At 37.7% G+C, this 144,179-nt stretch overlaps 8 protein-coding genes, 1 long non-coding RNA gene and 1 other non-coding gene across 14 annotated transcripts in view; 5 read left to right on the forward strand and 5 right to left on the reverse strand.

Moving 5' to 3' along the window:
• Window positions 1-3,316: 3,316 nt before the first annotated feature.
• On the reverse strand, window positions 3,317-11,045 carry LOC103438940 (putative ABC transporter C family member 15). Its single transcript, XM_008377485.4, has 11 exons — window positions 10,704-11,045; window positions 6,944-9,285; window positions 6,737-6,823; window positions 5,934-6,584; window positions 5,673-5,837; window positions 5,022-5,316; window positions 4,712-4,926; window positions 4,214-4,519; window positions 4,067-4,130; window positions 3,751-3,990; window positions 3,317-3,647 (listed from the first exon to the last, which is right to left on the reverse strand). Exons 1-11 carry the CDS (start codon window positions 10,744-10,746, stop codon window positions 3,526-3,528), a joined length of 4,530 nt encoding a protein of 1,509 aa, XP_008375707.3. The 5' UTR covers window positions 10,747-11,045; the 3' UTR covers window positions 3,317-3,525.
• Window positions 11,046-15,509: 4,464 nt separating this feature from the next.
• LOC139197348 (uncharacterized) lies at window positions 15,510-20,645 on the reverse strand. Of its 2 annotated transcripts, XR_011582675.1 has the most exons (3): window positions 20,417-20,638; window positions 19,908-20,282; window positions 15,510-15,716 (listed from the first exon to the last, which is right to left on the reverse strand). It is a non-coding gene; the product is annotated as an uncharacterized lncRNA (long non-coding RNA). The 2 variants fall into 2 exon arrangements; XR_011582674.1 differs by lacking the exon at window positions 15,510-15,716 and having other exon boundaries at window positions 19,764-20,282; window positions 20,417-20,645.
• On the forward strand, window positions 20,585-20,658 carry TRNAV-CAC (transfer RNA valine (anticodon CAC)). The gene has a single exon. It is a non-coding gene; the product is annotated as a tRNA-Val (tRNA).
• Window positions 20,659-21,192: 534 nt separating this feature from the next.
• On the forward strand, window positions 21,193-24,326 carry LOC103438939 (riboflavin biosynthesis protein PYRD, chloroplastic). Of its 4 annotated transcripts, none has more exons than XM_008377484.4 (4): window positions 21,193-21,601; window positions 22,262-22,661; window positions 22,986-23,284; window positions 23,446-24,326. In XM_008377484.4, the coding sequence occupies exons 2-4, from the start codon at window positions 22,293-22,295 to the stop codon at window positions 24,053-24,055; spliced, it is 1,278 nt and encodes a 425-aa protein (XP_008375706.3). In that variant the 5' UTR covers window positions 21,193-21,601; window positions 22,262-22,292; the 3' UTR covers window positions 24,056-24,326. The 4 variants fall into 4 exon arrangements, with proteins under 4 accessions (XP_008375706.3, XP_008375704.3, XP_008375705.3 ...); XM_008377482.4 differs by having other exon boundaries at window positions 21,245-21,601; window positions 22,217-22,661; XM_008377483.4 differs by having other exon boundaries at window positions 21,262-21,601; window positions 22,074-22,661.
• An 870-nt stretch (window positions 24,327-25,196) lies between these two features.
• LOC103428458 (diaminopimelate epimerase, chloroplastic-like) lies at window positions 25,197-28,632 on the forward strand. Its single transcript, XM_070824583.1, has 9 exons — window positions 25,197-25,593; window positions 25,728-25,895; window positions 26,030-26,100; window positions 26,279-26,336; window positions 26,524-26,703; window positions 26,902-26,986; window positions 27,589-27,648; window positions 27,749-27,822; window positions 28,359-28,632. Exons 1-9 carry the CDS (start codon window positions 25,483-25,485, stop codon window positions 28,473-28,475), a joined length of 924 nt encoding a protein of 307 aa, XP_070680684.1. The 5' UTR covers window positions 25,197-25,482; the 3' UTR covers window positions 28,476-28,632.
• A 10,096-nt stretch (window positions 28,633-38,728) lies between these two features.
• On the reverse strand, window positions 38,729-51,406 carry LOC103438958 (DNA replication ATP-dependent helicase/nuclease JHS1). Its single transcript, XM_029105491.2, has 34 exons — window positions 50,828-51,406; window positions 50,468-50,635; window positions 50,174-50,383; window positions 49,850-49,906; window positions 49,369-49,578; window positions 49,221-49,274; window positions 49,076-49,137; window positions 47,861-47,993; window positions 47,615-47,725; window positions 47,390-47,486; window positions 47,152-47,234; window positions 46,950-47,015; window positions 46,388-46,543; window positions 46,197-46,252; window positions 46,018-46,075; window positions 45,832-45,942; window positions 45,672-45,728; window positions 44,202-44,336; window positions 43,846-44,091; window positions 42,833-42,907; window positions 42,530-42,648; window positions 42,361-42,433; window positions 42,162-42,266; window positions 41,806-41,973; window positions 41,489-41,558; window positions 41,257-41,408; window positions 40,772-40,849; window positions 40,588-40,680; window positions 40,369-40,506; window positions 39,856-39,895; window positions 39,691-39,764; window positions 39,416-39,556; window positions 39,165-39,284; window positions 38,729-39,035 (listed from the first exon to the last, which is right to left on the reverse strand). The coding sequence occupies exons 1-34, from the start codon at window positions 51,284-51,286 to the stop codon at window positions 38,865-38,867; spliced, it is 4,146 nt and encodes a 1,381-aa protein (XP_028961324.2). The 5' UTR covers window positions 51,287-51,406; the 3' UTR covers window positions 38,729-38,864.
• Window positions 51,407-51,929: 523 nt separating this feature from the next.
• LOC139197663 (uncharacterized) lies at window positions 51,930-52,835 on the reverse strand. The gene is made up of 3 exons (XM_070825608.1): window positions 52,494-52,835; window positions 52,272-52,382; window positions 51,930-52,139 (listed from the first exon to the last, which is right to left on the reverse strand). Exons 1-3 carry the CDS (start codon window positions 52,833-52,835, stop codon window positions 51,930-51,932), a joined length of 663 nt encoding a protein of 220 aa, XP_070681709.1.
• A 26,439-nt stretch (window positions 52,836-79,274) lies between these two features.
• LOC114825993 (uncharacterized) lies at window positions 79,275-81,804 on the reverse strand. The gene is made up of 4 exons (XM_029105493.2): window positions 81,632-81,804; window positions 80,702-81,033; window positions 79,663-80,592; window positions 79,275-79,553 (listed from the first exon to the last, which is right to left on the reverse strand). The coding sequence occupies exons 3-4, from the start codon at window positions 80,295-80,297 to the stop codon at window positions 79,451-79,453; spliced, it is 738 nt and encodes a 245-aa protein (XP_028961326.2). The 5' UTR covers window positions 80,298-80,592; window positions 80,702-81,033; window positions 81,632-81,804; the 3' UTR covers window positions 79,275-79,450.
• Window positions 81,805-105,705: 23,901 nt separating this feature from the next.
• LOC139197351 (very-long-chain aldehyde decarbonylase CER1-like) lies at window positions 105,706-112,332 on the forward strand. Its single transcript, XM_070824587.1, has 10 exons — window positions 105,706-105,952; window positions 106,269-106,492; window positions 106,645-106,874; window positions 107,671-107,890; window positions 109,450-109,825; window positions 110,072-110,179; window positions 111,184-111,384; window positions 111,491-111,583; window positions 111,686-111,859; window positions 111,942-112,332. Exons 1-10 carry the CDS (start codon window positions 105,893-105,895, stop codon window positions 112,122-112,124), a joined length of 1,869 nt encoding a protein of 622 aa, XP_070680688.1. The 5' UTR covers window positions 105,706-105,892; the 3' UTR covers window positions 112,125-112,332.
• A 26,905-nt stretch (window positions 112,333-139,237) lies between these two features.
• Window positions 139,238-144,179, forward strand: part of LOC139197349 (very-long-chain aldehyde decarbonylase CER1-like) — a 6,684-nt gene continuing 1,742 nt past the window's right edge. The window contains exons 1-6 of the mRNA XM_070824585.1: window positions 139,238-139,437; window positions 139,768-139,991; window positions 140,141-140,373; window positions 141,574-141,793; window positions 143,038-143,413; window positions 143,532-143,639. Of these exons, the coding sequence (XP_070680686.1) occupies window positions 139,378-139,437; window positions 139,768-139,991; window positions 140,141-140,373; window positions 141,574-141,793; window positions 143,038-143,413; window positions 143,532-143,639 (1,221 nt within the window). The 5' untranslated portion in view covers window positions 139,238-139,377. The remainder of the gene's footprint in view (window positions 139,438-139,767; window positions 139,992-140,140; window positions 140,374-141,573; window positions 141,794-143,037; window positions 143,414-143,531; window positions 143,640-144,179) is intronic.

Raw genomic sequence — 144,179 nt, forward strand, 5'->3', positions numbered from 1 at the left:
GTAAGGGGGTGGGGGTGGGATGTGGGGTTGCAGGGAAGGATTTTTGGGAAATAGAGGGAGGGAGAGAAAGAGAGAGAGGGGTCAAGGTGGGACCCGCACTGAGGGGTGCTCAGGTGGAGGGGATGGAGGGGTGGAAAGGATGGACGGACGGGAAGGAAGAGATGGTTAAGGGGGTGGGGAAGGATTTCTGGGTTTGGGTTTTTCTAGTCATTTTTTTTAATAGGGTTAATATTATAATATTTTTAATGTATAAAAAATTATTTTTTTGTCACGTGGTAGCCACATCAGTATTTAACAGACCAATGGATTGAAAATCTAACAGAGGTATTATTTGGAAATAAAATAGTACGTGAGATATGAAAGTGAAATATTTTAAAGATGTTGTATGAGATTGTAATAGACCTCAAACACGAGGGGGTATTATATAATTTACCCTTTTTTAGCAGTACTTATATTCTTCAGAAAGAATAATACTGCGCTTATATATTTCTACTAAGAGGCAAAGTCCTCACTACCCACTAACGTGGCAATATTTCACCGTATGAATATCATAATCAAATTTGTCTTTTTTTTATTTTTTTTATCACAATTCTAAACACGATAATCCTTTTCTCCTTTAACTTGGCTATACGGATCTACAAAACCGTTCATTCTCTTTATCATTATCTAATAATCATGTCCGTAATCGTTCATTCTCATTTCATGGAATCAGATTGTCGCAACTTGGAAAGGTACTCTTATACTTGCAATGTAATTCAGATTGCATTCTAATTACAGTGTTAGGAATAAAAGCTATAAGTTACGGTTCATTAGGCGAAACATGTATGTTGCTGGTTGCATCTCGTGTTGTTCCTAAGATCATGACACCCACAAGATGTATTTCAGAAAGTGGTTTCTAGTAAACGAATATGCCCTAATATCGTTCATTGTGACTGGTAAATTAAACTTAATTAAGAACTTGTCCAATATTGCAGCCAAGTACGTTTCATTTTTTTAATAAAGGATATATATATTTTATTAGAAAGAATAATACTTCTCTCATTTTCAGTAACTTTCCTATTAACGTGACATCATTTCACTGTACGATCAATAATCATAACCGAAATCTTAAGGATCAAGATTTGGGAACATTACAACAGATGGCATATTGTTGGGAAGGTCGAAAACCTAACTTCAAATCAAGATTAAAAATGCAAAACTCGAGAACAAGTTTTTTTGATAAGGGGAGAATGATGCAGTGCATGACAATTATATGAGTATGGTCCTTATATTAAACATGTTTGCACAGTGACTTTTCATCTTTCAAAATTATGTTTTAATTAAATGCCTAGTAACTATAACTTTAGTATTAATTTTTTTATCCCACCAATGAATTGTATCTCCTTATTTAAAGGGTTCCATATGTAAGTTTATACAAGAATTGATTAATGAAAAATAGTTTATTTGCCTTGTGCATTTGAAGTGAGTGATTTCTCCTTCTCAAATCAAGTGTTTGGCTTGGTCATGTGAGTGAATCCACGATTAGTAATGGCAAACCAGCTCTGTTGCCCCTGGTTGAGTGATTCCTAGGTTATCTCTCTTGGTCCTTTGGTTCTTCCCTGGATCATGAGGTGGTTAGCATGATCACGACATTGACTGTAGTGTGTCGACGATACGTGAGTACGCATTTAAAGGGGTGAGATATTTCGGGGCCCTGGTCGTTTGTCTGGCAAATGCACCTCGAAGAGAACCGTGTCCAAGTCCTCAAACAAGTTAGAGAGAAATGAGATGATTGTCCGAGCCCTAGTTTGAACTTTGAAGTTAGTGAACCGAAGTCGTGCAACCCTTGCGTAAATAAAAATGGATAGGCCTCATAAGAGACCTTATTTTTATTTATGCCTCAAACACTTGGACAGTCCCTATGCTTTTTTTTTTTGTTTGACAAACAATAAGATAATTTACACAAAATTTATCTATATTACAGAGAGGTAAATTCAAACACGAGACCTTGACTGCAAGAGTAATGCCTATAGTCTCAGTTTTGAGGATATGAACATGATAGATCATCTGGAAAATACATGCACTGAAGATTTCGGAGAAGATAAATGGTGCATCTGGTGCAGAACTGAAGGTATTTTTATTTTTCTGTTTTTAATTTATCTCATGGATTTCTTAGGAAGTCAAGGGTTTGCGTGCACATATTAAAATGCGCCTGTTGTCTTTCTCCTTGATGCGGGCAGTTTGTGAAGAAAGTTGAGGTTCCACCATAAAACCAATTGACAATATGAGGAGTAGCGCAATCTCTTATAAGCCCATGCAAGGTCCCTCTTCTCATCAATGTGAGATTCATTCATTCTCAACAGTTTGCGCGGAGCAGGGATGTTTGCTTAAGGGAGTGGAGGATTCAAGTTACACAAGAAGATTTTGAGATGGCAGCTGCCAAGGTAATGAAGGAGACTGAGAAGAACATGTCGTTGCGGAAGTTTTGGAAGTAATCATGTTATCATGGGTTCTTTAAGCCAATCTAAGCATGAACATTAAACGATGTTTCCAAGGAAGCAGATGTATCCTAGAAGGATATTCGCACACACGTATGCATGTTAGAGAGAACACACAATGGACGTTACACAAAACTATAGCTGCAATTTGGAATGCTGAATTCCGTAAAGAATTGGATATCAGAATATCCAGTCTGTCCAAAATTGAAGTTTTAAATTTTGAGTTTCCGAGTTGAAGTATCCCCAACACTTTCGAATCCAAAAGGCCACTTATATTTCATATTTATACGTATAACATGTTATAAATTTGGCTGAACAAGAAGTCCAAGAGAGTGAATGGCAGAAGAGTGTGTGTGTTTGGGGGGGGGGGGGGGGGGCATGAAAAGAGTAAATGAAAGTGAATTTGGTAGTGTTATTGACCCTAAAGTGAATTTGTATATAATCTGTTGGGATAATCCCAAATGGGTAAAAGGTTACGATAAATCAAGGGTTCGATTCCTCTTTCAAACAGGAAAAAAGAAAACTCATACGGATTTGTGGTTAAGCTAAAAGGTGGGAAATAATAGTAGAAAATGTGCTGAAATCCAACCAAGAAAACATTATTAAGACCAGTTAGCGAGGGTAGTGTGCCCCCTTGCACCCAAGTTTGAATTTACTTCTCAGTAATTAGAGCGGATCCAAGAGAATGTCAGAAATTAGGACTTGTCTTAGACTCTCACCGTCTCATGTAACTCTGTTGTCCATGATTTCTAGTGGCAAATTTTCTTCCTCTGGAAATCAAGCAACTCCGTGTAAGTAAACGCCGCATCGGTAACCAACTGATTAATTATGCAACAAGATTCTTAGAATTATTTTTTATTTTCAGCCACAATGATGCTTAATTGGTAAGTTCTGCTAATTTTTATTTTTCATTCGAGCTAAACTACGGGGAGAGGGATTATAACTTGGGTGCAAATGGGGATTCTCATGAATTCTGCAGTTATATAGCAGCTACAATATAAAATAAACTACTTGATTGATCTACAATACTTCAGAAGCTGGGTTTATTTTAGAGAGTTGCTAAGTTGTTGAAGTTCTGGGATCGCATTGAGTACTCCTTTATGAGTTTAGAAAATAAGGACTCTTCTCTCTCTAGTAGCTTGGCTGGCGTGTCGTATTCTGCAACCCGTCCTGTTTGCACAAAAATTTGCTCAAACTCTACTTCAGTAATGTAATGTGTCTGTGTGTGCTATGTGCATGTGGTTTTGTACGTGTTTGTTGTGTTTATACTTACCATCACTGAGGACCAAAACCAGATCACTATCTATTACTGTGTGGATTCTGTGAGCAATTGTGACAACCGTTCGATCTTTGAATTCTTGGCTGATGACCTTCTGTATCACTCCATCAGTTGCGGAATCAACTGATGCCGTTGCTTCATCCAATACCAGAATTCTGCTTTTCTTCAGCAAGGCTCTTCCAAGACAAACTAACTGCCTTTGCCCCACGCTCCAGTTTTCTCCGTTTTCGACCACTGTTGTAGCTATGTGTATTAGCAGTTTACTATAGAGAATAAGTTTAGTGTAACAATCTAAAGTAATGAGTCTGACCTGAGGCATCCAACTTCTCTTCCTTCGCACGCACCAGATTACCTAACTGACATTTCTCTAGAGCCTGCAAATTTGGAAATTTACTTTCGTTACATATATAAGTCATCACCTGTATCCTGTTAATGCTTATTTGATCAAAATAATTACCTCCCAAACATCACCGTCGGAATATTGCTCTAGTGGATCGAGGTTCCCTCTAACTGTTCCTTCAAACATTGTTGGGTCTTGGGGAATGATGCTAAGCCTTGATCTTAGGTCATGAAGGCCAATTTTGCAGATGTCGACATCATCAATTATAATGCTTCCTTCTCTAGGTTCAACTACCCTGAAAATGGCTTGTATGAGGGTTGATTTCCCACTTCCGGTCCTTCCTACAACACCAACCTTGTTCTGTCCGGGGAATGTGCAGTTGATGTTTTTCAGAACAGATGGGAGATGCTCAGCATAGCGAATCTGCACCGCAGTTCAATGCATGCATAAGGATTGTTAAAATACTTTTTTATCAGGACAGAAAGTAAGAATGCAGCAGCTAAAGCTGTGTCATTCCTAATTTTTTTTGGGTGCAGTATGAGCTAGTTGGTGCTGAATTGAAAGTAAATTTTAAAACTTTCCGTTTCCGTGATCTAAAATCTTGTAGAGGCTTACCTGCAGATTTTTGAAACAGATTGTTCCAACTTGTGGCCAGTTGACTGGTGGCCTGCACTCTTCGATTACCATAGGTGCTTCACTTTTTAGTTTTGAGTACTGCAGAATTCTCTCGACTGAGATCATCTTATTTTCTGCGTTGCATATGTTCCATATAACAGAAGCTTGCAAAACATTCAGATTTATTCCATATGTTACCGCCAACCCTGCAATGCCTGCTCGAATGAAATTATACAAAGCCAAATCTCTGTAAGTGATCTTTTCATGAGTCATAATAGTGTTCTGGTTTTGGAATGATGATGATACTCACTAGGATTTATAACTCCTTCTGGGAGGGTAACCAACAGAATCAATGAGAAGGCGAAAACAAAGTTGGAGAGCAGATTTAGTCTGAAAGAAAGCCATTCCATTGCTGACACATTATGAAACCATGGCCTGGAATGGTTGTCAATAAGACTGAGATTTGAATCACTGAATCGTTCTTGTTGATCAAAAGCACGGATTGTCGCAGCTCCTGCTAGTGATTCTGCAAAGTGGTGGAGGATCGGAGCTCTTTCTATGCCTGATAAACGTGCCAGTTCTCTTGCTGTTGGTATGTAGTATCGCTGGGTAATAATCATCAATTTTTCAGTCAATTCCCAAACTCATTTTGATGCAAACCATTCATATCATGTTTTCTTCATCGGTAGCATTTCAAATGAGTTCAGTTTGCTTTTCAAATCATTTTCTTAGTAGTTTATATGTGTTCCACATTTATGATAATTTAAAATCTTCATGATTCAAATTTACTGCTGCAATGCTGTAATTATATGTATCACATAATATATTCATGATTAACGTTCTTATTTACATGAGGAACTTGAACTTTGAAATTTTATAGGACTTCTTCCATCCCCTTTTTCTTTTTCAGCGTTCGTATTTAGATTGATTATATAAGCTCAATGGAAAATGAAGTTGTTACCTGATACCATATGCAGATTGCAGTTACTGGAATGAAGATGACGAAGACTTCCCATGCTACCTGCGACATCACTGCAATGGTCCCTAAAAGCTGTATTATTGAGAAAGCACACCAACCTAATTTGTTAGCAATTTCCAGATCGAGCACGCTTTGATCAGTAGATGCCTGCAAAATGAAATGAAGGTCCTATCAGTCATGCTCTTCTTTTTATGACACAGATACATATTCAAAATCATGCATATTTTTCAAACTATAACTTACCCGGTTTAAGATTCTTCCAGTTGGGGTTGAATCAAAAAAGGACATTGGTGCTCGGAGCACACTATGTAGCATCGTTGTGAAGAGCTTCTGTGCTGTTGAAAGTCCTGCTATTACAACTAGGGAGGATCGTAATAGCACGCAAAGTGAACTTCCAACGGCAAGTAGTATATAAATAAGTAATACGAAACTGATTTCCATGTGAGGTTCGGTCTCACTTGTAGGAGGTGAAGCCCATGCCATCCAGTAGTTACTACCTACCTGTAGCGCTTGGAATGATGACTGTGCCAAGATTATAATTGGTACTAGCACCCCACCTTTCACGATGGTCAAATAAGATAAGTAAACTTCTTTTCCTATGCTCCCTTTCTCTCTCTCTTCATCTTGTACCAACTTTCCTTCTTTTTCTGTAATCTCTAGAGAGAGATTGTGCTCTGATTCCTGCCGCGTCTGTTGAAGTTCTGCGATTGAAGTGGAGTCAGTGTTTGATTCACTGTCAGGTGTTGGATCTTGAGAAGCTCTACTAGTATTTTCAACTGTAATGATTGACTCTAGAGCTCGGCTATGAGCACCAACTAAAAGCTCAAATCCTATGTTTTGTGCCAGAAGCTCTTCGAATCCTCCAGCTTGTGCGATTTTTCCATCTTGCATTACCTGTTGAAACACATATCAGTTACCGTGTTGTACAAGTTCCTTACAACTCGGGTTATTTTGGAAGGATATTTGAATTTGGAACTCGTCAGTTGACTTGATCTGAAGGGGAGAGAAGGAAAACAAAATGCCTATAAATTTAGGTTATCGCTTACCAGAATGAAGTCTGCTGCTGGAAGAAACTCAACTTGGTGGGTGACATAAAGTATAGTCTTTTCCCTGAGAATTCCCATCATGCAGTCCTACAGCAGTAAAAAAACTACAAAACTCACTAGGCCGTTGCTTCTAAGTATGAGATGTTCGGACTTTAAGTTCAATCATCATATTCTTTTTCCTGACACAACAAGTGCAGGAAAACTAACCTCAAAGAGTTGGGTGCCTGTGTGAGCATCAACGGCGCTAAAAGGGTCGTCAAGTAAATATATATCAGCATCCTGGTAAACCGCACGAGCAATCTGTATCCTTTGCTTCTGTCCTCCACTCATATTTATGCCTCTCTCTCCAATTTCTGTTAGATCCCCTGCAGAGAATAGCTCAAAGTCCTTCTCCAAAGCACATGCTTTAACAGTTCTGTCATACTTGGCCTTGTTGTATGCATTTCCAAATAGAATATTGTCCCTGATATTTCCTGTAAGTATCCATGGAGATTGAGGAACGTAAGCCTTTGTACCGCTGATTTTCACTGAGCCAGAAACTTTCTGTATTTCTCCAAGAATGCATGACAGCAGGCTGGATTTCCCTGATCCGACAGTCCCGCAAATTGCTACTTTCATACCCCTCTTCACTTTTAAGTTTATTGCATCAAGAGTTGTTCTACTTGAATCGGTATCCCAGCCAAACTTTCCATTCTCTATAACAATTGCAAACTCCATCTGATCTTTCGGAACATGTTCAATGGCATCCTGCTGAATTTCATCTTCCTGGAGATAGGAAGCTACTCTATCTGCCGAAACCTTTCCCTGTGCAATCACGGAGAGTAAGTCAGGCAGATTAAATATAGGGTCTTGTAACATTCTGAAGGTGGCCAATGCTGATAAAACTCTCCCCGCTGTGAGTTCTATTCCCATAAACGTGCATGCCACGAAAGTCACCACAGAGATAAATGTGGGTGATCCCCAGAAGACAAAAGCCCCAATTGCTGACAGTCTCAGTGACTTCCACAGCCAATTGTACTCTATCTTCCTCAAGCTTTCTAACTTGTGTAGGAACTGACTATCCCATGCCTGAAGTTTAATCGTCTTCATGCTTCGAAGAACTTCTGATGTGGCTTTCATCCTGTTGTCCTTGGCTTCCATGATCCTAGTCTGGTATCTTTTCTGCATTGCAGTCATCGGTATGTTGATAAGAAGAACCCCCAAAGTTGCTGCCAATGCAGCAAAAGAACCCATCCCAAGATTCGTATGAAGAATGTAGATTGCCAATGAGATTTGAATAGGCATCATCCATATTATGTTTAAGTACCAGATGAAATCTGTGATTCTTTGGATATCTACACTCATGTAATTGATGACTTCTCCACTAGTGTGGCTTTGGCGGGATTGGCTTGACAGAAGTAAGCCCTTTTTGTAAATTTGAGATATAAGTGCAGCTCTCAGCCGAAGGCCTAGCTGTCGAGCCCCAAAAATCCATTGCCTCTGTGCTATCGTCTCAACCATCTTAGCTCCTAGAAAGCCAAGTGCAAGAATGTAACCGCTCTGTAAGCTTCGTGTGCTCTTCTGACTCAGAAAGGTTACGAAGTCATCAATGAGGTATGGACCAACATATGATGCTCCTGCACTTATTACAGCGAACATTGCGTTAATTGCTGCTTTCTTCCTGATGAATAAATAGATTGTCTTGTAGATTGTTGGGTCTGTGGTTCCATCTCTCTCCTTGATAAATTTTAGTTTCTTGTCAAAAGAGCGAGACAGAAATTCAGCAGAGTCTTTGATATCAACATTTGGGACTTCATCCGGTTCAAGGGGTTTCTTGTATCCAATGACAAACAAGGGATTGAGCCAAGAGAACGTTATGAGTTGGAGAAGAGTGGCTTTTCCATATAGAGATTCTCTCTTTCCGTCAGAATGTTTGTGAGCTTTTCTGTTGAGAAGGGGTTCAGTAACGCCATTTGGGATGGCGAATGTTAGTCCTGTCTTCCCTCGTACTGAAATACCACATAGGCAGGTGGATGCAAGGAGACTGAGGAAGCCAGCATAATCTTGTAACCTAAGCTCGCCATGGTACGTGAGTCGGAAATGAGTATCAACAGCCACAGAGATAACAGACGAGAAGAAGCTGCAAAGCCACCACGCTCTTAATAGCCAAGGGAACTTGATCGACTTACTATTCGCGATCTGGTATAACGAAACTGATGAAATTGCCCACGATACCACCTGCATGCTCTCCGAAGAAACAGGACGAAACTTATAGTTGCAGTATGTCACCCTTCCATTTAGCAACAGCACAAAAACTACGAAATGAGTGCACATCAGAAGAAGGGAACAAGCCATGCTGGTTTTGTAGATGGTGCTGAATCGTACGCCAATGCGGCTATACTTCTCTGTGCCTTCGTCTGGGAACTTTGATCTTTGTTTGCAGATTTTATGTACAAAATGTAGTGCCAAGATGCCGAGGAAACCAAGTTGCATACCGATGCTAATGTGCTCGGACAGGCAGGGCAAGTTTTGCTGGAGCCATTCTGTCCGAAATTGAAGAAGCCTAAAATCTGTAACACAAAAATATTGTTGTGGTACGTTTCTTTCCAAAAATATTCAGTTAATCATGAGAAACTTATGAAAATTCGACCTTTTCACACTCTTTTAAAACTACATGTAATCAATGTAACTTTACAAGCAGAATACATGTTGTAACTGTTCAAGCTCATCAATGTCGAAAAGTGTTTAACTGATGTTTTATACCAAACATTTTACTAGTATTTTCTTAATTTGTGTCTCGCTAGGGGACGAAGGAATCCGTTCGCTCTACTAGCTATCTTGTGACAGACTACAAACACTGTACAGTGAATTTGTTACAGCTTACAATCAAGCAGTTCTATAATCAGCAGTGTGTGTGTTTTTCTATGCCAATATTCTTGGGAAAAAAAAAAATTTGTCATCTGGAAATTTTAACAATAATTTAGAAGAGGGCGGAGTTTCGAACTCGAGACACATTTGTAGAAACCCAACACTCTATCCACTAAAATATTGGACTCTATGCAATCCCATTAATTGTCCAATTTATGCAGATTTTTTCATGGAAAAATTAATTGACTATGTTGGCCTTCACCAAGTTAATTATTTGTGAAATTCCCTGTTAGAACAAGTTTCAAGAAAGCTGAAGTGCTCTAACTTTGGCGGTATAGTTGAATTTCTAGGAAGGGATTATGCAAATTTTATGTCCTAAATTGCTACATTTTTTTTTTATACAAACGATATGATAATTGTCTAAATTTTACAAAAAATGCAGGGAGATTCGAACTCAGGTGCAAAGGGTGAAGTACACAATACACTACTCAAGCCAATTTGGCTAAACCCAATCTATTTATGTTCTAAGTTTCTATTTAAGAAAGAATGAAACAGATTTAGCAAACTATGATTAATTAGTCAAAACTAATCATAATGCTATAACCACGAACCAAAGAGGTCCAGTCAAGTCTTTAAACACAGATTAATGCATGCATACTGCTTGGCTTAGCAAACAAATTGGGGGTACCGTTAAGCTATATATATGGTCACCTATTGCCAACTGGTCCAACTCTACAAAAATAGAGAGCCTAGCTATAAAAGGCCCTTTGACTAAATAGAAAAGAAAAAAAAACATTCAGTCTTTTTTAAGATATTATTCCATGAAAAAGAAGAAGAAATTATTAAAGAAAATTAAGAAACTACTTGGCCTTTGGTGAGGGTGACGATTACACCAAGACAACTTAGCAACAAGAAAGACAACAACAATGAGAAGAAGAAAAACAACATCTAGAGATGAACAAAATGATTTTCTTGAGAGAAATAAAATATATAAACTCTCTCTTTCTTCATATATATATATATATATATCATATACAACTACAAATACATATGTATGTGTGTATGTATGAATATTTTCATGCTTTTTGTGCAACTACTGGAAAACGATATTAAAACTTACTTATAATAGCACTCCGAAAACCAAGCATGTGTTCCCAAGCCATGCTTCTCCAGCTTACAGCTTCTCTCTCTCTCTCTCTCTCTCTCTCCCTCTTGCAGTTTAGCCTTAGGATTCTGAGAGTAAGAACATATGAGTGTCCAAAACCAAATTATATAGAAAGTTGGAAGGTTATGGCAACTGTGTATATATATATATATCAGAGGAGAGTTTCATTTGAATTTTGGGATCAATCACAACGTACGCCAATCAAGTTCTTCAACTTCAAGTGTCTTTCAGAGAGAGAGAGAGGCGATTGTGTGTTTTATTAGGGAAAGGGTGTGGGCAAGAAATCACGTGATAGATGAAATGGGGACGGTCGTTTTGGCTGGTTATGCGAAATGATGCGAATGTTTTTTACCAACTAAAGGGAAGCATGAGAGAAGCAAATTAATTAACAGAGCTATCTAGCATATGTGGTATATATGTTGTGATGGGTCAAATAAAAAATGTAAAATAAGAAGAATAAAAACCTGCTACAAAGTGAATAGTGCTTTTACTTGTTAGAAAATGTTTTCAATTATCATTTTCTTTATAATGATTCAACTATATATATATATATATATATATATATATATATTATATGTTAAGCGTTTTCAGATTTGAGATTTGAACAGAGTTAAAAATGACTAATTTATAATAGTTAATTAGGTATTGAATTTGTCATTTATTAGAATTGAACTTAACGTTTTCATAACATGTGAAGAAGAATAACACTAAATTTTAATGATATATGTTGTGTGTGCATGAAAGAGAGAGAGATGATTTAATCGTTAAACATAAAACGGTCACTCAATCACATACTTGTATGTTCTCAAGTACGAGATATTTTTTAGAAACAGAGGCAACTGATGTACACAAGGTACGCTCCTCATATTTAAGTGTGCCTTCTAAGCTGGCCATTATGCGACCCATTATTAATTATGAGAAAACGTTGTATACAGTTATCGCATGTACGCTTCATTAATTATTAAGGATAAGGATTGTCTGTCCTTCTTTTTTCTATGATGTTGTAACCTGTATACATGAATCGTATGTAATTATTTAGCTCCACTCACCATGTGACGTTTAAAGCTGCGGGGAAAAGTGGGGAAAACAGCTCACAATTGTTCTTTTTAAAATTTATTTGGTCAAGAAGCTCACAATTATTTTACTCTTAAAGCTAACAATCCACTAACGTGGAGAGTGTGGTGCAGGAAAAATAAAGCCATAAGGAAGGCTGAAATTTGTAGCTTTTTAATGGTGGAATATCTTACAAAAGCACAAGAAAAATTTGATGCCATTTCTGATCATTTTTGTCCCATTCTGTTCTGTTCTTGATAAGAAAAGCAGATCTTATATTATTTTTATATATAAAACCAACAATCTTTTTTGGAGTCACAAGTTTCATCAAAAAAATTTCCGAAAAAAAAAGGATGTTCTCAAAACAAAAAAGTTCAAAAGCAACCCAAAATAATATACCAAATAATGTAGAAGTATTTTTGTCATTTTAACGGTATTTTTTTAATAATTAATTATTTTTGTACCATTTTTTTTTTCATTTTTTTAATTAGTACCTCATAATAGACTAGCAATAATGTAATTCAATTAGTTATTTATTTTAAATATTATTTTCTCTATTTTTAAATAAGTTTAAAACATCTTACAAGGTGTGTAATGCCGGTTATAAAAAAACATATTTTGCACGAGCATAATAATATGATTAAATTAGTTGTTAAATGATTTTTTTTTTTGAACAAATAATATTATCTGCTTAGCCTCACAATGGTTTAGCAATAATGTGGTTCAAATTCGCCTTTGACGAGAATCGAATCTAAGACCTCTCACTTACCAGTAAAAAAGAATATCACTAGACCATAATATTAAGTAGCTCTATTTATTTTTACTTGTCTGTCTGTACGTATTTTTGTGGAAAGATTATTTAACCACACGGAAAATCTTAGGGTCTCGTCCTTTCACAATTTATTAAAGGGATTTGGGATCCAAAGGTTTTGTTTTTTCCTTGAGAGGCCACAAGTGTGTGATGTTTTGTTTTTATCTTGAGACGCCAAAAGTATGTCATGCGGTCGGTTGGTGAGTTTTACCTTTTTACTTCTTCCTTTATTGAGCAAACCCCAGTGCAATTAACTACTAGTTGTAATTGTTCAAAATGATTTCGCCAATGCATTTTTAAGGTCTTTGTATTTTTCTTCCATCAATTTTAAGATTTTTTTCTATAAAAAAACAACGATATTTATTAGTAAAAAGACAACAAATATATAAAAATATGTAAATTTTATGAATCTGGACGTGTCTGCAAAAGTAAAAATTTCAAAAGCTAAACTAAAGTCGACCAAATTTGCACAAACAGCTAAAAAATTTGATAACACAAAAATCTAGCCTAACATGTATTCGAGACTGCATAGACTAAAACAATCAAAACCTATATTAAACCATTACCCTAAGTCATGTAAAAATATGACTCATTGGATGGATTAATCTAATCGATACTACACGTGGGTTTTACAAAACTCATATGTCGGAGGAATTCTAAAATCATTACGGTAAAAAATTACATTCCTATATTTACAGAAAAGATTTTGGATTAACTAAATCTATTCTAACACAACTCCAATGTATAACGAACCGCATTTAACCAAGAAGGACCAGTACAATGCAGGGCATGAGAAAATCAATTTCCAATGATCCATCTATGCATAGTAGTGAATAATAGTGCATAGTAGTGACTAAGAGTCACCATCTCACAAATTTGGCCAAGAACATATGGACAAATCGCAACGAAGTAGTTTAGATTAAGTGTAGAAATAAAGTTAGATAGACCCAAAAAGTTAGAGAATGTGTTTGGTGGAAGGACTGAAATGATGGATAAGCAAAAAGGCGATTGGGTGTTAAATTTGAGCACGAGTCAAACTAAGTCACCGTAAATTTAAGACCCAATCACCTCTTTCGTGGTGAACACTGTAAACCCATATTCTTTAATCTTTCAGTTCTGCAGTGCAAATACACGCAACAGAATGCATAAACTTCATCCATAACGTAGCAAACTCTATACCTAAACCAGAACATCTAACCGCCCTACTTAAGCCCTAGCTATATAAAAAATGTAATCTTCTGTAGAACATACATCATAAGTGTCGAAATGTCAGCAACTGGCCTTGGTAGAGTGGCATTTGTCTTCACAAGTTCACCTAGTTGGATGAAGTCTTAGGGTCGACTCATATGAACCAATATACAGACTTATGCAAATTTAATTAATTCTTAGTTATGACGAACTCATTTTAGGCGGGATATTGTTGTGAGTTGCTCCAGTGTAAATAGCTTACGAAAAAACTGACTTAAAAAGAGTTCTGCAACTTCCAAATTTCTGTAAATTACAAAACACCAAACATTCATGAGTAAATGTTCATATTCAGAAATAACTAATGGAACCGGCATGTTAGATTAAGACGACCCCATGAATTATGTTGCCGTATTATTGACAACTAATGGTCCTTCCGTCCTCTGACAATTACTAAATTTGGAGTGTATTTTATGTTCATCACTTTATTTATTATCATTGGATGAGTTTAAATTTTGAGAATTATATCTATACACTATACAGATCTCAAAATTTAAACTCATATAAGAGTGATAAATAAGATGGTAATGCTCACTTGAGAGCGATGAGCAAAAATATTCCTCTTAAGTTTGGGAGTTGTGGAATTACTATAAGAAATCGGAATTTCACCAACAAGTTTGATCACGAAGGATACCTATGAATCTATGATCAATTGCTACACATGCTTAAGTTTCTGTGTTGTGTGTATGTGTGTTTCTGTGTTGACTGGTGGATATAAGTCAGCTTCATTTGATTGGCTGGTTTAGGTGACATTCACATCTGATACAGCAAGAGTAGTCCATTTTCAGCCTAATAATTATAATGACTATTGCTTTTACTGATTTGGACGAGAGAGCCTTGGCTCGAAGAGGAATTATTTCTCAAGATCTATTTTTTTTTTTTGTATAACCTCGGCTGAATGACAGAAATTTTGAGATGAAAAAAATAAAAAAAGTTACACCTCGTCATAAACTTTAGTCTCATAAAGCTAGAAATTATTTCTCGATATACTTTGTCATCGATTAACCAAATGTATAATCAGAATAATTCATGCTATAAATTACTTGTAAAGATTATCTTCGTAAAAAAAAAATCAAGTGGTTTAGTCAATTTAACTTTAAAAATAGATGTTTTTTTTTGGCGACAAATGTTTTTCTTGTAAGCCTACCAATGCCAAAATAAAAAACTATAACTTCGCCGCAGGTTCGGCATGCAGATTAATTTATATGAATTGTTTTTAAAATTTATATGATTGTCAAAGCTTTTTATCAACCAAAAAAAAGTTAGGTACGTAAATAGTGGCACACAAATATTAAAGAGAGGACATGGATCCTCTACGGATCTAATTGTCATAATCCTATGAATCAATGAATCTGAACCATTGAAATATGATCAAACGGTTAAAGTTATTATAATTTTTATAATAGATCCCTGTTTGTAGCCGTTGGATCAAATTTCAATAGTCCTGATTCATTGATCTCTAAAATTAGGACAATTGGATCCGAAAATGATCCATGTCCTTAAAGAGAAAAGGCAACGATAATTCCATTCATTTTAAAAGTAGCACTTCCACCTGGTAGTACTCATTCATGATTTAGCTAGAGAAATGATTGACTGCGAAGGATGTTTACATTTCGATTGGTGCCTCTTTTGCTTTGACTAATAACATCAAAACTTTTTACTGCCAAAGAGTTTTATTAGTTTTTACCAAAAAAAAAAAGTGTTTTATTAGTCGTATAAACTTGCTTGTCTTCAAAAAAGGTAGGACCTTTCGCAGCATCGCATGTCCCTCGAACGCAAGATCCAACGTTCCTCCCAAAAGAACAAGGCCCTTCAATCAATCATTCGGCACTTAGGATTGATTTGATACTAAAGTGATTCTGAAAAAAAACATTCAGTTTCAGCTTTTTTTTCACAGTTTTGGGTGAAAAAAAACCAAACAATATAATACTACTTTTTTTTTCAAAAGCATTTTTACAAAAAAGTTTACCAAACACTCTACAGCTTTATTTCACAGCCGCTTATTCTCACAGCATAACAGAAGTAGTTTTTTTTATCAAAACACAGCAATACCAAACCAACCCTAAAAGTTGAGGGTTGGTTGATTTAATAATTCTTCTTTTTCTATTAAAAGAAAACTGAAGATTCAAATTTAGACGTCTTCTTTGATCTAACTTTAGGGCTATACTTATTTAGAAAGAATGGATTTTTTTTTTGTTTCACAAACGATATTAGCTACGTTAAGAAGGTGAGGGAGCCTAAGCTTTACAATTGGTTAGCCATAATAATGTGATTAAATTTCGTTTTTGATGAAAATCGAACATAATACTTCTCACTTACAAATGAAGAGAAATATCATTAAACTATCATACTAAATAGCTAGAAAGAATGGATTTAATTATAAGAAATGAATATCATTCTCATGTGTTTACTAACGAATAAAAGAATATAAAAAAGGGAGTTTTAACGAAAAGCCCGCAGTACTGTTCACTTTAACGAAAAACCATATTTTTACACTAAAAAGTTAAACTTGGTACTATTCATTTTACCCTTTATTTTGTCCTTATCATTAAAACTCAAAGTTTTCAAGCCATTTTCATTAGTTTTCCTTATAAAAAATAAATATTTTGGGTACTCTTACCTGAAAAATCAAGGTATGAGATTACAATGGGAAGGAGGGTTGTTTTTCCTATTCTCATTCTTTTATATTCTCATTCCTTCACGTGACACGTAAACATTGCCTAAGAATATAATTATATCACCCGTTCAAAAGTTAGTTGGTTAATTAAATGTCCAGTTGGTTAATAGGAAAATGCCCAGTTGGTTCCTAATTTTTTTGTCTTATCCTAATTTTTTTATATATGCATTCCTTCTATGTTTCTTAATAGGAAAACGCCCAGCTGGTTCCTAGAAGAAAAAAAAAATCGCAATTAACATCGTGGGTTGAAGAATAAACCCTTACACATTAAGTTAACGAGAAATTTTATTTACCAGAACAATCCACGAATTGTAGTATCAATTACATAAAATATAAGGCTTTGGATTTAAGCGTGCCTACACAACAATACTACTTTATATCAAAGCTTTCAATTCAACATATTTCCGGTAGGACCCAAGGAGTTTGGCTCTTTCACATATACTCATAAAAGTTAGGCAAGTAAAAGTAGATATTGTAAATCAACTAATTGGATCGTTGATGGATTCTATTAAGATTTATTTAGTTTAATTTCATGTTACCTTATCATCATCATTACTAATCTCATCTCTATATTATAATGATATCAAATTAACCAAGTGTTAACAGATACCTACTATGTGTAAGTGTACAAACACAACAATTAATCTGAAGCACTCATAGCTAATTCTCTTGGGCACCCAGATTTTTTGGTACTTTTGCAAGTTATTATTTTGTTTTTTAAGATTTTTAGGTTTCTAGCCAATTAGTTTTTAAATTAATTTTTGGTGGTACGTCCTTATCAAGAATATTATGAAATGGACTTTTGTAATAAGAGTAAATTGTAGCTATGGTCCCTTAACTTTAACTCAATTGGAGCAATGATCCCTCAACTAAAAATCCATTACCATTGGTCCCTCAACTTATCAAAATGTGCAGCTATGGTCCCTCAACTAAAAATTCATTACCATGGGTCCCACAACTTTAATTCAACTGGAGAAATGGTCCCGTAACTTTAACCAAATTGTAGCAATGATCATTCTAACATAACTCGTTTTGACAAAATTTTTGATGTAGTTGACAAAAAGGACCATAATTACATACTTTGATGAGTTGAGGGACCTTAATTGTTTTGAAATTTTTTTGACGAAATTGATGAAAATGACTATAGCTACACATTTTGATAAGTTAAGGGATCAATGGTAATGGATTTTTAGTTGAGGGGTCATTGCTCAAATTTGATTAAAGTTGAGAGACTATTGCTACAATTTACTCTTGTAATAATAACCAAAGTACATCCTTATTAAGTATATTATGTAGGAAACTTTAACGAAAAACTTCTAATACTGTTCATTTTAATGAAAAAAATCACATTTTTACACTAAAAAGTCAATCATGGTACTATTCACTTTACCTTTTATTTTGTCCTTATCGTTAAAACTCAAAGTTTTCAAATCATTTTTATTATTTTTTCTTATTATGTAATGAGACTTCGCAATATTAACAACACGTATTACGCACTAAAAACAGTCAAGACACTAATCCTACGTTAGTATTAATGTGCACGGGCTTTTCAAACAAAGTTAAATTTGGAGTCATTGATGCCTACACAACGTATATACTTAAATTAATAAGGTGGCGTTATTAAAATAAACTCTATGAGGAAGTGCACATATCTTATCCCTTGAGTGTGTCATATTTTTGCATCGTATAAACTTTATAATCAGAATTGTTCAATTTCTTAATTTTAATTTGAAGATTATCTCTACTAAATCATTCCAATCAGAGATTGTTTAGTTATCTAAATGTATCTAATAAATAGATAGCTCATCATATATATGTTACTTGATACACATATCATTGATTTGTTCTGTACGTTTGAATAAGTAAATGATGTCCGATTGAAATGATTTTTAAAGGGGATGAGTTTCGAATGAAGATTAAAAATTTGAATGTTTCCGATTATAAAATTTAGACTATGAATATACATCTTTCGCAAGAAATAAAATATGTGCATTCTCTAGAAAAGATGCATCCTATAAAAAAATGCAATCATCTATAATCTAGATGACTTATTTTTTTGTCCCCTTGGAATTCTCCGACACAGATGGTAACATGCATGTGGAATATTATCATTCCACGTATGATACATGCATTTTAATTAGTTGGTCTTGGTGTTTTGTTGGTTTGATACTATGAAGTGTTTGGTGAGTGAAAGAGATCAGTCTAAGAGAAAAATGGGTCTCTTATTAAAACAAAGAAAAAGAAAACGTTATTGTTAAGAAAGCTATTGTGCGTGGTTCCACAATTCAAAGATGAAACGCACATTAAGTACAAACGTGCAATTCTTTTGGTAGTACATGTGAATATTTCACTCCATGCAAGGGCGGAGTTACAAAATCTTTAGAGGCTGGGCTAGCTTTAAGCTTTAATGTTCTATTTTCTTAAGCTCCTATGTATGTAAATTATACAAAATGAAGAATTAAGTATAACTTTGTAAACCATGCAAGTATATAAATTTGTTTTAATAGTCCTTTAGCTTAGGGGATTGAACATCAAACATAAAACCATATAAGTCGATTGTCAAGTTTTAATGGTCGTTTAGCTTACGGGTTCCTTCTCAAATTTACGGCTTATTTTTGTGTCAAAGCGGTTTTCTTCACAACTCTACAACATCTGGCTAGAATTAGGGTTTTTTCTTTCTTCCTTATTAATGGCTTTTTGGAAGATGCATAATAAAGTGAAGCTTGAAAGTAAGCACCCTCCCTTTGTATGCCTTTGTTGTTCTAATTTAGCCTGGATTAGGCAAGTTCGAGTTTCACTCCTGGTCTGTTGGAATTTTGGATAAACAACTTTTTCCGAGATTTTGCAAGTTATTTTCTTGATGTTTTCTCCCAGAGCTTGGGGCATTATACTTCTTTCTATGATGAGCTTCATGCTATCATCCTTGCTGTGGAGTTAGCTCATGTGCAAGGTTGCCAAAATTTATGGCTTGAAAGTGACTAAGAAATAAAAAGAAAAAGAGAATCTAACAGGCAGGTGTTGGGCTAGAGTGAAGCAGTAGAGTTGGACTTTCACTGCATGTTCTTGGGTTGTTGAACTTGGTTCTCCAAATGATGGCGGGTTTATTCTTCGATTAGTCGGAATAAAAAATTTCAAAACCCATAAGCATCATTTAAATTGAGAACTATAATTGGTGAAAGTGCAAAAAGATAATAATTCGACGTGAAGGAGATTTTGATATCTTCTAACCAAGAGAAAAGTGGTGTTGTTATTATTATAAGTATGGTATGCAGAAGATAAATGATATGATCTTAGAACAAGGATAAGTTGTCAATACGTGCATACGCGCATACATAATATTTATTTATGGAAGTAAGGATGGATGTATTTATACGTGTGATTCTGCCAAGGCAATAATTAACATCAGAAGGCTGGACAATGCCGCTAGGGCATTGAATGGAGGCAAGCTTGGCGTTCAAGTATTCTGAATAAACGGTTGCGACGAATACAGCAGTAGAAGTGTACTGAAGATTTGTTCCATGGCAAAAACCATAACAACCCACCAGGCGTCTTCTTCACGTTGTTGTTACCTTTGTGAACGCGAGAGCAAATGGATTGCTCAGTTTGGCTCTTGTATCGTCTCCAATAACTTGTCATCCCAAGCAAACAAAGTTGTAGCACCACCAGTACTGCCTGCTTGGCCAAGATAATCCAGGTAGGTTTTATCATCAGTGGAACGATGAAGCCATGCTGCCCACAATAGTTCATCCTGATGAGAAACAAAAGTATACAGTTTAGCAAACTCGAATAACTATAAATTTTCACATATCCTTAGATATTGATACACCAAATTATATGTGTGTGTGTGTGAAAAGTAAATTAACATATTGCATAATATAGTACCAAATTTGTGAACCCAAAAATAGGGTACGAGTTTTGAAGGTGGATTAATAACAGATATATTAAGAATCTGACCCTGCACTCATTCTGTCTTCTCTTGGGGAAAAAGTCCGAAAATAAACAAGATCGTACTTATATCTTGAATCATGATTCATAATGCATCACCAATTAGTCTGGGTGGTGTAGTCGGTTATCACGCTAGTCTCACACACTAGAGGTCCCCGGTTCGAACCCGGGCTCAGACACTTTATGATTTTTGTATAAACTATTACTTTTATCTTGTTGCATTCCTTTGCCTTCAATTTTCTCGTTGACATTTGGCTTGGCCGCCATTGATAAGGCCTTATCAACACCGAGGAGTCCTATTCTTTTGTCTGACTTAGCAGGCGGCTAATGGGCATAGGGTTTGTAAAAATTTCTGAAAATTTCCGAACCAAACCAAAAAAATTCTGATTTCAAACTAAAAAAAAATCTCAAACCAAGATTCCCAAAATTTTTGGTGAATCGATCTCGAAATTTTGGTACGAGATTCGATATTGTTTAGTTAATATTTCAGTAATCCCATACCAAACCAAAAATAAATAATATATATATATATTATACATTTGAATTGTTGCTAATTATTAGTAACAATATAATTGGTGTGATCTAAGGTAGTAACCATAGCTCTTTATCCCACATTTACTGATACGAACCATCTACAAATGTATCTATTTCTTCAACATGAAATCAAAAAATCGTATTGTTAGTTTTTGAATATATTAGGTTTGTAACTTTTTTTTTTTTTTTTTGCTTTTGGGTTTGTTACTTATTTTATTTTATTTGCATGTTAATTTAACTTGGTATGTATGATTGCTATTTCAATTTGTATGAAATTTGAGAAGACCAAACCATATCAAAATACCAGGATTCCCAAAATTTGAGAATACCAAAATTTTGATACAGTATTATCTTCAAATTCCCGTCCCAAAATTTTTTCAGTTTAGGATCTCATACCGAACCACCTTATAGGCATATATTTAATCTTTTTCTCTTTACTTCCTCTGAGCGACTGGTATCCTGCCAGTACCAGCCAACAATTTCGTCCAAATTTTGCCCCATTTTAACATTTTGAAGGAAATGATTGACAAGCATTTGCGCCCTCCATTCCAAGTCTTTGGCTAATTTCTGTATTCCCCACAGCCACAGGTAAACGATTTGATATCCTCTCTTTGTTAACAACTCTTAATTCTGGATTTGGCTACGATATTTACATCTATATGGTGAGCTGACAAGTAAGTTGATGTTACTACTCAGTATGGTGGTCTTGACTTAGGAGTGTAGGTTTGAATCTCGTGGATAGCGAATTCGGTACCAAATTAAATTACCCATTGTGTAGCTTAGCCGAACTCCCTCTTATTATGTAAACTATATAGTTGTACTAAGAAAACAAGTAAGTTGGTGTCTTTGATTGATTGTTTCCACATTGTAAGCATAGCCCAGAGTGTTTTATACGTGCGTTTGACAGTTTGTTGACGTTGAACGCAATGTGTTTGATGAAATGCGCAAGTGATCTAGTAAGCGTGTGAGAGGCTTGCTACTACTCCTTAGGGCATATATCCGTTGTTTATCTGGGGTTCCACTCTTTTTCTTTTAGTTTTTGATTTATTTACATTAGCAGAAACACGGTTTCTAGGAAACTGAAAGAACGGAAAATGTACACTGAGCGCTTCTTACAGTGAAGAAGTAGACCTTAGAGAGTGGAAGCAGACCGAGATTGACTTGAATCACGCGTTTTCAAAGCATTACTATTCCTGAGTGCAGGTTCGGTGAGTTGCAGACAGTTAAATATTCTTGCGAAAATTGCAGTGATGTGATCTGGGTACAACAAACAAAAGAAATGCAAGTTCAGACACTTTCACTCCAGAGTTACACTCTCAGTCCACCCACTGTCTCGCTACCACAGCAACTTTCCAGTAAACTGTTGAGGTCGAATCCAAATTCAAATTCTGGGTTTTGCAATCCACTCAGAAGGATGTCCAAATCACCAAATGGTTTGAGAAGTCATGGTAAATCTGTTGGGGTCATGTGTGGAGTGGCACAAGACGCGGGTACAGATGATGGGTTCTATATGAGGAGGTGTGTAGAGCTTGCAAGAAAGGCTATCGGGTGTACCAGCCCCAATCCTATGGTGGGTTGTGTTATTGTCAAGGATGGCAAGGTTGTTGGTGAAGGCTTTCACCCAAAAGCTGGCCAGCCGCATGCTGAGGTATACTTCTTTTCCTTAGTTTTAATGAAGTGGTTGAAACTTTCGGTCACTTTGCTCTTTGGTTGGTTGCTTACAAGTTAAAATATTTTGGAAAGATCACAAAAATAACTAAACGAAGGGAAAGTAAATACCTAGATGCCGAGTCTTTCAACTTTTATTGTGGACCGTATGGTTCTGTTCTTTCTGGTTTTTTTTTTCTCTGGTTTTTTCTTAGTTTTATAATTGATTTCGTAATTATCATGCGATTTGCCAAATTTTACCTGTTGTTATAAGTAGCTGTTAATGTAAACTTAGATCAAGAAGTCAAAATGTCAAATGTTACAGGTTTTTGCTCTGAGAGATGCTGGGGATTTGGCTGAAAATGCAACAGCATATGTGAGCTTGGAACCGTGCAATCACTATGGGAGAACACCACCATGCAGCGAAGCCCTAATTAAAGCCAAAGTGAAAAAAGTGGTGGTTGGAATGGTGGATCCGAATCCAATCGTGGCATCGAAGGGGTTGGATAGATTAAGAGATGTTGGAATTGATGTTACTACGGGTGTAGAAGAAGAACTATGCAAGAGGCTAAATGAGGCTTATATCCATCGCATGCTAACAGGGAATCCTTTCATCACTATCCGGTAAATTTGTTTTGTTTAGATTAGTCAATAGTAAAGACAATCATGGGGCATAAAAATGAGTGGAAATGTTACCTTATTTGATACTTTTTTTCGTATATGCCTTGATGTATTTGATTAGAGTGAAGTTGAGAGTTATTTCACCCCTTTGTTCTTGTTGGCAGATACTCGATGTCAGTCAATGGACACTTTCTGGATCAGCTTGGACAAGGAGTTGCCGAGTCTGGTGGTTACTATTCGCAATTGTTACAGGAATATGATGCAGTTATTCTTTCTTCTTCCGCAATAATGGAGAACGTCTCTATTCCAGCGTCCCAAGAAGCTGGAGCCAATCAACCACTTCGGATTATAATAGCTAGGGATAGTAGTTCTCCAATCAAAATCCCTGCTCTCACCGTGGAACCAACTGATAAGCTAATAGTCTTTGCAGACAAAGAGACATCGGTAGAACTAGAAAGAGCTCAAACAGGTATTGAAATGGTGGTGTTCGATCAAATAAGCTTAAGTGCTATTTTGGAATACTGTAACTCTCAAGGAATGTGTAGTGTTTTGTTCGATTTAAAGGGAAACGTAAGTGATTTTGAAGAGCTTCTCCAAGACGGCATTGAACAGAAATTGGTGCAAAAAATTGTGGTAGAAGTATTGCCCCTGTGGGATGAAAATGGTGTCAGGAACTTTCCTGTTGCATTGAAGAGTCTGAGTAAAAGAGTAGAACTGAAGAATTTGCAGCCTAAGATTTCAAATGAGAATGTTGTGCTTGAGGGATATCTGTGATAGAAGTGACTAGAACACGAAGAGATTTGACATGATCTTTTCATGCTGATGCGGGAGAAAAATACGAGGATTGTACAGTGTTCGGGAAGAGGGGCAGACGGAGGCCAAGATCGTTTCTGATCTTCACTGGGGCTTAGAGAGTTACTACTTTTTGGTATTTTATTTACCTGCATATTGAGGGCTGCCATAGCCAAAAATGAAGGGAAACTGTATATGTAAGTTTGTATTGGAATCTACATGTTAAATGATTAATAAAATTTGCTTTCGTTTTTGTTTTTGGTTTTTTTTTTTTAATCTGGTGGATGTGAATTGTGCAGTCTTTTGAATTTTAAGCTCATTTGGAATTTCAAAGGAAGAAAATCATTTTAGAATTCAAGTAAAACAGCCTCAAGTTACAAAAATTTGAAGAGTCTCCAATTTTTAAGACTATTATTAGCACTAGATGCCACAATGACGGTATATCCGTATGACGAAAATCCTTCCCTACTTATAATGAGAACCCTAACATCCTTGAAAATTATTAAGTTTGAAGGAACTTCACTGTTAAACTCATTGCTACCTAGCACAATATGCTACCTGTAGTCTAGGGGTGGGAAAAAAACACCGACGAATTGAGAAACTGAATCAGACTATGAGAAAAAAAACCGAAAATAAACCTAGTTGACCACAACCCAAAATTGGGATCGAACCGAACCGAGTAAGTAAATAAATGTACATTTATATATGTAAATTGCGTGTCAAATTTTTTAATTTAGTACTGTTGATTTGATATTAATTACCATAATACAGTAACATTGGTTTCTACTCATGTGCTCTGGTTCAAAACTTCTCTTTCTTTAAATTATTGTAATAGTTTCTAGTTCTCCTCTATTTTTTACTAATAATAAAATGAGGATTTACAATGAAGATAAACTGAACCAAATTGTGAGAAAAAACCGACCGAATCGTAAACCTAAATCATGTTAGAAAGACGAAATTTTTAACTAAATTTTTGGTTTAGAATTTCTTTGTTTTTTTTCTTTTTTTATTGTTAAATGATGAATTTTATTAGATTATATGTTAGATTAACCACCGACAGAATTCAAATATACGCCATCATGCAAGGGCTTAACAAGCTAGGGCCACTTTGGTTTAGAAATTTGGGAGCATTAACTTTCTTCATGCATGTGTTGAATTGAACACATTGCCGCTACGACCCAACAGCAAGTACACAACAAACGTCTACTTCCGTTTTCAGCGTCTGCGCCGACCGATGTCATGGGAGCCATAGCTGCCACCATCTCACTGCACCTCACCTCCCCAACTCGCCGCTCCCTCACATTCTTCACCGCCTCTCTTCGTCCTTCTTCTCCGATTCTAAAGCTCAACTCTTTCCCTGCAGCCGCCTCGCCGAGAGCTCCTAGTCTTCGTCGGCGGTATCATGTTCCATGAACGTGGAAGCCGCAGAGAAGGCATCCCCCGCCTCCTTTCTCGACCGCAGAGAAGCCGGATTCCTCCACTTCGTCAAGTACCACGGCCTCGGCAACGACTTCATCCTGGTATTCAATTTCTCTGAAATGTTGGAATTTTTTTTCAAAATTTTCAACTTAATTAGCTGAGAAGAAGTTATGGTTAGATGTTATCGATACGCTGTTTGGATTTTGAGTTTTCTTTTTGGTTTTGTGAGTGATAGGTTGATAACAGAGATTCTTCGGAACCTAAAATCAGTCCGGAGCAGGCGGCGAAGCTGTGTGATCGGAACTTTGGGATTGGCGCCGACGGAGTGATCTTCGCTCTGCCGGGCATCAACGGCACTGATTATACAATGAGGATTTACAATTCTGATGGGAGCGAGCCCGAGGTGACTTGCATTTCCCGAAAATTTGTGTTTTCTAAGCTTTAAATTTTATGTGGATAGTTGATTGCTGCATTGTATTGAATGGTAGTATTGGTGTTTAAAACTTGTGAAATTGGATATTAAATTGTGTTTTGTAGATGTGTGGTAATGGAGTCCGGTGTTTTGCCAGATTCATTGCCGATCTCGAAAATTTGCAGGGACGGCATAGGTATGGTAAAGCTGGTTCCATGTACTGATAAACATTTTCGTTTATCAATGCTTGGTTATATATTACATTGTTTGCTTTAGTTTTTGTTGCATTTAACATTGAAAATAAATATCTATTCGGTCTTGCACTGATAGGTGTGTAAATTTCTAACAACAACAATCTGTGTGAACAATTGCAGCTTTAAGGTGCATACTGGTGCTGGTCTAATTATTCCGGAAATTCAAGAAGATGGGAAGGTATATTCTTGTTTATATTATGTTTCAGTTCAAGTAAACTATTTCAGATTGATATGCTTTGAGCACATCAAACATTTTGTAAAGCATGTGACGTGACTTTTGCAATTGTTGCTCTGGATGATCCATCATGCGTTGAGTATTGGATGTTAATATTTACTATAGCAGACATCAATTTTCTTAATTACAGGTTAAAGTTGATATGGGGGAACCAATTCTTAAGGCTTCAGACGTACCTACAAGACTGCCTGCAAACAAAGATCAATCTGTTGTTAAGTCGGGTCTGAATGTAGATGGAGTAACCTGGAATGTAACCTGTGTTAGTATGGGAAATCCTCATTGCATAACTTTTGGCACAGAAGGAGGCCAGGTAAATTATTGCTGGAATAATTTCAGAGATATTCACTTCTACTAGGGGTCTGTTATTTTTTTTCCGGTTGCCTTCTTTCTGATACTTGTCGTCTACTCAAATGAATGACCTAGTCTGGGAATGGTAAAGCCCAAATTTTTTTATAATTGATTAATAGTTTCCACCTGTGACTTGTTGCTTTTTGTTGGAATTGAACAGAATTTGAAGGTTGATGAATTGAAGTTGGCTGAAATTGGTCCCAAGTTTGAGAATCATGAGGTGTTTCCAGCACGAACTAACACAGGTTAGAATTTATTTGTCTGTGGACATGCTTTTTTTTCTGGAAGCAGTTAGAGATGGCATATTGTTAGTGTAAGACCACAGTTTACATGCTATAGATGATGGGCTTTTTCCGTTTTGTTGATTGTCCATTGCTTACACCTTTTGACAGTGAATGAGGATTGACAGTGCATTAATTTGAACTTTGAAATTTCTGGTATCTTTCGGTTTAAAATTGTTGAATATTTCTTGCTTGTGGTGGCCATTTTGAGATACACGTTGAAAAAGACGTACTAAAAAAATTGTGTGACACCTTTTTCTTTGAATTTACAAAATTAGATTGGTATATTTATTGGAAAACACTACTCATAACTTCTATGATCTGAAATGCCTCAAATTTGTAAAGAAATTATGTGATAAGATATCTATCCAAATATGGTAATGGGTGCTTCAAGCTTCTGTCTTCACTCTCGCTTAGCAGCTTGAAATAAAGTTACAAGATTTGTTGTTTTCAGTCAAACTTGTTTCGATCCTTTGTTCCTGTCTTGTCAACTTTAAGTCTCAAAATTTATAATTATTCTCAAGTTTATTTTGTATTCATAACTCTTTTTTGATTCTGATTGGCAGAATTTGTGCAAGTTTTCACTCATTCGCACCTAAAGATGCGTGTTTGGGAGCGTGGGGCGGGTTAGTTCTGTTGCAACCAAAAGAAGTTATTATACTGTGATCTGATACCAAATCCATTTGAGCTTGTTTTAATGGGTAGTATAATTATTTTGCATTGTAGGAGCAACACTTGCTTGCGGAACTGGAGCTTGTGCTGTAGTGGTTGCCGCAGTTCTTGAAGGTCGTGCTGAGCGAGTAAGTTTTGGCTTTCTTCTTTTTTATGTTGGATATAGTTAAAAAAAAATATAGATGTTTATCTATTGCACATGAAAGTGAGGTTTCCCCTTTGGTCTATCAGTTTTTAGTGTTCAATTTTAAGAAGACAGAAGAGTACTGCCATACATACTATAGTTATAGTTTCAGTAATCTTATGAATCCACATCACTATATGTTACATTGTCACGTTACGTTGGTCAATTTTAGAAGCGTGATAAGCCGCCCATAACTATAAGCAGTACCCACCATGCAAAAGCCACATGATTTTGTAAAGATAATGTGAGGAAAGTTTAGTGTGCAACATTTTACTTCCCAACTTTAATAATACTTAAGTACGGATATAATTTGTTGAGAAGTGAATGTTGTCTGCCTCCATCCATGTCGTTTCAATCAAATTACTATATCACAAAATTTCTTCTTTTTTACCTCTTGCTTTATCGTTAAATCGTTACCCTAGTGTTTTTACTTGCTTTCCTCTTTGCTCATCTTTTTGTATGCTTATCTTTTGGACATAGAACTGCACGGTTGATCTACCGGGAGGGCCGTTGCAGATTGAGTGGAGAGAGGAGAACAATCACATCTACATGACAGGCCCAGCTGAAGTCGTATTTTACGGATCAGTGCCTCTATGATTCTTTTCACTACTATTGTACTTGTGTGGAGAATGAAGATAGATTTTGTAATTGAAATTCACCTGAATTTTGTAGAATTGCAGGTGAAAGAAACTGTTGGAGACATAAAAAACATCATCTGTATTTGCCTTATGATAGTTGTACGCCACCAGTTGCATCGTACTGTCTTCATATTCAAATACTCATCATCTGTGTTTGCCTTATAAAATTTGACTTCTAAGTGATGGTTGGGGCATACATGGGTGTAGGAGATATGCTTTCTTTATGCACCTGAGTTTGAATTTTCCTCTCTGCAACTTAGAACATCATTTGTATGAAGTAAAATGATAGCTAGGAGACCAGATGCACTCCACTACTGATGCAAGCGATATGGGGAAAGGAAGAATCGAACTCAAAATCCTTGCCAGTAGAGCTACCAATCCCTTGCACTCCACTTTTATTTTGCATTTTTTTTAAACTTAAAAGTTATAAGAGAAGATTGGTTACTCTCACCACCAGTGCCAGGGCATACCCATAACCTTGAGCTGGAAGGACTTATACGTGGCACCTAACTGTGAGTTGCCACATGAATGAATTTACATAGGAATTTACAGATTGCGCATCAACAAAAACTACTGGCAACGAGACTCTAACCTTAATGGGGTGACACACAAGGTAGGGACCTTACCAACTGAGCCAACCTCGTTGGCTACTTTTAGTTTAGAATTATGCTATAGACTCAGTCAGTCACTCGCACATGGGTAATTATGAGCTCTTGATACAAGAGGGACCCTGTTGCATTGAAGAGTCCGAGGGAAAGAGTAAAAGTGAAGAATTTGCAGCTTAAGATTTCAAATGACGTGCCAATTTGTGAACACGGAAAATTCCTGAAACGAAAGAGACAAGAACGACGTGCACAAACAAATATTTGTATTTGATGATTTTGGGTTACAATCTCTTTTAAATTTGATCATCTGATTCAATCTCCGTAAGGTGTGTATTTGTGGATGTGTGTTTGATCCAAAGGGCCGTTGGGCTTGATCTAAGGATGAACGTTCTTCAAGGGCCGTGGACTTGATCTTGAAGGTGGATTTGAGCGGATCTTCAAAGGGGCTTTTGGGTTTGATCTTTGAAGAACAGTGACGAACGGATCTCCAAGGGCTTTTGGGCTTGATCTTGAAGAACAGTGATGAACCGATCTTCAAGGGCTTTTGGGCTTGATCTTGAAGAATGGTTGGATGTGTGGATTTGTCGACGTTGTTGATCCAAAGGGCCGTTGGGGCTTGATCTTGGATGAACGGATGATGAACGATGGTGCTTTCTTCAAGGGCCGTCGGGGCTTGATCTTGAATTGGTGGATGGTTGATCCAAGGGCCGTCAGGGCTTGATCTTGGAAGAACGATGAACGAAGAACGAAGAACACTTTCTTCAAGGACCGTCGGGGCTTGATCTTGAATTGGTGGATGATTGTTGATCCAAAGGGCCGTTGGGGCTTGATCTTGGAAGAACGATGAACGAAGAACACTTTCTTCAAGGGCCGTCGGGGCTTGATCTTGGAAGAACGATGAACGAAGAAGGCTTTCTTGATTCTTCGGGAATCTGGATGCTTGAGAGCTTCGGAATTTCAGAGCTTTAGAGCTTCAAGGTGTAATATGAATTGGTTCCCTCAAATGAATGAAATGGGCTTGTATTTATAGAATTCTCCAAGGCCTAATTTTGAATATAATATTCCAGATGAAATAAGTCGTTTCTGCCAGGTGTTGACACGTGTCCTGTTTGATGACTTTTCCAACTTATTTCGATTTTTGTTTAGACACACGCTACGTGTAAAATTTATGTAATACATGAGCATTGAAACTTTGATTTATCGGTCAACATTTATTTACCGAAATTTCGATGTCTACAAATGCCCCCACTTCAAGGCGCGTCGTATACATGTGATTGTCACGTGTAGGAGATGCGTTTTGAAGTCCCTTACTGTAGATGTCAATCCAAGGGCCATCGAGGCTTGATCTTGAATTGGTCTTGAGATTTCTTCAAGGGCCGTCAAGGCTTGATCTTGAAGGTTGAAATTGGACCACGGGGAGTTTCATGTAGTAGGTGATGCTTGGCTTTGGTAGTGGATGAATCGGTACGTATTTTGTTGCACTTGTTGACTTTCCACAACTTTGATCTTGAACTGGATTGGAGGACTTTCTGGATTCCTCCAATTGTTGACTTTCCACAGCTTATTCTTGAACTGGATTTGATTCAAGGGTGGTAGACACTTGATCTTGAATCGGACTTGTGATTTCCTCGAGGGCCGTCAAGGCTTGATCTTGAATTTGGCTGGAAGCTTCTTCAAGGGCCGTTAAGGCCTGATTCTTGAAGGTTGACTCGAACACATGGCAAACAGGCACGAGGTGGAGGTGATGACTTGTTGCTTTGTTCAATCTTCCTAATTCACACCTGAGCAGTTTGGTCAACGGTATGATCTTCAAGATTGATGGGCTCTTCTTCCAGTTGGTGGCTTGATCTCTAAGGATTTGATTCAAGGGTGGTGAAACGGCATATGCAGCCCACAACGCCTAGCAAGTCGGCCCAAGAATTTGAGGGTCAAAACGAGTCCACCGTCCAGAGTGATTGCACCCTGATGATATGAGATACTTTTGATTTTAACGAAGTAGCGGATGAATCAGCACGTGCTTGGTTGCACTTGTCTCCACATGCTTCAAGGTATCATTTTCTCTTGCCTTATCTGTTCTTCAAGCAGATGTGGCAGCTTCTTTGGAAGTACAGCAGCAGTGGGAGACGAGTACTCGATAGCAGTGCTAGGTAGGCAATCAGGGAAGGGCTCCAAGCAGTCGGTTCCTTACCCGAGTTTGAGTGGAGGTTCCGGCATATTGTTTTCCTTATCCTTGTCTTTGTGCACCTGTTCGCGTGAAATGTCGAATTGGTGTTGATAATCATGATTCATATAACGAGCTCTGTGATTTTATTTACAAGGTTCTTCTCAATCACCAACTAGGCATTTCATAATACATTCACGGAAGGCACTACTCAATGGAATTAGCCCAGCTGAAAAGCGAAGTATTCCGCCTCATATGAGTACTTTTATGGCCTCTTGCATGACTTTCCAGACTTGAGATTTACAATAAATGGGGGCATAAACACCGTTGAGGAGGAAGAAAATGCATCGAAAGGAGTTGGGAGAGGGGCGACGCAAGGGATGGGAGAGGGGCGTATGGGAGAAACGGGAAAGGGTCCTTCCAAGCTCTAGGTTGTCAGGAAGGAATGTGAGATACAAGCATCTAGCTAGAGATTTCAAAGTAGAGCAAAATGTTTTCATCCTAGAAGTGGAAGACAAGTCCTTGGGTGAAAGGATATGTTTAACTGAGAGGACTAGATTCAGAGGGTTTCAGATTTCTCTTGACTTGGGTTGTGCCTCTTGGCTCAGTGTTCAGATTAAAACGGTGATCACAACAAGTGCTCGGAGCTTTTTCAGACTGTATAGGGGTCTTAACTACCAGTTTTGGGTGGAAAGCTTCAACAACAAGAAGGGGATCTTCCTTGTTCTGTCCAAATCAGAAAATCAGAGGCTTGTAAGGAAGATTATCGTTCCCAAAGGAGTCAATTTCTTCGGGTGGAGGAAAATGGAGGAGTTATTGTCCGAAATATTGCGAGGAGGAAAGAAAGTGGGGGTGGCCGATGGTACCCTTTTTCAGTCAAAAAGGCTTGCGAGGAGGGAGGCACCCGAGCCCCCGACGATCCATTCGTGTGTGGATCCTCAGTTGTCATATAAAGATGCAGTTCTCGGAGGCATAAAGGCAACAAACCTGGTGCCGAATGTAACCGCAGGTGAGAAAATTAGGACGGAGAAGAGTCGGACCAAGAGTGACAAATCACCGGAAGCCTTTAACTGGGGAAGAGTTATTGTCTGTGAGAGACAAGTGGTGTATCAGCCTTGGAGAGAGGTGGAGGACTCACTTCTAAATATCATGGGAAGGAAAGCAAGCCTTGTGCCCTTCCAATGCAATAAGGCTTTGTTTGTTTGTAAGAATGAGGAGGAAGCAGCACAGATTGCCCAAATTGGCGTCCTATCCATGATTGGATTCCCCGAAGTGGAGCTGTCCGGATGGTGGGAAAGCATCAAACCAAGCGAGATGAAGGTGGTCAGCTATGGAGGATGGATTGCTCTGGAAGGATTACCGCCGCATCTGTGGACAAACGATTTCTTTTATGAGATCGGCGATGCTTGCGGTGGTTTGGTAGAAATTGACCGGAAAACAGCTGATTTTGAATTCTTGCTTGAAGCTAAGATAAGAATCAAACAAAACAATACTGGCTTTATTCCAGAGTTTGTGGAAGTGGCAGATGAAGATTTTGTCGTCAGGGTAAAAATTAGACAACTTTCGCCAGCAAGGAGACCTAAGGCTTCGGTAGCCGAGGACGGAGAATCTCGTCATCTGAAGATGTCACGTCGTCTTTTGAAGGTCGAACTGAAGACACATAAGGCGAACGGAATACTGCCTCCGGCAATGGCGATTTCTAATCCGGGAAATCAATCTTGTCCCTCAGTCGAGTCACGTGCGTTCTTTCAGATCGGGGAGTTTAAATGTCCCATCACCATGGGCTCTGGCAGAAAGCAAGGTGTGTTGTCGGGAGAAAAGCTGACAAACGGTGGGCGGAGTAAGGAATTGGAAGTTTACGTCCGGGAAAAGCAAGGTGTCTTATCAGGTGAACAAAAGTTGTCAGAAGGAGGGAGCAACTCCCCAAGTGGAAAGTTTGTCCGGGTGGAAGAAGGTTTGATTTCAAACGGTGGGGATTATTTTAATCTGTCAAATGGATTGTCTTCAACAGTGGGTGGGATCTCTAATTGTCTGGAAAAGGAATTTTATATTCATGAAGAGGTTGCAAGTGGGTTTTCCATACCGGGTGGGATTTCTAATTGTCTTCAACAGTGTCTGGAAAAGCAAGGTGTCTTATCAGGTAAACAAAAGTTGTCAGAAGGAGGGAGCAACTCCCCAAGCGGAAAGTTTGTCCGGGTGGAAGAAGGATTGATTTCAAACGGTGGGGATTATTTTAATCTGTCAAATGGATTGTCTTCAACAGTGGGTGGGATTTCTAATTGTCTGGAAAAGGAATTTTATATTCATGAAGAGGTTGCAAGTGGGCTTTACACACATCAGGGGGTTTTTAATATTAATTTTGAGGGGATGGTGGGTTGCGGCCCAATCAAAGCTTATGACGGACAGCCCCAAGTGGATTGTGGGTCTACCTGTCATCAGAAGATTTTCAATGTTTTTGTTGGGGGAAAGGACGGGTCTGGGCCACACAAAGTCTGTAACGGACATATCCAAATTGGGGCATTTCTTGGGTATCCCCAGAGACCCATAACGTTAGAATTATTTGGACTAAATCCTCGGGCCCATCACGGAAACGAAGTTATGGTGCTGCCAAATTTTCAGTCCCACAAGAAGGGAATCGAAGCCACTATAATTTGCAGTAATCTGAAATTTATTGCGAAATTCGGAGACTTAGCCAATGTACCGAAAAGGTTTAAACTTGTTTATCCAAAAGAGTTCGGATCGCGGCTGAACTTCAATGAGGAAGATATGCCAAAGAAAATCGGTGCTTGTAATCTTCTATCCCTTGATGACGATTCAGATCAGGACGAAGAGATGGAGGAGTTATTGGGTCTCAATCCTCATTGTGTAACATCAGTCGCAGAGAGGATGGAACCGGTCATCGGTAATATTTCCTCAACAAACTTTTTTCCAACTGTGGATTTCGATTACCTTGCTGAGGAAGAGGATTGGTCTCAGGTTTCTGAATCTGAAGTTGAGCTCGGGGATTCGTCCCAAGATGAAAAGGCTAATTTCGATCCAATTGACAGTGGCGAAGGTATACTGCAGAATCTATTCTCCGATGGAGACAAGGAAATGATTTCGGCAAATGAAGAGGAGGGTACCCTACGGGATAAAAGACAAGATCTTGAGGTAGTCGAACAAAATCAAACCAAGGAAAATGACGACAACAACAAGGTGCTTAAATATAGCAGGAGGAAAAGGTCCGGCCGAGTCTCTGACAAATGGGAGGCTACTGGACGATCTAGTGAATTTTTGTCAAACATGAAGATTTCGTTGCTGCCACTAAAAAAATCCTTATTCCTCGGTAAAAGCTCAGGGGTGCGGGTGGGAAGAGGAGAGAAAAGGAAGAGCAAAAGGGGTTTGATCAATTTAAATGAAGATAATTAGCTGGAATATTAGAGGTTTGGGTAGCAGAAGGAAAATGGTTCTTTTGAAGGACTATTTCCGCCGAGCACGGGCTGATATCATCATTTTACAAGAAACAAAAACGGCCACAATTGATAGAAAGCTAGTGGCAAGTGTGTGGGGAAGCAGATTTAAAGAATGGGTTTTCGCCCCTGCTCGAGGAAGTTCTGGGGGCATAGTTGTAATGTGGAACACTAAACATATCTCAGTAGTCGAGTCTCTAGTAGGAGTGTTCTCAGTTTCCATCAAAATTAGAGAGTCGAACGGTTTGGAATGGTGGCTCTCAGGGGTCTATGGCCCTTGCAAATATAGGGAGAGACAAGATTTCTGGGAAGAACTAGCTGGCCTTTATGGTCTTTGTGGTCCAAGATGGTGTGTGGGGGGATATTTTAATGTGGTGAGATTCGAAAACGAGAAGTCAAATGGGGGAAGATCCACTGCAAGTATGAGGATTTTTAACCAGTTTATCCAGGACTCTGAACTCATTGACCCAGATCTGCTCAACGCTCAGTTCACTTGGTCTAATTTTCGAGAAGAAACAGTTTGTCGAAGATTAGACAGATTCTTATTCTCTGGTGGTTGGGAGGAGTCGTTTCCACATGCAAGGCAAAAGGCTCTGGTAAGGGTAACATCTGATCATTGCCCAATCGAATTAGATACCAGCAAGGTGACGTGGGGGCCAGGCCCTTTCAGGTTTGAGAATTCATGGCTACAACATCCAGACTTTAGAAACAATCTCAAAGAGTGGTGGCTTTCTGCGATAGTCGAAGGTTGGGAGGGTTACAAATTTTCCAGTAAGCTAAAAATTATTAAAAAGAAGTTGCAATCTTGGAGCAAGGAGGTCTTTGGAGACACGGAGAGAAACCTCAAGGAAGCCCATGCCAAATTAGAGGAAATTGACTTTAAAGAAGGAAGGGAAGGTCTAGACCCGGACTTAAAAAGAAAGAGGGAAGAGACCCGCTTCCTAGTGGATGATTTGGCTTGGAAGGAAGAAGTAAAGTGGAGACAGAGAAGCAAAGTGGAGTGGGCCAAAGATGGGGATGGCAACACTAGATTTTTCCATAAGGTAGCAAGTGGGAGAAGGAAGAGAAATTTTATAGAGAGATTGGAAGCGGAAGATGGTAGAATGGTAGAAGGGGTAGAGGAGATTGAAAACGAAATCATTCATTTTTTCAAGTCTCTGTTCAGTAGCAACGAAGAGGAGTGCTGGGGGCTGGATGGCATTAATTGGTGTCCAATTAATGCCAACGAGGCAGCTTGGCTTGAACGGCCGTTCGAGGAAGCCGAAGTCAAAAAAGCCGTTTTCGATTGCGGGAATGATAAGTCCCCTGGCCCGGATGGCTTCTCTTTGCAAATGTTCCAAAGTTGTTGGGATATTTTGAAGGCGGATATCTTGAAAGTGTTGGAAGAGTTCTTCGAAAATGGGATTATAAACGCAGTAACAAATGAAACTTATATTTGCCTAATCCCGAAAAAGGCAGATTCTGTGAACTTGAGGGACTATAGGCCTATAAGCTTAGTTACCAGTCTTTACAAGGTAGTGGCGAAAGTCCTTGCTACAAGACTAAAGAATGTCATGGGCAGTACAATTTCCCAATCTCAAGGAGCTTTTGTTAAAGATAGACAAATTTTGGACGCTGTCCTCGTAGCAAACGAGGTGGTCGAAGAGGTGAGGCGGAAGAAGGAGGAGGGTTTGGTTTTTAAGATCGATTTCGAAAAAGCTTATGACCACGTCGATTGGAGATTCTTGGAAGAATTATTACTGAGAAAGGGATTCGGGTATAGATGGAGAAAATGGGTGCTTGGTTGCATAAGCACGGCTAATTTCTCAGTTTTGATTAATGGGAGACCTAGGGGAAAATTCAAAGCTTCAAGAGGACTGAGACAAGGTGACCATTTGTCTCCGTTCTTGTTCACCCTAGTGGTAGACGTGCTGAGCAGATTGATTGAGAAGGCTCAAGAGAACCATTTGATCCAAGGGCTGCGTGTTGGGCAAGATAACGTGGAGATTTCTCATCTTCAATTTGCGGATGATACCATCTTTTTCTTGGCAGGGCATGAGGAGGCTTGGAATAATTTATTACTTCTGCTGCAAATTTTTGGCAAGGTTTCAGGTTTGAAGATTAACAAAGCAAAATGTTCCTTGGTGGGAATTAATTCTGATGGTGAGAAAATTACAAGGCTAGCAAGTTCTTGGGGTTGTGAGGTGGGTAGCTGGCCAATGAAATACTTGGGTCTTCCCCTCGGAGGTAAGCCAAAATCTATTAAGTTCTGGGACCCGGTGGTAGAGAAGGTGGAATTGAGACTTCAGGGTTGGAAGAAAGCTTTTTTATCTAGAGGCGGAAGATTAACATTGATCCAAGCTGTCCTGGGATCCCTGCCCATATACTACATGTCCCTATTCAAAGCACCACGCGGGGTCATTGGGAGACTGGAAAAGCTAATGAAAGGGTTCCTTTGGGAAGGGGTTGAGGAAGGAAAGAAGTTTCACTTGGTCAAGTGGGAGAAAGTGTGTAAAAGCAAGGAGGAAGGTGGCCTTGGTCTGGGAAATTTGAGAAATCGAAATGCCGCCTTATTAGCCAAGTGGCTGTGGAGATTCCCGCGCGAATCAAACTCTCTTTGGCATAGGGTGATAAAGAGCAAGTACAGTTTGGTGGCAAATGGTTGGGATGCTAATTGTCCGAGTCGAGGCTCGAGCAGGTGTCCCTGGACTGACATCTCGGCTGGTTACCCTCCCTTTCTTCACTCATGCAAATTCGTGGTTGGTAACGGAGAGAGGCTGAGATTCTAAAATGATGGTTGGTTGGAGGGCGGTCCGTTGAAGGACCAATTCCCTAGAATATTTTCTTTATCAAGGACAAAAAACCAAAGTATTTCCAATTTGATAGCTTCTTCTTTACAGCCGGTCAGCTGGAATTTAGAGTTTAGGAGAAACCTAAGAGAGTCGGAGATTGAAGAGGTGGCTGGTTTACTGCAGAAGGTGGAGTCCGTACGGCTGTGCCATTCTAGAGAAGACAGGAGAAGATGGAATTTAGAAGGTTCTGGCCAGTTCACTTGCAAATCCTATAACTCTTTCCTTTGCAACAATGATGTTATGCATCAATTTCCCCCTTTCGCTCAGATATGGAAAGCAAAAGTGCCTCCAAAAGTCAAAATCCTTGTGTGACTAGTGGCGCTCGGGAAGGTTAATACTTGTGATCAAATCCAAAGACGAATGCCTTTTGCTTGCTTCTCCCCCCATTGGTGCACTTTGTGCAAATCTGGGGAGGAAAGCGTCAACCATATTTTCCTCCATTGTCCGTATAGCATTCAACTCTGGTGGAAATTGCTTAAGGAAGCCGGAGCAAGTTGGGTCACCCCAAAGGGATGTTTTGAGCTTCTAAGCATTAAGTTCGAAGGCCTAGGGAAAGGGAGGAAAGCCAAAACTTTGTGGGGATCTCTGTTGATGGCCCTCTTCTGGAACATTTGGTTGAAGCGTAATAAAAGAGTCTTTGAGGATTACAAGGGAGTGGGGGTGGAGGAGCTTTGGGATAGAGTAAAACACTGGGCAGCCCTTTGGGCTTCGGTTTCAGTGGAGTTTAGAGATTACAATTTCTCTTCTATTTTTAGGGATTTGTTAGCAGCCGTTATTTGATTTGGTCTAGCTTTTCCTCTGTTCAATTAGTTTTCTTTAGGGGTCCTTGCTAGTTCTCTTCTAGCTCCAGGTGGATATCTTTTCCACGGGGTTTATTTTTTCTTTTTTGTAATTCTTTCGTTTTATAAAATTCTTTCGTTTCTTTTCAAAAAAAAAAAGATTTCAAATGAGTATGTTGTGCTTGAGGGATATGTGTCATATACGTGACTAGAACACAAAAAGAATTTGACAAGATCATTTTCGTGCCGATGCTGGAGAGAAATACGAGGGTTTTACCCCAAGTTTTTGAAATTTAGAATGTCAGCAACTCGAGAGGTGGTTTCCGAGCATATTCACGGGCAGTTTGAGCAATCATGGAGGCGTCGAGTGGCCTATAATTCTAAATCTTGAAAAAAATGCCTCAGAGGGAGAGTGACGTTTCTATATGTACAACTTTCAAGGTTACTACAGATACATCAGCAGCATATGTACAGCCACTAACCAAAACTGGACGGACAGGATGGAAAGTTTACAATCAATCATCTATCTGGCCTGAGCCTGAGCCTGAGAGCATCCCTTTAACTCTCTTTTAAACTTAATATCCTTGTTCGATACATTTAAGATGCCCGACTGTTGTTCAACTTGCTCGATAAGAAGCTTCAACAGCACAACATTCGATAGGGTTTTGCACGATCCAACCATTACCAACTTTTTCTACAGAAGCAAACCAAAATAAAACGAAAAACATGTTACTCAGTTTGGTCACTCTGACAACATAAGAAAATCTCCAAATTCAGATCAGAACATGATCGAATGCGAAGGCCAAACTGATGTGATTCTTACCTTGGCACGAGTGAGAGCTACATTAATCCTATGCCAGTCTCCAAGCAGCGAGGAGGAGCAATTCGTGGGATTTTCCGTTGACCTAACGAAGGACACTAGTATACAATCCTTGTCTCTTCCCTGGATAAAAAACAAGGACAATTGAAATTAGATATAACCATGTCATGTCATCCTTCTGCTTTCAAAGAAACGAATAGTTAGATAAAGAAAACAATAACATTGGCATAGAAAATGAAATCCTTCACCCAGACCTGGTATTTGTCAATGGTATGTATCTCAACAGAGGTCAGGCGGCTGAGGGCAAGCCGGATGATCTCTGCCTGGGAGTTATATGGCGTAATGACACCAATATCTTCCCCCTTTATTCCACTCTTGACTAGTCCCTCCACAACCTAAAAGCAAAATGAAATTTTTAGCTAACACAAGCTACTTCAACGGTTTGCATCAGATCAGAAACATGTTTTCTTGGGGAAAAAGGATGATTGCATTATGTGTGTATACATATATATTCAAGCGAAGATCTAACCTGTACAATTATGTTAGCTTCCGTCGGGTTACTCACAATCTTGTGATCCTTTGCCTCAAAAGCAGGTAAAGAATCTACATTCCGAAAAGTGATTATATTAAACAACCAACACTGCTTATATAGAAGAACAGATTATGTAAAACATATAATAGTACTTCAACAAACCTGTATTAATAAATATAACTGGCTTGCTTGGGTTTATAACCTGCAACCAAGTTTTAAAACACACAAAAAATGCATCAAAGTTGGAACAAAACCACAATTTCATTGCACAAGTTTTCAACAAGCCATAAAATGTGAATCACTTGAATCCAATCTGTGACAAAATCATATCATCATGAATTCAACCAAATTGGAAATTGTTTTTCCCTAAGCACAATCTATGTTTTTAAACATGCTAACCGGTTGTAGTAATGAACATCAAGTCATAATTCTTTTACATGATATATTAATAGTTTCCAATGCCCACAACAAGATACGGAAGATAACCTGTATGGATTTATCCGGAAGAAAGATGCTATAAACTGAATGGGAATTTTGATATCAAATGTATCTACTATTACCGCTTATGAGTAGAACGAACAAGGATATAGGTATACTTCTTTACGCAAGTGCACATCATGAATAAACTTATACATTTCAATAGAAATATGGGATTCCTTTGAAAATTGCTCTTACCTCCTGTATCCAAAATGAATGAGGTATTGAACTTGAAACCTTGAGTTTGGCATTTTCTATTTCAGGAGAGCCACATCGCAATCGATCACCATATATCAAGGCATTTGACAGTTCCATAATGCCTCGACACATACGGTACTGGATGCAAACAGTTTGGTAAATATCACTTCTACAGAAGAGTGCCAAAATTTATATACAATAGCAAATGAATATAATAACCTGGCTTTGCAAGGCTGAAATTGCCTGAGGATGCGCTTCTGAAAGCCTACAAAACAAGCTTACCCCCATTCCATTTTCTCTAGCCTCCGTACTCTGGAAATAAAAAAGCATAGGGCATTTCATTAAGCCACAGATCAGAGCGTAACAACCAATTAGAACCCTACAGGCATGCAATGATATACACCTTGACCAGAGGAGGTAACTGATAATGATCGCCAACCAGGACAAACTTTGAAGCAAACATCAGAGGCCCAAGAGATACCTGTTACAACAGAAAATTGCTCATGAATCCACTGCCTTTGATAAGGTTCTGGATAAACAAGCGACTTCAACCTTCACTTAAAGCTAAACAAAATCCTAAAAGAGAGAATATAAATTCAACCCATCTAAGCGCAATTCCAACTAATTTAACACACAAAACAACATTAGATAGATTTTTTACTTTATTATAAATCTATACTTGCAACATGACATAACATCAGGGAAGGATAATTTGATGAGTTCAACTTAACCACTGACAAGGAATTAATTACCAAATCATTAAGTTCTACAATTTGGTCTTCACCACCTATTTGCTAACTTTCTCCATGTTATAGCTTAATATACATCTGCCTCTAGTTACATAAACAATAACTGCAGGTCAAGATATCCATCAGAAAGTGTACGTACTGGAAGGGTGGTCTGTCCAGCTTCATCCATGATGCATACATCAAATCTCTTATTGGCAAGCAAGGGGCTGGTGATCCCCAAGCATGTAACGGCAACCACCTTGACTTGGTCTAATATTAACTTAATGCCTTCCACATTTTGAATGTTCATCTCTGTCACAGAAACCACCGTTAAAATGTTGAGAATTAAGTGAGATACTGAAGAAAATTCTCTCAATAGTATAAAATCTGACCTGAGAAGCAATGGCCTCGAATTTCTTCATGCACAGCTTCATGTCTTCCAATGCGTATAAAATCAATATCCTGCCATGCTTTAAATTCAATACAAAAAAAAAACCCAAAGGAGTGTTTCACAGAAGATATGTCACTCAGAATGGGTAAACTATACACCCACAAATACAGAACAAAAAGAGACATCAACTTTGTGCCCAATGGTGGACGGTAACTGCAGCCCTTTAAATTGAGTGGTGGAAAAAATTGCTATGAACAAGAACAAATAATAATGATAGAAAAAACATGCTTATCAATGGATGTGAAATAGAGATATGACCTCAGCCTTTAATTTGACAAGTAGATTATCAACAGCGGAGTTTGTGTAGGACGTAAGCAAAATGGATGAACCTCTAATCAACAGGGCTTTCACAGCATGCACCATGGTGGATGTCTTGCCCGTTCCAGGCATTCCTAGTATAAGAGCGTAGTCCTTTGCTGTAAGTATCTGGATATTTGTTGAATTAGTAAATGTCCATATTCAATAGATAACTGGAAGATTAGTGTCAAACAATTTTAGCCTCAGGATACAGACTTTCTGTGGGAAGATCGAAACGATAAGTCATCGTAGGTCGTACCCAGTGCGCAAGATCGAAACGATAAGTATTATGGAAAAATGGTAGATGTATAGAAAACCTTAAGAATGGCTCGACGCTGATCATCATTTAAATTTCTCTGGGACCAGACATAGGATATTGCTGGATCCTGGCTGAGTGGAGACCCATTATCAAACCTAGGAGCCTAAAAAGAATCCACAAATGTAGAACAACAGAAAAGCAAGTTAGAATTAACAAAAGACTGTGAATTAGATAGAAAACAATTCACTAAAACTTACTTCTAGGTCAACAATCATCTTTCTAAGGTGAGCAGCTTGTGTACTTTGAAGAAAAAGTTGAACAAGGTTAAACCTTCAGCAACAAGAAGCATGAACTTAGACAGGATCAGAGAAGTATTCTAAAAGTTTGGATATGGAAATTTCTCAGAATGGTTAAGGAGTGTAGTACCTCATTACTGAAAATGATGTCACAAAATCATCTTTGTCAACACGCCAGACCTCCTGAAGGAGATCACTTGCCTCTGAAGGATTGCTCCAAGGAAGTCGTAAGTGCTTAGAGAAAGAAACCTAGAGTTTTGCAGAAAATATTAGAATTTACAAAATTGATTTGATCATTAAGTTTAGATTTTCCACTGTAGCATTCATCAGCTATATTAGCACATCCGCTTAAAGGTCAGGTAAGCACTAATACACCAGATTTGGGCTTACAGTAGTACAGATGAACAGGAAACATGGCAGATATTATCCTTACAGAAACATGGGATTGACTTATATCCGTTATGATTCCGCTTGCAACAGGTAGATTACCAGATTCGCTGCTAAGTATCTAAACAATAAACATATAACCAGTGATTAATAAATTGTTAGTGAGGATAAAAGAAAAAGCGTACCAGGGGAAACACAATCACACTCACCACTAGCTTGCATATACAAGAAGCATGCATGCATGCACAAGTGCAACTTCTTGGAACCCTTGAACATTAATATAATTAATTGATTACTTTATTAACTTGATTAAGTTCTTAGGGAATGACTGGTCACTGGAAAGCTAAACAAGTATTGCAATATTAGTGTGCACAACAAGAAATGCCATCCAAGAAAGAAAAAGAATTCAAACAGGCATAAATTTCAAAAAGATTTTTATTACTGTTTGATAGTTTTGTTTCCAACTTATATTTGATATTTTTTTTCTAAAGCAATGAAAAACTCCAGAGACTGGGTGAGAGAAGGAAATGAGGGCAGAAGAGGCTTTGAATTTTCCTTTTTGTTGAAGTATATACTAGACAGTGATAGATTTACAAGAAGTGCCTGCATATGTAATTATGTACCAAGAAACACTCAAACATATGAAATGTATCACATTGATTTCATAGCTAGAATTTTGTTGTAACATTGTTAATGTTTATTATATCTCGAGTCAATACCCAATAATTGTTGTTATGTTATCAAATATCAAAAGAACAGGTCACCATAAAACACAATCACGTGTAACTACTTAGCCTGGACATCTTAACAAAATATCTGAACATCTTACATATCTAAATCCATAGAGCAATAAACAGTCATGAATAAAAAATGTACGTCATAGAGAAAAAGATTCTTGATTAATGAATCATGAACATTACATGTTCTTTAGATATTTCCATGGAAACAACTTCAAGTACATAAAATCCACAGCTACTGTAAGAATTTTATGTTAAACTAGTACAAACAATCAGCTTCCATGTGAACTACCAAAAACCACATTATGAAAGTAAAACATACCACAAAGTCACCACATTTTAGTGTGCAATCTATATCTTTTCTTGAAGAACTGGCGCTTGAAAAATCTATATCAGATGTCCTCCCATTGAGAGAAGGAAAACTCTTACGCAAAAAACGATAAACAAATCTGCTATCTTTTCCGGATGCCGAAGATGGAGAATCACCATCAAGAACAATAAAAGAAAGGCAACCAGCGGCATAATCACTATTGGAGCTATGCGACCGCCAAATTTCATTCTTTACAAGCTGAAACAGATAAATTTTCAAACAAGAGAAAAGACGTTAGCATATCAAATAAACTAATCTTAGGAGTTAGACATTTATACACTTTGCAATCAGTGAATTCAAAATTGCACCTGCATCTCTTTAGCTTCCAAATCAATCAACCCATCCCACAGCCTTAAGAAAACACCATGAGCAATTGTTAGGTACTGAGTATTTGAATCAAACAAATCTGCCAATCCGCTGCTCTCTGTGCTTCCACCATGTACCTGTTGAATTAAAGATGATGACCAATGATATAACACTTCTTAAAGTATGAATAGAATTATAGTAATGAATAATGATATAACACTTCTTAAAGTATGAATAGTATTATAGTAATGAATATCTTGCTTATATTTGGGTTTCCTGTGTGACAATGCAACTTTTTTCATGGCAAACCTAGTTTTAAACTTAATATTTTACATGGGTCATGAGGGATGTGGAAACTCTGTAAAATTGGAGATAGGTCCCTCGGTCATATGTTGCAAGGGTTGGCGTTAGTAATTATAAATTCCAATTAAAGGAAGCTAGATCTAGTGATCTTTCTATTTACAATCTTTTGAATTACAAACTGAATGAAGGCTATATTTACTTATTCTTAGTAGCTTATAGCTGATCTGATATAGAAAGTGTTGCAGGAATTTCTCGATGGCAACGGGATTAAAATAGTTTCCATTCCCATCAACATTGAAGATTGGTTATGTCGATGATTGTCAAGGGTAGCACTGAAACATAAAGTAGAACTAAGGTTCTCCATCAGTCAATTTCTTGAGAGGCCTAAAGAACAAAATAATTGTAATGTTGTCAATGGCAGGGGGCGCAAAAAAGTCAACAGGAAAGGTTGCAACATTTTACTGATCACATGGAGATTTCAAGGATTCAAATAATACTAAGACATGTAGTTAGGGTTACTAATCAGTCATGTAAACATCACATGACAAAATTGATCTACAGATTGTATGCAGTATATTAAGATTTTGAATAATCAAGTACATAGTACCTGAAATCATACAAAAAACTGAGAAAAAAGAATAGAAACATGGTGGTTTACTACCTACTTAAAAAGGAAATTCACGCACCCATTTTTACCTCCCACGCACCCTTGTTAATCTTCGACCATTGATCTTCTTCAATTCATTTGATCCAACGGCCGAAAATTGAGAAGGGTGTTTGAGAAGTAAAAATGGGTGTGTGGATAGCACTACCCAAAAAGGAAAGTGCTTTTAAGAGTCCCAATTAAAAGTAAAATCAATGTGGCATTTCTGCTGACAAGGGTAGGCAAAAGTTTGAAAGATCTCATTAATCATCTTTTCTTTTGTCAGTTAAACCAAACAGAAACCAATCTATATATATACACACTCAGAGGGAGAGAAAGGGCCACAAGATTAGAAGCTGAAGATAACTAAGATCAGAAGAAATAAATATTGGTTTTAGCTCAAAATTCAAATTAATGAATATGAGCCAAACTTGAACAATTTATGAAGTAACAATTTGTTTGCTCTCCTAATTAGCAATGACTATCCACGCTTTGACAAAACATTACAAGAATAAATAGAAAATACCTTGTGATAGACAGTACAAACATTTAGATGGCGGCAACTTCCACAAATGCTCTGACACTACAGCACGAACAAGAACAAAACCAGAAAGAATCTAAAATATCTGCCCAGTAAAGAGTTCTCTGAAATTTTTTTTATGTTCATACTACAACAACCGTCATACCTGTAACATTGGGGGCAGTACTTGTGTTTGTGATGCCTTGAGGATATCATTTGCAAGTTCATTACGTCGCATGATTAGACCAACTAGGTCAGATCTTCTAGCAACAATCCCCTGTTTTATTTATTGTATCAAGATAAATTCATTTAAGTCTACATAAATACATGATGCAGGTGCATTCCGGACTACCTGTGTCTGATCTGACTGCAGATAACATAGGAGACCAGTATCGACATGCTTCTGGTACCTGAATACAAGAGACACAGCAAATTAAATAAAGTTTTCTCAAAAGATATCAATATGGACTTGTACAAAGGCCTGGCCCCATGGAAGCCAAAAAAAATAGAGATGAATAAAACTATAAGTACCTCTCCGACATGAGGAGAGTGTATAAGATCACTTGGGCACTATGCTCCATAGACGACTGCACATATAACAACCATGACCCAAAATTCAAAAGAGAAACTTTAAGTTACATAAGTTAATACAATGTTAAACATGACTCAAGTTTAATATCATTCTAGACAAGTTTCAGTGAACTAGTAAAGACTATTCTTGCCTGTCCCTTTGGTACTTTCCCACTTTTGAACTCTAAAGGTATGACCTTTTCATGAGATTCACCACTGTTAGATTCAACTTCCACTCTGACAGAAGCATCAATCTGGCCTTTCAGACCATATTTTGGAGCCCAGGCCATCTCCTCAATATCAATTACCTACAGAATAGACATAGTTCAGAGATGACCTATTGTTCCTGAAATGAGTACATGTGACTTATGGAATAGCACATAACATACAATTGAAAACTAGGACCATTTTTACAAACACAAACTTCATCTAACCATGTATGCCTTCGATTGGCAGATACATGTAGAAGACAATTTTCAAACTCAGGAGGGTGCATGCAATGAAAAATACTTTGCAGTAATAGGAAAACCAGTCAACTTTCAAACTCACGAAGCTACCAATTCATGCAGGCTTCCAGATAAAGGGTATGGCGCATGAATCCCATGTAAATGATCTTTAAAGTGGTAGATAAATTGAAAACACATCTACGGATGCAAGAAATTTATAACATAGAACAACCAATTATCCACAAATAGACCAAGTGTGATGCCTTGCCTCAGATAATTTGACCTTTTTCACCCCAATGTCAGATCCAAAATCAACAGAAGGAGCTTTTGAACCCTGCCACAATACCATTAGCCTCAGAATATAGCCCTACTCTCTATTGTTGCTTTAAGGTGCAAAATGTCAAACAATTCTTCACCTGAATTGTGAAAATAGAAAGAAAAAAAAATCAATATAAACAAAATGGGCGCACCTGGGAATTTTTGAAGAGGTTAACCCAATTCAATATTTTGGGGACAGCCTCGATCAATGTTTTGTACATATCATTTTCGTTCACTGCAAAGTTCACATGAAAGGGAAGAGAAGCTTGACTAGGATCCATAAAACTGACTGATGAAACATTAGGAAAACTAGTCCCACTCAAATTAACCTGAATGATGATGACATAGAAATTAGAAATTATTTCAAAGTAAAATTTAAAAAATTCTAACCTCCACAAGCATACAAGTTCTCAAGGTTTTTCTGGAGCACCGTTCTTGTGCATTCCTCCAAGAAAGTTACTGTAGGTATCTCCTTCATAAGTCCAGCCTACAGAAACAAAGAAATTTCACACGATATAGATGAGCAAATATTACAAATTATTTCATGGGAAAAAGATGCATGACACACTCCATATACATTAAAAAATTTACAAGGTCATAGGGTGGTTTTGATACCTCAAAAACTCGATGCAATATTGTACCACTTAGTGCTGCAGTTGAATGCTCATTGGATTTTAGTCTTTCATCCAGGACAGTTCGCCTAGGGCAAATGAAGCTAGCTGTAACCTAAAAGTGTTTCAAATTATTAGGATCAAGTAGGGCAACGATAACTACAAAACTAATGACAAAATATCAGAGAAATCATAACAAAAACAATGTCAATAACATGTGAAGGATAAATGAACAAGCAAGAAGTAGTACCCTAGTTCCAGACACCAAAACATCTGGATGAACAATTATAAAATTATTGTGACGATCCACATGACACTGTCCTTGGTTATCAAATTCGCCAATAACATTGACAGTATCTCCAGGAGCAATGACACTGTACAACCTGAGAAAATAATGGAGAATAGGAGAACGACATTATTAAAAATCATATTTTGAAATCAAGAAGAATTTGAATTTTAATGTACTAGTTTTGCTGTCAAACCAAGAGCATTCAATTTCACCCCAAATGTACAAATCTCTAAGACACTAATATTTAATGAAGAAAACAAAGACATTATGGTCCCAAGCCCGGATAAAGGAGGAGGGGGAGGGCGTAAAGTTAAATAATTTGATTTCACCAGAGGTCCACAATCTAGGCCAAAAATACACAAACATAGCCTATTATATCCAAATTAAAATACAAACTTTGACTGCAAATAGTCAAAACTAAGATTAACTCACAGCTCCTGCATGCAATCGAGATGAAGAATATTATAAGGAATGATCCTAAAAAGGGAGGAAACTAAGGACCATTAAGATGACACCTCATCCCCTAGCCTATCTTCAATAATTGTACCAATTTTCTATAGTCAAACCACCCAAATTACAGCCGACACACATAAAGTTTTTGCCTTCTTCCACCCCCACCCACCCAAAATCCAAAAAATAAAAGAGCACAATGCTTCTCAAATAATAATTACACAAGAGGCCAGGTTCACCCAACTCAACCTTGCCTTCTCAAAATATCGGGAGAGTAATTGGGCAATGCAGACAATAATCTGTTGCAGATAATATACAAATATATTTAAACAAATGTGAGGCCTCCTCCACTTAACATTATTACAAATTTGACCCTCCGATGATCAATAAATCAAGCAAGAATCTGAACCTTGGTACCTTAAGTTTACAGAAGAGTTCTAATCACAGTCAAGTCATAAATGATAGGGGTGGAAATGGCTATAAAGATGAGGCCACAAAAAACCATGAAGAGCCATCTCGAGGAATTAGTTAATACTAGTAAAAGTTCCCTATCAAGCAGGAACAAGCTTAAATCGCATAGAATGTGCATTTCTATTTTGGGGAAAAATAACCACTCTAAATAATACTTGTAAGAAATTGTTGTATTATGCCACATTACTGGAAAATAATTTCCAAAGAACCAATAAAGTATTAAAGTGCTACAAAACAAGAAAATCCTGAATTTACCACTCATCTCGTAAATATACAGAGCGCTCTTCTCCACTTTGCTCATTTAGTAACCTTATAACCTGCAAATCAATGGGATAATCTATATTAGCATTACTAATCTACAGAACAAAAGTAAAAATTTAAGATTTTGCTTACTAGAAACCTTAAACAGGCATTGATCACCAGATGAATCAGCATCTCCACACTTCTCAGATACCTATAGCAGAAAGCAACAACAAAAAAAGTTGCTAACCAATTTTAAAGAAATCCACTATTCTTTCTAAAAGAGAAACTAAACTAGTAATCCATACCTCCAATACAAGAAAACTACAATATGAAGATTTCCGAAGAACCTTTCCTGTTAGAGCTGTCTCTACTCTTTTAACTGTGTGATCCAAACTGATAGGCATTCTCTTGCTTTTTTTATCTTCAACTTGAAATGGAGATTCCTCCACATCACTAGACACTGAATCTTCAACAGAAATAACATCTTCCACTTGATCTAAGAGTTCAAGCAATGCCTAATAGAATAGAAAAATACGCCAAAAGAATTTCTAATTAGCACCACGGCTTGAGAAGATAAAATTGACACAAACCAGCCACACAGGTCAAGTCCAAGCGAACTTGCAGATTAGAAAATGAACTGATTAATTGCTTTTTATAAACATAACTGACGAGATAATCTATTTAGTTGAACCAGGAAAAAGAATACAGATCATAACTATTGATTTATCTTAAGTATGATAGCATGGTCCAAACTTGGTCCAAGTAGATAATTTTATTGATCCAAACCTTTTTATGCTGCCTCAACCCCGGCTGATCTGAAACTCCATTACATGCATTAGCAAGCTGCATTGCAGTTACAGCGTCAATCAGAAAAAGATGATTCCACACCCTCTACTTAGCAGACAGAAAAAGGATATCAAAAGAATGTTCTTTTTATCTATTGATTGTAATGTACAGACAGAGAAAAGATTAAATAGGAAAAGACTGATGTAAACAAAACAGCAGAACAAATTTCTTCTTCTTGTTTCTTGCTTTCACCATTTCCATGAATTTAAAAGTTCAGACAACATCATAAATAATTACGCTGGGTCAGTTTGAAAGCACAGTTACCTTATCATGACAGTACGGTAGAGAAGGTGGAGTTCGGAATGGACTCTGCCTACTATCTATTCCTGAAAAAGCTACATTACTATCCATATCCTGTTCTGGTTTAACTCTTTTTACACCAACCCTATTCAGGGATACCAACGATCTATCAGAAGTATTCGGTGTCGGTGAGGGAATCCACTTCTCAACCGTTACAGCTTTAACAGGAGAAGTCTGTACATTTATCATTGATTAATCACTGACAACAATACAAACAAAAAAGAAGGAAATGAAGAGAAAACTAAAAAATAAACATGCCTTGTTTTGCGAGCACTGACTAATGCTTAAAGATTTAAGCCTTGAAGAGTCAGCCAACACTCTAATAATCTCCGGCATGCGTTTTGAAACAGCTTGGAGTCTTTCATTTACCGGAGATATCCTCCATGTTACCTCATCACCTCCGTCATCTTGGCTCTGCTTAATCAACTATCACCGTATCGAAACTCCCAAAATCAAATTACACGAATAAATACCATAAAATCAGCATTGCTCGAAGTTTCACAATTAAAACACAAGCATTTCCATCAATTGTGGCATAAAGAAATTATCTTTCAATAAGAAACAATACAGAAATGAAAATAAAATTATTTCTGTGAGAAATTGAAGCTAAGAATTTACCATTCCAGGTGAAAACTTGAAGCGCTTTAAAGACTTAGACTTTGAAATCTCCGGCGAGGCCTCATCGTCAACATTCTCCTTATCACCACCAATTCCGGCCGCCATCACATTCTCCGGCGGTGTGTACTTCGACATGCTATTCTTATTCCCCAATTGCGAAATCGACTGAATTTCATCATTCACCAAAGCTAAAACCGCATTGCCCGCATCAATCTGTGCAGGCTTTCGGATCTTTGGAACCGATTGTACTGGAGCAACGGTGGGGGAGACGGTGGCGGCTAGGGTTTTAGGGTTCTGAGGAGGGGAAGAAGCGGCGACCTCTTTGGGTTTCTGGGAGTTCTGGGTGTGGCGCTCAAAAAAATGTTGGATGCCGAACTTGGAGGGCTGCGGCTGAGCTTTCGAGTTGGATTTCTTAGACGACGTCGTGTTGGAAGAAATGGGTTTCTTTCTCGGAGCCATTGGAGCAATGGTGAGGTAGCTTTTCCAGTTCCTGGCCTGCTGGTTCAGTTCTCGGAGTGCGATTGGAGATTTGGGGGTTTTGGATTTCGCTTTCTCCTGATCTGTGATTTTCCCGCCAAAATTAACGTACGGCTCCAAAATGAAAAATGTAAAGTGGGTGTGGTTGGGCTTTTCGGGTGAAGATGAATAGAGACCCGGCCTCAATGAGAGCCCAAATGATTTGTGGAGATAAATGACTAAAGATGGTCACAGGTTATGGCAGGTGGATAACCGCAATTATTTATTTATAATCGTTTTTCAACATACTTTTCTCCTAAACCCAAGCAAGTTTTCAATTAAAAACATCTAGACTAAGATTAAAATAAATCAAACATTCTATGATTACAAAGTTGGTGAAGAAAATACTTTGACTATGTAGAGATTATTTAAGCAACACATGCATATAAATAATAATTAAAGTAAAGCATGAATTCTGTTGAGATTATTGGTTCATCTCCAACTATCCCCCTGTTGTAAGTTGCATACTTCCACGACCATGGTGCTTGGTGCTGCCAATAATTCGACATGAATTTTTCTCCCAATCTTGCCTTCCACTGCCGAGGCGAGCCAAAGTATCTGCATGACTGTTTGCCGCTCGAGGAACTTAGGTGATCTGGTAGTGGAAGTGCTTGAGCAAAATTTGTGTTTGCACAAGATATGATGCCATAGAGCTATCATTAGCATCAAAGTTGTTCGTGACCTGGTTGACCACTAATTGGGAGTCACTGAAGATATCAATTTGTTTAACCCCAAGGTGTTTGGCCAATCGTAAGCCAGCTAGAAGGGCTTTATACTCGACCTCATTGTTTGATACCTTGAATTTGAAACGAAGAGCATACTCCATTGCCATTTTGTCGAGGGTAGTCAGGACTAGTCCTGTTCCACAGCCTTATTGGTTGGTTGAGCCATCAACATATAGAGTCCATACTGGGAATGTTGGTTCTACCTTCCGAGCTTCCGGAGGGAATGGAGCCACTGTTTTAGGTGTGGAAGCAACGTCAACAGGATAAGTGAATTCGACGATGAAATCTGCAACTGCTTGGCCTTTCTTAGCTGGCTTTGGTTGGTAGGAGATGTCAAACTCACTTAGTGCTATCGCCCATTTGATCATTCACCCCGAAGTATCAGGACTTTGAATTATTTATCGAAGGGGGTGATTGGTAAGTACGATGATGAAGTGTGCTTGGAAATAGGGGCGAAGTTTCCGAGTAGACATGACTAATGCTAGAGCTAGCTTCTCAATGTTGGAGTACTGTGTCTCTGCATCTTGTAGAGCCTTGCTAGCATAGTAGACAAATTGTTCAATACTACCATCCATTCGAATGAGAACAGAACTGACTACTGAGGCCGAGATAGACATATAAACAATGAGGGTGTCACCAACTTCAGGTTTGGAGAGCAGAGGGGCTTTGCTCATGTACTCCTTGAGGTTCTTGAATGCTTCAGCACATTCATCAGTCCATGTAATGTACTTTTTACTTCCCTTAAGTGCTTTGAAAAGTGAGCGCATTTGTCTGTGGCCTTAGAGATGAACCTGGTCAAAGGTGTCATATTGCTAGTAAGGCTCTCGATATCTTTTGAAGTTATTGGTTCTTTCATGTCAATGATTGCTTTGATCTTCTCGAGGTTAGCTTCAATACCTCGTTAGCTAATCATAAAGCCCAAGAATTTTCCAAAGCCCATGCCAAAGGCGCATTTGTTGGGGTTCAACCTCATTTGATACCTCTTCATGATGGTGAAGGTCTCAGATAGGTTGGTGATGTGCTGGTCAGCATGTTTGCTCTTGACTAGCATATCATCAACATAAACTTCTATGCTCTTCCCAATCTATTCAGCGAACACCCTTGCATTCTTTAGGCTGAATGGCATGACTTTATAGCAATATAGTCCTCTATCAGTAGTGAAGGTCGTGTATTCTTGGTTCGGAGGGTTCATGAGGATTTGGTTGTACCCTGAGTAAGCATTCATGAAGCTCAAGAGGTCACACCCTGCTATAGAGTTTACGAGTCTATCGATGAGAGGAAGGGGAAAGCTATCTTTCAGGCATCCTTTGTTTAAGTCAGTGTAGTCGACACACATTCTCCATAAGATCTTTTGAAGCAAGAGACTTTCCTTGGTCAGATTTTCCTTAACAATGACCACATTTGCTACCCACGTTGGATAATTGACTTCATGGACGAAGCATATGCTTTTGAGTTTTTCAACTTCTGCCTTCATTGCCTCGTATCGTTCAACGTCATAAGATCTTCTTTTCTGTCTCACCGGCTTGGTCTTGGGGTCAATACTCAAGCGATGACAGATGATATCGGAAGAGATGCCTGGCATGTCCTCGTATGACCAGGTGAAGACCTCAGTGTTCTCTTGCAAAAAAGCGATCAATGCCAATCAAAAGGGGTAGTGATAAGGTGGTGCCAATCTTCACCATGCGATCCGGATAATCTTTTGAGAAAGAGACCTTCTCCAACTCTTCAACAGGTTGTGCTTGCTGGGTGAAAGAGTTATCTCGAGGATCGTCGGGTTGACTGTTGCCACCATGAAGATCCAAGTTGGCTTCGTCCAGGCTGGTCTTTATGACTTGGTCATGTATAGAAAGGGTTTCCTTGGGCACAGACAGGTGTTGTTGCTTGACTGAAGTGTTGTAACATGATCGTGCACTAAGTTGATCTCCTCTGATGTAATCGTTGCCATAGGGGGTTGGAAATTTCATTAACAACATATGTGTGGATACCATGGCCTTGAGATCATTGATGCCTATGCACCCAAAAATGACATTGTATGCCGTTGGGCAGTCAACCACCAGAAAGTTAGTGGTAATGGTAGCTGTGTAGGGGCATGTACCAATGGTGAAGGGTAAGTGTATGCTCCCTAAAGGTTGCACGATATCATTGGAGAAGCTTATCAGAGGAGAAATAGAGTGATCGAGCAAGTGTTCAGCTACATTAAGTGCCTTGAAAGCTTCAACAAACATGATATTAATCAAAGCCCTCGTGTCTACCAAGATTCGTCGTACGTCAAAGTTGGCTATGTGAGCTTCCACGATCAGTAGGTCGTTGTGAGGGTAGATAATACCTCTTTCTTCCTCAGGGTAGAAACATATTGGATCCTAGTTTGGTTTTTGATATTTGCCTCCCCTGATGTCTTCCACGTGAAACACTTGGTGGCCAGGCCTCAAAGTCCATTCATTATTTTTCATGGCCCTGTTGGAAGATTCAGATATGGGTGTGCCGCCGCTTATGGAATATATTACATTCACTTGGTGTTGGTTACGGTTATCCCTTGGAGGGTGAATGAGGAATTGATCAATTTTTCCTTCACGTGCCAAAGCTTCAATATGATCACGAAGGGTGATATATTTTTCGCCGTCATGGCTATTATGCTCGTGGTAGCAGTAAACGTGCCCGTGTTCTTCATGGACTTGTAATCCAGCTGCCTCAGTTTTGGCTTCGGTATCAAGTGTGCTATGTTGGGGTAAATGGCCACGCATGTGACGTTTAAAGGTGTGTATGTCTCATACCTCGGGGTAGGGCCTGTCTTGACACGTGCTTGGCCCACTGTGTTGACTACCTGGGGGCGGGCATTATCGTGGCGATACCCTTGGTTATCGCGATAGTGCCCTTTAGTCTTTTTAGTAAAATGAGACTGGTGATGATGGAAATCTTTCTTTTTGCCCTGAGATTAATATGTTTGTTGACTTAGCGAAACATTAAGTAAGGTATTGGGAGGCGCCGCTGCCGTTTGGAAGGTTGAGGTCTTCTCATTTGGTTGGATCCGGTTTTCACTCCCTACTTGCTGATAAGGGGTGGCTGTAGAGGGTTTCCCTTGATATGTCCTTGCCTTAACGGAGGCATGGTTATAAGCATGTGCCATCACCTCAGAGTAAGTCTTCCAAGTGTTGGCATTGATCATGTACTTGAAGAAACAATCACGTAGACATGTCGTGAAGGCCTTGAAGGCAGTTTTGTCATCTGCCTCAACGTAGCGAGAATACTTATGGCTGAAGTGGCTGGCATACTTTCGTAGTGACTCGTCTGGCTTTTGGTGAATAATGTACAAGTTATCTGCAAAATGCAGGCGATTTTTCTGGAAGATGTGTTGAAAGACAAACAATTTCCTCAATTCCTCAAATAAGTCTACTTTCTCAAGTGGAAGACGGCAATACCAGTTTAGAGCTCCACTAGAGAGGGTGGAGGGGAAGAGAAGACATCGTTCTTCATCGATGTGCATCCGATATGCCATGGTGGACTTAAAGAGGTTAAGGTGTTCAATCGGGTCCTCCCTTCCAGTATAGAGCTGTAAGCCGAGTTTCTACTTTGTCATCGCTTAAAGGGGGTGTCAAGGATTCTCCTTGTAAGAGGGCTAAGCCTGGGTTGGTTCCAGTCAGGTTTTTCGACCTGACGTTAAGCTTTCAACTTGTTTACTTCCTTAAGGAGCTATAGGACAAGGGGGTCCTGAATGGAGTCGTGTACCATTGGAGTTTTCTTTAGTAAATCTCCATTGCCTCTTGGAAGTAGGAAAGTTTGATCAAGAATGTGTGATTTTTCCTTGGACTCACCGTACTGACTTCTAGGCTGAGTCTGCCAGAATACTTCCGAGTCTCATGTACCTTCATATTCCTCTGGGGCATGTCGCTCCTTCCCTAGATTGGCAGCTGGCCTACGTCGTGGGAAGGGATCGAGTCTTTCAGAGACCCTTGGGTCATTGATCTTCGAGCTTACGTGTATGAGATTTTCTCGACGTTGCTTTAGGAAGTCTCGACAGTCACGAAAAATAGCTTTCGATCCTTCCACTCATTCTGTAAGGAGGTGTCTTCGTCCACTTTTCCTACTTCGGGTTGAAGCAACTCGGTTGAGAGAAGTTTCATATTGATCGACATTCAATGAGTAACTCGTTCCTTATCAAGAATACCCATGTCGAAGGTAGGTGATCTTCCGTGTTGGGGGCACTCAATTGATGGTTGACTTCTACGAGGGTGATGAGCTCGTGTGTTTGAGCATGCCTAGCCTGATGGAGTATCTCAAAGACCTTCTCATATTGCTCCTGAAGGATCTCATTCTTCATCGTTATCTTGTTATTCTGAGCCTCCAACTCTTCGACTTTAGCTTGAAGAGCAAACTTCTTTCGTTTTTTCTTTCATTGCTTCGCACAAGGCATGGGAAGGTGTCGTTCTGCATGCTGTGGCTCTCTTCGCTCCCCATGTTGGAGAGGGGTGCCTGGTCAAAAGAGAGTGTACGAATGATGGAAACTAGCTTGACAGAGCTGGAGAGAGTAGGAATAAGTGTGATTCCCACAGATGGTGCCAAATGTTAATGCACAAAATCAGTGAGGACTTTGGTACAACAGAAAGTGTCAAGTTTGTGACCTTCGCTAGATTGCTACGGTCACTAGTGTGGATAATTATGTAAATGGACAGAGACAGGGAAGCAAACACAAGATGTACGTGGTTTACCTAGATTGGCTACGTCCATGGAGTAGAGGAGTTCTTATTCATTGTGAATGGTTTACACAAGTACATAGGTTCAAGCTCTGATTTAGTGAGTTCTAGTGAATAATTCAGTACAAATGACATTAGGGATTATTGTGGGAGAATGATCCCCTTTTATAGAAGAAAGTTTCTAGCTTTATTCTGATATTGACACGTGTTGTGTTGTGATTGGCCTCTGGTGTTGACATGTGTCGCGTTGTGATTAGCCTCTAACGTTGATATGTGTCGCATTGTGGAGCATTTTGGAGCCTTTTGGAGCAAAATGGAGCTTGGAATGAATGTCACATATTTGGAGCCAAAGGTTTGGATGAATTTGAAGACTTGAAGATGATGATTCCTACTTGAACAAGGTTTCCTTGTTGAAGTAGGAAAATGCTAATTGAAGAAGGATTCCTAATCAACGAGGGATTCCTAGTTGAAGATGGATTCCTAGAAGAATGAAGATTCCTACTCAAACAAGGTTTCTTACTTGAAGTAGGAAAGTTAAACCTAAGTGGCCTTAAGTTCCAGCAACAAAGAAGTAATCCAAGTCAAAGAAGGAAAAGGAATCCAAGAAGAAGAAGGATTGACCAAGACAAGCTTTCCTAATCCTAATGCATAAAGATTTCAGCTACAAAAGGGATTTCTTTTCCTATTTGGAGACTTAAAACCTGATTTCTAGAAGCCTTATCCCTTCCTACAAAGGTGCCACACCTTATCCCTTATTTTTCTAGAAATCAGCCACAAAACAACCTTTCTAGAAGGCCTTATCCCTTGTCCTACAAAAGTGACGCCCCAAACCTTTCTAGAACTTCTAGAAACCTGATTATTCCTTTCCCCCTTGGTTTCTAAAAGCCTTAGCCTTTTTCTTCAAGGATTGTGTGTTATTATCCTATACAAATTAGGCCTTTAAATCATTTTCCTTTGCTATATAGGGGCTGCGAATTTCAGCCTATAAATACCATCCTTTGCTGCACCATTTAGTCACCATCCTCTACCATATTTTTCTACATTCATACATCCCTCAAACACACTCATCCTTTTAGTGCCGCAGATTGCAAGAAATGAGAAAGAAGGAACAACCTGGTGCCGTGCCTATGCCCAAGCCTTGGGAGTGTTGGAGCGTTTCTAGGTGTTTTCTATCTTTGATTTTAATGTCTAAATTTATTTATCTTTGCTTTGTGAGTATGAAAACTTAAACCCCCCCTTGGCTAGGGGGGATTCGAAACCATGTCTATGTTTGCTATATGATTTGATTACTTCTAATTGCGTTTCATAAGTTGTGAATTCAATTTGCTTATCTACATGAATTAAAACTGATTTGTGTGTGTTGACTGAGAGTGCACGTTTAATTTTCATGCATAAATCTAATGCTAGGATATAAGGGATTTTCACCTAATCGTTATGAACTTATATTCACAAGTAGTAAATGTTGTTGATCACAATCGTGTTAAGTAAATTCTTGGCATAAGTATCATGTGCTTTCATAGTTACGAATGCCTCGTCAATACTTATGATTTCCATGGAACGTAATGATCTTCAATTGTATCTCTATTATGCGCTTTCATGTAGGGGACTTTTGAGGAATAATTTGGTTGCGATGCGCTTTTTCCATCCAATTCATTGATTAAGGGAAATCTGAAAGTTAGTTTAAGCGTATCTAATTAGCTTGGGGTGTTGGGAATTCATGGTTTATCGAAAAGCAATTGGAAATCGTTTTGTATGCAAGTGTGGCATGTGTGGAGAAGAACCCCTTAGCTAGCCTTCCATCCATTCACTTTTATCAATTTCGTTTTAAAATCTGTTTTGAGTTACAAAGTTTTTGTTTTGTTTTAAATTTCGTCAAAACCAATTTCCCCTTTATTTTGAAGTGTTAGATTAGTTAGAAATCAATTTAGTTTGAGTTTTTAAGTGTCTTGAGTCAAGTAATAACTTAATTTCGTCCAAATTTGTGTTAGGTGTTCAAAACTGCCCAGATTGTGTTTTTAAGGCAGTTTTGAGTGTTTAGGTGCTGTTTTGAGTCTTTTGGTTTGTTTTGGTGTTTTATAGTTTAGTTTTGCATTCTTTGAGTCTAGTTTAGTGTTTTAAACTTTGTTTTTACGTTTTTGAGTCAGTTTTTAAGTGATTTAGCAATCCCTCATAATCCCCGGCCTAGAACGATCCCTACTTACATTCCTTACTACAATTGATAAAAAGAGGGTTTAATTTGTGTGCTTATATATTTCGCATCAAATTTTTGGCGCCGTTGCCAGGTATTAGCAAAATTGCTAATCACCCTGTTTTGTTTATTTCACTTTTGATATTTGATTTAGTTTTCTTTCTTTGATTTTAGGTACTAGAGAAGTAAGACATGGCAATTGCTAATCTTCAAGCTCAAATAACGAATCTTACTTCTCAGTTAACGCAATATATCGAAAGGACCACAATGAAAAGTGTCCCTACATGTGGTGTGTCCTATGGGCACGGATATCCAACTTATCAATGTCCTCAATTCACTGCAAACGGAGATGCTTGGGGTTATCAAGGTTATGATCAACCAAGCAACAACATGTTTTCCAACACTTACAATTCGAATTGGAGAGATCATTCAAATTATATGTGGGGGGATCCTCAACAATTCCAACAAGATGGATATTGGCAGCAGAGGAGTTTTATTCCAGACCTATGCAGCCACCACCGCCTCCCCCACAACAAATCCGATCGAATTCAAGTATGACCATGAGTTATGATGAAATTCTTGATGTACTAACCTCTTTGACGTAGGGCTCACAACAAGAGGAATACTCACAGCCATCTGAGGAGTTCTATCAGTGGCCATATGCACCACCACAGCCTCGCCCACAATCTTCCCAAACAAATTCAGGTACGTCAATGGATAATGACCAAATTGTTCAATTACTCACCTCTTTGACACATGAAGCAGAAAATCAAGCCAACAAGATGGATGAATTAGAGAAGCAAGTTGGGCAGATTGTGGAGTTCATGGCATAAATTCAAGAACAAAGTGAATTCTCCAACGCAAACATTGTAAATTCAATGGAAGATTTTGAAATTACTGGAGCCATCACTTTGGGAAGTGCCATGGAGGTTGGAGTTGAACCAAGGGCGTCCAAACAAATCCAAGGGGAGGACAAACAACTGCTAATTGAGGGGGATGAAGAAGACACACCCACGGCAAGGGTAGAACAACCCTTGCCGTAGCCTCCTTGAGTACCTATGCCGTCCAACTCAGGTAAGTTGATTCCAAATTCAATTCTTTCTTACCCCATTCCACCAAATGTCCCTTTTCCTCTCAGTTTTTTTATTCCCAAGGAAGAAGAGAGTGAAAAAGACATTGTGGAAGCCCTTCCCAAGGTGCAAAGTGATATCCCAATTCTTGGTACACCAAAACAAGTTCCAGATTGTGTTGAAATCCCTGAAGAGAATTGTACACCAAGAAGAAGGATTCAAGAGAAGGAAGTGGCTGGGGAGTATCTAGAATTCATCAAAGAGCATGTACTTGAGACAACCATCCCCAAAGAAGTTGAATTTGATGACACGGGACAAATCACTGCCCTAATGCCCACTCTAGCTGAGAGCAAGCCTAGTGAAATTGTTGAATATGCTGCTACTTTCGAGTCCTTATTGCAGCACAGTGGTGAGCCACCTCCCCCAATTCCGATTCCCATTTCAATTAATAGGTTGTTACCTTCTTTGGCGCAGGTGCCAAATCGAATCCAAATTGGTGGGAGAATTTACATGGACTTTAGGAAGCTCAATACCATAATCAGAAAGGATCACTATCCCCCTCCATTCATAGATCCAATGCATGGAAGTTTTGAGGACCATGTCGTGGAGGATGTACTCGTGTTCTTGTCGCAACACACAGGTAAGCTACCTCCTCAAATTTCAAGTTCGTTTTATACTAACATGTTGTTGAGTTCAATGATCCAGGCACCCATTTTAGAATTTAAACCATTAACGAATCATTTCAAGTATTACCTTCCATTCAAAGATCAATTCCATGCCGTGGGCTCCAATGGGGAGTGAATGAAAGTATCGTCCGGCTGCACGACGTTAAAGAAAGCGCTACTTGGGAGGCAACCCATGCATGCAACAAAGGAAGACCAAGGAATCACTCCAATTCCAGATTTGCGTTCCTAAACCATTCTCTTTGTTGTTTATTTCGTTTCTGCCATGTTTATTATGTTAGTTGTTGTTTGTTTGTTTACTTGTCATTTGTGTTAGTTTATGCTTGAAACATTGAGGACAATGTTTGATTTAAGTGTGGGGGGGTAACCAAAGTGTTTTGATGCAAATTCGTAGGGTTGTATCACCCATAATTTCCAATGTTGTTCTTTGCTGTTTTTAGGTGTTTTTAGGCTATTTTGATGCATTTTAGTGTGTTTTACATAAAAATCCGAAAATCCTAGAAAAAATTTGAACAAATGTTTTGAAAAAACCAAAAAGAGTCGTTTTAAAGTTGTTTTGTGTGTTTGTTTGTGTCTTAGGGTACCTTCCAACACAATGATGAGGATTCGGTTTTTAATTGCATGACTGTTAAAGAGAGTTGTAAACATGGATGAAAGTTTGATTTACTCTTTGGGTTATGCTTGGTTGTGGTTATAACTTATGAATTCACATGCAATCACAAAGGAAAAAAAAATAGTTTTTGTAACATGCTTGAAGGAAGGAACTCAAACTAACGCTACGACCTTGTGAGACTTGAGCCTAAACGTTTATTTGGAGAGTTAATAATCTGTGCATTGTTGTTTTCTAAAGTCGTTGCATGATCTCATTATTCTCTGCTTGGTTACTACTTAGAAGGCGTTTCATCATTTAGTTCCAAACACTAGAACTCATGCCCATTTCATTCAAAGCATGCTATTGATTTGCATAACACATATTCAAGATGAAGTTGTGTAGTGACCACCATTTAAGCCAAATTGCCGTGTCCCCCATGTTCATATGTTTTGTAGGTTTTAACCCCGTTGAGCCTTGTTTAGCCTATATTGTTTGTTAACCCATATTATCCTCACCTAGCCTAGATTAGGACCATCCATACCCTTTTTCTTGAAGCATAGTAAAGCATGACTCAATTGAATTCCTTTTGATCAATGTAGTGCAGAAAACAAGTGTGGGGGAAAGGATTTGTTATGTATGTGTGCCAAAGTCTTTAATGAGGCACGGGTTAGAAAAGAAAAAGAAAAGAATTTCGTGGAAAATAGCAAGAAAAAAAGAAAAGTTGTGAAAAATATGAAAAAGAGTTGAAAAAGATATGGAGATGAGCTCTTAAGTGTTGATTGTTGAAGAAAGGGTCTAAAACATTGAATTTGACCCTAAGTATTGCATGAATCCTACCTTGTGTTTAAAAGTTGATTTCTGCGCTCTAAAGTGAATTCTAAGTTTCGATTTCATTACTTTGCTTGCTATTGCTTAAAGAACCTTTGTTATCCCTATCCGTTCTTTGTTAGCCAATACCCCAAGCCTCGTTACAATCCTCGACTTTAATCTTGGTTGTTGTGTATTTCAATATGTGGAGTTTGGGATTAGTATGAGCATATGGTGTCACTGGTTCTCGCATCTAAGTAGTAGCATTCCATTCATGAGATCATATCTAAATGCTTATTAACTCCAGAAAATGCTTTCTTTGTTATATATATATATATGTGTGAGCATTCGTTTTTTATGTCTACATCAATCTTCTCACATATAACTAGTATATGGTGTGTAGTTAGAAAATCTGAGTGAAAATTGAGTGCATATCTTGTAAGAAATTGAGCAAATTCTCTAAGGCATGTTACTACATTCAAAACATCGTTTTAATTGGTTAAATGTGAACTAGTATGTGATGACTATGATTAAGTATGTGCTTAAGTGTAAAGATAACTAAAATCTGTGGGAATGATGATTTTTAATATGTCATGTGTATTGGAAATCCCTGAGGCAAACGTTGGAAGGGTTAGGTTTTGTTTGTTTGTTTTGTTTCGTTTTGTTTTTCTTTTGTTTCTTTGTTTTGCTCGAGGACTAGCAAAAGCTAAGTGTGGGGGAATTTGATAGGAGCATATTTATGCGCCTTAGTTAGCTGGTTCTTATGCATTTCCATGGTGTTTTCTTAGTTAAAGTAGTCTTTTAAGCTAGTTTTATGTGTTTTCAGGTTTTAAGGGCAAAGCATATAAAAAGATGCATTTTGGAGCCTTTTGGAGCAAAATGGAGCTTGGAATGAATGTCACATATTTGGAGCCAAAGGTTTGGACGAATTTGAAGACTTGAAGATGATGATTCCTACTTGAACAAGGTTTCCTTGTTGAAGTAGGAAAGTGCTAATTGAAGAAGGATTCCTAATCAACGAGGGATTCCTAGTTGAAGATGGATTCCTAAAAGAATGAAGATTCCTACTCAAACAAGGTTTCCTACTTGAAGTAGGAAAGTTAAACCTAAGTGGCCTTAAGTTCCAGCAACAAAGAAGTAATCCAAGTCAAAGAAGGAAAAGGAATCCAAGAAGAAGAAGGATTGACCAAGACAAGCTTTCCTAATCCTAATGCATAAAGATTTCAGCTACAAAAGGGATTTCTTTTCCTATTTGGAGACTTAAAACCTGATTTCTAGAAGCCTTATCCCTTCCTACAAAGGTGCCACACCTTATCCCTTGTTTTTCTAGAAATCAGCCACAAAACAACCTTTCTAGAAGGCCTTATCCCTTGTCCTACAAAAGTGACGCCCCAAACCTTTCTAGAACTTCTAGAAACCTGATTATTCCTTTCCCCCTTGGTTTCTAAAAGCCTTAGCCTTTTCCTTCAAGGATTGTGTGTTATTATCCTATACAAATTAGGCCTTTAAATCCTTTTCCTTTGCTACATAGGGGCTGCGAATTTCAGCCTATAAATACCATCATTTGCTGCACCATTTAGTCACCATCTTCTACCATATTTTTCTACATTCATACATCCCTCAAACACACTCATCCCTCTAGTGCCGCAGATTGCAAGGAAGGAGAAAGAAGGAACAACCTGGTGCCGTGCCTATGCCCAAGCCTTGGGAGTGTTGGAGCGTTTCTAGGTGTTTTCTATCTTTGATTTCAATGTCTAAATTTATTTATCTTTGCTTTGTGAGTATGAAAACTTAAACCCCCCCTTGGCTAGGGGGGGATTCGAAACCATGTCTATGTTTGCAATATGATTTGATTACTTCTAATTGCGTTTCATAAGTTGTGAATTCAATTTGCTTATCTACATGAATTAAAATTGATTTGTGTGTGTTGGTTGAGAGTGCACGCTTAATTTTCATGCATAAATCTAATGCTAGGATATAAGGGATTTTCACCTAATCGTTATGAACTTATATTTACAAGTAGTAAAGGTTGTTGATCACAATCGTGTTAAGTAAATTCTTGGCATAAGTATCATGCACTTTCATAGTTACGAGTGCCTCGTCAATACTTATGATTTCCATTGAACGTAATGATCTTCAATTGTATCTCTATTATGCGCTTTCATGTAGGGGACTTTTGAGGAATAATTTGGTTGCGATGCGCTTTTTCCATCCAATTCATTGACTTAAGGGAAATCTGAAAGTTAGTTTAAGCGTATCTAATTAACTTGGGGTGTTGGGAATTCATGGTTTATCGAAAAGCAATTTGAAATCGTTTTGTATGCAAGTGTGGCATGTGTGGAGAAGAACCCCTTAGCTAGCCTTCCATCCATTCACTTTTATCAATTTCGTTTTAAAATCTGTTTTGAGTTACAAAGTTTTTGTTTTGTTTTAAATTTCGTCAAAACCAATTCCCCCTTTATTTTGAAGTGTTAGATTAGTTAGAAATCAATTTAGTTTGAGTTTTTAAGTGTCTTGAGTCAAGTAATAACTTAATTTCGTCCAAATTTGTGTTAGGTGTTCAAAACTGCCCAGATTGTGTTTTTAAGGCAGTTTTGAGTGTTTATGTGCTGTTTTGAGTCTTTTGGTTTGTTTTGGTGTTTTATAGTTTAGTTTTGCATTCTTTGAGTCTAGTTTAGTGTTTTAAACTTTGTTTTTACGTTTTTGAGTCAGTTTTTAAGAGATTTAGCAATCCCTCCTAATCCCCGACCTAGAACGATCCCTACTTACATTCCTTACTACAATTGATAAAAAGAGGGTTTAATTTGTGTGCTTATATATTTCGCATCATCTAGTCATTGGGTTTGTGTCACATTTGGTTTAAGTTGACATATAACTTAAGCTTAATGGGCATCATGGACCAAAGCCCATTGGGCATCATGTAAGGATAACCTTACATGGTGTACGATCCATTAGGTTCCAATTAGCGAGGCAATGGGCAATTATAAATCTTACTAATCGATGCTGAATTAAAACTTACTTTCAATTCTCTCTTTGATGAGATTAGTGATCCCTAATCTTCGGAGCTTACACAAACCTTGAGTGACACCTGGTCGTATGTTATGGCTTCCCAAGCTAAATAGAAGTTGTTGGAGAACCTATTCAGTTACAACTATAATGCAATGCGGTTCTTCTCTAATTCAATACTCTTGATCAAATTGTTTGGTTGATAGTTCTATTACATGTCTACTATCCAATGTGATACTTCTCTATATGATTCTATTGAATATAATTTGGAACATACTTCCTAAATCATATTCATATGTTTTAGCCAAAGACTCCTAAATATATTTTACAATATTTTCCTTCCACTATGGAATGTTAGATATCCCTTGTTGTACCCTCACATGTACATGTCTCTCTAAGTAAATCAACGATTGCAACAATGCTACGAACTTGCCCAAGGTAATGCATGGTCTTGTTACATTGTCAAATGATCAAAGACATACCCGTAGGGCAACCGTGATGTCTTAGGTCGAATGACTACTTTTCATTATTGTAACCAATGAGTTCTTACCGAACATGTATGTTTGTTGATCGTTGTTCAGTGTACCTCAACAACCTTTGGAGTACCTACGTGTTTGTCTTAGTGTCCAAACACTAACGGCCTTGAGATTAGTCATACTTCCATTTGAGTTGACTAACACATACTAGTCTTAGTGAATTGTCAATGCCCATTAATAATCCTATGGTTAGGAACATTTTAAAAATGAACATAAGAGAAAGATCTCGTTGGTTTAACACTTATATCACTTCGAACTTAGGTTGATTACATTCATTGGATACTATATTATTGATTAAACATATAATACATTAAATAGTGATTAACAATAAACTATGTCCTTCCATTAAATTAAACAAGAGTTTAACATGATAAGTTCCAAAAGCTATTCATCAAATGAGTGATTTTGTGGGCATAATTCTACACTTAAAGCTTCCAAAAACTCAAGTTAATCATTCACTTGAATACTAGATAATTCAAAGCTCTAAATTTAGACTACCGTACAATAAATATCCAAAACTAAACCTTCGAACACTTTAATGGTTTGGCAATTTGAATAACAAAATCTTATGACTCATGATCACTACAAGAGATCCATAAAAGAAATGTACAAAGTGACTTAGTTTCCCAACTAATCAACAATAACCAAAAAGTTAAAACAAAAATTAAGATTTATTTAACGGGAAATCTTTAACACGAGTAGAAGAGTTTGAATATGAAAATGGTACAAGGCAGAGTATCTTACATCTAAAAAATTAAAAAGTGTAGATTACTCAGACGAGCTGGTCAACAAGTTATAAGTTTGTTACTGATAGAAAACACAATTGCAAGATATAAACTTAAATGTCTAGAAATCTCAACTAGTCAAACTCTACCCAATTCAATTTTAACAACATGTATTCACCCACAAAAAATTATTCACTTATCATATCACATAATAATAGCAAGTACCATGAACAATTATATAAGCAGGCAAGTTGATCAAAATACACAAAACAATTTTTTGCTCGGAAAAACCCTAGCTAGGTTAAAAAAACCAGGGACTCCAGAGAGTCTGATCCACTAGTGAAAATAAGGTTCACATGAGGATAACACAACAAGTTCAATATCTAAACCTATTATATGGAGCTGCTTCTAAGGTTTTTGTTGGAAAGGAAAAACAGAAACATTCTTTGAAAATAAAGTTCCAAATGTAGGCCAAAAAACACCTACAACACCTTTTAAAACAAGAAGATTTTCCTTTTGGATTAGCTGAAGTACAAAACACAAGGACACTTGTCAAGTGCAAATACAATCTGAAAAGAACAATGGTGAAAAAATCACTTTAGGATAAAAGATGTCAGACCAACTCATGTGTGTTTTATTAGTCATAATGCATAAGAAATTTAAACGTGAAATACATATGCATGAAATAACTTGACTTTAGTTGAACCACATCCATTTGCCATTGGATCTTTAACCTCTCAAACTTCAATACTAATACGAAGTATATAAAGTCTAATCTAATGAAAATTGATCTAAAATGCTTGTGTAATAAAATATTACTAGTTTAACAAGAAAAGTCAAATACTGCTAGGGGTGTGATATTCACACACACCATTTTACTTTTCACACACCCTTCTAATTTTTGGCCGTCGGATCAAATGAATTGAAAAAAATCAACGGATAGAAATTAACAAGGGGTGTGTAAGAAGTAAAATTGGGTGTGTGGATAGCACACCCCACACTATTAACTCTAGACTTCACATAATCTAATTCCACAGTATAAATAAAAATTAGGCTAAGCAAGTAAATTATGAAATATATACATGGTTTAGGATTCATGGACACTCTCTTTTAACACGTTGTGACATCCATTTTGCAGGCTCACTTCGTAATATATTTCACCAATCCGAACTGTCTATATTTTAATACATCATTCATAGATCATCCTTGCAAAAACTTAGACAAATCCAAAACCACTAAGATATTCATTTGAAGTGAAAGAATTGGAAAATGAGTTTCGGATTGGGTGATTTTTGAGGTAAGTCATAAAAGATAGACGGTTAGATTGTTGAAATACATTACAGAGTAAGCCCCACGAAAATGTATATATACATATAAGGTTAGGATACGGGGACACACGTTTTTGACAAACACTTTGACTCACGTGTTTGTAGAGCCCAATCTGTAATGTATTTCAACGATCCACCCGTCTATCTTTTTTGAAGCCATGCATAGATTGTTGGGTTAAATTTAGTATTTCTTTGTAAAACTGTATTCGTCCATTTTCTTTACCATGAATGAATGTCTTAATGATTTTTTATTTGTCTAATAATTTTTTATTATTATTATTATAATTATTATTATTATTGTAAAAATGATCTATAAATGATGAACTAAAATATAAATGGTTCAAATTGTCAAAATGTGTCCCTGAATCCTATCCCTATATATATATATATATATATATATATGTTCGGGTAGGAAATCTGGTTGGTGTGCGTTCCTGGCTCGAGCACACAATTGGCACTTTGGTTGATTATCGGGCTCCTGATTGTCGTAATGCTGCAAGAGGAGAACAAAGTTAGTTCTGAAATGTGCCTTTTTGGGGCCTTATGTGTAGGCCTTGAGGCTCGCAATCAAAACCAACTAAGTGCTTAGGCGTGCCACTGCAATCTTTGTATGGCAGATGTAGAACAAATGTGTTTTAAGCCAATTACTTGCGCCCCAAGTTATTTTTGACTTCTTCTTTATCAAAGGATTGTTGTAGATGAGTTAAGTCTACATTAAGTTCTTTTCTATGCCTTAAGATCAAGGACTTTTAGTTATCTTGTATGTTTAAAGGGTGAAGGTCCAGATATGATCAAGACATCAGTTTTAACTCACTTCAATCTTCTTGTGACAATAAAACCATTAAGTGAACTAGATTTGAGAACAGATGGGGGTTTGAGTTATCAAAAGAACTGGGGAATGCATTATAACACCAGATCTATTAATTGAAAGACAAAACAAAAAGGGTCGGGCAAGATTTCACCTTGTTGGGCAAGGTTAAACGTCTTGCAGTCTCTTCTTTTTCCAGTTACGAAAGGATTGAGTACTAAAGGGGGATGACTGGAAAAGAGTTTATATAAGAGAGATTGACACTACAACATTTAGGAAAAGGTAGCAGAGCTTTTACATAGACAAAAGATGTCTTTTTAAGGAAATCTAAGGTTAAAAGGGTGTAGAGTATGGACAAAGCACGACTTTCTGGGTGTTTGCTTAGCTGAGAGACAAGTTGTATGTTTGTTTGTTTGATTGGTTGAGTGTCCTTGTCTCTGGGCCCTCTTCCTCCTTTTATAGATGAATTAACATGACTTGTGTTGTTTCTGTTCTTGCCTGAAAGCAATTGGAGGGTAGGGAACCATCAGTATTTTACATGTTATGCCATTCATAAAGTGCTTTTGGGCTGAGAGTTGATGGATTTCCATCGATTCTCACTTCCTTTGTAAGCACCTACTCTTTGCATTTAATGAGGAGCCATCATGTTGTCTCAAAGTGGACATCTGGGCTTGGTGCTGGGCTTCGAGCAGAAACTCCTCTTATTGACCTCTTTTGGGCTTTCTCTCATTTAAGCTCAAAGTTAAATATTAACCCAAATAGTGCCCCTTTCAATCGTTGTTAAGCCTTTAAACCTAGGCACTAATAATGATTGAATAGCTATCTTTTATTAACCACCGTCGCACGCCTTCTCCTCGGAACTTGCACCATTCCCAAAAGCAACTGTTTAGCTAACTGAGGCCTTTGCATTTACCCACGATCTCTGTCCTTAATCAACAGTTTACTTATATAATCCCTTCTTAATCTTCAGGGTAAATACCTTAAACAGTTTCAGTTCCTCAAATTTTTCAGAACTTCCTATGATCCTCAAAACTCTTAGAAACCCCTATTGTTTTTTTACTTCCTCATTTTGTTCTTGAATCTTCATATTTCCTTCCAAATTTAACCAATGCTCCCAAAAACTTCTTAAACTCGATCTTCTTATGAATCTGGTGAGGGTATTGACACCTTGTGCTATTTGTTTAATGTCCTTCATCGTCCTCGGGCAGGTGTGCACTCTGAGCTTTTCTTCGAAGAGGGAGGGGTACACTTACTAGGTCCTACATAGACTTCTCAAGTTCCAATTGTAGTATAGACCAACATGCCCAAGGCCAATTAGTTCACCTCAAATCCGTTCTTGGCTGAGTCGGGTATTTCTTCATCTAAATGGTCAAATTACCACTGTGGCTTTCCTTTGATGAATGATGAAGCTTGGGTTAAGTGAATAGATGAGCTTGAGCATTCTTTCAAAAGGAAATGGATGAACAATGGCATTTATGAACTGATAATGCTCTCAAAGACCAATGTGGTCGTTAAGCCCGAATTACTAACCACCACTCTTCTTTTCTGGAACTCGGGCACTAATACTTTTGACTTTAGGATGGGTCCCATGTCTCCAACTATCCTAGACATGGCTGTAGACATCGAAATTTCGGTGAAATAAATGTTGACCAATAATTACAATTTCAACGCTCACGTGTCACATAAATTTTACACGTAGCGTGTGACTAAACGAAAAATCAAAATAAATCGGAAAAGTCATCAAATAAGGACACGTGTCATCACCTGGTAGAAATGATTTATTTCATCTGAATATTATATTCAAAATTAGGTCTTGAAAAAATTCTATAAATACAAGGCCATTTCATTCATTTTGGGGAACAAAAACACCAATTCATAACCAATTCACATCACACCAAAACCTTAAAGCTTTGAAACTCTTAAGCTCCCAAGAAAATCCTGAAGGATCAAGAAAGCTCTCTTCGTTCTTCATCAAATCCTCCTTCAAGATTAAGCCCCGACGACCTTTGAAGAACTTTCACCAATTCAAGATCAAGCCCCAACAACCCTTGAAGAAAGTGTTCATCATTCATCATCTGTTCATCCTAAGATCAAGCCCCAACTACCCTTTGGATCAACAACATCAACAAATCCACACATCCAACTGTTCTTCATGATCAAGCCCAAAAGCCCTTGAAGACCCGTTCATCCATCAACCTTCAAGATCAAACCCAAAAACCCTTAAAGAAATCCGCACAACTGTTCTTCAAGATGAAGCCCAAAAGCCCCTTGAAGATCCGTTCATCAACCGTCAAGATCAAGCCCCAACAACCCTTGAAGAAACTTTCAATCGCTCATTCAAAATCAAGCCTTGACGACCCTTGGATCAATCGCACATCCACAAATCAACACCTTACAGAGATCGAATTAGATGATCAAATTTAAGAGAGATTGTGACCCCAAAATCATTAATACAAAATATTATTTTGTACACGTGTTCTTGTCTCGTTTTGTTTCAAGAAATTTCCGTGTTTACAATGGCGCAAGTTTTCGGGCTAAAACCGTCCGGCATAATAATGGACGTGACTCATGACTGGGTTCCTCCATCTCGTTCAACTGCTGAGAGTTCAGGCACTTCGGCTTCCCCTCTTCATTTAGAATATAACTCCACAACTTTCAAGAGTTATGGGACATCTTTCAAGGGTTTTATCCTTTTTGTGAAGAACAACTTCGGTGCAGGTTCCTCTATGCTAACTTAGATCAATAACACATGTACCTCCTCCTGTACTGGCTCGACAAGCATGTTTTCCCCAATATATCCAATGGGATAAAGGTTGAATGGATTCCTTTAGTATAAGCTCTTCATAATTTTGACGATGTTGCTACGGGCTTGTTCCTCATCTCCCATCTTTACCATCTCCCTTTTTAGATGACTCGGGGTGAACCATTTGAAACCAATTTGAATGGACCAATTTGGATGATCCAATTATGGTTACAATGGTACCTTCTAAAGTTTCGGGTAGCTAACTTGGAATTCCCAGAAGGTGTTGCTCCTGCTCGAATTTTGGCTGCAACTCCTCCCACAGATCACTCCACGTTCGCCTGCTTTTATTTTTTTCAAAGTTTGTAGGACTCGGGCAAACTTGGAGTGGGGAGCGTACGTTCTTAGGAGGTATCATTGGTTCTCTGATCAAGCTTTCTAAGATGATTTTGGAGAAGATGCTGACCCTACTTGTAAAGAGAAATTTATTAGCTGTATTCAGTCACGGGACTCAGCATGGGGAGTTCGTCGAGATCGTTATGAACGCAGGATGGAGGTTTATCATCCCAACTTCTGCAGTAGGCAGCTAGGCTTTAGACAGGCCATTCTAATCCCATTCTTCGACTCTATTCATTGTAGTACTTCTTACCGCCTTCATTATCCTCAAGAAGTCATTTTCCAAGCTACCCAACGTAGCCTTGATGTTATGAGCAAGGTTGCCCGAAAGCCTTTGGCCCTTAACTTCGAATGCACCTCGACTTTCTCTATTTGGTGGGAGGCTAAATGGATCAAGAAGTATGGAGGAGATCTGCAGGAAGCTCACGATCGTCTCTTCAACCAACTCTCCCTTAGGTCCTATCCCAGCTCAGACGAGATTGAGTATTGGAAGGAAATGGTCAATCAAAAGAACCAGTCTCTTCTGATAGGTACTTTCGTTCTTTTAATTTATATTCTATGAAAATTTCATGAATCCACCTTTCCTTAACACCTTATTCATCTCTCTTAACATTTACAACCCAATGAGACATTGAAACGGCAGACATTGGGTCAGAGGAAGAATCTGTTGATGAGCAGATTCTTCACGAAGCTGCAGCTGAAGCTAAAAGGCGAAAGGCTGGAGAAGGTGGGGATATCTCTGAGCTATTTGGAGATTCAGAAGTCGAGGGTAAGCCCAAAGCAAGCACTCGAGTATCTAAGCATGCAAAGATAGTTGTGGTGGAAACTTCTGACTTTGAGCCCGAAGAACAACCTGAACCCAAGCGAGCAACTTCAGCCAGGAAGAGTAAAAGAGCGAAAACTTCCAGGTCTTCAAAATCTACCCCTGCTTCAAATACTTCTTCTGTTGTTGTTCCTATAGCAAGCAGACAGAAACATAAAGCCTCCAGTAAGTGCACATCGACTTAATCTTTTGCCCATATTTCATACTTGAGAGTTAAACAACTTTTATTCTTCTTGCACTTAGGACCTCCGGCATCCAAGAAGCCAACTTTTGTTTTAAGGATGAGCCATCAGGCGTGGAAATGCAGCGGAGGGCCAAAGAACATCAAGATGCTTCCATTAAAACTTTAGAGGTATAGCCTGCCATGTTTTTTTTTTTAAAAAAAAAAAATTCTTTTCTTCCCTTCTCTTTCAAAATAACTTACTGTCTAACTTTCTTCAATAGGAGATTCGAGTAGAAAAACTCTCTCTGCAACCCAATCCAAGCAAACTTTTTTTTCTCGAGCAAAAACCATTCCCTTGGAGGTAACTCCCATTTCTCAGTTTGATTGCTCAACTGGGAAGATGATGCACTATGTAGAGGATGATAGTTCCTCGATAAGTGCCTACTTTTAACACTTTTATACTAAGAATACATTCTCTCATCCTCCTTTATTCTTTTTTTTTTCTTTTCAGCCCTTTCCAGCACAAGAATTCCATCAAACAACAGCTTCCACCTTTGGGGATCCCATAGTTCTTGAAATTCCCGTGGTTTCAGAGGTGACTAATCTGCTGGCTTTTTGGGCAGCTCCTACTTATGTATTCGAAACCTCTGAAGTGCCTACTTCTCAACCTCAGGTTCCCCCTCATGTGTATCAATACTTAGACTTTCAGTTGTTTTTCTTCATAAGTTGATTACTGACTTTTATCCTCTTTTTTCCAGTTGTAGGTCTCTGTTGAAGGTTTGGGCACCGTTTTTTCCCCCTTAGTAAGCCACGACAGTCCCCCTCAGTATTTAGAAGAAATGACTCCCCATCCACCTCCTTTCAAGGTTCCAAGCTCAACTCAGGTACATTTACGTTGCCCCTGCTGACTTTGTAAATTTCTCTTTTTAACACGCTTGTTTTGTTTGCAACAGGATTCTAGAGAAAGCTCGAGCAAATCCCCACCGTGCGTGTTACACAAAAAAGATCTTCCTCGTCCTCCTCCTGCACTTGGTTCCACATGGATCTCTATTCCTGAGCCAGTGAGTGAACAAACCAAGACTTCTGCAATAGCTGCTTCCACTTCTGCTTCTACTCCGACCATCTTTCTTACTTTTCTAACTAAGGCTGCCCCTACTATTACAATTGAAGGTGCAAGAGATGTACCTTCTGTCTTGCCACTATCATCATTGTCCAACTTGGTAAAGAAGTTCGGGCAAATTAAGACTAAGCTACAGTCACCTTCAACCTCTGCAGAATCTCTTTTATTTCAAAATGCTCGTCGATTCTTCAAGGACTGGATGAAAAGGGGCTTTACCGCTTCTTTCAGCTTTAAGACCCTTTATGATGTAGAAAAGGCCCTTGTTGAACTTCACCAAGCTCAGTTGTTGTCCCCAACTCAGTACAAGTCTTTACTGAATTTTTTCGAGAACTTGCGAGCATTAAAGGATCAGTATCAAAAGGCGGAGCGGGCAGCCAATAGAGTGAAGTGTTATCAGCAAAAAGATGTGAATGGTACAACCACACTTCAGCAATTGGTAGAAGAAGGGTCAGTAATGGAAGAAATGATTGCAATGGTTGATTTTGAAATCCAGCGTTTGGAAAAGCAGTTGTCTTCTCTTAAAGCCGAGAAAGTGGCCCTTACTAACCATCTATTCCAAAAAGTAGAATAAATGGAGAAAATTTCTCAAGAAGTTGAGGATTCCAAAACCCAACTTGTGAATATCAATATGTATTTATGAGAACCAAGCCAAATCTTCATCGTTATGCAAACTTATTTTTCTAGAATAGTTGCTTTGGCTAAAGATGTAAAGTTGTTAGACTAAGACTTCTGTATCTTTTTCATGGAATGAATTCTTTTTTCTTTCTCAGATTTTCAGCCATATGAACTCATATCCGCCCGTATTAGCTTATGTAAAACCCTTTTGATAACGGTCCCTTCATAACTTTTATGTTTCACATAAAACACTTCTGCGGGCTTCTGGTGCTCTTTCCTTGATTATCTCTTAATCACGGATGGTTCCTTTTGCTGGTAACTTTATTATGGCAGTTTTGGATTTTTCGGGCATCTTTAGAGTTTCCTCTTTAGATCTTTCATTTTGATTTTTCTTCCCACGTGGCCTTCCATTTTCCTCCCTTGGCCCATGCTAGGTCGATCATGTTTATTGGGGCTTGTGGGAAGGAATCTGTGTCAATCATCATGTTGGCCTGAGGTTTCTCCAGTAGCAGCTTTCCTTTGATGATGAGATCTTATATCCAGTCTCTAAACTGGACACAATTGGTGATGGAGTGATTGAAGGTGTAATGCAGCTTGCAATACTTTTTCCCTCTTAACTCATCGGGCTTAGGCAAATTTTTGGTGTTGTCGGGCACAATCACTCTTGCCTATACCAATTCCTCATAGATTTATGCAGTCTTGGTTAAGTCAAAGAAATAGCTCTAGTACTTTGGGGTTTCATGGGGACAAACCCATCGTCGTTTATCACCACTTTTTGATCTTTGACTGGTTGGACCAATCCCTTCACCATCAAAGGCTTAAAGGGAGTGGTCATCTCTATTGCACACATGTCTATCGCCTCCTTTCTATGACAGTCGCTTTCTCCTGGCTCTCCCTCAAATTCCACTTGATGGATGACAACTTTACTTTTGTAGAAAAACGGTGTTTTAGATGAGTGCTTTAATTACTGCTCTTCAAGCAACAGTTCCTCATATTTAGTGGCTGCAATCACCAACTCTTGTAACTCATTAAACTGCACATCATAAAACTTCTTCCTCAAGGGTAGTCTTAAGGCTTTTTAAGCAAAAGCTATAAGCTGGACATGGTTGATAGGAAACTTGCATCTCATCCTTGTCATTATAAACCTCATAATGAAGTCTTTAGTGGATTCATGCTCGTATTGTTTTACATCAACTAGATCGTTGATGGTCATCTTTTGCTTCATCCTGTAAAACTGTTCATGGAATGCCATCTCCATTTGCCCCCAATCAGTAATAGAATTTGGGGGCAACAGAGAGTATCACTGAGATGCTAAGCCTACCAAAGAGTTCCCGAACAACCTCAACTTATAGTTGGGATTGTCTTCAAATGCTACACAATGGTTGGAAAACTTGAAGATGTGATCCCTGGAAGACACATTGTTATCTTCTCCGTTGAATGTTGGGAATGCGGGCATCTTGAAGTTGAGAGGAAAGGGATTCTGCTCATCAATAAACTACGGGTAGGGCTTCTGATAAGCAACTCTAAACAGCAGGCAAGCTTGTGGCTGGGCATTCCTCACCACCATCCTTCTTAACTCAGCCAACTCATCTCTGAGTTATTGGTTGGTTGTATTATTAGGCGGGGTATAAGGAGACAGTTCCCATTTCAAGCTACGATCGTTGCCTAAGTTAATCTCCTTTCTTGGCTCGAGCTTTCTCCACTTGAACTCTCATCCTTTAGTGGCCATTGGTGGTGGCCTATAAGGTGGAGGTTTGTCTGCTTTGGTAAGCTCTCATTTCTCGCTAGATTCCCCGATCAACTGGGGCATCCCATACTTCATTCTTTCTTACCAGTTCTACCCCCTACTATTTAGTGAAAATAGAGGGTTGGGTAACTCTGTTTCCAGCATTTCTTCCAATACTGGTTGACTAGCTCCAAATTCTTTTTTATCCCTTCTTTTATTCCTTTTTTTCTCAAGTAAAGGAAACAGAAGAATAACTGATTCATCCATAAGGCTATTTTCCCTCATGGTTTCTCTAGCATGATTATTTTCTGGGGTAGGGTACTCCAGATCCAGCCTCCTTTGTAGATATCCTGTTAAGGAATAGAAGGAACAGAGTCTGCTTACTTCCTCTTTTGTTTGTAGAGAGTTTCTCTCCATGCTTCTTATCACAGTCATCATGGTAGCCTATAAATCTTCATTTATGACATTTTCTCCTGATTTCTCAGAAGGGGTTAGGCTTTCCGTTAAGGCGGGGGGAATTTTCCATGCTAGATCTTGGTGTGTACCAGGGTGGTTTTTGCTTTGATTCCCACCTGAAGGTTTGTTCCCTCCTTTATCTTCTTGGCATACAAGATTTGTGGTCCCACTGGGCATGCCAAAACTATGTTCGGGCACGAAATCTGGCTGGTGTGCTTTCCTGACTTGAGTATACAGCTCCCCAAGGAGTTGGCACTTTGGTTGATTGTCGGGCTCTTGCTTGTCGCAATGTTGTAAGAGGAGAACAAAGTTAGTTCTGAAATGTGCCTTTGTGGGGCCTTAGGTGTAGGCCTTGAGGCTCACAATCAAAACCAACTAAGTGCTTAGGCATGCCACTGCCATCTCTGTATGGCAGATGTAGAACAAATGTGTTTTAAGCCGATTACTTGCCCCCTAAGTTATTTCTGACTTCTTGTTTATCAAAGGATTGTTGTAGATGGGTTAAGTATACATTAAGTTCTTTTCTATGCCTTGAAATCAATGACTTTTAGTTATCTTGTATGTTTAAGGAATGGAGGTCCAGATCTGATCAAGACATCAGTTTTAACTCACTTCAATCTTCTCGTGACAATAAAACCATTAAGTGAACCAAATCTGAGAACTGATGGGGTTTTTAGTCATCAAAAGACTAGAAACATCTTGAATATAAACTGGGGAATTCATTATAACACTAGATCTATTAATTGAAAGACAAAACAAAGGGGGTCGAGCAAGGTTAAACATCTTGCAATCTATTCTCTTTGTAGTTATGAAAGAATTGAGTATTAAAAGAGGATGACTGGAAAGAGTTTATACAAGAGAGATCGATACTACAACATTTAGGAAAAGGTAGTAGAGCTTTTACATAGACAAAAGATGTCTTTCTAAGGAAATCTAAGGCTAAAAGGGTGTAGAGTCTGGACAAAGCACGACTTTCTGGGTGTTTGCTTGGCTGAGAGACAAGTTGTATGTTTGTTTGTTTGATTGGTTGAGTGTCTTTGTCTATGGGCCCTCTTCCTCCTTTTATAGATGAATTAACATGACTTGTGCTGTTTCTGTTCTTGCCCGAAAGCAATTAGAGGGTAGGGAACCATCAGTATTTTACATGCTATGCCATTCATAAAGTGTTTTTGGGCCGAGAGTTGATGGATTTCCATCAATTGTCACTTCCTTTGTAAGCATCTGCTCTTTGCATTTAATGAGGAGCCATCATGTTGTCTCGAAGTGGACATCTGGGCTTAGTGCTGGGTTTCGGGCAGAAACTCCTCTTACTGATCTCTTTTGGGCTTTCTCTCCTCGCATCTTACTCTACAAACAGTCTCGAGCACACATGAGAGCCTCCACTGTGCTTGAATGAAGCTAACTACGATATGAGTTGATAATCTTATACTAATGCTAAATGCGGACTTTGAAGCCAATGTGGATGCAGAAATAGTCAAAATGTCTCACACTATCTGATGTAAAATTGGATATTCAATCCCATTTGTCATCCATCCCGACAAAATATCAAAAATTTGAGCCCTAAGTAAGATTTTCTCCCCTAAATACAAGTCTAAGTCGGGTTGTTCGTTATCGATGGTGGAATCCATTACAAACTGGGCATAAGATGTCAACAGGTCACTAACTCTAAAATCATACATGAGTTTGGAGGAAGGAAAAGAGGTTGCATGAAACACCACATGTCTTGATAAACACAGTTTATCACAGGGTCTAACATCTATAGCCATTATGTTGTGCACTATAAACCAAGAAAACACAAGATGTACTCTTTGGCTCCAATTTATTTTGTCATATGTCTGTACCATACTTTATCAATCCCGAAACTACCAAGCACCGATCACCTTCATATCTTCAAGGACCTACTGAAGGGTTCATGCTGAGGCACCCATGCTGAAGCACAAGAGTTTCCCTCCACCCAAGAGGCCAATCACAATACGACACGTGTCAACGTCAAAATAAAGTTCCTAAAGTCCCACATCGATCGCAGACGAAAGCTAGAGACTCTCCTCGACTATAAAAGAAGACCATTCTTCTACAATTAATAATGAATATAATTATTGTACTTAAACCCGTCATTAGAACTCACTAATGATGATTATGCTTGAACCTATGTATTGTGTAAACCCTTCACTATTAATAAGAACTCCTCTACCTAGTCGACGTAGCCAAACTTAAGGTGAACCACGTACATCTTGTATTTGCTTCCCTATCTCTATCTCTTTATATATTGCCCTTACTAGGTGACCAAAGCAATTGAGTGAAGGTCACAAACTTGACACTTTACGTTGTTCCAAAGTCTCACTGATTTTGTGTATCAACATCATAGATTGTTGTCAAAGGAAATATTTACATCCAAACACCTTCATGCATGAGTAAGATGGTGGAGTGGAAAAGAGAATATGGACTCAACACCTTATCTATTAAGATATTGAATCATATACTTCATTGACCTAAACTTAATGGGGATGAACAGCGGGAGGTGGGAGGAGCTGGGCTGGAGGTCTGAAATGAAAAGGGGGATTTTGTGGCTGCTACGTTGAAACATATGGGAGTCTCCCCACCGCTGCTGGCTGAGGCGCTGGCGGCCAGAGATGCGCCTGTTTGTGCAGGACTTGCAGGTTGCGAAGGTGGAAATGGAGGGAGACACTGTTGGTGTTGGCCGCCTTGCAAAAGGACGGGGAGTGATGCACCTATGAATGTTTATCGCAGTCTCCGAACAAAATCGAATAGGCTTTTCATTACAGTGCATTGAGCGATATTATGTAGAGGACATTACTTGATTTGTTAACAATATAGCCAATTCACAAGTGCACACACGCTGACACATGACACTACTAGTACCACAGAAACGCCAATTAACAGATACGCCAATCCTATCTAGCGCTGAAGACCGGTTCTGCATCAGCAGTTGGTTGTGTTCTTCTAGTGTATTTGAGAAGCAAACCTTCCGCAGAAAGGCCCGGCACATTCAAGTCCCTAAGAAGTAGATTCAGACAAGGAAAATGTAAATTACTTTTGATCAAAGTCTCAAAAACAGGAATACACCAGAAAAAGAAAAGGACGATCACAAGAAATACAAACCAACCTGATAAAGGGCTGTAAATCCTTCCACTCCCATTTTGCACGCTCCTTAAAAAGGATGGAGAATCGCTCTGCAGGATTGTAGGGTAGAGATGAAACACTGAAGGCTCGAATCCATGTCTCAGCTCCAAGCTTCTCTATCAAAACTTCACCTTCCAATATGTCAAAACTGGCTGCCATCCCTTCGGGAACCTTACGAACCCATTCCTCCATGAACTTCTTCATCTTCCTCTTACCATCTCTCAAGATTTCTCTTGCAAAATGCACACATACCTTTCTCTTGTCCAACTTCCACATATGACTTGTAATCGCACCTTCAGTCACCTTATTACCAAAAATATGCAAGCAGTGGTCTGCAAGTTTGCGAGGAAAGCCATCTGATTCCAACATATTAACAACATCATCTTGATTAAGCAAAGACAAGGACCAATCATTCAACACTGAATTGTGCAAAAGCATCCTTAGAATTGTGCCCATGTACTTCTCATCCACAATTCTCCAATATCCATTTATCTCCACTGCTGAAAGAGCCCGCAATCCAATCCTTAATTCGTAATCGCTAGCTTGAACCTTCTCGATGAGATCATCCCATCTATACAGTCCAGCATTCGTTCTCTCCATCTCCTCTAAATCCACCATTTCTATGTCCTCATCAGATCGGTAAGGATTCTGGGAAAGTAGCAACCTTAGCTTGTCAAGTCAGGGAGCAACTTCAACAAGCTCCATGTTACCAGTTGCAATCTTAATGATGGAAGCAACAGATTGTGGGTCATGATAGTTCTCACTGGAACACTCTGGGCTTTCAAAAGTATTATATTGACCTGATGGGGGTATGAGAAAAACAGAATTTGAAGTTCCAACGGACTTCATTGCATAAGTTTTTGACTCCGTGCAGAGGACTGCATCTTCATCAGGCTGTCCTCTAACAGTTACTCTAGAGAAATGAAGAAGAGAAGAAAAGAAATCGCAAATAAGTAACAATAAATAACACTCTACTGACCCAAGAACAAAGGCTCCAGAAAGTAGTTTAATTTATCCCTCACCTTTGGTGGAGGACATCAGGGAGAAGCTTCTGATCAACCTCAAGGAGGATCAGATCATCGTGAGGACCAAAGAGCGGGTGATATGTAATAGGAATTGATGAGTTGGGTTGGAGACTTAGTACTGCTTCTGCACCTATGCAGCCTGGAGATGGTGGATCCATATTTTTCTCCATACACACACAGAGAGATAGATGTAAAGAAAAAAAATGGGACTACTGCATGAGAGTCCCAACTTCCACTAGAAAGTATCAATAGTTGAAGGCCAAGATGATGAATAACCTCGTCGTTTACAGTCAATTGTTGCCTTCCGGACTGAGTTGCCTAAAGTTTAACTGTAAGAAAATGTTTTAGATTCCGTATTTAACGGTGTCAGGTTCAAAAATACGAGCAAAGAAGATACTGAAACCACTGTAGTTAAGTATAGCAACTCTTTAGGTGCCCTCACTAAATACACTAAAAAATTCTGTTCTTTATACAGCAATCAAATTTGTCAATGTTATGGAATTGTGGCAATTAATTATGCAATCTAAACTTGCCAATTAATTAAGAATCGCAGATTAGGCAAAGCAAATTTGTAACGATCAGTCAATTCTGATAACGGGATTAAACCCCCCTGAAATTGTTTACAAATAAACACCAGAAAAACCACAATTATGCTTCTGGCTACATGCTACAAACCACTAACAATCACGGTTCTCATATCCCTAAAACCCAAAAGGTAAATTCCGATTCTTTTTCCGTTATCTCGTTTTCCTACATTTTCTGAGCAGCCAAACATTGCCTGACGGCATTCCAAAAATTACACACAAAAAAACCAATTTGACATTTCTCAAGTTGCAAATTTTCATCTTGCACAATCCCCATTTACCCAAACGAGAAATCAGATGAACTTTCTAGCGAAAATGACAAAACAGAGAGAGAGACACTTACATGCTAGGGCAGAAACGATGAAAATCCAGGGTTTTTGCAGGGTAAACGACGCCGTATCCTGGTTCTCCGACTCGCTAGGGTTTCGAAGTGTGAGGAGAGTGAGGAAGGTGTACAGAGGTTTATGGCGCACTTAGATTTTCTATTTCATTTTTTTACCCGCCAAAAGATGCAACGAAACGACAGCGTTTTCAGGTGCCCCAACATAAAAAGGCAGAAAAATGGATAACCAGGCTGGGCTTGGCCCGGTACACTCCTCTTGATCCATCCTCCTGTAGTTCTTGTTTTATTTTTCTTTACCTTGTTAATATTTCATTGTTTTACTTAGTTAATTTGCTTCTATTGTTCTTGAAATTGAATATAGCTGAGAAATTTATAGATCGTAGTAATTCGCTAACCTCTTTAGCTAACATATGATACAATTTCACTTCAAGGCACAGCCAAAATAAATTCTACCATGTTTCAACGGTAATTAATAGGGTGAAGTGTCGATTTAGTTCCTAAATTATCATCTCGGTGAAAATTAGGTCGCTGAATTATTTTTTCGGTAAAATTAGTCACTAAATTCATTAAAAATTGCTAATTTCATTCCTGCTATTATATTCAAAGCTATTTTATTCAATTTTTCATCAACTTAAGTCACTTGACACACTTTATAGTGAAATATCGTCATTTTCTCGCCTATAAGCCCTTAACATTTTATATAGGATGCAAATCTAACGTCTAATTTACCCTCCAAAGTTAACTCCATACACTATTTCTTTATGAAAATTACGATGTAAAGTTAACTCCATACACTATTTCTTTATGGAAAATTACCAATCTACCCTTCAATGTATATCACATGCAAATAACATGACTTAAATTGACAAAAATTGAATATAGTAACTTCGAATATAATATTAGGGATGTAATTGGCATATTTTTATAATTCAAGGACTAATTTTTCTGAAAGAATAGTTTAGGGACTTAATTTTCACTCAGGTGATAATTCAGGGACTAAATTGGCAGTTCACCCGAGATTGGTAATTTTTCATAAAGAAATAGTGTATGGAGTTAACTTTAGATGATAATTTTCATAAAGAAATAGTGTATGGAGTTAACTTTAGATGGTAAATTAGACATTAGATTTGTAACCTATATAAAATGTTAAGGGCTTATAGGCGAGAAAATGACGGTATTTCACTCTAAAGTGTGTCAAGTGACTTAAGTTGACGAATAATTGGAAATACTTTAGAGGATTTAAGGTTCAAATTTTCATAATCTTTTCAATGAAGGACATGAAAGGAGTACTTCTTAAAGGGAGTTGAGTAACTCAGAAGAGTGTAGAAACTACTCCTTTTATCGTCGAATCAGGAAGGAAGAAGTGGTTGTAGCTTTGAAGAAGATGAAGCATAGAAAAGCAGTAGGCCCAGACGATATACCGATCGAAGTGTGGAAAGTCTTGGGAGAGACAGGTATAGCATGGCTCACTGACCTTTTCATTAGGATTTTGAAAACGAAGAAGATGCCAAATGAGTGGCGAAAGAACACTTTGGTGCCTATCTACAAGAATAAGGGCGACGTACAAAATTGCATGAATTATAGGGGTATTAAGCTAATGAGTCATACAATGAAGCTCTGGAAGAGAGTCATTGAGCATAGATTGAGGCAAGAGACACGAGTTTTGGACAACCAATTCGGGTTCATGCCAGGGCGCTCAACCATGGAGGCAATCTATCTCTTACGAAGATTGATGGAAATATGTAGAGATGGGAAAAAGGATTTACACATGGTCTTTATAGATTTGGAAAAAGCGTATCAGAGGGTCCCAAGAGACATTCTTTGGAGGATTTTAGAGAAGAAAGGAGTACGAGTAGCATATATCCAAGCAATAAATGATATGTATGAAGGAGCAAAGACTGCTGTAAGAACTCATGAAGGACAAACCGAAAGCTTCCCCATAACTGTAGGATTACATCAAGGCTCATCCTTAAGTCCTTACCTTTTTGCGTTGGTAATAGATGAGTGAACAGGACATATTCAAGATGATATTCCTTGGTGTATGCTTTTCGCAGACGATATAGTGTTGATAGATGAAACTCAGGAAGGGGTAAATGCGAAGCTTAACCTTTGGAGAGAAGTGTTGGAATCTAAAGGTCTTCGCCTAAGCCGATCAAAGACAGAATATATGGAGTGCAAGTTCAGTGCAAATGGAGGCCAAAATGAGTTAAGAGTGAGGATCGGAGATCAGGAAATACCAAAAAGCGATCGTTTTCGCTACTTAGGATCTATCTTGCAAAAGAACGGAGAATTAGATAGAGATCTCAACCATAGAATACAAGCTGGATGGATGAAGTGAAAGAGTGCATCCGGCGTGTTGTGTGACCGCCGTATGCCACTGAAGCTCAAGAAATTTTTTTATAGGACGGCAATAAGGCCGGCGATGCTGTATGGCACAGAATGTTGGGTGGTGAAGCATCAACACGTACACAAAATGGGTGTAGCGGAGATGAGGATGCTTCGTTGGATGTGTGGGCACACGAGAAAGGATAAGATTAGGAATGAGGATATCTGAGGTAAAGTAGGAGTAGCCGAAATTGTAGGAAAAATGAGAGAAAATCGGTTACGGTGGTTTGGACATGTGTAAAGAATGCCTACTGACGCTCCGGTTAGAAGATGCGACTACAGGACAGAGGTTTAGGGCCGAAGGGGTAGAGGAAGACCTAGGAAAACTTTGAAAGAGACTCTAAGAAAAGACTTAGAGTATTTGGATCTAACGGAGGACATGACACAGGACCGAGCACAGTGGCGTTCTAAGATTCATATAGCCGACACCATTCAGTGAAGAAGGCTTTGGTGTATTTAACACAATACGTTGAAATGAAGCAAAACTTATTTATTGATATCTCCGATAAGTTACAAATATGTACATATACATGAGTCAAAATAAACAAACAAGAGAGAGCCTTCACAAAGGTTGCTTAGGAGAAGTCTCAACAGTCGGTAGAGCCCCAGAAAAAGAAGGCACCGGAGGGGGATCATTCGGAGCCTCAGTACTGGATAGAACCCTAGAAGGAAGAGGCATCAGAGGTTGATCATTTGGAGCTTTATTACGCGGTACAGCCCCATAAGACAAATGCAATAAATGCCTTTGGAACAAACCCACAAACCGCTGATGATCAAGTAAAACCTGACTATCAGATTCCTTCATCTGGTCAAGCTTCCTCTTCATGTTTGTAGCATAGTCATGTGCGAGCCGGTGCAACTGTTTATTCTCATGCTTGAGCCCTCTAATCTCCTGTTTGAGACTCATCACTTCAGCCGCCAATGATTCAACTTAGCGGGTTCGAGCAAATAGACGTTGGGCCATATTAGACACAGAACCTGCACACTGAACACTTAGAGCCAGAGAATCCTTAACAGCCAACTTATCAGACCGTTTGGAAAGTAGTATGTTATCTTTGGGAGTGAGAAGGTTCCTGGCCACCACCGCAGCAGTCATATCATTCTTCATCACGGAATCCCCAATGGTAAGAGGACCAGTAGGGGATAAGAAGGATGGGCGCTATATGTTGTCTGGAGAAGGCGTGGCTGCCTCTTCAACAAAGTTCAAGTCAAAACGACGGTCGGAGGGGCCAGACATTTTCAAAGGTGTTGAAGAGAGAAGAGGTCGGACAAATCAAGATCTTAGAAGTGCAAGAAGGGAGCTTCTACAGGTGAAGATTCAAGTGTGCTTTAGAACTTAATGCCAGCCTCTATAAAAATCTGCACTCGACGAAACTTCAGAAATTGAAGAGGCGCCTGCCCAGAAATCGAAGAGGCGTTTGCTTTCTCAAAAGCTGGGCTACTCAGAAACCATGAGGGCCGATCTCAGAAATCGAAGAGGCGTTTGCTTTCTCAAACGCTGGGCTGCTCAAAGACCACGAAGGCCAATCTCAGAAATCGAATATGCGCTTGCTTTCTCAAAAGCTGGGCTGCTCAGAGACCACGAGGGCAGATCTCAGAAATCGAAGAGGCACCTGCTTTTTTCTGCCTTGTCAGCACCTGTCACATGCACACTCAGCTTTGCTGAAATTACGGGCATTCTGTTAAAGATTTCTGGTGAAGTAGAAAGCACGTGAATCTTACTGTTCAATCATCCACTTTCCACACGCACCATCAGCTCATGGGTACCACAGATAACTTTGCCAAAGATCTTTGACAAAGTTTACACACGTGAAGCTTGCAGCTCCCACTACATCGCTATGACCAAGAAGGGTAAAAGAATAGCAAAGAAACAACACTAACAAAGTTTAGACACATAAATTTTGAAGGTCTAGCTACCATATTATTACCCATAAGGATAAAGGAACAGCACCACTGCTGGATAATTGGAAAGTCCCTATGTGTCAACCTCTGTGCTCCGTGGCAAGGTAGACTAGCAAACATGCCCAACCTTTACTCACATTCGAGAAAACACTCCCAACAAGATTGCTTGCTCAAAAATCGAAGAGGCACCGTCCTCCGAATCTCGAGAGCCAAACTCCCAACATGATTACTTTCTCAAAAATCGAAGAGACACCGCTCTCCGAATCTCGAGAGACAGACTCCCAGCAAGATTGCTCTCTCAAAAATCGAAGAGGCACTGTTTTCCGAATCTTGAGAGCCAGATCCCCGACAGGATTGCTTGTATGAAAACCGAAGAGGCACCGCTTTCTCAACTTCGAGAGCCAGATCTCCTTGGATAAAGCTTGTCTGTAATCTTCACACGCAACATCAGCTTTCCAGATACCACATACCACTTTTTCAAAGTGCTCTGACACACGTGAAGCTGGCAGCTTCCACTACCGTGCTATGACCAAGCAGGGTAAAGGAATAGCATTACTACTTGTTGTTAGGGAAACTCCTATATATGTCGACCTCCATCATCAACGGACAGGCAGACCTGCAAAAATGCTCAACCTTTCCTCATATCTGAGAGGGCACTCCCAACGAAGCCTCTCGAAATACTCAGCTTTCTTTCCCCCCGATAATACCTCTGCAAACAAGCTACACCAGAGTAAGAATATCTCATATCATCAGGGTTAAAAGCAAGAGTATCCCATATCATGCTTTTTCCCTGTCTTTTCCTTTGGCCTTGTTCTTACCTGCAAGACAAGAAGAAAGAGAGCAATCAGTCAGCACTTGGAATCAAGCTTCCAGTCAAGAACTGACTGCCTGGAACCCCTTACCTGATTACTTACCTGGCATTGCTCTCGAGTACTCATCTTCAACATCTTATGCTTTCAGAGAATATACCACATCTGCCTGAGGATCAAATAAGGAAAGTGAGAAGGATACAAAGAAGCATGTGGAGACAAGCGTAACAGAACATGTGCCGATACATCCACTACTTTGTCAATAGCAAAAGTATCCCATATCAGCAAGGTCAAACATACTCTAGATTTGATGGACTTGTTTTGACCCTCAAATTCTTCAGTCGGCCTTATACTCTAGAGGAAACCAGAAAATCCTCCAGCTCAGTTCAAGAATAAGCCTGTGGAAAGTTACTTCTTCAAAAGCAAAAGTATCTCATATCATCTATTCTCCTTTTCTTCTCTTTATCCTTCATGCTGCCTGCAAGATAGGGAGAATGAGAACAATCAGCTGGAACTCGAAATCAAACTTCTGATCTGGGACTGATTGCTTAGAGCTCTGATTGCTTACCTTGTCTATCACCTCTTTTAGCAGATCCCCTAGCTCGGCGACTTGGGGGACTCCTACTACATGGTTTGTATCGCGCTTGACCAAGCCTGAAACTACAAGTAAGCTTCAAGTGAAATTGATACATTACCTTGTGCATCTCCACCAGTTAAAGATACCACCCGTGGATGGAGGAAGAGTACTTCCAGAGAAGATGCCACATCTACCTATGAGACAGATAAGGCAAGTGAAAACGAGACCTTGAACCTATGTCATTTGTACTAAATCATTCACTTGTACTCACTAAAGGAGAGCTTGAACCTATGTACTTGTGTAAACCCTTCACAATTAATGAGAACTCCTCTACTCCGTGGACGTAGCCAATCTGGGTGAACCACGTACATCTTGTGTTTGCTTTCCTGTTTCTATCCATTTACATACTTATCCACACTAATGACCAGAGCAATCTAGCGAAGATCACAAACTTAATACTTTTTGTTGTACCAAAGTCCTCACTGATTTTGTACATCAACAATCCTTAAGTCCTTACCTTTTTGCGTTGGTAATGGATGAGTTAACATGACATATTCAAGATGATATTCCTTGGTGTATGCTTTTCGCAAACGATATAGTGTTGATAGATGAAACTCAGGAAGGGGTAAATGCGAAGCTTCACCTTTGGAGAGAAGTGTTGGAATCTAAAGGTCTTCGCCTAAGCCGATCAAAGACAGAATATATGGAGTGCAAGTTCAATGCAAATGGATGCCAAAATGAGTTAGGGGTGAGGATTGGAGATCAGGAAATACCAAAGAGCGACCGTTTTCGCTACCTAGGATCTATCTTGCAAAAGAACGGAGAATTAGATGGAGATCTCAACCATAGAATACAAGCTGAATGGATGAAGTGGAAGAGTGCATCCGGAGTGTTGTGTGACCGTCATAGGCCACTAAAGCTCAAGGGAAAATTTTATAGGACGGCAATAAGGCCGGCGATGCTGTATAGCACAGAATGTTAGGCGATGAAGCATCAACACATACACAAAATGGGTTTGGACATGTGCAAAGAAGGCCTACTGACGCTCCGATTCGAAGATGTGACTACGGGATAGAGGTTCAGGGCCGAAGGGGTAGAGGAAGACCTAGGAAAACTTTGGAAGAAACCCTAAGAAAAGACTTAGAGTACTTGGATCTAACAGAGGACATGACACAAAACCGAGCGCAATGGTGTTCTAGGATTCATATAGCCGACCCCACTTAGTGGGAAAAGGCTTTGTTGTTGTTGTGGGCTTTAATAAGCCATAGAGAGAAAGAGAAAAAAAAACTTTTGGTCCAGATTCCCCTGACAGTTTGAGTGAGGATTCTCAAATCACATCCGTTCATCGTACATTGTGTGGTCAGAAATTATTGTAAATTTTTTTATTTAAAATTAAATATAAACAAGTACCTGATGAAAATTGGTCGCACGATGTACAATGAACGGATGTGATTGGAGGATCCGGCGAGGATCCTCTCTCTGACAGTTTTAGCATGGTTTAAGTCTTTGGGTCCACCCTATGTGTATACGTGCTAAAGAAACTGACTCACTCGACCAATTGGCGCGCCTCACTCGCCACACATAACAAAGATGTAGCAGTTTGGTCCCAGTGCTAACAACTTTTTCGGTCGCTTTTTTTGAGCCTAACGACTCTTTCTTTGTTCGAATGGTTGGCATGATTAGGCTTTTGGTTGATCCAATGATCCACAATTAAATTCAATGGCTAACAAAATTAAAAATATTTTAACTCAACTTTAACCCCAAAAAACCCTATGAATACTTGTGTATTTGTTCTCCACAAAATTCACTTTCTTCATACAATTCTTTCATTTTTCTTTCTACCCACTTCCAAAACTATTTCATATCATGTGGTGCATATGTGTATGAACTTGTCTTTAAGATTGGGGGTAGAGTGTGATTAAATTAGGATAAAATCATTCTTTAACAATCTGGGGCTTAAAAGCCATAACCATTAGATAAAAAAGTTGTTTCTAGGTTATGGCTTGATATTCTCTTGCTTAAAATTTTAAGCTTTAACCCAAAACCATTGCACATGGTCTAAGGAGAGGTAACTTTACATTTATGAGCTACCGTCATTTGGCTAAGGAATGCATCCCTTAAATGCCTTTTTGCAATTCTAATACAAAAGTTAGTTGCATTGAAATAATACAACTATTCAATACAACTAATCCAACAAAAGTTAGAACTGACACATTTTTTATTCGAACAAATAAATTATTATAAATTTGCCATGCCCCAATTCCGAGATACGTTCGGGATCGACACGTGATGTCACCACCATATACCTGTTCATTTTTCATGCCCTCCAAGACATGACCAAAACATAAATCAATGGTTTAACAATGCAGTAACTTTCCTTTTTATATCATGGCTGCATCTAACCTCTATGTTAGACTACCCTAAAATGGGATCAAATCATTCGTAGTTCACCCTTCATTAGACTCCGACATTTATCATAGTATGTTCTAACAGAAAAGCATAGAATTCCATAATCACTTAATGGAACTCGACGAGCATGATTGGTTAGATTCCATACTACATAAAGCAACCATTTCACGACCAAGATTGTCATTTCGTCATTCACACATATCACAATGCTTTCAAACACAGATTCACAATCATAGCAATTAATTGATTCAATGACTCAAGATGCATAATTTAACTACGTTAACTAATCAATAAAATCAAGTATCAATCCACGAAGTTTTACAAAGAAAACCTCCATATTTTCTTACCTGGAGTCAAAGGAATAACATTGTAACCCAAAGTTACAAACACAAATGTCTATCGTGAGTAAGTTCTATTCACTAGAATCTAGTGTTCGAGGCTAACTCAATGGAACCAAACAAGAGCTAGGACTCCGGACCACGTAATGGAACCCAACTAGAAAGTGATCACCCATCGCGGATTTACCAACCACTCCATACAATCCTATGTAGGTAGTGATCAACCATCGTGGATATACAAAGCACAATCACCTAATCCAATTCGGAAGATCTGTACATTGGATTTTCAATTCGTAAATTCCTAATATCCTCAAATATTACGTTTAACTATATACTATAATTTTGTGACAATCCAACGGTCGGATCTTCGCCTACCACAAAGGTCAAGTGGTTGTCATTTATGAAACTGTGCTAAAACGATTGGATCTCATCAAGCTAATGTCAAAAAGGGATTCAGGGTATCGAAATTAGCCTAGTAGACAAAGTGTTTTGTCAGGCTCATGCGTCGCCACCATACGCGGTGGTCAGCAGCCATGACTTGCCGAAATTTCTTACCAATTCCAAAATGACTCAACTTTCACCAGAGTGTACACTACAACTAGTGGAGTAACTTTCAACTTCGCAGGAGATTGGTTGTGGATGGAAGCGGCGAAAATCACCGAGAACCATCAGATCACCGAAAAAAATGGTAGCCTCGCTGCACGCTACACCAACGGATGATCGGAAGGTTAGGTTTTTCTCTTGGGACTATGCCTTGTCAGATGATGGTGTTAGTTGCCAGAGTGTTCAACAAAACTGGACGATCATTGCCCGTAGAAAATTTGAGATTCTTACGGCTTTGAGCTGCCTTATGCGGCAACCAAATGAAGTAAAACTTGGGTAGGTTCTATTCGTTGCATCGAGAGCAGTGGAACGGTAGTGGTGGCGACGGTGCTCGTTGCTGGAGTTTCCTATAAACTCGATTGGGAAACTTAGATGGGAAACAGGTCGAAGGCAGATATCTAAGTCACGACAGACAAGCGAGTCTATGGGATTGGTCTAGGGAGATGGATGGCCAATCCAGGCTACCCACGTGGATTCCTTATATGGAATCCTTTCTTCAGCCCGCTTACCCAAATAAACATTGTGCCGACCGGGATATGGTTAGGGAGCAAAAAGTGCAGAGGATTGGTATGTCCTATAATGAGTGGAACCAATATCAAAATAATAGTTCAAATCTGACGGATGAGTAAATTGAACTATTGCAAAAAGATGAGCGATATCGGGCTCATGGATACTGGTGAGGACATGTTACGAGGGTGTGTTTAAAGGTGTAGCATGTAGAACACCATGAATGGCCTACAAGGTCAACAATAGCAAGACTGGTTGCCCTAGGCCAAGTGGGCTACTGCAAGACCTAAAATTCATGTCGTATTTATCGTGTTTATGTTATTTTCATGACATACTCGATATCTTAACTGGGTGTGTCGTGTAACACTTGTTAAAATGAAAGGATAATATGACCCGATCCGAACTCGATTTGTTAATACTAACGGATAATATGACCCAATCTGTTTGACACACCCCGACTCAGAATGTCCACCTAGACTCCGAATTGAGTTGTGCTAGCCAAAACCAGGAGGGTGACGAAGCCATACAATGTAGTGATGTGGAAAATGTGAATAAATTTAAACCTAAAGTGCCTAAATATAAGAGTGCTCTTATGAGTGGGAATGAACCCATTTCACACGTGATGTCAGAGCATAAGTAAAGTACAACAAAGTAGGATGAGAACTATACCATCGAAGGTAACCACCTATACCAAGATTTGTCAAGAATCAACGTCGACACGAAAGCTCAACACCAAAAACCTAGAGGGGTAAAACAAGGGTGAGTGGGCCTAAAAATAAAGTTTTTATAAAAATGTTTTTGAAAACATTATAACCACTTGACGTAAAACAAGTATTGTTTCCAAAATATACATACTACATATAGTATGAAAATACTTACCGTAGCCTGTAATATCTCAAGAATTCAATACGTCACAAAATTCGTAAATAGGCATATAACTTCTAGTAATCACAATATCCCACAGAAATAAACATATCACATTGAGTGCTCATCAACATATGTTGACACCCGAGTTCATGCAAAGATATTCTGACATGAACATGACTGGGTGTAATAATGATTTACGCTTTAGTACTACAATCACATGAAGATTGGCACTATGTGCATCACATACAATTCCTAATTGCCTATAGCAATCTAGAATAGGACTGGCACCTACAATGGATCCAAAGTGAGCGATTGGTGCGATGTGAACATACACTTAAAAAACTGGCCTTGGCTTGGGCGAGTACAACACCAGTGTAGCACACGATGAGCAGATAATATAATTATGATCATATAATGGTAAATCAATAATTCTAATCAACCTAACACTATTCATGGCTGCAAATATAATTAAAGCATCCCATAATAGTATGCATACCTGTGCATCCCGTAGGATTCAGAATAATTTCGTAAATTTCGTCATTAAGCGAATTATTATAAACATTAGTCTAATCTAGGCATATGTAGGAAATTCTTTTTCAAATGTATAAAGGGAAACTAAATAAACTATAATATTTAAAAGCAAAACCCACTCACAGATACTTGTAAGGTCGCAACCATTCGAACCAGGATAGCTGGAGTCTCCGATAGTAATAGGTGCACTTAAGCATAATATTGGGACCTATTAGTAAAACTCCACTAAGATAATTAAATTTGGGAAAACAGAGTGCGGACTTGGAATCAGGGCGTTGAAATACATTAAGGAGGGTCTCGACAAATTTTGTAAAAAGTCAATAGTCAACCCTAAAAAGTCAACCAATACGCCGAGGTAGTCAATTATGTTAAAACTTTGGAATTTCACTAAATGGATGCCAAAAATGGGCTCGGGACGTCGAAATTAGCCTAAGAAGGTTTCCAAGAACATTTCAAAAAAGTCAACTAACTTTCAACAGTTAACTTTAACGGAATATTCCATCATCAGACAGATTATTCTGTTAAAGTTAACGGAATATTCTAGGAAAATATTCCCTCTAAAATCTGAAATGGACCCAGGTCGGTCCGGGTTAGGGTAAACGGGTTGTGAGCTTGGGCCTGTTCCGGGTTTTTTTTTTCCAGTCAGGTTGACCAGGTCCCTGTCGCAGGTCCGGTTGTCGAAATCTGGGCAGCGATTCAAGAGGTCCAAACAAGCTCAAAACTCAACCATTTTTCACACTCTTTCTACCAAAATGAAGAAAAATGAGTGTAGTATAGGACTATACCTTTTCCCGAGTTAGCCGTGGCCAGAGTTGGCCAGGAGATTGGTCTGAAAGTGGTCTGATGACCACAATTTTCATTTCCCGTAAGACTGGAAAATTTCTCCCCAATGTTGCTACGTTCCCAGGTTTACCAAGACGACATTCATGGTTAAGTAGGATTAGATCGAGCTATAAGAAAGGTTTGAGAAGTCTCGAAGCCTACCTTGGTCGTGAACGGAAGAAACTCGCCAGAAGAAGTCAAACCGATACAAACTCCTCCTTAGTCCGTACATGCCCAGAAAGCTCAGTTCTCGAATAGAGGTTGGTAACTGGTACTGTGGTGGTGGTTCAGTGGTCAGAGGGATTGCTAGAGTTATGAGGTGGTGTGGCGGTGTTACTGTTGCACCCTCTTAGTGCAAGAAGATGAAGATGAAAGACTTGGAGATGAGAGAGTTTGAGAGTGTAGGGAGTAGGGTGAGGTGGTGATCTGGATTTTTGACACTTGTTGAAGTGGCCACCATCGTAAGTGGTTGGTGGTGGTGGGTCAGTGCTCGTCATTTTTGCAAGGGTGGTATGGTGTGGTGTGAGCTCTCTGCACTTGTAGAAAGAGAGAGATTAGACAAAGCTGACAGACGAGAGAGAGTGAAATGAGGGAAGGATAGATGAGGTTGCAGCAAATGAGTGGAGAGTTGAAGAAAAAGAAAGGATTTCTGGGGATTAGGAGACACGGAAAAGAGGAAAAGAGTGGGGTGTGGGCCCCACATGGCTCACAAAACAAGCCACAAAATATCTCTAAACATGAAATTACCAAATTGCCTTTCGCGTTCGTAAGTCCGTAAAATCTCTATCGTAACTCCAAATTTGACTCCACTTGTGCTCACGTGTTCATATCGTCAAGTACTACACAAATACGCTAAAAGAATGAGTCATACGTCTCTCTAAACGATGATCAACAGAAGTCAAAATTCTTGCCTCTAGGGGCATTTTCATCAAGTTACTCTTTTAAAATTAATAAAATCATAAAATTTGGGACGGGTTATTACACTGTTAATATTAACGTGTAATATGACATGACCCATTACATGTTTCCCATTAAAGAATATATATTTTAAACAGATAAATAATCAAATAAAAAATGTGATACTAAAAGTGAAAATGTAAGTGAGATCAATGAATTTAACGGTGAGGATTTAATCTCACATAAGTGAGATTAAATCGTATGGCTATTGTTATAGTAAGGGTGTTTAATAGTTTTTTAATTAATGTAAAAGTGTGAATAAGATAATATAATATAATATAAATGCTTGTAATGACAAGCTCTACAACTCTTGTGAATAGGCCAACTCCGAATTTGCCACCATAATCCCATAAACCATAGATTTAAATTTAAATGTTGATTGTCGTTTACGTTTATACTCCATTCTTCTTAGACCTACTCCAACCCTTTGGTTAAAACTCAAATTTTAGTTTCTAAACTTACCCTAACTTGCTTCAACCCTTAGGCCAAATATCAGTTTTAACCCAAAACTTATTTTTGGGTCAAATTTAGCCAAGGATTTTCCCTTGTGTTAGTGGGCTAGTCTACCATATATGTGTATTTTATTTTAGTTTTATATTTATAAATTCATTAAATCTAAAGGTTAAGATCTAATATGATCAAATCTAACAGTAAAAAAAAAAAACAAAACAAAATCTAATTGTTCATATTCAAAACCAACGGCTAAAATAATTTAAGAAAAATTCTTCCATATTCTTTCATAATGTTCCACGAGTTTCATGATGTCGGTTTACTGATTTTTCAATAGTTATCGAAATCTAAATATTTTTAGGTTAAAATGTTCATAAAATTAAATAAGTATAGTCTACATAATTTTTTTTTTGTTAAAAAACAGTTACTTAAGGAAAAAATTATCCTAAATTCATTCTTTAATAATCTCGGGTTAAAAATTTGACCCAGAAAGGTTAGAGCAGAAAAATTGTTCCTGGGTTAAAAAGTTTAGGTTTTAATCCAAGAGTTGGAGATGGTGTTACCGAATTTCGTTTTCCTAGATCTTCTTTTATGAAAACATGATCTTTTAGCTGATGCAGAATGATGAATGATTCAAACCGTTTATATTATATTCAGATTTTTACGGTTAGTGAAAATATTGTTCGGAGTTTATAAAGTCTCTAGAAACTATATAACATTGACTTATATTTCAATTCACTGTAAACATCGGAACATGATATCAACGATCTAACCGTTCATTTATTTGCATCCGCTAAAAGATCATGTTTTCAAAAAGAAAATCTAAAAAACAAGGTCCTGGTGAGAAGAATACAGCGTAAACGACAATCGACGGTTAAATATAAATCTAAGGTTTATGAATTATAGTGTCCAGTTGACCCACTCATGAAAGTTGTAATGCTTATTATTACGAGTGATTGTATATTTTTTTGTTATAATTTTCATACTTCTACATTGATTGTTATGAATTGCACTCAAACAATAAACACTATTCATGAGGGTTTGGAAGATTTTAAAGATCCAAACAACAATATAACTATCATCAAAACGTAGAGGATGCGATCATGAGCGCTTACATATTTTTTCAAATTTTCACACTTCTAAATTAGTTAATATGAATTTTTTAATGTGCTTTGATTATTTTATTTGCTTTAGTATTTTTAATCTCACTTACGTGAGATAAAAAAAAACTATAGCTTTTCTAGTAAGATTTTTTTAGTAGTTTAAAATTATCAAAACTAACTTTTTTTTATCGGATTGAAACGTGTTAGCTGAGGTTCGTTATTAACAGATTATTAAAGTGTGATCCAATAATGATCCGGTTAGTTAACATGTTGACTTAAAATCTCGTACTTTTATGATCTGATCTATGAACAGGTTGTGTAAGAAACTATTAAGTTCTGCCACTTGAAGAACTAAACGGCAAGGAACCGCGACGAACTAAAGGACAAAGGAGAAAGAGGTAGATATGACTAAGGGGGGTAGTTGAAAGAAATAGTAAAGCACACTACGGAGACCTAAAAATGGGGAACGATAGAAACTGTTACGTTGATTTGTATTTTATTTTTTTATGGAGTGTATTGGTTTGGAAGAGAAGAAAGAAAACCTAGCACTAGAGAGAAAAAATCTAAACGAATGATGCATGTAGAAGTATAATCTTTGTATTAATTTGTGTTAACTGTTACAATATATAAGGAGTTATAACTTCCTGTTGAGGTACAAATCCTACACTAATTACAATTGAAAATTATATTATTATAATATATTCAATAATTATGGAGATAATTCCGGACAATTTCTTTTAATTTAACGAAGGAAAGAGAAGAAAGAGAAGAGAGAAAAGGACCGAAGGATGCAATCTTAGACCCTTTTTTTTCGTGGATCATGGACCATGATTGCCTTGGATTGGCCGTCAAATACTCCCTTTGTAACCAGACCTTGATCTTGGTCATTCTTAGATTTTTCCACATGTGATATTTCTCTGGACCACCATAACTTTCTATATGAACCTTGATATCTCTGATTGGATTCGGATCTTGGACCAAACCTTGGAGTCTTGGGCTTCGATTGGTGTGGGATCATGATTTTCTAGGGCTAGAGTAAGACGGATTAGAATACGCTACCTCAGAAGCCTGATCATGGACTCAACAACCCCCATTGCGGAGCTGACTAAATGGATCAGTGATGCCACCATCAACTTTTTCCAGAATCAGTGGGCGAAGTTTGTCGACTTCGCTGAGTAGACCATTCTTGTTCCACAAGATTTGGGAACCTAATTTAGCAAGGAATTTGCAAGTTTCCTATAATCTTAAAGTCCTTACAATCTAAGGATTGGCATGCGCCGCAAGGCCGTAAGTAATCACACTCCTAAGAGGATGCAATTTATACTTTCTAGATATCCTCATGGATTCTCCCAGTTTAATAAGGATTCTACTATCTTAAAAGGTCATCTTCTCAACTGATATAAATACACTCTTCTAGGGTTCATCTCTGGTAACACAACCTATGGATACTTATTCTCTTGCCTACTGCTTGAGTCTTAATATTGCTTACAAACTAGACCAGCAGAGAGCCTTTGACCAGCACACCCTCTAATCCTAGGCTTGCTTACGGCTGTTTGTTCTTTTATAGATTAACAAGTATGTGCATCTCCATCACTAGTGTCGGTGTACAAATTTGGTTCCAACAATTGGTTTTTTGGACCAATCACGTGCTCTTACCATTTTCATAGGGAAGAGCTGGACCATTTTGTATAAATTACTTGGTTCTAGTTGTAAGCCATTAGATTATGGATGTCATATTTAAATTATGGACCACTTGGTTAGGGCCGTTTAGAGTTACATGTCACTTCATCTTGGTTGTTCTTAGAATTTATTTTGTTGATCAAACATAACTTCTAGTTGTAAGCCATTAGATTATGGTTGTCACTACTATTAGTTGGGGAGTATTTTTGCTCACTACCATAAGTATAGTGTATGCTCATCATACATCTAATCATTTGTCATATATTATTTCACCTAACTCTAGTTAAGTTTCACATTAAATGTTACTTATTCAATTTTGTAAAAAAATATTAACTAAGGTTAAGTGAAATGACACGTGACAGATGATTAGGTGTATGGCGAGCATACATCATAGTTTATGTTATAGTCCCCCACTAGATGATATCAGTCATGTAAATTTTTAAGCCCTCTCGTTTTCTAGCATGAGCAAGGTTTTTTTTACGTGGTTTGAGGATAGATTACGCTAGTAGTTGGACGACCAAGCTATAATGTGAAGTATCCCGTAATGTTTCTTTTTTCTTTTAATACTTTGTATTAATTGCTCTATCATATTTATAGGTTTTGAGAATATGGTAATTAATTTTATTTATTTCGGGGAATGGGGGGGTTAAGTATGTTTAGGATGGGGATTTAGCTAAGGCTATGCCCACGCATCACGCATGGGGTAATTGGGAATCACATTTCGAGGAGATGGTTAGGCCAGAAACAATGTTTAGGATGGGGATTTAGCTTAAGGCTATGCCCACGCATCACGCATTGGGTAATTGGGAATCACATTTCGAGGAGATGGTTAGGCCAGAAACAATGTGTTGGAAAAAGCTTTGAAACAACTGCTATGTATTTTATTATAAATTATTAAACAACACATACACATTAAAACCTTAACAAATGCAAGAAGAACAAGGAATAGAAGAGCCTTAAGAGATCGAGGCTAGAATTTGGTTCTCTAGCCTTAAGACAAGATTGCCCCTCATTGGTTTGTGTTGCCAAATGTCTCTCAGGATACAATGATCTTTCTCTTTGCGGAAGTAACACTCCAGTTCACAAAGAACAACAAACTAAAAGTGTTTAAACTCTCACTTTCTCAGACACTAAATATACTCTAACTTCTATTTGATTTCTGAATGCAACACTACCTCTAAAATGCTTGACTTGGTAGTTTATTTATAGGCATTGATATGCTATCTTTTCAAAGATGCTCTATTTCCAAAAGACAAAGGATGCAACCTTTTGTTCAGCTGTCATATCCCAACCTTGTCAAAAAGCTGGAGAAAACCTTTCATGTATTCAAGTGGTTCAAACAAAGGGGGTGTTTGATACCACACATGTGTCAATGCCTTTTGTTCAATTGATGTGTCTTTCCAAATAGGAAATTATATTCTTGTTTAAATTCAAACGAGATTAACCGGTCAAGCCCATCCCATGACCACTTTCATGACAATAAAATTAGGGGTGTGTGTTAGGGGTGTGATATCCACACACCCCATTTTACTTCTCACACAACTTTTTAATTTTCGGCCGTCGGATCAGATGAATTGAAGAAGATCAACGGATAGAAATTATCAAGGGTGTGTGAGAAGTAAAATAGGGTGTGTGGATAGTACATCCCTAAAATTAAAAGGAACAGTTGCACAGGCTACCAATATCGGCAGTTCAAGACTAACCCATTTTTCCACTTTAATTTTCATTCACTTGAATATTTCATATTTAAATATTAATAATACTAATATCCAAATATTAAGTTTCTAACATAATGAAACACAGAAAGGAGATGATGGAGTGTGCAACTCCCCAGTCTCCGTTATTAGATCGACCACGTGAGATGTGTCTCAGCGGCAAACTCCAATTAGACCAAATCAAAGGGGACCAACAGAAAAACAGGTGGGAGAAGTAAAGAGAGGGGAGGGCTTAAATGGTCCTCCAACATCATGGACCTCAACATGTACGTATACTACGTTTTCATGTGGCTCATTGGTTTATAAGTTGATCAGTAGTGGTTGGTAGGTTTCCTTAAGCAGTAATAATGTTGATCACTGAAATTCTGACAATAAATGATACTAGGTTTTATAAAACAATAGACATGCAATTACAATAAAAATGACTTTTTTAAGTGAAAAAACCAAATATCTTTCTTGCAACAATAATTTTTTTAATATTTATATATACTAAGACATAATGTTATAAGCTACACAATAAATTGTTCAAAACAAATTTGGATTTTGAAAGGGAACTATTATTAACATTCCAAAAATCTCATTCTATACTCCTCACAAATGTATTCTTCTTTCTAATTATAGAAAGTTTGGAGTGTTAAATGAGATTTTTAGAGTGCTAATAACAATTCCCAAAAATAATACTTTTTAAATTAATATATCAACCAACTCTCAAAGAATTCAGAAATTTCATATGGAATAAACTTAAAATTGGAGATCATGAGGTCAAACTTAAATTTTGTATGAATAATTATCATTTTTAAATTCTCAGAAGAGTGAGAATTTTAGGAGCACCAAAATAAACATGACACCTACGTATATAGGCAAATCAATATTTTTAAATCGAATAACCTTTTTAAAGATGATCTTAAATGACGATAAACATGAATGACTCTGAGAGGGTGCATGTAGTGCAACCGTACAAGGACCCTGAAATTTTTAACGTGAATATAATGCGCTTAACATAAGCAGTATTTTGCTATACAACTTTCATGCCATGTTACGGATTCAAATCTCATTTGTGCATGTAGTGCACCTATACAAGGTTATTGTACTTAGTGTCAACTCATGATAAAGAGAATAAACGGATCAAACTATACCTTTTGTATGATAATATAATGCTCATTTGTGAGGAACAAGAACTTTCCTCTTTACCAAGAATGAGTAAAATGTTATTCTTTTTTATTTAGCGGGACCGATTGTAATAGGTGTTGACCTATCAATTACATGCCTTGACATGAAATGACATAGAAAAAAAAAACGGTTGGGTTGAAGTTTAACGAGTCAAGTTTTTATCAAGTTAACCCATTAACATAAGAGATTTGTTCAAGTCTACTCGCAGGTAACCCATTTCAACCTATTAAGAGAAATGTTATTTTGGTAGTTTTGAAATACTCCACAAATTAAAAAAAAAAAATCATTTCACAAATCCTTAAACATTTAATATTTTATGGGAATACATTGATGTGTTTTCACTAACCTCTTAATTTTTGGTATGTAATACTTGAAATCAAGGTTTTAAAAGACATAGGCTCTAATCCGGCAGTTGGCTGGAGCCTAGCACCTAGGTGGTGCTTAGTTAGATGGCTAGGCGAACTAGGCTCATTTAAGTAAATTTATTATGTAATCATATAAATAAGTTCCTATTTACACTTGATAAAAAATATATTTTATTGGAAATTTGGGTTCATCATTTTAATTAAATTTATTATTTAACATATAACTTACAAAAATATCATAATTTTTGCTTTAGTATTTTAATGAATTTAATGGTATGTGATGAAAGTTCAAGTGAGTAAGAGTTCGAAGTACCTTACAAATATTTTTCGAACCTTGTATACATTTATAGTGAATTTTAAGAAAAATAACAGTATCAAACATGTGGTCTAAAAAATATTAACAAAGTGGGACACATAGAAGTTAAGCTGGGAGGTGCGACAACCAAATCCAAATACATATTTAACCCATGTTAGTTAGCAAGTTCGGTGGCACAACTTAGAATTGACAATAGTTTTTAACAAAAAAAAAAACTGGGTGAAAGTTGATAGGTCTTGTGGAGTAGGAATGGGACAGAGAGACTCTCTTTTTCTTCCTCGATCTATTCTTCTTCGTTGAAACCAAATACTGCCAAAATTGCAGCTCTCTATAATCCGACTAAAACACCTAAACTGCTTAGGCCGCCTGAATCGCCCCGACGCTTGGCTATCCCTTCTTCGATTTCCTCTCAATTATGGTTGTCAATTACTCCCTTTGCAACCGGACCTTGACATTTATCATTCTTAGATTTCTATCGACCACTATAACTTTCTTCATTTGTGGACCATGATCTCTAGATTGGATTTGAATCTTGGACCAAACCTTGAAGTCTTGGGCTTGGATTGGTGTGGGATCATGATTTTCTAGAGCTCAAGTAAGACGTATCAAAATACGCCTACCTTAGAAATTATGTTGTGGACTCAATAATCTCTATTGCGGAACTAACTAAACGGACGAGCGATGCCACCATCCGGAATCAGTGGGCGAAGTCGTGGACGACTTCGTTAAGACAGACCATTCTTGTTCTGCAATATTTGGTAACCTAGTCTAGTAAGGAACCAACAGGTTTCCTAAAATCTTGGAGTTCTTGTAGAGGATTTTTGTGTTTATAGTCCTTACAATCTAAGCATTAGCGTGCGCCACAAGTAATCACATTCCTAAAAGGATGCAATATCTACTTCTTAGATATCTTCATGTATTTTCTTGGTTTAATATGGATTCTACTATCCTAAAATGTCATATCCTCGACTGATATAAATAGTAGTTCAACCACTATGCTATGATATGTGAAGTATCGCTTAATGTTTCTTTTTTCTTTTAATACTTTTCTTTTTAGTGCTCTAAATTACCTTTAATTTTATTTATTTAACGGGATGGGATCGACCACGTGAGATGTATCTCAGTGGTAGGCTCAAATAGACCAAATCAAAGTGGACCAACAGAAAAGCAGGTGGGAGAAGTAAAGAGAGGGGAAGGCTTAAATGGTCCTCCAAGATCAGAGTCCTCAACATTTACGTATACTAGGTTTTAGAAAACAGTACATACACATTATGCATTTTAAGTGAAAAAACTATATATCTTTCATACAACAATATTTTTTTATACCATTGAGTTAAGCTACACAAAAATTATAATAATAATTTAATATCAAATTCGTTATTTACCAAATCAAAGTTGATAGGATAACAACCTAAACATCTTGTAATATGTCAAGACGAACTTTACATTATGATTAATTGTTCAAAACAAACTTGAAATTTGGATAAAAATAATAATCTTTAAATTAATATATCAACCAACTCTAAAACAATTAGAAATTTCATGTGCAAAAAACACTTGAATTTGGGGATCATGAGGTCAAACTTCAATCTCACATATATAGTTATCATTTTTAAATTTTTAGAAGAGTGAGAATTTTAGGAGAACCAAAATAAACCATGACCCTTACGTATATAGGTGAATCAATATTTTCAAATCAAATAATTTTTATAAAAGATGGTTTTAAATGGCGATAAACAGAAAGGGTCCTGAGAAGGTGCATGTAGTGCACCCATACAAGGCTCCTGAATTTTTTAACATGAATATAATGCGCTTAACACAAGTGGTAACTTTATTTAGGAGGACCGATAGTGCATATGGTGCACCTACAGATCTGACTATACCTTTTGTACGATAATATAATGCTTGTTTGAGGGGAACATGAACTTTCCTCTTTACTAGGAATGAGAGAAATATTATTCTTTTTTATTTAGCATGACCAATTGTAATAGGAGTAGACCTATAATTACATGCACGATCCGTTAACCCAACATGAAATGACATAGAAAAATAAGGGTTCAGATTGAAACTTAACGAGTCGAATTTTTATCGAGTCAACCCGTTAATAACAATATCGGTTTTGGTTTACTTGCGGGTACTTGTTTCAACCTATTAAGAGAAAGGTTATTTTGATATACTCCACAAATTTGAAAATAATTTCATAAATCCTTAACATTTAATAATGTGCGGGAATATACTGATTTGTTTTCACTAACCTCTTATTTTGGGTATGTAATATTAGAAGTCAAGGTTCTAAAAGATGTTAAGCGTTAGTCCGATGGCCGGCTAGGGCCTAGTGCCTAGGCGGACTAGGCTGATTTAAGTAAATTTGTTATATATCATATAAATAAGTGCCTATCTACAGTTAAAAAACTATACTTGTATTGAAATTTGGGTTTATTATCTTAATAAGTTTATTATTTGACATATAACTTACAAAAATATCAGAAAATTTGCTTTAGTATTTTAGTGAATTTAATGGTATGAGATGAAAGTTCAAGTGAGTACAAATCTGTAGTACTTTACAGAATATTTTTGGAACCAGGTATGAATTTATAGTGAATTTTAAGAAAAATAAAAGTGTCAAACACGTGGATGACAAAGTGAGACACATAAGTTAAGCTGGAGGGTGCCACACTAAATCCAAATTCACATTCAACCCATGTTAGCTAGCAAGCTAGGCGGCCCAACTAGATTGAACAATAGCCCAAAAACAAAAAGATGGAAGTTGAGAGGTCGCATGGGGTTGGAACTCTTCTTCTTCCTTAATCTCTTCTTCGTCGTTGGAACCAATTGCAGCTCTCCATTCATCCTTTCTCAAGCCCCCGCCTAATCCTTTTTTCGGTTTTCCTCCGGATTGTGGCTTCATCCTGTGGTCAGCCACCGCCTAGCGCCTAGGTCGGATTTTAGAACATTATTTAAAAGATTTGTTTTGAAGTAATATTTACGTGACATATAGATATGTAGTGCAAAATGAAATGATTGTCGTTGTATTGTTGAATAAAAAAAAAACTTGCAAATTCATACGTTAATATTTAGTATTTTCGGATAACCCAAAGTTTTTTTCATTTGGTTATTTATTAAGTAATATTATATTGTTCTTAATAGGTTCAAACGGGTCAAATCGAGTTACTTGTTAATTTTAACGGTTGAGTTTGGGTTTAAATTTATAAACCCTTTAACCCAATATGTTTTGACAAGGCACAACTTGTTAAAATAACGAATTTAACACAAAAACAATATGAACACTACAAACAGAACTGATTACCATATAAAAATCTTACCCTATGAACTTTGTACTTTATTTTCTTACGTAAGACAATGAAAATATAAAATAACGTATGACATTATATAAGGCAAGTGCGTGCCATTAATGTACATTACAAGAATTGTTGCATATAATAATTTTCACAACCTGTCTCCAACTCCATAACCACTTTTTGTGGCACCTTGTTATCCCATGGGTCTGCTATCTTCAAATTTATGTCTTCTTTGTGTCTTCTTTCTATTTTTTTGACATGTGTACAACTCCTTTACTGAAAATTAACACTGTTAACTTTTATCAAAAAAAAAAAAAAAAAAAAAAAACAAAGGACCTAGCAGATGTCGAAGTCCACGCAAGAGAACTTCGCGCAGCCGTCACCGGCGGTAACCCCACTCGGGCCACTCCTGCTCATTGCCACCAAAGCCTCCCCTCGAATCCTCCCTCTCTCTCTAACTTGCTCCAGGATTCAGATATCCATCTTCCCCATTCAATATCCACAACCAAATCAAACTTCTATCAGCATAATTTTCTAGGTCGAATCTATTTATAAATTTTCATAAGAATAATATCTCAGATTGGGGAAGAATCTGGGTTTCGTTGAAAATTCCAATACAATATCTTCTGTGAAAATTCTAACAAATTTTGAAAATAATTAAAGAAATTGGGGATGGTAGGCTACGAGGGTTATATGAGAAAGTGAACCCACCGAGTGGGGAAAGGAAACCCCAAAAATAAAAATAATAATCAGTGGAGTGGGTTCACCGGAGAGAGAAAGAGTAAAAGAGTCTTCGCCGGCGGTGAGGAGAAGCGTCGCAGACGACGATGGGTTGGTGTGGTTCTGTGAGTGACCATCGGGCTAAGTTTGGCTGCTGTTTGGCTTTTGGTTTTCTTTAATTATCAGTTTTTATTTTTTATTTTTAATTCATCTTTTAAAAGGTTTACACTGTTAAGTTTAGGGTTAAGTTGATGACAGATGTCAAAAATTTAAAAATGAGACACATAAGAGACAATTAAATATGGAGACAGCACACCGTGACCCCTTGCTATTGGATTTTTTGCGTACATCTTCACCCATTTTTTCATCATTATCGGATGATACTAGATAGATTAAATTTATAGATAAAATTTTGTAAATTAAATTATTTGAAAGTTGATGATTGGATTATAATGCATTAATAAACGTGTTTATTCATACTGGTAATATATAATTTAATTTGTATATTTTATCTATTAATTTAGTCTTTTTAGTATTACCTGACAAAATATCTGGATGGAATTAAAAACCTTGCATTTTAGGCATCGCTACGCACACAACAGATGAACGTAATCATTGTTCCAACTTCACAACAAAAACTCTCATGTAGCATCGACAAACTATATATACATACCCAAAGCTAAAACTGTGTCTACGTGCAGAGCCGCCAGCTTTATTAGCAAAGAAGAAAAAAGATATGGCTACTACTCCCGGAATTCTCACCGACTGGCCATGGACTCCTCTTGGAAGCTTTAAGGTCTCCCCTTCTACAAACCCTAGCTCCCTCTCTCTCTCTCTCTCTCTCTCTCTCTCTCATGTACCTACAATGCCACACACCAAAATTTTTTAAATGGACCGGCCCATAGCATGAACGAGGTGAATGAACAACTGGTTTGCAAGGCCAAGAATGCAATGGCTCTGAACAATCAAGAATCTCGATGCATACTATGTTCCAGTCCATACTAGGAAACTTTGTTACCTCCCCCGTTAAAATTTTCATTGTATATACATCATCGATACATGATATATTTTGATGTACTAATAACTTAAAGTTTGTGATATTGGGTTTTCAGCATGTGGTCGTGGCTCCTTGGATCATTCATGGTGCATACTCGTATTTCGTTAACGATGAGAAAGATAAAGATCTATCTTATTTCCTCATATTTCCATTTATGCTGTGGAGGTTTCTCCACAACCAGTTATGGATCTCTCTTTCTCGATATCGGACGGCCAAGGGCAATGGCCGGATTGTTGACAAGGGTCTTGAATTCGAGCAAGTCGACAGAGAAAGAAACTGGTACCTATAAAGAACTACATCAGTCGAAAAGCATATTCTTAGCTAAAAGATGCGCTGCCTGATTACAATCTAAGAAAGATGTCTTATAACCAATCCATTTAAATGTTTTTAATTATATCTTCTTCTTCTTTTTAATTTTTCTTTGGGTATAGGGATGATCAAATATTGTTCAATGCAATTCTATTCTATCTGGGGAGACATTTACCTGGGGCTGTAAACCTGCCATTTTGGAGGACAGATGGAGTTATTCTAACGATTCTACTTCATGCCGGTCCAGTGGAGTTTCTCTACTACTGGCTCCACAGAGCACTTCACCACCATTTCCTATACTCTCGCTACCACTCACATCACCATTCCTCCATTGTCACTGAGCCAATCACTTGTAAGAAAATTATCCAGATACCCCCTCCAATTAATTAGTAGTATACTTCACTTTCTCTTGGTACGTGAAAGTGTTCACACATTTCTTGTGTGAAGCAGTTTTCTGCTATTTTTAAGAAAATATATGGGGGAGAGAAGCCGGAGAGTCATGTAAAAATAGAGGGATTGAGAAAAAGAGAGAAAGCATGATAGTGGAGAGAGGTTTATATTTTAATTTTTTTTAAATTAGAAATATATTATACAGATATGTGGGTGAGAGAAGAAATAAAAAAATTTAGTTTATACAAAATTACATTACTATCCATAATTTTATTTTGTGGTATGTGACCAAATTGTCTTTACATTCTCTTTTGATAGACAAAGTGAATTTCGTTAATAGGTAACTAACATATGCCTCCACACAAACACTTTGTGTGTGAGTATTTTTTTTATTAATTTTTAAAATGGGAAGGAGAAAGGGAGAGAGGGAGAACGTGGAAGTGAGAGTGGGAAGAAGTTTTTGTTTTTTATTTTTTATTTTTTAATATTAGATATATCCTAAAATCATATGTAGGTGAGACATAAATAAAAAATAAATAAAATTTGATTTTGTGAAATGCCATTACTGCCCATAACGTTTTGTTAAGATAGAAGATTAAATAGTCTTTTCACCCTCTTTTAATTAACAAAGAAAATTTTGTTAATAAATAGTTTAGATTTAGATGTATGTGAAATGATATAAACGGAAAATCAATGTGAAATGATATAACGGAAAATAATTGTCTTGAATGTATATATTTGTTTGATGTATCGTGCAGCTGTGATTCACCCATTTGCGGAGCACATCTCATATTTCACACTCTTTGCTATACCATTGTTGACAACGATACTCACCGGAACATCTTCTATCGTAAGCTTTGCTGGTTATGCAACTTATATCGACTTTATGAACAACATGGGACATTGCAATTTTGAGCTCATTCCAAAGTGGCTCTTCACCATTTTCCCTCCTCTCAAGTATCTCCTTTACACCCCATCGTAAGTCTCGCTTTGCCCTCATTCACTATTTTTATACAACCGGTAATAAGGAAAAATTACTTTATACGAGTCTCGGAAATATGCATATGTCATACACATAATTAGTAATAATAAATTTACACATTTTTATTGAAAATTATTCTGGTCCTGACGTTATTTATTGCTTTTGTAAGAAATTTCACAGGAAAATAAAAAACCGAAATCGTTTTATAACGCAAGAAATAATTATGGAACATATATACACCGAATCTCTGATCTCATCCAAGTGCCGTACAAAATGTCTACGCAAACAATTTAACAAGTCTCACAACAATACTGTGAATCTCTAAAGATTTTTTTCAAGTAACATATATTCAAAAGATACTCTACATAATAGATGTAAAGTAAATAATACATTTTTAATGGACACAAAAAGTATATTATTTTCTCACTTTTATTATGACACATAGATTATCTTTTGATTACCCGTTACTTAGAAAAATATCTAGAGATTTTTTTTTTTGAATTTTGCATTTATTAGATAAAAGAGAAATGCAAAGGAAACTCTCGATAGAATCTCTGTTTTATTATATTTTTAGCACAACGTTTTATAAAGTTAGCACAAAAATTGACTCTAAAATGTGAGGTAACAAAAAAAATCTATGAATAATCTGAATTTTAAAACAGTCTTTTCAAAAATTTTCTGCATAGAACTGTGGACATTGCCCAATAAATGGGTGGGCGGGCGGGCGGGCCATAGATGACTTTACCAGAAAAAAGATTTCTGTTGTTTCTAAAACAAAGATTTCTGTCACAGTAAGAGACTGTTATAGTCTTATTGCGTGTGTTTGTTTGACTGTCCACGTTTGAGCTTGAGAGTTGCCAAATTTTACATTACGTGCATATGGTTACCATGAATCTTGGTCCAACTACCTCATTAATTCATTATATATGGTCTCACTGTCAATTATACCCCTATTATATATCACTATTATTGTTAGCCTTTAGTTATTTATTACTTTATATGAATAATTTCTCGCTTATGTGCTTATATGAGAAGTGCCGACAAGATGTAGTTTTTTTTTAAATTTTTTTTTTTATGAATATATCAATATTTTTACATTAAGAGGAGGAGAAGTTCAGCTAAATTACATAATGAGTTGTCGAATTTGGTATCAAATTCGTCATCTACAAAATTTGAACCTAAAACTTTCTAATTGAAGAATAATATCATTAGACCGTAGTACTGAGTGATAAGATGTAGTCTATTAGTTAAATAGACGTATTGACAATTTTGTATTGTTTTGGAACAAAGTCAAATAATACAAAATTGTCAATTCACAAACACCTAATCTTTAAAACAAACAGAACAGCAATCTTAGACTTAAATATAAATGAGAAAAGAAACCCTAATTTTTATCGTACGAAAAAAAAAAACTCTAAAACATATAATACTAAAATACCTTTACATAATCAAATGACTAAATACCCAATTAAATATCGTCACCATTTTGAAATATGTTTAGGTACTAATAATAGTTCTCTCTGTATTTAATTAAAAATTTTGACATGCATTGCAGATACCATTCTTTGCACCACACGCAATTCAGGACCAATTACTGTCTCTTCATGCCAATCTACGACTACGTATATGGCACCATGGACAAATCAAGCGATTCACTCTATGAAACTTCCCTCAAGAGGGAGGAGGAATCGCCAGATGTCCTCCATCTAACCCATCTAACCACACCCGAGTCCATCTATCATCTACCGCTAGGATTTGCTGCCTTAGCCTCTAGGCCCTACACAAGGACGTGGTACTTGTGGCTGATGTGGCCCGTGACATTGTGGTCTATGATGATAACTTGGATCCACGGCCGTACATTCGTTGTCGACAGGCACCGCTTTGACGAGCTCAGATTACAGACTTGGGCTATTCCCAAGTACAACTTGCAAGTGAGGCCCCATCCTTAATTATTACAGACATGTGTTTCTTGTTGTTGATATTATTATCATCATCATCAACATCATCATATTTAATGAGATCTGGTTTAATTTGTTATTTGTAAATTTCAGTACTTTATCATCATCATCATCATCATATCATTATTATATGTAATCAGAGTACTTAATTATTATCATTATCATCGTCATCATTATATGTAAGGAGATCTAATTTAATTTGTTATTTGTAAATTTCAGTACTTTATGCAATGGCAAAATGAAGCTATCAATGGTTTGATTGAGGACGCCATCCTTGAAGCAGAGGAAAAGGGTGTCAAGGTTTTAAGCCTAGGTCTCTTCAATCAGGTAATTAAAAAAAATCTGTAATATCAAATGTATTTGGTAAAAAAGAATTTTTTTATTTTTAAATAATGATGTTAATGACATTAAAAAAACAGAAGCATGGTACCATGATTCTAAAAAAGGGTTTTTTGTCAAAGCATAATAATCAATGTCTATTTAATGAAATTTAAAAAATTTTCAAATGGTAAGTATGTCTCCACATATTCTACAAAATTATAATTATTGCCTCTACATTATTCTCTTTAACAATTATTATATCATATTAAATACTATATCTTTTTTAGTCATTTAACATATTCACAAAAATTTACCAAATACTCAAACATTATTTTTTTGTTAGAAGAACTTTTACCAAAAAAAAGGTTTACGAAACACTCAAAAACTTTATTTTGCAACTGTCTTTTCTTACAAATACAATAGAAGTAGTTTTTTTTAAGAAGCACAATAATACCAAACTAACCATAATCTCTTGTTCAATCAGAGGTTAATTAATTTTACCAAAATCCTCACTTCCAAATAAATAATAGAATTGGGATGATAATATATCTCAGTGTATTTATATCTATATATAAAAATAATATTGGTTAATGCATGGCCTATTGAGAAGTCTTTGTCTATGTAGTAGGATACTCTAAATTTTAATGCACTGATGGTCCAACCCATATGGTCCCGTGATCATCTGTCTTATACAACGGTGCATTTAAAGATTCTGTCACGTCACCATTAATCTCTCGATTGGAAAAAAATTCGTATACGATGTGGCATTATGATTCAATATGCATATTATATAAATAAAAATACACACCTAACAGTATTATATAAATAAAAATACACACCTAACAGTATTATAATTGAAATGACATGATTACAGTGAACCCATTCTGTATAAATCTCTCTCCTTGAATTAGGACCACATTTATTACTGCGCACTGTATTTATTTCCAATTTTATCCATTCAAATTTCAAACAGTTGTTTTTTTATTTAATTTCCATATATGTATATGAAGGGTGATGAGTTGAATAGATATGGCGGTCTCTACGTTCAAAGGCATCCACATCTCAACATCAAGGTGGTGGATGGAAGTAGCTTGGCTGTGGCAGTAATCCTAAACAGCATTCCAAAAGGGACAACGCAAGTTGTTCTTAGAGGCAAACTCACAAAGGTTGCTTATGCCATTGCCTATGCTTTGAGCCAGAAGGGTGTCCAGGTAAATGTCTATATTTCACACGATCATGTTGGCATGTCGTGTCTAATCCCTTGTAAATAAGATTATGTTTCCTCATATCTTCTAACCTAAATTCTAAATATCTTAGATAGCTACATTATACCAGGCTGAGTACTTGAAGCTTACCAAATCACTAGACACTGAAAGTAATTTGGTTGTTGCAAAAAGCTATGCCCAAAAGGTATCAACTGTCGCATTTTCCTAATTCTAAATTCTCTTTATCTATTTAAATATATTTATTTATATTTTGGATAATATTTAATGCCAATCGATTAATTTGCAGATATGGTTGGTGGGTGATGGACTGACCGAGAAAGAACAGATGAGCGCACCGAAAGGAACATTATTTGTTCCCTTCTCACAATTCCCACCCAAAAAATTGCGCAAGGACTGCTTCTATCACTACACTCCAGCAATGAAGACTCCCACATCTCTTGAGAATGTTCACGCTTGCGAGGTAAAGCGTTATTCACTTATTCATCATTTTTCCCGAAACTCTAAACCCTAAACGCTAAACCCATCTTTATATGTGACGAAAGAACTGGTTGCCAAGAAGGGTGATGAGTGCATGGCGAGTAGCAGGAATAGTGCATGCCTTGGAAGGTTGGAAGGAGCATGACTGTGGTTACACCATGTCCAACATCGACAAAGTTTGGCAAGCAAGTCTTGTGCATGGGTTTCAGCCTCTGACAATCAATACCATTCACACCAAAAATCAGTGATCTGCAGCTTCATATTTAAAAGAAAAAATAGTTACTTAGTGGACATCTATCTTATAATATTTATTCATGATTATCCCTTGTTTCAGTTGCGTTATAATGTGGTAATGCTAGCTATATTCTATAAACAGCTAGCTAGATGTTATCAACGTATCATATTGTTGTTTATGAGTATTTCTATATTATATAAATGGATATCACTTTGGAACTATTCAAGGGGAAAATTTGATCGTTATTGATCTTTTGTTAATGCTTGGTGGCTTTTAATCTAACAAAGTATATATCTCAACAACTTGACAATCTTCAAAGGAGATGTAAAAAATTCCATATAGACATAATGGTAACAAATGACATATCATTTACCCCAACCGAGATATCAAAGATAACATGAAAAAAAGGCTAAGCTGACATGGACAAAGAGATGTTAAATTTGAAGCTGCCTTCAAATTTGATTTTGCTATTTCCAAAGGCATTCCACTTGTCTTACCTTAATGCAAGCATTTTTAAGTATTATTTTATTATTTTCAAACCAACAATAATCCAACTTTTATTATTTTTGTTTAAAAACAACCTAAATGAAGCAATAAATTTTGGCATATCAAATGGAAGGAAAATGTTGACAATATGTCAAATTGTCAAGTCAACCATTAAATTGAAATTTGATGTAAAGGAATTACATGTGTATGTTGAAAGTGAAACCTGTTAGAATTTAGATCTGATTATCAGAAATATAATTCAAATTATAAGCTATAAGTCTTGCATAAAATGAAAGGAAGAAGAAGGAATGATTTCATAGAAGGATCTGTTGCAAAGAGAATGTGACTCTTGCAGCTTAGATTCTCATTCATACATGCTGAGCATATGAGCTCAATATCAGTACAAACATGTATAACCATTGGAGGAGAGAGAGAAGTAATAAACTCAATCAATCTTAGCCCTCCATTGTAACTAGGCTATGAGCCAATGACAAGTGTACTATTACATAGCTTATGACCTAATAAAAGAACTCTCCAATAGCATAATTACTGGTGTAAAATCTTTATGGGATTTATATTTCAACACTGTGTCTTAAAGCTTTTCATATTATTAAAATTTCTCACATTAAATCTTTGTGGTGCAATTTATCTTTATAGCGCGCTCTAAGGACATGACACTCATTCTACCACGTTTACTGCTACGCGACACTTTTGCTCAGAGTTCGGCAAACAATTCTACTTCAAAATACATGTTTTTTGGGGTATAATGATAGGATTTTTAGCACCAACACAAATAGGGTTAAAATCACTGAAACATACTTGCAAGAATAAAAGGTAATTGTAGTATAATCGCCCAAGGTCTTTGTCCCAAAAAATTGTTTGACTAACTTGTAATTAAACTAACTCTCAATTAATTATTAAAACAGACTTTTATAAAAAAAATTGAAGATTTTTGAAGTTTTAAAAGATTAAATTAACAATAAAAGAAATTTGAAAGTTTGAAAATAATGGTAGCAAAGAAGAAAAGCGTTTTTAGAATTAAAATAATTACGAGAAAGACTAAGGTTTAGCTATCACCGTTAACAATCCTATGCACTTGTATCAACTACTTATGAATTTCCACATACATGCCTTGAAGGTTAGGTTTTTCTAATGCATATTTTCCTCGTGATGTTTAACTGAAAACGTATATCTAACATGCAACCCGTCTGTGATGTTCAAATCAAATATAAACATGCAAGACTCATTAAGCTTTGTGAAGACCGTGGAATTAAGCACCAAAATTATGGATGTGGACTGAAAAAAAAAACAAGCAAAAAATAGCTTTGGGCCGAGAAACAAAGGCAACCTAGCACTGAAATTGCTGGCTGCTACTTTATACAAGACCCTGCAGCTTCAGGCTGCGGGCCGAGCTTCGAATCATGGCTGTAAGTGGCAGCAAGCCGAGAAAGAAGGGGCTCGGTGTGCGGGCTAAAACAGAAGGGAAGCCCAATTGGGCTTGGTCTGTGAAAAAGAAGCAGCCCAAGCTGATAGTGGGCTGGGCGAGCTAAATTTTGAAGCCACCTTTTCCTTCATACACAAAAGGAACCTTTTGGGGTTTCCTTGCCAGCAAAGGCTTCCACCATCATTGATCTGTGGTAACCGTTCTCTTCAATTTTCAAATTTTAATATTTAGGGTTTTTAGAACCAAAAAAATAATAAAAAATCATGCTTCTATTTTATTTGATTCTTTGACTCACAATTTCTGACTCACAAATTCCACATTACGTAATGTATGAAACATATATATATTGACAAATTTATTAAACATATACAATATGTATCGGAAGGTAAATATAAATGTAAGGGGTTCATGCATTATGGGGAATGTTTTCATGCTTCATGGTGGTTTCAAATATTTTCCTTTATTTTAAGCGTACCTGATTGGTAGAAAACAATAAAAGCTTTTGAATTTGTAGAAGATCCTTCTTGGAAGGCCGGAATTGCATTTCCAATGCATTGTACCACGTTCAACAAAGAAAAATTAAATTGAATCAACAACATGTATATCAATTCAATAAAATAATAAATTAATCATAAAAAGAATGATTAAAATGTAATACTCTCCTGACTGAAGAATAAACTTTCTTTAGCGTAACGTTAAGAGTGTGTTGATAACGTGTTGTAAGCATAATTTATTAAACAATTATGGAGGCCAAAGAGAGAGGGAAAGTGCGGCATAGAGAGAGATGTGTAATTCTGAGGTGTGTTCTATTGATTCAATTTAATTTTCATGTATTAAACGTGATACAACGAATTGGAGATGCAGTTCTAGCTTTTCGAGAATGATCTTTACAAATTCAAAGGCTTTTGTTGTTTTCTGCAAATCAAGTACGCTTAAAATAAAGGAAGATATTTGAAACAACCATGAAGCATAAAAACATTCCCCATGATGCATGAAACCCTTATATTTATATTTCCTTTCGATAATTATATTGCATATGTTTCATATAATTATCAATATATATACACGTTTCATGCGTTACGCAATTTTCGCCATGTGGAATTTGTGAGTCAAAGAATCGAAATAAATTAGAAGCAATTAGAGTTTTTCAAATCCTAAGAATTTCGAAAAAGAATTTAAAATTTATGGGAAATTTTCAGTTGAGCTGCGATTTAGAATCGCGTCGCCGCATTGACCTGATGCTAAGCCAAGCCTGCAACTTAAGGCTTGAGCGCTAGAACCGTGAGGTAGCAGCCTTTTAGGCTTGTTGCATGTGTGTGAGAACTACGCATGCGCCTTGGTTCCTTACTAAAGGCCTGCAGCTTTTGGCCCACATACCAGCAATTTTTTTTCGTTGGGCCCATCATACTCCGGCCCGCTCCAGACCAAGCCAGCGCTGCTGGGCTTGTCTTACGCACTAGGCCCAACTAGCCTGCATGCTTTTGCTTGCTGGGCTTGCATCGCGTCAACCAATCAGCCAGCGAAAGTTAGGTTCTTTAGCACCTCGACCCACACCTGACTAAGGCTGAGGTGTCTTTCCTTCATAACCTTATTAGGCTTGTTTTCTCTATTGTAAGCCCACAACTTGCGTGCCTTTATGGGCTATTGTGCAGCCGTGTTATGTAGCCCAAGGCCTGCAGCTTGTTATAAGGCCGTGCCTTACATAACCAGCCCACACGTGCTGGGTTGTGATTTTTTTTCGAACCCAATGTCCTGTTTTTTACATTCTCGCTTCACAACCATACCCCTATAAATTTTGGGACATTATTGGTTAACGCTTATCAAACTATAATTTTATTATCGCTTAGCCCGAAGCTAAATTCAAGGTAATATGACCCAAATGTCGTTATTTTGCTTCCACGATCGACCCCTCATGGTCCCGATCTATTGAATTAATTAGAAGTGATTAGCAGTCCATTAATCTGACAAGATATCCAAAATTATTGGCCTTTGAACCGTTGACATCCTTTCGTAGTGCCGAAACACTCACACTTGAGTTCCCGACGCACTCACACTTGAATTCTCGAAGCACTCACACTTGAGTTCCCGAAGCAACTCAAATCCACTACACTTAAATCAACATATTGCATTATTTGTTCTTACAAGAACCTCTTCTTTATGAACTAAACGTTTATAAACTAAATTGAACCTGTAGTTTCAAATTTAGTGCCTTTGAAACCCGAAGTTTTGATAAAACAATACATCCATGAAAACTTGAAGTTTTTCATGAAAACCATGTCTTAGAACTCGAATGTTCTAACTTTGATGCTTATGGATGATTCATTCCCATAGCCTCAATCACAATCTTCTTCTCTCCATTCAATGGATTGTCGAACAATAATAAGTTCTATTTTCCTAATTTCGACGTTTCTAATAGAAACCACTTTATGTGGGGTACAAGACATGAATCTCCACTTGACTATCAAGAAGCTAGGAAACCATTGAAGCCAACAATGGCATGGAAGAGCTGAATAAGCCTCCACCATGGTCTTCATTCGAAGACTTATGCCCGAAGCATTACAAACTGAAATACCTCCCTAACGAGGATTCCATGGCTTTTTGGCTCGCTTCTACGGACCGTTTAATCATGAAAGATATTGCTTGAAGCACACCATGAGTACATCTATGAATGAGTATGATTCTGAAGTTTATAAATTCGATCGAATTTTGACTGGAGAATACTTCTCTCGTCCTTCCAAGTTTCTAACTCGCTCCTGAAGCAGCAGTGTAGAGAGCGATAGCTTACCAAATTCTCGGATCTGATTACTACCATAAACATGAGAGAAAGGTATAGACCCAGCTTTGGCTGGAGTCTACCGAACAGTATAGACCTAGTTCGACTGGAGTTTACAAAATGGCTCAACCTAGTTCGGTCAAAGCCTACCAAATGGTGGTGCCCTGTTTCTGTAGGGATGCACCGATGGGCCTGCTTTGCTTCGGTAGAGATGCACTGAACGATATTGCTCTACTTCGATAGAGGTCTACCAAACAGATCCCTTCAACTTCGGCTGGAGCCTACCTAACCCAAGTCTGGGTTTGTCTTTATCACAATCCAATTTCGAGTTTGTTTTTACAACATATGGTAGAATCAGGGCCTGCCAAGGGTGGCATCATGCCCGAAGCGTGATCTTTAGCACCTAAGACCTAAAACTTCAAGAATAAGGGATTTTGTTCCCAAGCCTGAACCTTGCAGAATTTACTTCCATCTTTATGGAATAGATCATTGGTTATGCACCTGTTCGTACCTCTACTAATGTCGTTGAGGAGTACCTTCTAGTAGTCAATATGTGAGACTAATTTTGCTCCACCAATCATCATTGGAAGAGCAGAATTTTGACATGGATGACCTTGTTTGCCGAATCCCCTTAGTAAACAATTTACTTTGTGAACATTTATTTATTTTTTTTATATTTTCTTATTCACATTTGGTGTTTGTTTTAGTTATGGATAATCTTATCGATCTTGTCCATGAAAATGAGTTAATTGAATCATATTTCTTCTATACATGTGACTGAATTCAATTAAACACGTGATTAGGTATGAATGTGGGAAAGTTAGTTGTCTAGATGAATGCAATGCCACGCACACTAACATTACACGTAAATCACATCTCTAGAAATGACTTTAGGTCTATGCAACCTGATTAAGAGCATTGGCACACTCTTTGTTATATGAATGGTACTACATTACCATGTCAAAGACCTTATATTGTCCTCGTTTACGAATAACGTTGTTGAGTCTTAAGGATATTCGAGAGAACAACGATCATAAATGAAACCACTGATGGAAAATACAGTTGAATATCTTTGCACCACCTTCAAAAATAAGCGTAAAGCTTTGCTTTAGGGCTAATGGACTATTTCCCAACTGGGAACACGCCACAAGTGGTTGGCTTGGAGCCGGGTGATTCGAGCTTTTTACTTGGTTTTGCATGACCATTTAAGACACTTAGATCGTACAATGATGCCATGACACATCTCTTTACCTGAAGTAAGGATCTTGTGGCTACAAGCACACTTTGCCAAGCCTACTCATTGGGAAATTGATTTTCTAAACCATCCTTAGCAAAGATACGAAACAACCTTTTTTTTTACAGTGGATTCAAGGGAATATATGTGGACTAATCTAACCAAAATGCAGACCATATAAATACTTATGGTTTTGGTTGATGAATCGACAAACTAGTCACATGTTTGTCCATACACACTGCTACTAAATCTCCTGGCCGATTTTGAGGGTTCACCACCCTACTTATCCCATAAAGTCTGGGAGACTGGATAATGTCGGAGAGTTTATATCGACAGTTTTTTATAAAGTATTGCATGTCTTTTGGGTTTATAATTGGACATTGAGTTCCCATGTTCATCCCATAACAGCTTCGCATAGTGAACATAAAGCGCAATTTAAATGATTGCTCGGACCTTGGCACTAAGTTTTTGGTTTCTGCCGAAGGCTATGTAATCTTGTACACAGCTATGTTGGTCCGTCTTAAGGCCCATTGCCACCCAACAATTTCAACGTTATAGTTGGTTATTAGGTACAAACCTGACGTTTTTCGTATTTACACATTTGGGTATGCATTCCATGTACCAAGTTGCTCTGCCACAACGTACCAACATGGCTCCTCAAAGAAGGATGTGAATCTTCGTCAATTATGATTATCTTTCACCCTAGCTCTCTTAGAGCCTTTGCAAGCGATCTATTTACCTCTCATTTGTGGATTATCATTTTAACGAGATAATCATCCCGCCGTTAGTGGGAGATAAAAGCGTCAATGTTTCTGTAGAAGGGCGCGATTTTGCGTGTACGCTATTCACTATGTCTTATCTCAATCTTCGTACCACACAAGTGTGATAAGCAAATGCGATGAATTCTAGCTTTCAGATTGTTGCTCTAGACGTATTCCTCTGATCTAGCTGAAGTGACGAGATCATATAACAACTACAAACATGCCTGTAAGACGATTTAGCGAACGTCGAGTCAACATCCCCAAAGGGTATGCCAACCCTGTTAGACGATTTAGCTATCCTTGTTGGACTGTTTGGTACACTAGCAGATAACCAATCAATCTGTCTTGACCTGGAGCATGACAGATCATTCGGTTCATAGGATTCACTTCCCTAGAAGAGGAAGGTCACGACATAAAATGAATCTATACTTGATCACTGTCCTAAATCATTTCCATCTCATAAGGAAACAACGTACAAATAAAGGAATGGGTGATAACAATAGGCCTCGATAAAAACCTTCCCGGGGAACAACCCGAATGAAGGGAAAAAGAGTGTCCCACACCAGTTAACTTAAAAACTAAAGTTATCCTCTAAATTGAGATCAGAAATTACATTGGGAGGTTCCTTAAACCAAGAGACTAAATGGTCCAAAGTTAAACGAAGTCTAGCTAACTGATGAGCCACTGTATTAGCATATATTCGCAAAAAATTGGCTTTCCACTATGGGAAAGGTTGTAGAAGCCTTCGTGTGTCATTTAGTAAATGCCTAAAAGGCCCATGATTAGCAGCCAAATTATTTTGGATAACAGCTATCACCAATAAAACATCACCTTCCAAAATAACCTGTGCCGTCTTCCATTGCTGAACAAACAAGGCAGCTTCACGAGCTGCTGCAATCTCAGCAAGTATAACTGATGTAATCCCCTCCAACTTCAATGTTGTGGCTGCAACAAAATCCCTAGCAGCATTCTTGATAACTACTCTAACACCTCCCACCGTCCCATGTTCATCCCATCACCATCAAAGTTTCATTTTATCCATCATGTCTCAGGCCTCCTCCATTTCGGCACATGGTCACCCTTATTCTTCGGTTGCACTTCATTCCACTTCTTAAATTCCACTTGAAGTTGGATTTCCTACTGTGGTAACAACGAGCCCTTCCATAGCAGCTCATCACAAGCTTTCCAAATATTCTAAAGTAAAACAAGTGCTGAATCAAAACTCTTCATTGAAAGAAAGGAAGCTAAATGAGCCAAGCAATCTTGTAGCCCAACATCTCAGTGCTGCATAGTTTGTAATCCCAATGAGCTAGAGAACCATATCATCGTGGCTCGAAGGCAATGCAATAGAACATACTTAATTGTTTCATGTTCATTACCATAGAATAGACAACAATCATCCATAACTTTCTCATCTTCAAGTTAACTCTAGTCGGCAAAGCATTCAAACAACCCCTCCTGATACAAATTTTGACTTTACTTAGTACCTTAGCATGCCATAATGCCTACCAAAGAAACTTGATCTCTACCGTCACCATTAAACTAAATGGTACATCACCACAAATTTCACTACAAGTCCGAGCAATGAAATATGCACTTTTAGTCGTAAAATTTCCTTTAGGTTCTTTGATCCAAATCAACTCACTAGGTGCACTAAATAAACTCAAAGGAATTCTCAAAATAAGGTTGGCCTTTTCTTGAAAGAACATCCACGAAACCAAATGCGTATTCCAACGCACACGATCCGTCTCCACCATAAGATATCTCATAGTGAGGCTTGGATGTACTCCTACTGGTAAAGGACTTAGCACTTTAGCATAAGTATCTCGTGGTATCCAATTGTCCCTCTAAATTTTAATGTTCAAACCATCGCCAACCCGTCATTTAGCCCCACTCTGAATCAACATTGTAGATGCTGCTATGTTTTCCCAGTTATAGGAAGAATTTGGATTTACTGTAGCTTGTAGAAAATTCATTTCAGGGAAATAACGAGCCTTAAAAACTTGGGCCATAAGAGAGTGCGACTGCTGGATAATATGCTAACCTTGTTTAGCAAACAGAGCTAGATTAAAGGCATACAAGTCTTTGAAGCCCAACCCGCCCTCACTTTTAGGCTTGCACATCTTCTGCCAGCTCACTAGTGAATACATCGTTTACCAGTTTCTTTCCCCCATTAAAACCGTGAAACCATTTGATTTAACTCCTCATAGAATGTCTTCGGAAACAAAAAACTCAACATGGTATTTAAAGGGATAGCCTGGGCCGCGATTTTAGTTAAAATATCTTTACCAGCGTTATTGAGGAGACTTTCACGCTAACCATTTAGTTTTTCCCAAAGCCGATCTTTGATATATGCAAATGTAGCCTTCTTTGATTTACCAGTGAGAATCCATAACCCAAGATAACGATCATGGTACTCCACTCGAGTCATACCCAGGTAATCGACAAGCACTTAAGCATCCACTTCATTAATATTCGCACTAAATGCCATATAACTTTTTTTATAGATTAACCACTTGCCCCGAGGCCAAATCATAAGTTCTCAACAAATCATTCAGTTCACAACATTCCTGCAAAGTACTTCTAACAAAATAAAACTATCATCAGCAAAAAGCAGATGATGTATACTAGGCGCACCATTACAAACCTTGATCCCTTGTATCCGTCATTGGGCCTCTCAGACATCCAACAATGTCGAAAGACCTTCTGCACAAATCACAAACAAGAATGGGGACAACGGGTCCCCTTGCCGAATACCCTATTTAGGTTGTACGAAGCCCACTGGTTCCTCATTAAGCTTGAAAGAATAAAAGACCGTAGTGACACACATCATGATCCAAGTAATCCATTCCTCGGCGAAACCCAATCTTCTAATTATTTGTTCTAGGAAAGACCATTCGATGTGGTTGTAAGCTTTATTGATTAAAGGGATTCTTTCCTAGTTTAGGATAAACTCTTTTATTATTATTCCTTGTACTGCAAGGTGTGGATGTGTATATATTACCTTCATATTGGAAAGAAAATAAGAAGAATCAATCGAAGTTATTTTGGCATCAGAGCCAAGTGTTTTCAGCCTGGTATCTTTCTCCAATCCTAAACATATTATATGTGTGTGCTGCTGTGTCCTGAGATAAAGGACTCACTTGCAGATCACCCTAAATCAGAAAAACCAAAAAAACACTTTGCTGCTGCGATGGTTGCAGAAGGAACAATTATTCCCATGAGGGCTTCGGCTCCTAGTACAAATAAATATCCAAGTCTGAGTACCTTACCATTCAGATCAAACTCAACAATTCGAACTATAAAATTTAGTCGAAGATGATGGAAGTTTACGCAAAAGGATAAAATAAGATGGGTTATCTCAATGGGAAGACTTCGACAGTGGATGAAACATAACTTGGGTTTATGAAGTGGTATACTAAGGATGAAATCATCCGAGGATGGTTGCTAAAAACTATGCAACCACTTCTGTTAGGGCTATTCATTGAGTTACCAACAACACATGATATTTGGGAGAATGTCAGTCATATGTTCTGTGACGGGGCAGACGAATCCTAATATTATGAGCTACGATGTAAGTCAACAAAAACAAAGTAGAATGGACATCCAGTGAACATCTATTTTGCAGAATTGAAAAGTGTGTGGCAGGAGATGGACAAATGACATCCCAACAAGATAGTGTGTGCAGTCGACATGAAAAGCAAGAAGGAAGATCTTTAAAAAGACAAGGTGTATGACTTTCTTGCCGGACTCGATGACTCATTAGATGCAGTACGGAGTATGCTTCTTTGATTAAAACCTGTCTCTGGAATAGAAGAATGCTTCAACACTATTTGGCAAGAAGCACAACAAAAAACCACTATGCTAGTCGGTAAGGATGTTGACAATGGTCCATCTGTGGCCATGGTTAGTAAACCATTCCTAGGTCCATCATACTCATTGCAGGATTTGGAAAGTGTTGAAAAAGACAAGCTTCAATGCACTCATTGCAATGGCATTCATCATACAAAAGATACTTGTTTTGAAATTAATGGATACTCTGAATGGTTCCTGGAATGAAGAAAACAAACCAAAGGAAAATCAGGCAAACGCCCAACCCAAACAAGGAAGGCCAACCCTGATCCTGGCTTAGTTGCAATGGTAGCCCGCTATGATGGGCCAGGAATAGTTAAATCAAACCCTAATGAGTCTGAAATTCAACCTGTTGTGGCAGCAGCCCATTATGGGCATGAAATTCAAGATGCACCAGTGGGCCACATCACCATTGCCCAAAACTAGCCCAAGGATTTGGCGTAGTTTTTGGATCAGGATGGTATTGGGCAACAAATGTCATTTTTAAATATGATCTCCTTAAACTACTCCGACGACCTAAGTAATATGAGCACTGCCTTAATTGCTTCCGTTGATCATGATATAGGTTGGATTATTGATTCAAGAGCCACTTGTGGAGCCAAAAATATTCTCAAGGCGACATGTGGATTTTTGGACAAAAAGGACAAAAATACCCTTGCAGTACAACGAGGTTCCTACGCGCAAGCAGCAGGCAACCCTCTTTCAACCAAGACAGAAGTGCCCAAATAGGTAACAATTCAAAGTCCATTTCATCAAATCCTTTCTACAAGGTAATTCCCAAACACATTCCTTTTAAATTATGTTAATTGGCTAATTAATGGGTTTATTGCCTAATTAACCCATTAATTGTCAAATAAACCATCCATTATATCCAAATAACCACAAAACACATCCAATTCAACCCAAAAACACCACATGGCCGGCTAAAACCTAATCCACCTCCTTTTTCCTAACATTTTTCACTCTTCTCCATTTTATTACCCCATTTATACAAATAATCAATTTTGTAACTCCTAATTAAACCTAAATTAAACCCGAAAAAACCCTAGCCACCTCCTATCCTTATAAATATACTCTCATTCTCACCAAAAAAGCCAATTCCAACACTTTAGCAAAAATCCCAAAATTCTCTAAACACTATTTCTCTCTAAATTATAACTTTGGCATCGGAGGTTCTTCGGCCAAAGCCCTCCCCATTCATCGTGGGCGCGTGAGGCTCTTGGCCTTAACCTAAGGTGTTAATTGTTTTGTAGGTGCAAAATTGTCCAAGATCAAGGAGGAAGAAATTTGCATCCACAAATTGGTGCTTTCATTGAGAGCTGAAATCCATACTCGTAGAAGACTCTCGCACAAAAAGGTTTTTTTCTTTATTTTCTAGTCCATTTGAATATTTTTCATACGTTCTTATTATTAGAATTTTTTACTTGCAAAGGTTCTTTGATAAAACGTATAAGCAAAATATAATGGCTAGAAATTTAGAAAATTCCACAAGTGAAAATTTTAATGTTCAAGAAATGGGATTGCGGAGATCCGTGAGGCTAAATGCGACAATAAGTGGAGCAGCACCACCACCACGAGTTTCCACCATGGGAACCACCACGGTGGCTACCTCGATAGCCACCCGTGGCGAGGTCCATGGTGCCTTCACCACGGCTCGAGCCGTGCCATCCAAGGCTCACGGCACCAAGGCCATTATCCAAGTTTGCCCGGGCCCGGGCCCAAGCCTTGCATTCGCATGCATTACATACTAAGCAGCCTGCTCCAGGCAAACAACCTGCTTTCGCGGCCCAACCTGCTCCTGCCAAGTAGCCTGCTCTCGTGACCCAGCCTGCTCCCCACGAACAGCCCACTCTCGTGGTCCAACCTGCTTCCGTCAAGCAGCTCACTCCCTTGGCCCAGCCTGCTCCTGCCAAGCAGCTTGCTCTCGTGACCCAGCCTGCTCCCGACGAGCAGCCCACTCCTGTGGTCCAGCCTGCTTCCGTCGAGCAGCCAACTCCCACGGCCCAGCTTGCTCTTGCCGAGCAGCCTACTCTCGTGACCCAGCCTGCTCCCGACGAGCAGCCCACTCCCATGGCCCAGCCAGCTCTAGTCGAGCAGCCCACTCTCACGGCCCATCCTACTCCAGTGGCTTTCCAAGCAGCCCAAGTCGGCCCAGGACTATCTCAACCATCCGGACCTACCATCGAGCCGGGGGTATTCTCACCATATTTTTTCACGGATTTGACATTTCCCAACTCAAATCTCGCGCCCGGAGTCTACCACCCTTCCACTGCCCAAGGAGGCGCATTCCTTCCAAGCTCTTCCAATCCAAATGACGAACAACACTTGTCTCGACAAGTCATAGAGTTGACGAGTGCCCTTGCACATCGAACAACCTTGGTGAATCAACTTTTGCAACGCATAGGGATCCAACGTGCCCCGGACGAGGTATCCCGAAGTAGGACAAGGGCAGACGGACCTTTCCAGCAGTGTCTCGGCAAGCAGCCACTCGACTAGCCACGAGCTGAACGTTTGGGCAGTGTACATTCCCGTCTTAGCGCGCGGAGGAGCATGCACTCTCGACTAGGCCCACGGATGAGCATACATTCATGGTTAGGGTCATACTCCGATAGTCAACATGAGCAACCTTCCGGGCAAAATGTCCATTCGCGGCTAAGTCCACAAGGAACATCCTCCACCTCACATCAGAGTAGGCAGCACGACGGACGAAGAGAAGCAGTTACTCAATCCAGTTCAAGTTCAACCAGCAGCCTGTAAAGAACTCGCTCGCCTGCTAGGAACGCACCACATGCACTGCATCCGCGGCATAGACGAGCTAAACACATGGAAGAGCAGCCTAGACCAGCAAGTCATGGATGGGGGCAGCCGAGAGCTCCGCTACCCTAACAAAGGCAAATTCAGGAAGAAGTAGAGAGACTCTTGACCAAGCGATTGCATGATTTCCAACGCAACGAGGTCACCGATGAGATCGAGCAGGCAGAGCCTTAACGCGAGTTCAGCATGCCACATTTCACATTTTTCAAAGGGGATGAAGACCCGGAGAGACACTTAAAGCGCTACCGAAGCGCAATGATCCTTTATCGAAACAATGATGATCTCATATGCAAGGTATTCACCACCACTCTACAAGGCGAGACGCAAGATTGGTTTTACACCCTGCCGCCTCAATCCATCCGAAATTTCTATGAACTTTCTTTGGTTTTCACCAAAGAATATTCATCCTATCGCTCGATCAAAAAGAAGTCTAACCATTTGTTCGACGTCAAGAAGAACCCAAAGGAGTCGCTTCGCAACTATGTGAGGAGGTTCAAAGTAGAGAAGGCAAAAATAGTCGGATGCAACGACTCGATAGCTAGAGCAGCCTTCCAAAAAGGACTTCCAGCAGACTACCCGTTATTTGGAAAATTGATCATGAAAGAATATCTAACTCTGGCAGACTCTTTTGCTTTGGCAGAGAAGCATGCACTTTGGGATGAGGCTCGCCAATGCACATTCAAGGACTTGAAGAAGTACCCAACATCACCTCCATAGAAGCAGCGGAGGACTTATTCACATGTTTGACGGTATCTAAAGTAGCAATAAGCTCTACCATCATGCGAGAAGAGATGGGGGCCCGACTACCTGTATTTTACAGTTACCTGTATGCTACAGTTCAAAAGCTCTCCTCGATGCTATTAAAAATTCAAAAGCTAACTTTGGCGATAGTTGTTACAATCCGGAAGCACAAGTTTTACTTTCAAACGCATGCAGTCATCCTCATGACGTATTATTCTGCCCAATCCAGACGCGCGACGATAAAGGCATAGACCCCAGCGGATGTAAAGTTTTCTGACGAATGCAACACTGGAAGGACATACTCAGAAGCAAGTTTTATCCTCGTCACCCTAAACGATTCTACATAGGAGCAACATGTACCGGCAATTGAGTACCACTTCTTGCTGCGCACCACACGGCCCTAGCCGACCCTTGCTCAATGATTCAACTCTAAAGTGGCCCAATACCGGCAGTTGAGCATGACATGGCCCCATCTCCACAGCTCCCTACTGCGCCTTCACGCCAAGCCTAGGTGACGCAACAGAATGGCCCAACGATGCCTCAGAAGTAGCCGAGCACACTCTAGCCGCGCCTACTCTACCCGATGGAGACTTCTGGCATTTGCATGTTGACGGCACAGAAAAGCCCTCATCACTACCTACAGAGAAGGATCTAAAAAGACGAATCTCATCTGGGAAGGTCTGTACAAGATCAGCAGAATAGGCGGCAAGAGCAATTACACCCTCGCCACCATGAAACGGTAAAAAGATCGAAAAGCAGTGGATGGCGTACAATTTGAAGAAGTACCATGTGTGACCTCCCGCTACATCAAAACCCGAAGACTCAAGAAGCTTGACGGGCACCACCTCACAAGCTAAGGACTATCCAGTTGTTACGCAGTTCCTACCTTACAGCTAAAGTTCTCGTTCGTTTCACTCGTTTTTCAATGAGGAATTTAGAAGTAATCACAACTTAGCTTGGCTGCATGCTTACAACAACTAATCACTCCTGCACTTCAAAAGAAGACTACGCCATTCTTAGGGACTCATCGCAGGAATTGCGCCCCCCGAAGGACCAACCATGCTCTCCAGTGCGAGAGGGTAAACCAATTCCCCAACACCCATATGGGTTAGCTCTCCAAGATGGGAGGATAAACTTTACACTCCGAATATCCAGACATGGATGAGCCTGGCTGCCCTAGTATAACTAGATGCATGATGGCTTGCGCTGGGATTCCTAGAAGTAGCCACAATGGTCTTTTTCAAGGCTTAGCTAACTGAAGGATTTTGGGTCTCTTGGCCTAATCCGTGGGAAACCAGGCCCTAGATACGGAGGGGGCACATTATGCAGTATGCCCTACAGACGGCTGCCCTGGAACCCTAAAGCTGCTACCGAGTGCACTAAGGTAGCCTACGGATTCCGGAAAACTGCCTACGGCTTGCCCTTCGAGCAGTAAAGTCGCACTAGACTTTAACAACCGCACATTCTTGTGAAATGTTAAACAAGTTAGCATGCATATACGAAGTTTTATCCACTGCCGACATGCTACGTAGTCGATAAGCTTCACCTCTGCCAAGCGCGGAACAACCTACACCAAGTCCTAAAGTGTTGTGATACTTGCTACACAACCTACGGAATTGGAGAAAGTCAAGTTAACAGCCTAGTGGTTACGCAGACTTGTCTGCTTCTGTAAGTAAGGCATCCAGTTGCTAACCCTATGGCTAACAACTTTGTAAAGTTCTACACCAACACCTACGGCTGCATAAGCTACGCAAGCTTGTCTGCTTAGCATGCCTGCCACTAGTCTATCAAGTCTAAAGGTTAGGGCATGAACAAAAAAAGCGAAGATGAAGAAAGGCGAAGGAAAACATATTTATAAACAACTAGCAAAGGCCGAAGGAGTTCAAGCAAAACAAGAGCTACAAGAAAAACAAATAAAATCCTAAAGGCTATCTAAAAGACTATAGCAGCTTGGACATCCCACGACTACTCGGTCGCCACACCTTCAGCAGCCATGACGCTCTTAGCAGCGGTATCATCCGGCGCTTCACCCCCGGCTGCCCCAGCCTGGGCACTAACTTCTCCAACTACTTCACCAATGGAAGCCTCAAAAGTAAAATCAAGCAAATCTTCAGGAGAAATAAAGAATGTCTCAAAACCTCGACCCTAGCCTTTTCACCTTTCAACTGCTCATCCTCCTCGAGCAGACCAACATGGATGCTCTGCAGCTCATCCAATTTCTTCTTCAGACTTTCGTTGATCTTCAGTATGCCTTGAAGTTCCAACACTTGGGGTTCAAGCCTATCGATGATTCTCTTGAAGTGGATCACTTAGTTATAAGCAGCAATCAACTCTTCATCCTTTGTAGTAGAACGAAGCTCAGAAACGACATGCTTAAGATCTTGAATCTAAGGTATGTAACATCCGATCTTCTTCTCTGCACTTTCATGCTTAACTTGGATCGCGTCAAGCCTAGTTTTCAAGTCAACGATCTCTTGGCGAGCGATCTCAAGCTGCAAAGAAGTAGGGGTAGAAATATTAGACCCCTTCAAAGTAATGAGCTCAGAATCTGCCATAGTATTTGCCATCTCCTTAGCAACCTTGCTATATCTGCATCATAGCAAGCAAAGCAGTTCTTCTATATTGGGTCGTATACTTCGCAAACGAGCTTGGGCAAACACCTTTCTGACACCATCAACAAACTTGGCACAAGCGTCCATGTTTTTAAGAGATCTGGTTTCAAAAGCACATAGATCTCAGCAGCCTCCCCAGAAGCAGGCTTAGTGGATTTCTCACAGCTGCCTACGCGAGCAGTCTCCTCATTCCCAGCAGGCGAATCAGTCTCGGCAGCATAAGGAATGGGCATTGGCGCCACTTTAGCAGCAGAGTCCACCTTATCACTCTTCGTAATAGCAAGCCTCTCAAAAGGTGAACCAGATTTAGCTCTCGACAGACGTCTTGGTACAACATTCGGTACTAGGGGCATAACAAGAACTTTATGCCGAACAATCCTATTAGCAATCGTACTAGCCATTCTTGACATGGCAGGCGCCATATGCTCAGATCTAGCAGCCTCATTTTTCGTCCCCTTGGAAAAAGTCAAGTCAATCACAAGCCTGGAGGCAGTCGACGAACCCGCGCGAGGGAAAGAAGTCTTTGGTTTTTCTCAGCAGGCTTCTCTTGAGCAGGCAGGGAATATCATTTTTTCCCACCTTCACTTGCAGCAGGATCCACAACAGTGATTGGATGAGCCAATGCATCCGCCTTGACCCTATTCACCTCTTCTTTTGGGAGCAGCCCATGTTTCTCCTGATGAAGAGAGTTAAAGTAACCAACATCATTCGTGGTACCTAGCATGGGAGTTCAACCTAATATTCCAGCAGCTCATGAGGCCCGCAACCTCTTCATTTCTCTCAATCACTGACTTAGCTCGTGTCGTGTCCAAAAGCTTAAAAGGACATGAGCCATGTGACTCGTCTAGTATTACGCCCCAGCGCCACAATCCGCGGCCCCTTCCTCACAAGTTGCCCTTGGTTCTAGCCAAGTCAAGCAGCTTAAAGCAGTGGTCCCTACCACAATACCTCCTCGGCCCATGCCGAGCCGACTCCTGGCCCATGCCAGCCGACGTGCCGCACCACCCCGACGGATGCCCCGCGGTAGCACCATCCAAGAAGAAGACAAGGAAAATTAATTTTTTCTTACCTCAGTGTGGCACGAAGAAGACGAAGAAAGCAACGAAAGACGGTCATTCGCACGGGCAAGATGTAAAAGATTGCTAGAGGAGGGGGAACAAATATCCTCTAAGCTATCTCTCTCTTGTAGGGTAGAATAATCGCTCTCCAAAGTTGATTTAATAACCCACTTAAGGTGGACTTAAATAAGCTTTGAGAGAAATTTATTTCTCTTTCCTAGAATGATCTAATTTCCTATTAAAGAGAGAATCTACATCAAAATAGGAAGCAGTCCTAAGTTTCCTAAATCAAGAAGATCTCTACACCTGCTGTCCTTTTTTGCGAGCAGCCCAACAAGTGTGGGGGCATTTGTGGAGCCAAAAATATTCTCAAGGCGACATGTGGATTTTTGGACAAAAAGGACAAAAATACCCTTGCAGTACAACGAGGTTCCTACGCGCAAGCAGCAGGCAACCTTCTTTCAACCAAGACAGAAGTGCCCAAAATAGGTAACAATTCAAAGTCCATCTCATCAAATCCTTTCTACAAGGTAATTCCCAAACACATTCCTTTTAAATTATGTTAATTGGCTAATTAATGGGTTTATTGCCTAATTAACCCATTAATTGTCAAATAAACCATCCATTATATCCAAATAACCACAAAACACATCCAATTCAACCCAAAAACACCACATGGCCGGCTAAAACCTAATCCACCTCCCTTTTCCTAACCTTTTTCACTCTTCTCCATTTTATTACCCCATTTATACAAATAATCAATTTTGTAACTCCTAATTAAACCTAAATTAAACCCAAAAAAACCCTAGCCACCTCCTTTCCCTATAAATATACTCTCATTCTCACCAAAAAAGCCAATTCCAACACTTTGGCAAAAATCCCAAAATTCTCTAAACACTCTTTCTCTCTAAATTCTAACTTTGGCATCGGAGGTTCTTCGGCCAAACCCCCCCATTCATCGTGGGCGCGTGAGGCTCTTGGCCTTAACCTAAGGTGTTAATTGTTTTGTAGGTGCAAAATTGTCTAAGATCAAGGAGGAAGAAATTTGCATCCACATCACTGATCATATGACTTACGATTGAACCCTCTTCAACTCTATGGTACCACCACCAAAGAATAGCATTATCACGGTAAACGGGGGTTTACGCCAATTATAGGGTGGGTTCTAATACACTCACCTCTAATATCTCTTTACAAAATTGTTTGCTTGTACCCTCAATCTCTAGTAATTTATTATCTGTGGGCCAAGTCATTGAGCAATTAAACTGTGTTGTGCTAATGTTTCCCACATTTTGTCTACTTTAGGATATTCGGACTTAGGCGATCAACCACGTGAGATGTGTCTCAACGGCAGACCCCAATAGACCAAATCAAAAGGGACCAACAAAAAAACAGGTGGGAGAAGTAAAGAGAGGGGAGCGCTTAAATGGTCATCCAAGATGGACCTTAACATGTACGTATACTACGTTTTCATGTGGCTTGTTGGTTTATAAGTTGATTAGTAGTGGTCGGTAGGTTTCTTTAAGCAGTAACAATGTTGATCACCGAAATTATGATAATAAATGATACTAGGTTTTTAAAAACAATAGACATGCAATTACAATGAAAAAGATTTTTTTAAGTGAAAAACCAAATATCTTTCTTGCAACAATATTTTTTTTATTTACTAAGACAGAATGTTGTAAGCCACACAATAAATTGTTCAAAACAAACATTGAATTTGGATAAAAATAATACTCTTTAAATTAAGGGAAAATTTGATATGAGTCCAATTTTGTGAGCCTTTATGAGATATGGTCCAATTTTGCTTGATTATTGACTTGACTTAGGTCCAATGGCTCATTGTGCACATCAGCTTATTTTCATTCTCCTGCCAAATTTATCCCTAAATTGACTAATTAAGTAATTAATATATTATTAATTTTTTTTATTTATGATGATTTTTAATCCTTATTCATAGGATTATCTTATGCTTAATGATCGGATTAAGTATAGGAATTTAAATCTCTTTAATATTCTTTCATCCTCCAAAACGTTTCCTATTCTTCCTTCTCTTTCTCCCTCACGATGTCTCCTTCTCATCCCTCACGATATCTTCTTTTTTTCCCTCCTTCCTGCTCCCAAGCGTAGATGATCAAAGATGTCCAACCTCAAATTTCTATTGTTGGTTTGATTTGTAGAATTTAGCCAATCTTGTATGCTTTAATTCTTTTTTTTTTCATGTTTCTCTGTTCTTTTTTTTTTCTATTCTAAAACTCTTTCTTTCCTCTTCGTGTTTTACTCCCTCAGCATCATCTTTTTATTTATCATTTTCTATGGATCTTCTTGGTATATATATATCACATTTTTTTTCTAATCTACCTCTGTGTGTTTTATATATACTACCTGTGTCATGGATAAATTGTATTATCTACCTATCACACATTATTCATAATCTATCTCAAGTTAATTGTGTTTATCTACCTGTATCATATGTTATCTTGTTCTGTCTACCTTATACCATGGATTAATAGTGGACACACACATTATTTCTTGATATTCTAATTCAAATTAAAAATATTTATCTACCTATACCATAGGTTTGTGTTCATTGCTTATATTACAGGTTTTTGTTCATAGCCTACCTATATTATAGGTTTTTGTTCATAGGTTTTCTGTATATCATTCATTTCAACTTAAGTCGTGGGTTTATAGTCATACACATGAACTTACTTTTAAATTTTTTCCTTAAATTTGTGGCTAGATTGAGGAATTCAAAGATTCAAATTTGAGTAAATAATGCATAAATTAGGAAATTTAAATATATATTTATTTTTACTATAAAGGGCAAAACGGGAATAAGATGGGATCAATTAGACCTAAACTGGTAAGAACATCTAACTGGACTCAATCCAAAAGTAGCTGATTTTTTTGGACCTGGATCTAAATGCCCCTTAAATTAATATATCTTTATATGAATAATTATCATTTTTAAATTCTTAGAAGAGTGAGAATTTTAGGAGCACCAAAATAAACCATGACACCTACGTATATAGGCAAATCAATATTTTAAAATCAAATAACTTTTTTAAAGATGATCTTGAATGACAATAAATATGAATGGCTCTGGGAGGGTACATGTAGTGCAATCGTACAAGACCCCTGAATTTTTTAACATGAATATAATGTGCTTAACACAAGTGGTATTTTGCTATAGAAGGTCTTTGTATTCTCAGTGTCAACTCTCATGATAAGCAGAATAAACGGATCAAACTATACCTTTTGTGTGAAATATAATGCTCGTTTGTGAGGAACAAAAACTTTCCTCTTTATTACTAGGAATGAGTGAAATGTTATTCTTTTTTATTTAGTGGGACTGATTATAATAGGAGTAGACCTATCAATTACATGTCTCGACATGAAATGACACAGAAAAAAACAGTTGGGGTTGAAGCTTAATGAGTCGAGTCCTTATCGAGTCAACCCGTTAACATAAGAGATTTGTTCAAGTCTGCTCACAGGTAACCCATTTCAACCTATTAAGAGAAAGGTTATTTTGGTAATTTTGAAATACTCCACAAATTAAAAAAAAAAAAAATCATTTCACATATCCTTAAACATTTAATATTTTGTGGGAATACATTGATGTGTTTTCACTAACCTCTTAATTTTTGGTATGTAATACTTGAAATCAAGGTTTGAATAGACTTAGGTGCTAATTTGACGGTAGGCTGGAACCTAGCACCTTGGTGCCTAGGTGGGCGGTTAGGCGAACTAGGCTGATTTAAGTAAAATTATTATATAATCATATAAATAAGTGCTTATTTACACTTAGTAAAAAATATATTTTATTGGAAATTTGGGTTCATTGTTTTAATCAAACTTAGTATTTAACATATAACTTACAAAAATATCAAATTTTTCGCTTTAGTATTTTAGTGAATTTGATGGTATGTGATGAAAGTTCAAGTGAGTAAAAGTTCGTAGTACTTTACGGAATATTTTTCAAACCTTGTATGAATTTATAGTGAATTTTAAGAAAAATAACGGTATCAAACATGTGGCCTAAAAAATATTGGCAAAGTGGGACACATAGAAGTTAAGCGGGGAGGTGCGACACCAAATCCAAATACATATTTAACCCATGTTAGCTAGCAAGTTAGGTCGCGCAACTTGATTGGACAATAGTTAAAAAAAGGGAAAAAAATGGGTGAAAGTTGATAGGTCCCGTGGGGTGGGAATGGGAGAGAGAGACTCTCTTTTTCTTACTCGATCTTAGTGGTGGGAAATTTTGCCATAAACCAATTTACCGACCGAACCATACTGGTCGGCTCATAATGGTATGGTATAGTTTTGGTATTTTTTCATAATCGGTTGGCATTTTACCAAACCAACAATTAATGGCATGACTTTGGTAATTGATTTTGTATGCCGGCAGTATGCCATACCTACCAATATATATATATATATATTTTTTTTTTTTTTCTATTTAGATATTTTAGGTATTTTTTACATGCTTGACTCCTCAGTTTTAGGGTTTAGAAAATAAATGACTCCTTAGTTTTAGGGTTTAAAAAATATATGTATATGTACATGATTCATGCCATAATAAATATAGAAAATATTGTTACCAAAATTGATAGCATGATGATTATTGATACTATATATACATGTACATATATATGATTTTGAATGTATATGTGTTGCCTATGTTTAGGATGATGGAGTCTAGCTAATCAACCGCTAGTGCACAACATGGATTAACCCAAAATGAACCACACAATGCAACCAAACAAGCACCCCAATCTGAAAATCAAATTGAACCCTTGGAACTGAAAGATAACGAGGAAGAAGTGGAAGCCACCTGTTGTGCCATTTACCAACCAAACCAGCCAATAATTTTGGCTGAACCGATTTTTGGCAACTGCAAGAAGATTGTTGGCTAGAGGTAACTGATTTTCGATAATTATGTATATGTGGCTGGCAGGTGGCACAAGGAATTTGGCACGGTTTGCCAATCGAACCCAGCCTTACTCGTTCTAGTCTTCTTCGTTGGAACCAAATACTACCAAAATTGCAACTCTCTATTCATCCTTTCTCAAGTTTGAAAAACTAGAAAAATAATTGATTGCAAAGTATAAAATAATCAGACTATAACACCTAGACTGCTAAGGCCGCTTGCACCGCTCAGATGCCCAACTATCCCTTTTTCGATTTTCCTCTCAATTATGGTTTTCAATTACTCCCCTTGTACATAACCGAACCTTGACATTTGTCATTCTTAGAATTTTCGACATGTGATATTTCTATCGACCACCATAACTTTCTTCATTTGTGGACAACGAACCTTGATATCTCTAGATTGGATTTGGATCTTGGACCAAACCTCGAAGTCTTGGGCTTTGGATTGGTGTGGGACCATGATTTTCTAGAGCCGGAATAAGACGTATTGAAATACATCTATCTTAGAAATTTAAGTCATGGACTCAATAGCCTCCATTGCGGAGCTGACTAAATGGATGAGGCAGCATGTAATCATAATTTTAGGGACCACTTCTATTAATTCCAAATCTTAGGGACCATTTTGGCTAAAAAGTCTTTTGAAAAAAATGAGAGAGAATGAAAGAAGGGTAAAATTCTTACTCTTGATAATGCCTTGTGGCATTTATCATTGACCTATACCTAATTAATAAAAATATATCATTGATTAAGTCCAGAACAAAAATATATCACTGATATATCACTAAATAGTAAATTTTTTTTTGATTTTTGAGTAAATTACCTTTAATTTTATTTATTTAAGGGGATGGGATCGACCACGTGAGATGTATCTCCGCGGCAGACTCAAATAGACCAAATCATAGTGGACCAACAGAAAAGCAGGTGGAAGAAGTAAAGAGAGGGGAGGGCTTAAATGGTCCTCCAAGATCATTGTCATCAACATGTATGTATACTAGGCTTTAGAAAACAGTACATACGCATTATGCATTTTCAGTGAAAAAACCAAATATCGTTCATACAACAATATTTTTTTATTCCATTGAGTTATAGAAGATATCCTCTCCAGATCAAGTGATCCGGGCCTTTGAAATTTCATCAAATGGTAAAAAATTATTATAGCTTTTAAGGGGTCAAAACAGGTGGGCCGTTAGATAAAATTTCAAAGACCTGGATCACTTGATCCAGTGGCCTTGGTGGAAGAGATCTAGAGAGGATCTCTTCTCATTTAGTTAAGCTACCCAAAATTATAATAATAATTTAATATCAAACTCGCTATTTATCAAATCAAAGTTGATAGGATAATAGCCTAAACATCTTGTAATATGTCAAGACGAACTTTATGTTATGATTAATTGTTCAAAAAAAACTTGGAATTTGGATAAAAGTAATAATCTTTAAATTAATATATCAACCAACTCTAAAAAATTTAGAAATTTCATGTGCAAAAAAACTTGAAATTTGGAGATCATGAGGTCAAACTTCAATTTCATATATTTAGTTATCATTTTTAAATTTTTAGAAGAGTGAGAATTTTAAGAGAACCAAAAATAAACCATGACCCCTACGTATATAAGCCAATCAATATTTTCAAATCGAATAATTTGTATTAAAGATAGTTTTAAATGATGATAAACAGAAATGGTCCTGAGAAGGTGCATGTTGTGCACCCATACAAGGCTCCTGAATTTTTTAACGTGAATATAATGGCTTAACACAAGTGGGTAACTTTATTTAGGAGGACCAATAGTGCATGTAGTGCACCTACATAGATCATCGGACTGTCAATGTCGACTCTCATGATAAAGTGAATAAACAAATATGACTGTACCTTTTGTATGATAATATAATGCTAGTTTGAGGGGAACAAGAACTTTCCTCTTTACTAACGAGGGAAATATTATTGTTTTTTATTTAGCATGACCGATTGTAATAGGAGTAGACCTATCAATTACATGCACGATCAGTTAAGCCAACATGAAATGACATTCAAAAATAAGGGTTTAGATTGAAGCTTAACAAGTCGGATTTTTATCGAGTCAATCCGTTAATAACATATTGGTTTAGGTTTACTCGTTGGTACCCGTTTCAACCTATTAAGAGAAATGTTATTTTGAAATACTCCACAAATTTGAAAATAAAAATCATTTCATAAATCATTAACATTTAATATTGTGCGGGAATATACTTATGTGTTTTCACTAACCTCTTATTTTTTGGTATGTAATACTTAAAGTTAAGGTTCTAAAAGACGCTAGACGTTAGTTCGATGGCCGGCTAGGGCTTAGCGCCTAGGTGGACTAGGCCGATTTAAGTAAATTTATTATATATCATATAAATAAGTGCCTATCTACACTTAAAAAAACTATACTTGTGTTGAAATTTGGGGTTATTATCTTAATAAGTTTATTATTTGACATATAACTTACAAAAATATCAGAATTTTCACTTTAGTATTTTAGTGAATTTAATGGTATGAGATGAAAGTTCAAGCGAGTACAAGTATGTAGAACTTTACGGAATATTTTTCGAACCTCGTATGAATTTATAGTGAATTTTAAGAAAAATTACAGTGTCAAACACGTGGATGACAAAGTGGGACACATAAGTTAAGCTAGAGGGTGCCACACCAAATCCAAATTCACATTCAACCCATGTTAGCTAGCAAGCTAGGCAGCACAACTTGATTGAACAATAGCCAAAAAAAAAAAAAAAAAAAAAAAAAGATGAAAGTTGAGAGGTCGCATGGGGTGGGAACTCTTCTTCTTCCTTGATCTCTTCTTTGTTGTTGGAACCAATTGCAGCACTCCATTCATCCTTTCTCAAGTTTGAAAAACTAGAAGAAAAAAAAAATTGATTTCAAATTATAAAATAATCCGATTGAAACACCAAGACCGACTAGGATGCCTAGTCACCTACCTTGGCTGCCCAACATAACTTTGGCACCCGCCTAATCCCTTTTTCAGTTTTCCTCTGGATTGTGGCTTCATCCTGGTGGTCACACCAAAGGGTACGGTGGGCTGTAGCCAGGAGAGAGTTTTTAGCATATGTATATATATTTTAGTGCATAGTCTAATATAATAGACAAAAAAAACTGCAAGAAGAATTATTGAGTATTTAGCACAGCTAGAAATATAAAACTTATCATGGAAATTGTGATGCCATTTTGTTTAAGATTATTCTGCTTTGATTCAGCGGGCTTTATTTTAGTTTCAATCAATTTTTTTTAAGATTGCCCTTACATCTGCTTTCATTGTTTTGATTTGTGCTAGTTGTGTGATTGTAATTGAGATGTCAAGTTTTTTAATCTTCTTATTGTGTTTGCATCTAAATATATGTAAATTTGATGATTCATTGTAATTTATGTGGTTTGCAAATGCGAAGCTTGTTGAGTTCATACCAAGTAAATTTAAGTATACAAATACAAAAGTTAAACTTAAATTTTTGCATACAATATATATGTAGCAAAAAAAATATATCATTTGATTTTAGGGTATTTTTTTTAGCTAGCCCACCCATAAAAAAATTTCTAGCTCCGCCACCAAATTTTAGAACACTATACTTGAAAGACTTGTTTTGAAGTAATATTTATGTGACATATAGATATGTAGTGCAAAATGAAATGATTGTCGTTTGTATTGTTGAATAAAAAAGAACTTGTGAATTCATATGAATGTTTAGTATTTTGTATAACCCAAAGTTTTTTCATTTGGTTATTTATTGAGTAATATTATATTGTTCATAATTGGTGCAAACAGGTCAAGTCAAGTTACTTGTTAATTTTAACGGTTGGGTTTGGATTTAAATTTATAAACCCTTTAACCTAATAGGTTTTGACATGGCAAAACTTGTTAAAATAACAAATTTGATACAAAAACAATACGAACACGGTAAACATAATTGTTTACCAGATAGAAATCTTACCCTATTAACTTTGAATTTTATTTTCTTACATAATACAATGAAAATATAAAATAGTGTATGACATTATATAAGGCAAGTGCGTGCCATTAATGTTCATTACAACCATCGTTGCATATAATAAATTTTCACAACCTATCTCCAACACTATAACCACTTTTAGGGCCACCTTGCTATTGGACTTTGCGTACATCTTCACCGATTTTTTCAACATTTTCAAAAAAGGACAATGCTAGACAGATTAAATTTGTAGACAAAATTTTGTAAACTAAATGATATGGAAGTTGATAATTAGATTATGACTTAGGCGTTAATAAATGTGCTCCTTCCTATTGGTGACGCATAATTTAGTTTGTAGATTTAGTCTATAAATTTAGTCTTCCTAGCATTACTTGACAAAATATCTGAATGGAATAAAAACCTTGCATTTTAGGCACCGCTACGCACACAACAAATGAACGTAATCATTGTTCCAACTTCGCAACAAAAACTCTCATGTAGCATCGACAAACTACTATATATACACATACCCAAAGCTAAAACTGTGTCTACGTGCAAAGCAGCCAGCTTTATTAACAAAGAAGAAAAAAGATATGGCTACTACTCCCGGAATTCTCACCGACTGGCCATGGACTCCTCTTGGAAGCTTTAAGGTCTCCCCTTCTACAAACCCTAGCTCCCACCCTCTCTCTCTCTCTCTCTCTCTCTCTCTCTCTCTCTCTCTCTCTCTCATGTACCTACAATGCCACATACCGAAAATTTTAAAATGGACCGACCTAGAGTACGAACGAAGTGACTGAACAACTGGTTTGCGAGGCCAATAATGCAATGGCTCTGAACAATTAAGAATCTCGATGCATACTATGCTCCAGTCCATACTAGAAAACTTTGTTTCCTCCCCCGTTAAGATTTTTATTGTATATACATCATCGATATACTTTGACGTACTAATAACTTAAAGTTTGTGATATTGGGGTTTTCAGCATGTGGTCGTGGCTCCTTGGATCATTCATGGTGCATACTCGTATTTCGTTAACGATGAGAAAGATAAAGATCTATCTTATTTCCTCATATTTCCATTTATGCTGTGGAGGTTTCTCCACAACCAGTTATGGATCTCTCTTTCTCGATATCGGACGGCCAAGGGCAATGGCCGGATTGTTGACAAGGGTCTTGAATTCGAGCAAGTCGACAGAGAAAGAAACTGGTACCTATAAAGAACTACATCAGTCGAAAGCGTATTCTTAGCTAAAAGATGCGATGCCTGATTACAATCTCAGAAAGATGTCTTATAACCAATCCATTTAAATTTCTTTAATTATATCTTCTTCTTCTTTTTAATATTTCTTTGGGCAGGGATGATCAAATATTGTTCAATGGAATTCTATTCTATCTGGGGAGCAGACACTTACCTGGGGCTACGAACCTGCCATTTTGGAGGACAGATGGAGTTATTCTAACGATTCTACTTCATGCCGGTCCAGTGGAGTTTCTCTACTACTGGCTCCACAGAGCACTTCACCACCATTTCCTATACTCTCGCTACCACTCACATCACCATTCCTCCATTGTCACTGAGCCAATCACTTGTAAGAAAATTATCCAGATACCCCCTCCAGTTAATTAGTAGTATACTTCACTTTCTCTTGGTACGTGAAAGTGTTCGTTGCATAAGAGATATTATTCTATGGAAGCTGTTATTGGAGAGATATTTTTTTAATTGTCGGGTATTTAAAGGGTAGTCCGCATGTTATAGTTTAAGTGGAGGAAATAATATATCATTTTACGTGCCTTCATTTATTTTATGACATGCCAAATACCGGTTTGAATACCAATCATTTTGAAAAAATTTCTCTTTTTATTAACACTTCAAAATAAGTTTCATGCACTTCGATTTTATTAACAATCAGAAATAAAGGAGAGAAGAGTGCAAGATGGAACCTTTAGACTGTTAATAATATTTTTTTGAAATTGTAAATTAATTATTTTAATTAACTTATAGTTACTATATATATACTAGTTTAATAATATCGTTTGTTATATATATAGACACACACACACAAGAGTCTAAGCTGACACATTTTTTGTGTGAAGCAGTTTTCTGCTCTTTTTAAGAAAATACATGGGAGAGAGTAGCCGGAGAGTCACGTAAAAATAGAGGGATTGAGAGCAATAGAGAAAACGTGATAGTGGAAAGATTTATATTTATATTTTTTTAAATTAGAAATATATTATGAAGATATGTGGGTGAGAGAAGAAAAAAAAATTTTGGTTTTTGCAAAATTACATTACTACCCATAGTTTTATTTTGTGATATAAAACCAAATTGTCTTTACATTCTCTTTTGATAGACAAAGCGGATTTCGTTAATAATTAACTAGCATATGCCTGCACACAAACACTTTATGTGTGAGTGTTTTTTATTTTTGTTTTTAAAATGAGAATAAGAAAGGGAGAGAGAGAGAGAGAGAGAGAGAGGAAGTGGGAGTCAGAAAAAATTTTTGTTTTATATTTTTTAATATTAGATACATGCTAAAATCATACGTAGGTGAGACTTAAATAAAAAAAAAAATTTGGTTTTGTGAAATAACATTATTGTCCATAACGTTTTTGTTGAGATAGAAGACTAAATAGTCTTTTCATCCTCTTTTAGTTGACAAAGAAGATTATGTTAATAAGTAGTTTAGATTTAGATGTATGTGAAATGATATAAACGGAAAATCAGTGCTTAATGATATAATGAAAAATAATTGTCTTGAATGTATATATTTGTTTGATGTATCGCGCAGCTGTGATTCACCCATTTGCGGAGCACATCTCATACTTCGTACTCTTTGCTATACCAATGTTGACAACTATATACACCGGGACATCTTCTATCGTAAGCTTTGCTGGTTATGTAACTTATATCGACTTTATGAACAACATGGGACATTGCAATTTTGAGCTCATTCCAAAGTGGCTCTTCACCATTTTCCCTCCTCTCAAGTATCTCCTTTACACCCCATCGTAAGTCTCACTTTGCCCTCATTCACTATTTTTATACAACCGGTTATAGGGAAAAATTACTCTATACGAGTCTTGGAAATATGCATATGTCATACACATAATTAGTAATAATAAATTTACACATATTTATTGAAAATTATTCTGGTCCCGATGTTATTTATTGCTTTTGTAAGAAATTTCACAAGAAAAAAAAAACCGAAATCGTTTTATAACGCAAGAAATAATTATGGAACATATATACACCTGATCACTGATCTCATCCAAGTGCCGTACAAAAATGTCTACGCAAGCAATTTAATGAGTCTCACAACTTTCTTAAGCTGTTTGTAGATGAGAAATCATTCGATTAATACTAAATAATATTCAACTTTTCGTTTACTTCATCTCCCAACAATATTGTGAATCTCAAAAGAATTTTCCAAGTAATGTATAAATAATCTCCCAATAATAATTAACGTTAAACTATAAATACAGAAAATTTATAATTAATCTTTAATTTTAAAAGAGTTGCCTTAGCATTTCTGTACATAGAACTTTGGACACCACCGAATAAATGGGGGGCGGGCAGGCCATAAATGTTTTCATAAATGTCTTTACCTGAAAATAGATTTCTGTCACGGTAAGAGAGCTGTTATGGTCTTATTGCGTGTGTTGGTTTGACTGTCCACGTTTGAGCTTAGAGCTGCCAAATTTAGTGCATATGGTTACCACGAATCTTGGTCCAACCACCAGCATTATATATGTATCATTTTCTGGGTTTGCATCACTATCATATTATACCTATTATATATCACTATTATTGTTAGCCCTTAGTTATTTATTACTTTATATGAATAATTTCTCCCTGATGTGTTTATATGAGAAGTGCCGACAAGATATAGTCTTTTAGTTACGTGGACGTATTGACAATTTTTGTATTGTTTTAGAATAAAGTAAAACAATATAAAATTGTCAATTCACAAACAACTAATCTTAAAACAAACACAAAAGCAATCTTAGACTTAAATATAAATGAGAAAAGAAACCCTAATTCTTATCCTACGAAAAAAAAAACTCTAATACATAAAATACTAAAATACTTTACATAATAGTAAATCAAATTACTAATCAAATTACTAAATACCCCCACTTTTTCTTTTTCGAAACTAAATTCCCATTAAATTTCGCCATTATTTTTAAATATTTTTTAAATGCTAATAACAGTTCTTTTTATATTTAATAAAAAAATTTGACATGCATCGCAGGTACCATTCTTTGCACCACACGCAATTCAGGACCAATTACTGTCTCTTCATGCCAATCTACGACTACGTATATGGCACCATGGACAAATCAAGCGATTCACTCTATGAAACTTCCCTCAAGAGGGAGGAGGAATCGCCAGATGTCCTCCATCTAACCCATCTAACCACACCCGAGTCCATATATCATCTACTGCTAGGATTTGCTGCCTTAGCCTCTAGGCCCCACACAAGGACGTGGTACTTGTGGCTGATGTGGCCTGTGACATTGTGGTCTATGATGGTAACTTGGATCCACGGCCGTACATTTGTTGTTGACAGGCACCGCTTTGACAAGCTCAGATTACAGACTTGGGCTATTCCCAAGTACACTTTGCAAGTGAGGCCCCATCCTTAATTACTCTGTGAAATTTGGTTGTACTTGTGTTTCCTGCTATTATTATTATCATTATTATATTTAATGAGATCTGATTTAATTTGTTATTTGTAAATTTCAGTACCTTATGCAATGGCAAAATGAAGCTATCAATGGTTTGATTGAGGATGCCATACTTGACGCAGAGGAAAAGGGTGTCAAGGTTTTAAGCCTAGGTCTCTTGAATCAGGTAATTAAAAAATCTGGAATATCAAATATGTTTGGTGAAAAAGAAAAAATATATTTAAAAAAAAAATAAGACCATACTTCTAAAAAAGGGTTTTTTGGCAAAGCATAATAATTAGTGTCTATTTAATGAAATTTTCAAAAGGAAAACTAATGAAAAAGGCTTGAAAACTTTGAGTTTTAATGATAAGGACAAAATAAAGGGTAAAGTGAATAGTACCATGATTGACTTTTTAGTGTAAAAATGTGGTTTTTCGTTAAAGTGAACAGTACCAGGAGCTTTTCGTTAAAGTTCCTATTTTCAAATGGTAAGTATACCCTCACATATTCTTTAAAATTATAATCATTGGGTCTACATTATTCTCTTTAACAATTATTATATCATATTAAATACTATATATTTTTTAGTCTTCACAACAATTTATACAAAAGTTTACCAAATACTCCGACATTATTTTTTTGTTAAAAGAACTTTTACAAAAAAAAAGTTTACGAAACACTAAAAAACTTTATTTTACAGCTGTCTTTTCTCACAAATACAACA

The sequence above is a fragment of the Malus domestica genome, chromosome 07 (genome assembly GCF_042453785.1).
Source record: "Malus domestica chromosome 07, GDT2T_hap1".
Taxonomy (NCBI): Eukaryota; Viridiplantae; Streptophyta; class Magnoliopsida; order Rosales; family Rosaceae; genus Malus; species Malus domestica.

What these genes read in the sequence shown, in the direction of transcription:
- LOC103438940 (XM_008377485.4), bottom strand. Translation starts at nt 10,746, where the DNA reads ATGGCTTGGGAACACATGCTTGGTTTTCGGAGTGCTATTATAA. An exon ending in TTTTCGGAGTGCTATTATAA is followed by an intron (nt 9,286 to 10,703) that starts GTAAGTTTTAAT and finishes TTTGTGTTACAG; the next exon opens with ATTTTAGGCTTCTTCAATTT. An exon ending in AGAGAAGTTGGATGCCTCAG is followed by an intron (nt 3,991 to 4,066) that starts GTCAGACTCATT and finishes TAGCTACAACAG; the next exon opens with TGGTCGAAAACGGAGAAAAC.
- LOC103438939 (XM_008377484.4), top strand. Translation starts at nt 22,293, where the DNA reads ATGCAAGTTCAGACACTTTCACTCCAGAGTTACACTCTCAGTCCACCC. An exon ending in CTGGCCAGCCGCATGCTGAG is followed by an intron (nt 22,662 to 22,985) that starts GTATACTTCTTT and finishes CAAATGTTACAG; the next exon opens with GTTTTTGCTCTGAGAGATGC. An exon ending in AATCCTTTCATCACTATCCG is followed by an intron (nt 23,285 to 23,445) that starts GTAAATTTGTTT and finishes TCTTGTTGGCAG; the next exon opens with ATACTCGATGTCAGTCAATG.
- LOC103428458 (XM_070824583.1), top strand. Translation starts at nt 25,483, where the DNA reads ATGAACGTGGAAGCCGCAGAGAAGGCATCCCCCGCCTCCTTTCTCGAC. An exon ending in TCGGCAACGACTTCATCCTG is followed by an intron (nt 25,594 to 25,727) that starts GTATTCAATTTC and finishes TGTGAGTGATAG; the next exon opens with GTTGATAACAGAGATTCTTC. An exon ending in AAATTCAAGAAGATGGGAAG is followed by an intron (nt 26,337 to 26,523) that starts GTATATTCTTGT and finishes TCTTAATTACAG; the next exon opens with GTTAAAGTTGATATGGGGGA.
- LOC103438958 (XM_029105491.2), bottom strand. Translation starts at nt 51,286, where the DNA reads ATGGCTCCGAGAAAGAAACCCATTTCTTCCAACACGACGTCGTCTAAG. An exon ending in TGCAGTCAGATCAGACACAG is followed by an intron (nt 45,943 to 46,017) that starts GTAGTCCGGAAT and finishes TAAATAAAACAG; the next exon opens with GGGATTGTTGCTAGAAGATC. An exon ending in AGTTACCTCCTCTGGTCAAG is followed by an intron (nt 40,681 to 40,771) that starts GTGTATATCATT and finishes TTTTATTTCCAG; the next exon opens with AGTACGGAGGCTAGAGAAAA.
- LOC139197663 (XM_070825608.1), bottom strand. Translation starts at nt 52,835, where the DNA reads ATGCGCTCACTTTTCAAAGCACTTAAGGGAAGTAAAAAGTACATTACA. An exon ending in TCCAAGCACACTTCATCATC is followed by an intron (nt 52,383 to 52,493) that starts GTACTTACCAAT and finishes TACCAACCAAAG; the next exon opens with CCAGCTAAGAAAGGCCAAGC. An exon ending in TCCCTCCGGAAGCTCGGAAG is followed by an intron (nt 52,140 to 52,271) that starts GTAGAACCAACA and finishes TTCAAATTCAAG; the next exon opens with GTATCAAACAATGAGGTCGA.
- LOC114825993 (XM_029105493.2), bottom strand. Translation starts at nt 80,297, where the DNA reads ATGGTGGATTTAGAGGAGATGGAGAGAACGAATGCTGGACTGTATAGA. An exon ending in GATTTACAGCCCTTTATCAG is followed by an intron (nt 79,554 to 79,662) that starts GTTGGTTTGTAT and finishes TCTACTTCTTAG; the next exon opens with GGACTTGAATGTGCCGGGCC.
- LOC139197351 (XM_070824587.1), top strand. Translation starts at nt 105,893, where the DNA reads ATGGCTACTACTCCCGGAATTCTCACCGACTGGCCATGGACTCCTCTT. An exon ending in GTCGACAGAGAAAGAAACTG is followed by an intron (nt 106,493 to 106,644) that starts GTACCTATAAAG and finishes CTTTGGGTATAG; the next exon opens with GGATGATCAAATATTGTTCA. An exon ending in AGAATGTTCACGCTTGCGAG is followed by an intron (nt 111,860 to 111,941) that starts GTAAAGCGTTAT and finishes ATGTGACGAAAG; the next exon opens with AACTGGTTGCCAAGAAGGGT.